This window comes from Seriola dumerili, unplaced genomic scaffold, assembly GCF_002260705.1.
Source record: "Seriola dumerili isolate Sdu_G_001 unplaced genomic scaffold, Sdu_1.0 BDQW01000019.1, whole genome shotgun sequence".
NCBI classification, from domain to species: domain Eukaryota; kingdom Metazoa; phylum Chordata; class Actinopteri; order Carangiformes; family Carangidae; genus Seriola; species Seriola dumerili.
This window is the reverse complement of record NW_019174274.1, coordinates 162,864-307,042: the sequence shown is the minus strand read 5'-3', so window position 1 is coordinate 307,042 and position 144,179 is coordinate 162,864. Positions and strand designations below refer to the sequence as shown.

At 43.1% G+C, this 144,179-nt stretch overlaps 1 protein-coding gene across 1 annotated transcript; it reads left to right on the top strand.

Moving 5' to 3' along the window:
• Positions 1–28,011: 28,011 nt before the first annotated feature.
• LOC111233771 (receptor tyrosine-protein kinase erbB-4-like) lies at positions 28,012–138,402 on the top strand. The gene is made up of 27 exons (XM_022761663.1): positions 28,012–28,057; positions 32,908–33,059; positions 54,406–54,592; positions 73,278–73,412; positions 74,896–74,961; positions 76,667–76,785; positions 77,615–77,756; positions 78,423–78,536; positions 80,018–80,144; positions 80,633–80,706; positions 81,615–81,705; positions 82,700–82,905; positions 84,828–84,960; positions 89,811–89,904; positions 92,388–92,542; positions 97,125–97,169; positions 99,510–99,642; positions 106,261–106,383; positions 107,263–107,361; positions 111,268–111,453; positions 128,352–128,513; positions 129,960–130,035; positions 130,213–130,359; positions 133,973–134,070; positions 134,289–134,459; positions 135,903–136,188; positions 137,269–138,402. Exons 1-27 carry the CDS (start codon positions 28,012–28,014, stop codon positions 138,105–138,107), a joined length of 4,206 nt encoding a protein of 1,401 aa, XP_022617384.1. The 3' UTR covers positions 138,108–138,402.
• The last annotated feature ends 5,777 nt before the right edge of the window (positions 138,403–144,179 follow it).

The following is a 144,179-nucleotide window of genomic DNA, read 5'->3' as shown; positions in this document are numbered from 1 at the left end:
CATATTTAGATTCAAGGACTGTTTTCATGTAGAGGGATGTTTTTACTGATCCACACAGAGAAGGGTGTGATGAGTAACTGTTGGTCAAAGAGACTCGCAGTTGAGCAGATGCTCACAACCTCCCAAATCTCACGTTGTTGAGTTTCAGATGAAAAACTGCAACTGAAATGGACTCATTAACATTATATTTAAAGTCAGAGGAGGTTCACAAGAAAACAACACCTGCTGCTAGTTTGCAAACGTTTGTAGCTTGCTCCTTTGTGGAGAACGGCAGCTGTCAGCTAGAGGCATAGAATTAGCGTATTTAGCTATTTTGGAGGAAAACGTGGAGCTCTTGGAACATGCTGAACATACAAACTAGCAGAGAAGAAGTGCAGGAGGACTATTTTTGGGAGCATTTTCTCCTTTACGGGATAGTTGATACTGAAGGAGCAGACAGGAAACAAAAGGAGAGAGGTGCAGTGCAGGTCCTCAGTGCAGGAATCGAACCGTGGTGTCATGTGCTGTAACCATTTGGGCAGGTTCCAGAAGCCATTATGAATATAGCTAAAACTATACAACTATAGGAAACATAAAGTTTACAGTATTTTTGAGTGTTGTGATGTTCAGTATTCCTTTAAATTCAATTGCATGTATGATATCAGAGGCTAATATACTTGAACACAAGATATCATGTGTGACAAAGTGCCGCAGGCATGTGCATGTTTGAGTGTTTGGTTATGTGAATGCTTATATGCAGCATATGTTTGTTACCATGTGTGTTTGACCGTAATATGCAAAGAGCAAAAATACAAATTTTTTGCTAATTAGTTTGTTTATCATCAGCTTTCAGGACCTTCTACCTACAAATACACACTCCACCATCGTGCACATGCGGAGGAGGGGTGTGAACGTGGAGATGGACCTCTGTTTGTGGCTGTGACAGATGTATGTGTGTGCATGTGTGTCCGTGTGTGTGTGTGTGTGTGTATGTGTGAGTGGCTCACGAGTAATGGCCAGTGGCAGGGAGAGAGGGGATGGATTGCCTGATTAGTGGTCTAGCAGGGCTCTCTTCACAGATGGGCTGTTAGATGTAGGCATCTGGCCCTGACATGCTCACACTCACACACACACACTGTATGGACAGATATATTGTATGTATATACACACACACACACACACACACACACACACGGACACAGGCCTCCATACCTGCACATGTATACTCTACAGAGATATGGATGCTCAGATAAAAACTTTTCTCTCACCATCTATCTCTTGTCTTCACCTCTTTTTTCCATCCCTCTCTCTCTTGCCCTCCCTCCGTCCTTCTCTCCCTCTCTGTGTTTTGTGTCCCCATGCTTTGCTCGTTAGTCAGTGTAATTACCGGGGAAGGGGAACAGATTAGGGCGTTTACGCGCCAGGATGTTTACATGCGCGGACACACATGCTGCCCATATCACTGTGCAAGGGATTAAACACCCCCTCACACACACACACACACACACACACTGGATAAAACACACCAGTGCAGAACAGAATGTGCATAAATATCCATGACTCATGCAAAGCATTGCCCGAACAAACAGGCATAATCTCAAAGGTGCTAACTCATGGAGAGGAGCATAAATGCACACACACTGATGCAAACACGACATATACACACACTGACAGAAACTGCTCATACGTGTTAGTACACCTGAGGTGAGAAACTGAGCGGGAATGGACCAGAAGGGTTTAAGGGGATGAGTGTTCACAAGAGGAAAATTTTAACACCATCAGTATAGAGTAAATATGTACCTTCTGATATGCTGTGTATACGTTTCTAATTAGCCTTCATTTAACCAGTAAAGCCTCCATGAGGTGATAGACAGCAAAGATGAGTCATAGGCTAGTAACACAAAATGTGCCTCCATGTTGGATTTAAAGGGATAGTTTGACATTTTGGGAAAGTCCCATCCACGGATTTAACCAGTTAGTGAGAGCCTTAGAGGTGCTAGCAGCAGCTAGTAGCATTTGTTCTTTTACCTTTGTACTGAGCCATGCTTCCTGCTTCCAGTCTTTATGCTAAGTTAAACTAACAGTCTTCTCACTGTAGCTTCATATTTAATGTAGTGGCGTTATACGAAGTGGTGTCAATATTGTCATCTAACCCTCAGAAGGAAAGGTAATTAACATGGAAGGGAAATATGGAACAATTTCTATAATAGAGTTGAGAATAAGAAACATATAAAAGCCTCACTAATGTTGAAACTAAAATGATGCCTGAAACCACCAGTGGAAAAAGAATCTGGTCAATGCAGAAATAACAAACTCTGTGCTCTGCTCATGAGGTTTCACCTGACGCCTCACACATCTCGTGCTTTTTCATCCTGCATGATTTCCCACACGATCGCCGCTGCGTGACATCACTTCATATGTGTTTCTGTGTCAGACCCGCAGGTGCTCGCCCAGTGAGCTTAACTGCTGACGTTGACACTGAAGGAGCCTCTTTCACTGTGTCCTCCTATCAGTAAATTTCACAGCAGAGCTTGAGACAGCCAGGGCCCCTAGGGAGGGCTCAACCAATCGCACGGGGGGTTTTACAATGTGGATCCCAGCGTTTGATAGGCTCCCTAGCGTCTCTGTCGGGGAGTGATGATAATGTCATGTGTCGTATGCTTATTCAGGCTCAAAGTAATATCATTTGTAGCGTTTTCCTCTCTGCCTTCAGCCCTCGCTCCATAAAGCTAATCACAGTGCTCGGCTTTGGATCGGGAAGGGCAAAGAGGGGAGGGAGGATGGAGGTAGCGGGGAGTAAGCAGGGGCTAATGGCATTTTAAGGGTGGGGAACCACTCCCATTACTTATTATAATGAAAATCAAATGCACACACCTTCAGCCTAGAGGCACATGTGTGCATGAGTGCAAGTAGCATTAGCTTGTGTGTGTGCACTTATAGCTGCATGCATATTTCTACATAGATACATAGATAGATAGACTGATAGATAGACAGACAGATAGATAGATGCAGTTAAAGAGACATTCTAAGCCTTTGAGTATGAAATGTTTCCTCCGGGTGATATCATCCAGAGGACACAGAGCCCTCATTGAGTTAATTAAACCTCCGTGAAAAGATGTAAAAGAATAAAGTCCGAGACTCATCGAGCAATGGTGCTGTAAAAATGCAGTTTTCAAGTTATGAAGTTGTTTCATGTGCTGAAAGGGGTTTCATAGGAATTCAAATAAAAAATTGTAACAAGCCAGACATCTAATAAACCGAAGAACTTCTCGAAAACCCAAACAGGGGAGTCATTATACCCAAGGTAAGGACAAAACCGTAATAAATGGAATTGTGATTTGAATGCACTTGGCCTTGCAAATATCCACTTTTTTTATTTATTTTTTTCCCAGTAGTATTAGTTATACAGACAATATGTTAAACTGGTTCCTGTCATTTTGTAAGACAAGATGGTTTTTTTTAAATCTTTTTATTTTTTTGGTTTTATTTCAGACGACAGATTCAGATCGAGTGTCTTAATTTGGAATGAAACTATTCCACAGTTATTGCACATGTAAAGCAAATGCAGTGACAGGCTTACAAGTTGCATAATTTCATAAATCCTCATCCTCCCATGCACTAATACACGCTCTCCAAACAACTCCTTCCTTTCTACTTGCAGAGTCGAGCAGACAGGTTTTGTGTAAACAATGCGTTGAAAGTGGGTGAAGTGTCCAGAGAGATGAAGGAGCGCCGTGACTCCTCTTCATCTGCCTGTCAGCGTTCTCCTTCTTTGCCAAATAATACATCTGTGTCACTCGGTTCCTGTCTTCGTGTTCTCCGACTAATCTTGTTCTGTTACGCCTTGTGTCTCCGTGTGTGTGAAGTGAAGTCACTGTAGTGCAGCACGCAGAAGTCTTACATTTAATTAACCTTCTCTATAGCGCTTAAATAGCAACACGTAGCTTTTAGACTCAGCTGTTAAATTTCACATCATAGAACAATAGTCCAACACTGACATTCTTGTCTGGCAGTAAGGTTGTGTGGAGACGAGGTCGAAGCATTATTTTTGACACAGGCAGCAGCTCCACATTGGGTGATATATTCAGTATATTCTCATATGAAGAAATACAGGAATTTGCACCAGATGGCTTCAAACCGAAATAATTACATTTTTTGATGTCATCGACGACTAGCAGGGGCGGGGCCTGCTTGGGTTGTTTGATAGCTGACCAGGAATGCCTGTGATGGACGATTCTCTGTGCGTGCAGAACCTGCATTGTTACTCACTGTACCCAGAAACCCTTGAATCTGAATAGATGATGTTCTATCAGAAAGACTTTTTTTTTGTAGATAAGTCATGGAAAATGAGAACTGCAGGTTTTCCTTTTGTATCAAGCAACAAAAAAGTTGTATGTGCAACATCGCGATGACGATACTGAAATGATATATTCTCTTTTTATGATGCAGCGACAGAAGTGTATATAGCAACATGAGAACATGACAGATGCCGTAGGATTTCGTAGCTTTCACGTCGTTTATTATTAGTCTGTGTACTATAAAAGATCTGTGTGTGTGTGTATGTGGAGGGGGATTATGACATGCTCTGAAGATATACTGTGCCCCCCCCCCTCCTGCCAACCCAGCCCTCCACCCTGTTTGTCCTCTCAAGGTCAGGAACTACACCGTGGAGAAGGAGAAGGGAAGGGTGGTCTTTACACACTTGGCAGAACACACCTACTCCCCTTGTCCCACTCGCCTCCTCCTCCTTGTCACTTTCTTCCTCTTATTTTCCCCCTTCTCATTCCCCTCCTCTACGTCGTAATCACCCCACTACTCTCCCCTCTCTTCTCTCTTGCTCTTGCTCTCCTCTGTCCTCTTAAACCACCATTGTTCAGAAGATCTGGCTGTAAGATACTCCAACTCTGTTTATTTTATAAGCGCATGCTCACCACTTGATTCAAGGATAGCATTTGATTATTTTTTTTCTGCATTACAAATGCACACGGAGTCTTTGCACGTTTTCCCAAAGGACAAAGGAAACTGCTTGCATTTTGAAATATTTCAGAACCCATTAAATTAAGTTTATATGCTGTTTTTCTTGAGTAATATTTAAGTGACTACTTAGCGTTCTGAAGTTCTTCTGCTTCCTGCCAGTTAGTGGGGGAGATTATGAAGAAATTCAGTCATTCTTGGTGAGAGCAGTTTCAGGAAAACCGGTGTCCAGTTTGTCTCTGTTTAGGAGACAGATTCGTGCTTTACTCCAAAGTTGTGATTAGTCATTATTTCAGCACTGAGAACCTCTTGTGTCTGGGTAGATAACTAGCCAAATACAGCATATTCTGTTGCTAATCAATACCCAGAGAGGTGTCATGTCAGTTGTTTTTGATTGCTCAGGGAGAATACTCAGGAGAAAGAGGCTTTATTTCTCTAGTTTGGAAATACAAAAAGCCTGCACCAGTTAAATAAATGTCTGCCAGTCACTATTAGGCATATCTCATTCTGGGAAGACCATGGGCAAGCAAAGCTGGACTGATCAGAGAAAGAGAAAGTTGGCAGGCACAGAGGAAAGGATGGCACAACAGAGAGCAGATGGTTGGAAGGTAAAGGTAGGAAAATGAAAGATCTATGAAGCAGGTGAGGGGATCTGTGCAGCCATGGATTGATATGTCCACTAATCCCCCACTGTGTTGACAGGTGGGTCCAGTCATCCCTACAGTGCAGCTTTGCCAAGCGAGGCCGTCGGCCTAGCAATGCCAGGCTTCAGCTGTGGGCACGGGGTCCGGCGAGCGTGCCCGGTGTACCACTTTACAGAGAGAACAATGTTTACTGGTCAGGGCCCCCAGCGAAAGGTTATTATTTGGACATGACTTGTGGGCTCTTTCAAAATCTGCCAAACAGATGGCAGAAAAATGGCAGTGTACACACAAGGCACAAATATAGAACCAAGTTTCATAGTTTCATTTTAATGTATTCAGCTAGGACGGTAATTGGATTTTCTGCTAACAAGAGGGGGCTACCACTTGGGACAGAAGCTAGCTCTGGCACTTTTCTTTAATGTGCTCAACATAATTTGAGGCATTGCTTTCCAGGACACCGATGCCGGACAATAAGGTCCGGTTCACAACCTGCATTTTCGATTCATCTCAAAGGTGTTGGATGGGGGTTGAGGTTAGGTCTCTCTGCAGGAGAGCTAATTTCTTGAACACCAAGCTGCATAAACCGTTCCTTTATGGACCAGGTTTTGTGCATTGTCATGTTGTCAAACTGGAAAGGGTCTTCCCAACCAGTTTAGGGAATCCGGGGACTCTTGTCTAGACTCAAGTTCCCTTAATTGGAACAAGGGGACATAGCCCGAACCATGAAACCAGTAATATTTAATACTAATCGCTAACAGCCTGGATGGCCCTCTGCAGAGTAACTCACCACGGTGACATTTCCCAATTCCCAATCCTGTCCCCGCTGACTCTGTCTCCCACCATGGATAAATGTGTCGCTTGCTTCACTTCTGTGTTTTGTTTTGCCACTGTGGACTTTGTGCTGAATAGCTGATTGGGCTGGCCCTCTTTCCAAAAAAAAAAAAAAAAAAAAAACACTTTGTCTTTCTGTGGGCTTAAGTGTTCCTCTCAGGCAGTGGCTGGGGCCTCTGTGAGTCCCTGAGTATCACTGCCCTGCCTTGATCTTGTTTACTTAGTATTCCATCTGAGCCCAAAAACAAGGAGGAGGAACAAGGAAGTTGGGGAAAAAAGGAGAAGAAGAAGAAGACGAAGAGGAAGAGGTTGGCTACCTCACCCTTTTGCAACCTCTCCACTCTGCTCTTCGACACTAGAAAGAACTTCCACCCTCTGGTAACTTTTCAAAGCTGCCAGTAATGGTCTTTGAAGCAGCCATCAAAAATGAGTGTTTTTTATCCTCTTCTTTTTTTTTTTTGTCAGACCGAATGCTCTGAGGGGTTGGTTGACTTTTCGTCTGTGAGAGTTGTATATGTGAGAGGAAGAGATAGGGAAACATAAAGAGACCGAAGGGTCTGACTGCCAGAAAGGACGGAAGTATGTTTGTGTTTTCTTTCCTTTGCACCTTTAGAGCTTTATCTTATTCCTCTCCTCTCTTTTGTTCATTCTTTCCAGCTCAATTTTGTTTTCCAGCCCAATATGATAGCTGAGAGAATGAGCAAGAGATGTGTTGTATTTTTTATGTGTTTGATTTTTTGCTTTTTCTTTTTTTTTATTACTTTGCTTCGCATTTTTTTTTTTTTAGCTTTCTCTCCAACACTTGTTTGCACTTCCACAGCCCTCAAAAAAAAACCGAGAGAGGGCTAATGGCTAGAGAAAGAGTCTCCAATCAGATAAATGTCAATTCTTATTCATTCATAATTGAAATCTTAATAATATTGATATTAATAATGACTATTTTTAGAGGTGCAGCAAAATAGTTTTATGCACAGTCGGACGTACTTCCTCAACATCACAGAAATGTTACTTAGTCTGATTATCAGACAAAAAAGCTGTCTTTTGTTTGAGCAAATAGACTCCTCTAGATGTGTAGCCTAAGTTTGTTATTTGGATCACTTACCTTTGCATCACTACACTTTGGTCTCGGTTTTGAGCTTGATGAACTTGGGCAAATCCTGCCATTGAAATGCGTCTCACAAGCTCCTCTTCAGTTGCAGAATGCAGCTAGAAGGGAGTCACACTGTTTATTGTGTAATTAGCTGCTGCCTTAGTAAATCACACGCAAATTTGGAGCGCCTCTCAATTTGCATCAGCCTGCATGTCAATCTGCATGTCCTAATTCTAGTCTTCAGTATCTGGTGGGTTTTTGTTGGGCGAAATTCTGTGGCCCCACAGGGCGTGATGCATTTTACATGCAGTTCTTTTTTGGAGAAATGGAAACAGAACTGGAGGAGAAATATATAGAGAGAAAACTTCCTCACCAGAGAATCAGAGGAAAAAGCCGATACAGTCGTCTGGAAAGTGCGGAACGATACACACAGTAGCAAACTCCAACAGAAATCTTGTCAAAATCAAATATCCATTTGACAGTTGGAGGAAAACATGACTTCTCTCTTTTTCACTCCAAAGGTCATGGAGTGAAAGAGCATGTATCTGCCTCAGATGTGTTTTCAGTATCAGTTGCAGTCTGTCCTCAGCTCACCCCGCTGCACATCACAGTGTGAGTGCACAGCCCAGGCTGGGTGATGCTTGACTGGGTGGGTGACTTCTAATATGATCGCCTGCGTGTTTGACTGAGTGCAAGGGTTCGTCTTTCTTTGTGTGTGTGTGTGAAGGTGATTTCAGCAGAATAAAAGCACTTTGTCACAGCACTTGAGTGGATATTTCCAGAGAGTTTGCTCTTCTGTAACAGTGGCCTTTGTGCTCTTACTCTCAATTAAAGCAGAGAAGAATATCTGTTTTCACTCCACTAAAATTTACAGTTGATATCAAAACTTTGACCCCAGCTGAACAATAAACTTTTATTAGGATGAAATTTCTCTCAGCAGGAAAATGCCAGTGTATTTTTATGTGTCCAATGCCAAATTTCTTCAATATCTGGTCATGGAGGGATTCCTGAAGGAGCCTGCCGGGCTCAGGCCCCGGGGTCGGAGGAGTCAAATCTATATGTTTGGGCACATATTGCCTTTTGTTTGGATAAAACCTGAATGACAAATAAGGGCTTCAAATTAACGAACCAAAGGGACATGAACGAAGAAAATAAGATGTGTAGTCAATAAAGGCCTCCAATAAAAGTTTCTGCTTTAGCTACAAGGATTGGAAAGTTAAAGTTAAAATTACAAAGTAAAACTTTTCTATGCATCTTTTAAATAAAATGAATAAGCTAGAGAGGACAGTAGGCTAAAATCTCACACACAAAAATACATATACAAAGAAGTCTAGAATAGTTCCTATACTTGAAATATAAAATGGTTTGAACTAGGGCCGCATGATATGCAAAACATCATATTGCACATTCATTGGAAAAAAAAAACAAAAAAAAAACAACATAAAAATGATCAAACAAACACATTCCCTTACATCTGAAGAAGATGTGTAGGCCGCAGCATCACCGCTGCACACACAAAAAAAATTGCAGCTTGATTTGGATAGTGTACTATTTCGATAATGCTTAGATGAATTATGCAGCCCCGGTGTGAAGTTATCATGGTGTGGTGAATTATCTGGAGATAGCTTAGGAGGTGAAATTCTTGTCTTTGTCAATTTCCATGTGATGATTTTGGAAAACTTTCATGTTTATCTTCCATTCAATACATTTTAGTGAAATAACCATGGAAATAGGTTGATGTTGTATAACTACAATATATTTGTATCTTATAATAGTGCAATTTAACTCCTTTTAATAATGTTGCATTTCTGCATCACTGCTTTGTTTAATCACGTCGTCTACATAACTGTGATTATCAGATGGGATGTTTTCCCCAGCAGAAAGTAATCGCCCGTAGCTGCCACTTATTGCTATTTTTATGTTGTTCTTGTTTTTGTTTTTTTTACCCCAGAATTTGTTGCTTTTATTGCCCCCCCACCCCCACCCCCAAACACCTTTATGTTGATTTATATCCTGGAGGGAGGGATGATGAGAAAGTAGATATCCTCACATGTAAGACTCAATCTGCTGCTGCCCTTGCAGCCCCCGTACCTGTACCCCCCCCCCCCCCCCCCCTTCCCCTAAGACATGGAGGAAAGAGGCGGAAACAAGCGTAGGAGATGGTACATATTTCTCTTTTGAACTTCACAGGAGTGAGGTGCTTTCAAAACGCTCCCAGGTGCAGATTTTTCTTAGATGTGAGGAGGAAGGCCAGCGAGTTCAGAGAGAGAGGGAGGGACAGGAGAAGAAGTGAGGGAGGAAGAGGAGGAGATAGAGAGGCACTGAAAAAAAAGGGCTGGAGAAAGAGAAGGAAAGAAAGGACGAATGTGAGAGAGCATAACAGAAAGAGGAGGAATGGATTTGTGTATCCCACTGGGGGTGAAACGGTAAGCCACTTTCTATGTTTTGGAGGAAGTGGATTGATTTTCCCTTGTGTGACCTCTGTCTTACTCGCTGCTTTTGCCAAGTGTGATACAAAAGTCTTTTAACTGGAGGTGGAAATACACCGGCTGCCGCATTTGGAAACAGTAGAAACTGTACCGAGTCCAAATGTTCTCAGGCGTGGTGCAGAACAAAGTCAGAAAGTTAGGCCTACAGGTGTAGCCTTTGTGTCGGCGCCAGCTTTTTATTACATGCCTACTGAGCCTTATACCCAAACAGAAAGTTTATAGAAAAGTCAGTATATACAAGGTTGAGTTTGTTAGAAATGTATCTACCTGCTGTTGTGTCTGTAACTTATATCAAACCAAAGATACCCAATGAAAAAAAGTCAGTTAAGTAGTTTTAGTGCCTAAACCTAACCAAGCCATCTTCAGGTTGGAGGGCTTGTGTTGGACCTGGATATACATTTCCTGTGACTACACGGGAAATATGTATAAAGTGAAAACTACAAAATACAAACTAGTTGGTGCAAAAATTGAGCATTTCCAGCTGTTATTCAACAAAGATCCCCACCCACTGGTTTGTGTCACTTACTTCTTTGTGCTCGTTTCCATCCACGCTCCCTCGGTGCAGAACTCCTGTACATTCTCAAGCCCCCTTCAACAGGTCATGTCCGCACGTTGGATCAGTGAAACATAAAATTGAAGACTCTTAGCCTTTTGACATCTCCTCACAGGGCTTCAAAAGTTAATCTGCCCTCTGCTGAATTCAAATTAACTTGACCTTCCCCTTTACAGCCCGCGTGTCCCACTGAACCTCTTAAATGGCACAGGACAGACCAGTGCTGTTTGCCTAAATGATACAAGCCGCGCACCCCTGAGGCCTGGATGCAAACACAAATTACCTTTAAGAAAAGAGGCAGGGGTGGGGGTGGGGTGGGGGGGCTCCACAGGTGAAGGTCAAAGCAGGCTCTGGTGCGGCCCCACCGTCCCTCCAAAACCAGAAAAAAAAAAAGTCTTGACTGAATGCTGCGTCTGGGCTCGGTATAAATCACAGAGCTGTAAAACTGGTTCTGTCTACACTGCCCACCCTCATAAATTGGCATCTCCCTGCCACCCCTCGTCCCAGCGCCGGCTTCACACATGCTTTATGACAAGAAGATCAGACCACTAAATGAACGGAGGCGAGGGGCTCGTAAATCGTCCAGGTGACGACGCTGATACAGCGAGGGAGGTTGTTTCGGTTGACTCTCGACCAAAGACGAAAAAGTGAGGAGACAAAAGACGGAGCCGGGTGGTGGAAACTTTGTACTTTTTGCAGTTATCTCCTCTGGCACATATGCAGGACATTACGTCATCATGCTGGAGCCTTAACACACCTCATGTATTTCCTGTAGCGTAGATGGATTTCCTTTTCAACCACCAATTTGCATATTAATGAAGAAAAATTGATTTCCTCCAAACTCTTTCAACTCCTTCGTTTTAAGACACAGTATCCACATTAATACCTTCCATATGTTATGTGAAGACAAGTCTGTTGACATAGAAGTATTTGCTAATTATACATTAATTTACTTAACTAATGGCATCATTAGCATAAATGGTTGTTGGTGATTCTCTGTGTGTGTGCCTGTGGCTTGTGGATGAATACAGATGTGCTAAGATTTCATTTCAGTGTCGTTTTAATTGCAGCTCCTCAATTGAATATGACGCTGAAATCATATTGACGGCTGTAATTGTCAGATTATGTGAGGATATAATGAAAGATTCTTCCAATACAAGGCGCCACAGTGTTGCTACGGAAGGCTGGCATGAAAATAAAACGCCCGTAATATGAGATACACTTTAATTCAGCTCCCGAAGGACTCAGTGCTTTCATGCTATTGATTTATGTTACAGAGAAGCTTCATATTTTCTATCAGCATCTGTATTCCAGAGTTGTTCACAACGATCAATGCAGCTTAAATTCTCACAGATGTGTTAAATGACACTCCTGCTGTAGTGCTGTTCTCTGCCTGTGATGTTCAGGGCTGGATCCAGCTTCGGTGAGGTGCAGGAGCCGGAGCAGTTTCACCGCCTTTGTTTTGGAACGCACACATGCTGTGTTCCTTTCTGTGCAGAGGAGGAAATTAATTTACCTACAGGGGGCAATTTTGCTCGCGCAAACTGTTTTGAGAAGCCATTTTTCATTCTTTATGGGGCCATTTAATCAGAATCCCTGTTTGAAAATAGACAAACTCTCGCATTAATTTTAGAATTATGACACTGTGGCGTGTGGATAGCTGCTCTTTTCAGCTCTCCAGCCTTGTGTTCAGGGTCAGCCCCGCAGCCACTGAGGCAGTTTCAGAGGCAGTTTTTTCCATGGAAGATGGAAGAGCGTTTACAGCAACTCATCTCATGGACCATGTCAGGGTTTTCTGTAGCCTTTCAAATCCTTGAAATGTCCTCAAAAAGTTTTTTGCTAAATAATTGAATGGCAGTGATCTGCTTTTTCTCACAGCTCCCCTGAATGAACACTGAGAACCAAAAGACTTATTTTTCATATACAAAGCACTTGGGTCTTACTCAACTGTTGTATCTCTGCCTGCCTCTGAAAACAAAATTATTCTTAGAGCGTTCGACTGCCAACATTCCTCTGCTAGTTTATTTTGAACTCTTACATTCTGCTCTGATTTGTATCATCATAGTTGTTGGTGTTTCATGTTGCTTTTATGCTTCATGGTGCAAAACCAAGGAAACAACATTGTTGTTTTCTTTTTTCTCTTCTTAGAGGAGCAGCAAACACTGTGGGAATTCAAGGTGTGTGTATGTGTTTCTTATACCTGCCCAGGAACACCTGCTTTTTGTGTGTGCTGTTCATTCGCATACTGACCAGACCGGCTGATCCTTGTGCTTAATGGATGGAACGACCTGAGATTTGCCGTCCCGTGGTGCACACTCAAGGGACTGAGGCATCAATAGGCAGAAAACACACAATTATAGTCAGCTCGACAAAACATACAAACACACACAAACACACACACACACACACACACACACACACACACACACACACACACACACACCAGTTACCCATAATATACTTTGCACTACCCGGCCTTTCTCTGTTATTGCACTTGACTTTTTTGCCTCCTCTCTTCATTTTTATTCCACATTTTCCCCTGGATGCACCTTTGCAGACTCACATGGTTCTCACTTCTTCCATCCATCCATCCATCCATCTATTAAAATTTATTATTAGTAAGCCCTTCTCCTTTTTCCAAAGTCACTGCTCCCTTCCTTTTTACTGTATTCACATTTCATTAAATACTGTAACATACCTGCTCAATCTATAAATAATATATTTTCTGCCCTCAAATATGTGTGTCTGTGTTTCCCCTGGTGAATGTGTGCACCAGTGTGTGCAGTGTGTGTGTGTGTGTGTGTGTAGCAGCATCTCCCGGGTTCTGCTAATTAAAACATCTCCTGTCTTAATTTCCCTCAGATTAACATCACACGTGCACGCAGCTCAGGCAGGAGGACTCGTCAGCTGCCATACATTGACACAGTTTGTGTGTGCTTTTTTGCCTCTGCGCCTCTGAGCTTTTTGCGCACTCTTTGTGTAATCTCACAGACATTATCTTAGTGAGACCATCTCTCCCACAAAGAGATTTCGTGATTACAGGCCTAACCCAGAAACTTCAAGATGCATGAATAAAATGGCCTGAATAACCCAGTCCATTTGACATTCTTTCAATCAAATCTCCTAAAGCTGACATTTTCCCCGAACTCCTCGCTCCCCCAGTTGTGTATTTCACACTGCCTTGATGTTCTCCTGAGCACCAGCAGAACTTTCAGGAAGTCGTCTGAAGATTTCCCACGTTGATGTGTATGAACGATGCTGTGCCTTTCCTTTTTAAAAAAAAAAAAAAAAAAAAAAGGCGGCTGTGGCTGTTTCTGTTGCGAGGGCCTGTCATTAGACGAGAGTGCTGGCATGTGGATGTAGCCGTGTCATTAGCACCATGTTCTCCCTCGTCCATCAGCGCTCCTTTATGGCACATTTCACTCCCAACTAGGTCATTCACGTTTTGCTCGGCAGATGGAATAGCCTGAGCAGCGCTGAGACATAAAGCAGGCAGGCGCGTAATGATGCACACACACATATACTTTTGTACACAGACACATAACCACACTTCTTTCTTCCTGCTAAGAGACACATATGCCCGCCACTTCTTTTTTCTTTTTCTGCATCACTCTGTTTGCGCCGCTGCCCTGCTCTCAATATCACTCAGAGAGGGAAGAAATAGGCAGCCACACATGGATGCACTATTATTGTTTCCCTCTCCGCTGTCAAACTCACTTCCCCGCACACAGCCTGTGAAACACAAACACACAACCCGTTGCGACAGGCATTCTCTCGGGGAGGAGCAGGGTAATCATGCCGCGGCACCTCTGGCAAGGCTAATTAAACCAGCACATCTGTGGTTTATTCCACATCTGGAGCAGGTGGCAGCGTCGCCCCCAGAACCTTCCCTCCCCTCCCTTCCCCTCCCGCCTCCGCCGCCTCGTGACTGCACTGCTAGACAATGACGGCTGCAAGGGCGCACTCATACCTCCATGTCTGTCTTTTATACTTTTTAAAACCCTAGTCTTCAATGAAAGTGGATGGGGCATTCGGTCTGGCATAACAAGGGCAAAGGTGCAGGGGCCAGAGCTCCTTTGTGCACCTTTATTTAACTCACTAGAAATTTAATCATCTCTGCAGATATCTCCCCACACTTGGTCTATATCATAAAATTCAATACTTAACCATAAAAGCTCATATCAGACAAAATTTTGATTAAAACTTGCTTTTTAAAAAAAACACCTCTCAGAAATCTGCTCCCCACCTCCGTCCTTCTGTTCTTGCTTTCTCCCTTTCCCGGCTCGCCTCTGCCGAGTTCTGACACAAAAGTGAACCTCTCAAACTGGAATCTCATTAAAGGCAGATTCAAAGTCTCAATCGAGCCAGTGGGAATAGGTGAAGGTTTATCCAAGCGAAATCAAGTCAGACAGGGAGACGGGCTGGTCGGAATTGACAGCCCTGGGTGATGAATCAAAGCCAGCAGGAACCTCAGGAGTCTTCAATTACACCATTCTCCAGGGCAAAAAAGAAGAAGACTTTAGTGTCTTTATTTGCATGCCCTAGTGATTATGATTGTGTAAAAAAAAATAAGCTTTATCTAAACTACTAAGGTCATTTGCGTCAGTTAAACATCCTATAATCTTAACTTTGGATGTCTTTCAGCCTTAATCTGAATTCACACTTCCCATGATTCCTCTGCATGCTCTGCATCAAACTTTATTATCTCTTTTCTTTCTGAAATTGTTATGGGATTTTCTATTCAAATTACTTCTTATTTGGCTGATTCTTGGTGACCCTCCAGCCTTCACAGCATGTCCCCCGAGGCCTGATGACATGCCTTTAACAAGGAGCTTATTGCAGTGTTATTGCCCAAGCATCTAGAAGGTTCCAGGGGCCTGAGGGCATATGTGATGGCGCTGACAGGTCCTGGGGACTCGACTGTCACTGTCAGGGAGCCAGCGGGTCGGCCCGATGCAGTTGTCAAACGCCAGGCGAGGAAACACAGGCGAACCCGCGCGTTTGTTAATAGATCCGTATCGTTGCTGCGCTTGTGCATATGCAAACACACGGCGAAGACGTGCATGGGAACATGGCGGCGTGCCGTACATGCTCATGCAAAATGAAAACATAATGTTATTCCTGCCACGGTGTGACAGGAGCACACACACACACGCGTATGAACCACACACACTTGCGCGCGCACACACACACACACACACACAACCTGGTGAGTCCTTCGGGAGCCCCTGACAGCTCTGCCCTGAGCCTCCAATCCGTCTCAGGGAGCTCCAAACACCCAGTGCAATTACTCTTTCTTGCTGACTGCACCTGCACAACATAATTGAGAAGGCTACTGGGGCTTTGTCACTTAAGGTAAAGATGTAAAAGAAAAAAATGTGCCCTGGCTAAGCTGCAGAACTGCAGCACGGGGCTATTACTCCTCAAACAGCAGGTGTGTCTGACCACACACCTCTATCTGTGTTTGTTTGTGTGTGAGCGAGTCTGTTCCTATATCTGTCTGCTGAAGGACACAGTGTCAGACCTTTGAGGCAAAGAGAATAAGGTTCCTCCACAGTAGCTTTTGTATTGAATATTCTGTGATGAATTTGCAAGATTTGAGCTCTGCAGACAATTCTGTCGAGATGGCACGTCAGCCGGACCCCGAATATCAAATATTCATGCATTGTCCGGCGTTGGAGTTTGGCATTAATGGTTGGAGAGTCAGTTTTAATGATCAGAGATTTAATTAAGCTCCAATGGTGTAACTAGTGCTGGCTTCTTGAGACAAGGGGATCTGGAGAATCCCCCAGTCTTCTTTAATGAAACCAGCAGCAGGTCATTGTCTGTAATGAGGAAATTGACTTGGATCTCATTATATGTGTTTTATCTAATTTCATATGTTGTTAGAAGAAGATCCAGCTAAATGAACTGAAGTGAAAAACCTAATGTCTTTACGTTAAAGTGGTTTCAAATGGACTTTTTTTATACAGTTGCAGGTCATGAGCGTTAAACTCTCGCTGACGTCACTCCCACGTCACTTGCCATTTAACTTATCTGGCAAGCAGTTATAAAGCTCAAGCTTTGAAATGAAGTTGAGTGGTTGAAATGGCAGATCTCTGTGACAACATTTTTAGTAAGCTGGCAATCACGCAGTTTGCTTATTTTCCAGCCACCTCGACTGGGAGCCAAATCTCTTCTTTCTGCCCCGTTTCCAGTGAGGAAAACAGGCCTCACACTGTGAAGCAAGAATTCATCAGCTTATTAACATTGACACAGTTGTATTTAGCAGTGATAGAAAATGAAATTTAAAAAAAAAAAAGTTGAAGTTTCCTTTCCTTTGAAAAGATTGATACCACTCATTTTTGTTTGGTGAATATGAAGCTAGAGTCAAGTAACTAAAATAGCTTAGCATATTTCTTGGTCAGGCGCAGTCACTTCCTTAAGTCCTGACTGTGAGGTTGCCAGGCAACTATCAAAAATAGGAAATAGTCCAGCACATATGTTAAACCCCCTAAAACCAAAAATTGTTTTTATGATTATTAGGGATATCGTGCTAATGAGTTAGCTTTAGAGGTGCTGGTGGGCTAACAGTCTCCTGGTTTATATTTAAGGGACATGGTCCCCCATCTGCCACCTGTGGCACCAACCCTGCTCCTGGTCCCAGTGGGTCACGTGACACTGAATTTTAACTTCATCTGTCAATCACTTCAGCTTTCGCTCCGTTTTTCTGTCCTTCTCTGAACCTGAGCCCAATTTTCATGGATTTACACACACACACTTAGAAGTCTGTTGAATTGTTAAGTGGGCCTATTTATGAGCCATCATGTCTTTTGTAAAGTCTTGCCCACTTTTGCAACTTTTCTGCTCTTTTATTTTTTTCTCCTTCCTTCTTTCAATACCTCCACTCCATCTTCCGTCAGACTTTGCTCCTTTCATCCAAAACTCCTCTCTTCCTTCCCTTCCTCTCCTGTCTCCTCACTCCTCCTCTTCCTCCTCCCTCCAGCCCACCTGTAAAAAAAAAAAAAAATCCAACTTTCATCCCCCTCTCTTATGCATTCCCCCTGAAGGCAGACTAAGCTCTTTCCCTATCTCCTCCCGCTCTCTCTTAGCCCTCTCTCATTCCCCCGTCTCTCTTGTACTCTGGATCACTTGTGGGCTAACTTGTGCAGAAAAAGACACACCTGCTTCAGACACACACACACACACACACTCCCCTGTCATTTGTCAACACTGTCAGCTCGGATGGAAGGAAACTTGCCTATGCCTTCCTACCTAGCGCCTACTCTCCCTTCTTTATGTCAAATCCCACCACAGCGGTGTAGGCAGCGCCTCAGCCATCAGTCTCACCTCTGATATCAAGGAGAGCAGCTAGACTTACTGACTCCCGCCCGTGAGTGAAGGAAAACTGTCACATCATGGTGGAAAAATGTGAGACGTCCCTTAAATATAGATTGAAATCACCATGACAGAAAGATAAACTCACCAAAAAATTACAATTTGAAGAAAAGGACTTTGAAGCCTTCAGATCGTAGCAGCTTATTTCTGGCGCGCTGTCACACTAATCCTTGGAAAGTCAACTTTGTTAGCATGTTAAAACATCTTGAAGCTTTTGTTTGATCTGAAGCATATGACGGATTTCGTTTTCCATGGTCCAGTTCCAATTTAAGACTTCTTTTTCTTCACCACATAAAAGAAGCACCGACATTCAAGACACCGTGGCATGTGAAAACACTTGCGAGTAATTATCTAGAGTTCATAATCTCTCAGTTCTGCTCAACTGAAACATCGTCCGACGTCCTTAAGTTAATTCTTTTTTGTCTCTCTTGGCTTTACGTTCAAAGAAATGTAACAGTGATTTACATTTTCTCGCTGGGAGGGAGTTTTTCTTCTCTCATGGCGGAGGCCGAAAATTTGCTCATCTGACACCAAACTTAAAATGCTCGATGGCCTTTTGTGGAAAAGTTACACAAAATTCACTCTGACATGAACACTACACAGTGTGTGTGTGTTTGAAGCAGCATTTAGAAAAATAGACACTTTAATGCTGAAATTGGTTGCCTATAGTAGAACAAATATTAACATTAAACCGAAGGGCCACTCTAGCTCTGGAGCTACACTTCATTTAACATCCCAGAGGAAGGAAAATAGTGATGACTTTGGTTAAATTATTTCTTCAATATAGCATAACCCCTGCTCATCACACAGTGGTGTTTCCTCTTCACACTGATTGCCTTTACATTGTCGCTTGCCTACAGAAAGGTTGCGGCTCATTTCTTAACTTTGCCACCGAAGCGTCAGAAGCAATTAAGTCTCAGCATTTGAGGTCCTGCTTTCAAGTCAAATGAGAGGCAGGGAGGGAGGGAGGGACAGGGAGGGAGGAGATGGGGAAGGTCAGACAGGGTGCATTACAAAGATGACACAAAGTGCTACATATCTTTTTTTTTTTTTGTATCAGTATTCATACACTGCAGAGATAGAGCGACTGCTAAGTTTTTAGACCAATGAATATGAAAAAAAATTAAAAAATCAAATATAAATATTATTTTTAATCATTTTGGTAGCTGCATGGAGGTAGTTTAACGTTGCATTCTTGTGAGATAAGCTGTGTGGCCCAGTGTGAGGGCCCGTCAACTCGTTCCTACTCGCTGTTCACGCCGTGCAAAAACGATCCAGGCCCGCTGGAAAATGTCCCAGTGCTCCCAGCACAGGCTGCCCACCTGTGGCCCTTGTGTGTGTTTTAGAGTGAAACCTAGTCACATTTTTTTTTTTTTTGCAACACACTGCGAGATGAAACTGTTTTTATTCACGCAGAAATGACAAAGGAAGCAGCCAGCCAGGAAGGAAAAAGAAAAACAGATAGCCGTGTGCAAAAGCTCTCACATGGAAATATGTTTGTAGTCAAGTGAGCACAACAGGTGGTTTCACAAATGCAGTAAAGACAGGGATCTTTGAGTCAGAATACATGGTTTGTGCTTTTTCATTTAAGAAAAGAACAAGTCTGTAGAGGTTCCTTCTCTTCAGTCCTGTATTTGTGCGCCACCCGGCTTTTACATTTATTTATAAGCTGCAATGGTTTTGTTGCTCGGCCAACATGTTGTTCTTTAAAAGTTAGGTCAGACAGGATCAAGGTAAACGCTTGATGTGTGTGTGTATGTGTGTGTGTGTGTGTGTGTATTACTCAGAAAGTTGTTCTTGCATGCGAACAACTCAGATGTACAATGATACGCCGTCGTCTCTTCGCTCCGCCGAGGTGGAGGGAGGAGGGCTGGTGGTAATTACTCACAAGTTCCTGAGTTCATTACTACCCCAATGAGCAATAACCATCCTTCAGTCGGTACGGAGCGCAATAACCCATTTAATTTCATAATTATCGATTGCTTTGGATGGCCACACTGAAAGGTCAAGACGAGTTTTTTTTTTTTTTTTTTCTTCTTCCTCATCTCTTAGCGCATGAAAGCAGGTTGATTTGAAAGAAGAGGCATGGAGGGAAAGACTGACTCACACAGACAGACTCTCCCGCTGAGCGTCTGACAACTTGTTGGCTGATTGGTGATGAGGATGCGCACAAGCATATACACACACACACACACACACACACACACAGACTGGAGTACACATGTACCAAACACACAGAACCAGCCAAGAAAATATCACACATACATATTCACTTTTCCAACAGCTGACAGTACAGGGCAAGAAAACGGTTTCTTACACACACACACACACACACACACACACACACACACACACACACACACCCACTTAGCATTACACGTACAAATAATGCACACAAACGCATCGTAAATATTCAGGCAAGCTTTTCTTCTTTGCCAAGCGTTTCTTCAGACAGTCAGTCTGTTGCAGCAGCTTTTGTATTTTCATCTCGGTTGCAGCGACGGTTCCCTCACTGACAGCTCTCTGGCCTTTCCTGCGTGTCTTCGGCTCTTCTTGTTTATCCTTTTCTCTTGCTTTCTCCTCACTTCTTGCTGTCTGTTTGTGTTATTTCTACTGGCTGTGGACGGAGGAGGGAGGCATCTTTAATGGGAAGCTTTTTAAGGGAGACAGATTTTGATTATTTTGTCTGCATTTGTACCTCTGGGGTGACTCATGAGAGGTGAAATCAAGCCTGTTTGGTCAATGAATGAATGCAAGTTAATTAGTTAATTCATTACTGTGGATCTTCTTCTTCTTTTTTTTTTTTTAGCTTAGCTACATAAAACAAGACTGTTCTGCAAAAAAACAAAAATAAATGAGAGACTAAAGCAGCAGAACTGGTTCAAATAAATCCACAAAGACTCAAGAGTGATCTGTAAAACAAAAACACACATATAATATGACTGTAAACACTAATATAAATTACCCTGTGTCCTGTCTTTGCCCCTAAGCCACTCCCTCCCATCCCTCCTCGCCCTGTCATCGCCGCAATTCCTGACTCATCAAACGCTATTGTCATACACCCTCCATCGCCGGCACACCGGGCTAAATTATTGGCCCCTTTTTAATAAGGCTATGGATTGTTTGAGGAATGGCAGCGGCACTGCTGTTGATTATATCGAAAGCCTGTTGTTTTATATCCCGCGAATGTCAGATTTCTGCTATTTACATCCCTCAACTCCGGCACGCCAGCGAATGGCTATTGATTTTGCCAAAGATGAATGGAGTGGCCGCGTGGAATTAAAAACAAAAAGACAAAAAAGGGGTGAGAAGGGGAGGAGGATGGGGAGGGGGGAGAAATCAAGGAGTGCGATGTTGTGAAGGAGAAAAGACGAGGAGGAAGAGCGGGGATACTAGATGACAAACCAAAGTCGGTGTCTGTAAACTCAAACCAGAGCTTGCGTTTGACTTGGACGAGTTTTATAGCAACTTACACACAAGGGTTTCAGCGCCTTGTTTGGGCGTCCATCTTGGCCGGCTCTGTAAAACAAAATAGTTCCATATTTTACTCTTGGCATCGGTTTTTCAAGCAATTTCAACGGACTGGGATTGAGTTCAAGACGTGGCGGACTGTTTGATGCTGTTGCCATGTTAGCAGCCGATCATCTCCATTGAATCTTGTGCCTACGGCTACAATAAGTGGTCAAGAGCCAGACTGCAGACTCTGTGTGTTTCAAGCCTTCATCTGAAGGAAAAAAAAAATACCCCTCTTACGCACGCTGTTACACATCAGCAATCTGTGGTGTTCAAAGCTTCCCAGAAGTTATTTTTCAATGAAATGATGTACATTTTTTAGTGAAGCTCCTGTTTTGTCTGCTTCTTCCTTGAGTTTTGTCTTGAGGTTCTAGTTCCCTGTATTTGCCAGAATATCTTCAAACCAACTCCAGAGACGTGCTCCTTCTTCCAAACACAACATGTGTCTTGGCTGCTTTTCAGGTATACTGGCAAAACAAGCTCACCACCGGCTCCATTAGTAGTTGTCTCACTTCACATCTTAGTGAGCAGATGAGCCCAGTGGTTCCGTTTTCCATTTGTGGAGCATCGTAAGGAATCCGAATACAAAAGAAGTCTGTGCCATTTGATTTGTTTGGAACGGATTTGTCTCCGTCTTACTTTGGAAACAAACACGCACTTTGGTTTATCATCATTAAATAGTGGTTAAAAAAAATTAATAATTAAAATTAAAAAGTGGTATCAAAGCCTGATGTGAAGTATTAGTTAAAGTTGAGTGTAACTGCACTGCAAACACATCAGCATGAGCTGATTCGTTGCTTTACGTTGTACCTGAAAGAAAAGTGATTATTTTGGGGCAAAACAGGTCAGTTTAATCTGTAACCTCGAGCTCTGGGGAATTACAATGGGTGTTTTTTTTTTAACTATTGTCTGACATCTTTAGGCAAAACTGTTAATAAATGAATCAAAAAGTAATTAGCAAGTTAATCTATAATGAAAGTAGTCGAACTGTGACACAAATGACTTTTTAGAAACGGAAAATGAAAGTCATTTATAGAACAAAAATGCCAGACATTTGTTCCCTATGAGTAACTACTGCTTTTCTTTGACTCGTGTTGTTGTAGATTGAATATCTTTAGGTTGTGGGCTGAGGAGCAGAGGGAATAAGTGAAAGAAAGACTGTAGAAAAAGGGAGTTGGAAGATGAGGGAGGGAGGGAGTGATGATAGGAGGACAGGAGGAGAGGCAGACCTTGATGGACGGCACACAAGGAGAAAGAGTGACGTCAAAAAAACGGAGTTTGGGAAAAATAGGAAGGAATGTTTGGAAGGGGGAGCAGGAGACGAAGAGCGGAAAAAAAAGATGACAGGAGTGGAATGAGGTGGTGGGAGATGGAGGGAGGGAGGGAGGCCAGTGACCGAGTACAGATAGATGAATGACATTTTGGATTCTCTCAGCAATAAAGCGTCTCCCTAGACACAGGCTGTCTGGGTTTAGATAGAGGCCGTCACACTGAAGGGCTCATTTGCCTTTCAGTTGCTCATTACATCCAACCCAAACTTATTTCCTCCTCTGGGAGCCCAGCAACCACCCCCCACCGGCCCCACAACACACTCCCCATCCCCACACCCCCACCCGGTCCTCTGACTGTTTGTGTGTGTGTATGTGCTTACATGTGCAGCCGTGCATGTGTGCTAACATGCAGGATATTTTTTGCATGGGTGGTGGTGCTTTTGTGCGTGTGTGTGTGTGTGTGTGTGTGTTTTTCATTTTGGGGGGCAAAATGACAGTGTGGACAGCAGCTGTTGTGCATTGTATGTGTGTGTGTGTGTGTGTTTGAGTGTTTGTACGTGTTTCATTATCTCTGTGGCTTGTTGTATTTGTGACACGCCACTTCACTTTGTACACAATTTGAAGGCGACTGCCGTGCTTGGAATACTCAAATTAGTGAATCTCGCTCAACATGGACACACACACACACACACACACACACACACACACACACACACACACACACACACACACCGTAATGTGATTTATAAGAGGAGAACAAAGCTAAACACACTTGAACAAGCACAAATAAGCATACACACACACACACACACACACACACATTTACACCAAAGGCGTATCCCTCCTTAGATACGATACTGAAACACAGAGGCCTCGCGGCATAAATGTTCTCGAACCTTCCTTCATAATGATTTCTCCCATATGGTTCCTACTAATATTCTGCTTGGAGCCAGCTCACTGGAACTAACACACACACACACACACGCACACACACATATATACACATGATCACAGGCAGCCCTTCTGTGCTACATTAACTACAAACCTCATTTCCCCACAAAGAGAAGCCACCGGCTGAAAATTGGCTAGGACGAGTCATTAAACCTGGGTCTGACTCACGCATACACACACACACAGACACAGACACAGACACACAGATACACAGACACACACATACACATCTGCTATACAAATGACCCCCCCCCCCATACCCACCTGTGTCAGAGTCGCAGGTGAGATTCCAGCGCCCGCTGAGAAATGATTGCCCTTTTGATGGAGGAGGTCCAGTGTTGATGTGTGTTGACACTCATGCCTTTAAGTACATTTCATGATGTGTATGTGTGTGTGTGTGTGTGTGTGTGGAATGATGAGTCATAGTGACTGCTAGGCTAGGGGATTAAGATACATGGGAATGCCCCCGGGGCAGACATGGAAGAAGGAAAAGGAGGGGAAAGAGGGAAAATGGTGTTAATGGAGGAGAAAGAAAGAAGAAGAGAGAGGGAGTGAAGACAAGTTAAAGGTGAAGGAGAGGACAAGATTGAGAAGGGGTTAGAAAATCAGAGAAGGACAAAGAGGAAGTGGAGCTACAGGGGGGGGGGCAGTTGGTGAGCAGGAAGGGGAAAGGACCCCGCTGAGAGATGATTGATGGCTGTGAAACCCCGCTGGCCCCGGATCAGCCGCTTAGATCTATCAGGGACAGTTTGAAGTTAAACTCATGGTAAAGCCAGGACACCCGAAACTAATGACAATTCCTCTTATATATGTCAGGTTTCACTGACCTACCTTCACTGTGACTTCTGCTATTTCTTCTGGGTAACTAATGTTTAAGCTTTTTTTTTTTTTACATTGAAAGATGTCATAATTTCTCCACCCTTCATTTACAGTTTCAGCTCTAAATGGGTTTTGTGTCTCGGGCTACATCTGCGTTTTCCTTGCCTCAGGATTGGTGGAACAGACCTGGTCGTGCATGCAGCTTAAATGCAAGGTCGCATTACACCTCCACTCAATGACCTGATGATGTGATTCCACAGTTGTGATGTGGGTAATAGAAAAATATTCATCAGAGCAATCACAAAACATGTGACAGTGTTTGAGATCAGTTTAATGGACATTAATCGAGTTAATCAAGAAAAAAAATCTACAGATAATAATATAGAATAATCGTATATCACATACCTAAATTAACCGCTCTAACAAGTCATGAATGAGTAGGTTATTGTGCAAATTAAAAGCATAAGTTAAAGCACAGAAATGCTTCAGAAAGAGATGGCAGGCAGACTGTGTTTACAAACTGAATGAGCTCATTTTTTGACTCCCTATAGACTTCCTGTCGTGCTTTGCAAACAGACACACCAAAAGAAAATGAGGAAATAAAGTCAGACGAGCACTGACACCAAAGATCCACCAAAAAAAAAAAAAAAAAAAAACGAGCAAAGGAAATTAAAAGTTTTCCAGGAGTGACATGACGTCTCATCAAGCTGCACCTTCAGAGATAAGGATTTGGAAAGGAGAGCTGATTAGAAAAAGATTAAAGAATCACAGGTGCTACTTCTGCATTTCCTGATTTGCACATTTGGAACCGAGTTAAAACAACTCTTTGCTCTTTTGATTTACTTCGCAATAATTCTATCACGTAATTGTTTTGTGGGTCTGGCTCTCGTTCCGTATGAGCTCAGTGAACTAAGCATGAACTCCTTCCTAAAATATGAATAAAATTGTTTCATTCAGCGTGTAGAAAAGCTTACAAGAGGTCATGCTGACCTTTTTATATGTCTTTGAAGAGTTCTCTATATAATAGCAATGTATTATAATGTACATAAAAGCTCTGAAATACCATAAATTTGACATTCATTATTAGCTGTCTGTAAAAGTTTTGCCATTCTATTAACCAAGGGCAACTAAAAAGAAGTACCACACTGGAGGTTAATTTGTGCCATCAGTCGTTGCTGATTTTTTTTTCCTCATTTTGGAGTGAAACTCTTCATTTCATACACAGCAAGCACCATGTGAGAGCTGAGCCTATAAGCTGCATGGCTGCCGTGTCAGCACCACCTCAGGAGTGTGATGATGATGATGATGATGAGGAAGAGGAGGAGGAGGAGGAGGATGAAGGCTGGTGGGCTCGGGTAATAACCGTCCACCACTGATGTGGTCCAGGCTCCTGGGTTCGTTTAAAGCCAGGCGTGTGGGAGTGTGTCGGCTGAGGTGTGTGTGTGTGTGTGTGCGTGTGTGATGAAGGGATGGACAGGAGCTTCTCTTGAATGGAATTGCAGCTCATAGCGGAGGAGTTTTCGGCCTCATACTGTTACAGCTCTGATGCTGACAGAAAATGCTTCCACGAACTTGAATCGAATCAAAAAAATTCAAGGGAAATGTGAGTTGTGTGTCCTTGTGAAATTACACGTCTACCACACAACCACACCTTCCCTTGTTACGCCTCCATGCTGGGAACTGCCAGGGCCGGAGGGCATTATGTTTTCAGCTTGTCCCATTCTCCTGAATGCGATATCTCAGTTACACCAGAGGGAATTTTCTTCAAATTTGGCACAAACAAGAACTGATTAAAATTTGGTGGTCAAAGGTCAAAGTCACCGTGACCTCACAAAACATGTTTTTGGGCATAACTTCAACTCAAATGTCTATAAGAATAAAATGAAGTGATAACATTTCATTTATCACTTCATTTTTTTTCAAAATAAACCCCAAACATGACCCCTTAAAAATCCAACATACCTGCGTGCGAACAGGCACATAAGCTCCGCACACATCAATTATTCCATTCAGTTAATGTTCAATTTTCTCCGACAGACAAAATGTGCTTAATTTAATGAGTCTCCTTTCTTATTCCTCGGGTACAGACCAGTCTAATCAATAATTCTGAACTTGAAGAATGAATTGGAAACGATAACACAGGTGATCGAGGCGACAGTGGGGTCACATATTCTAGAGTAAGAAAGAAAAATGTCCCCATGCCTTTAAAAATGTAGTTATTGTTTTTCTACCTTGGTTTATTTACTTTGAACATTATTGATCAGGCTGTGCCAAAGCAGTAGAAGTAAAGCAGAATAAATTCTTCAATAGTGAGCTGTGTTCCACTTCACATGCGTGAAGGATGATGCAGTAATGTGTGTCCTTGCTCTGTGGGCCGTATGCTGCGTTCGACTGTGACCTCTGCTTTGTCCCCAAAAAAAAGTGCTTTGCCACTACAAACCCACGCAAAAATCTATGAGGTCCACAATTCAAACTCAGTTTTCCTCCACTCACAAGAGTTCTATTGCTTCCCAACACTCATGCCACCATCAGATAAACTGTTAACAAACATCCCTGTAAATCCACAGCACGGTTTACTAGATAATACATCACTGCAGACTTGCATCGCTCACTTGGCCCTCTCAGGGAAAAACATCTCGAGTGTCTGAATGAATGCATTTGGATGTTTGATAGCCAACTTTTACATCATGCACGCTGTTTATCAAGTGGACACTTGAGATAGTTTTCTTGCAGTTTGAGTGAGAAATTGTCTTGCGAAATTCAAGTTTACTAAACCGGAACTGCAGGAAACAGCAGATGAAGTGTCTGTCTTTTGTTATATTCCTGTGCTGGAAATACACGACTACCCAGTGAACGGAGCGGTGACCTTGTGCCAGAGCCTTGACCCTGCTCTGTTTTACTTATGGCATGTGCATGTTGCTCTGCTGAACCCTGCAGCTGCTGCTCCACCTACTCAGTCAGCCATTATGGCACAAACCCAGAGGTTACAGCGTTTGATGTATATATGCTTTTCTCTCACTGCTAGTGCCTCATAATCTTCATTTTACAACAGCAATGCAGTGACATGTAGTGTTGCCTCTAGAGGAATTCGGACAAAACAAAATGTTAGTTAAGTTGAAGTAACCTTTGCAGAGTGTTCAGACATTAAAGCTGCAATCCTTCGAGTTCTGTTAAAGTTGAACCCCATGTTTGACACACACTGCATCTTTTCTGGATTAGCTATTCAGTGTATTAAAATGTAGTTATCATCTCCCTTTATAGTTATTTTCCCACACTGGATTCAGATTTCCCACCTTCACCGGGAAACAAAATGCATGTATTTAACCTTGCTCAAATTTATCTAATTGATAACAGCGTCCCTGTTTACTGTTCTTTATGCGATGATGAAGCTGTATTAAGTCATTGCTAATGCAAACAGAAGGGTGTGAGACCGCGACAGGAGGACAGCAGCATGATAAGACGGCAGACGCGGTGAGAATAAAAGCCAAAGAAGAGGGAAGGAGACGAGATGAAGTGAGAAATGAGAACAAGCACAGCGCAGTATGTCAGTGAGAATAAGCGAGAAGGTAACTGTCGGCCTTTGTCTCTCACGTCATGGATGGATCAGGAATTCGTACATGCCTGCACGCGTACATTCAGGCATTTCTCTGCTCCTACCTGTCCTGCATTAAGCACTACATCTCTCTAAATACACAAGGAGGCTCTGTCATTGTTGCTAAAGTCGTTTGTCTGTTCCAGGGAGAATGGTGTGAGACGGGATTAAGTTGTAATTCAATTTAGGGAGATTAAAGACGGTTTCAGCTAGAAAAGCAACTTGAAGGGACATGCCAGCAGCAACACTGTGTTATGCAGCTAAGATTTTTTTTTCTTTTTCTTTTTCTTTTTTTTGTGGATTCAAACTCACACACAAGCCTCATGGAGCCAGCACAGAATATAGAGGAAGTAGAGGAAGACCTGGAGGACCTGCTGCCTTAATACCTAAATGGTTCAGGAAAGAAGGACTGGAGCATAATTTTCTGATGCCAAAGACGGCACCACCAAATGATGGAGATGGTTGTCCCGTAAAAAAAAAAAAAAAAAACGATCCCAAAGATTGTGTTTGTGCAAGTAGCTGTTACTACCCAGCTTACGTTTTATAGTAAAGCGACATCTAGTGATTGAGTCCAGGGGATGTTACAGAGCATGTAGGGAGGAGGCCGGGGTGGATGGATGGATGGGTCGTCAAAACATTGGACCATGACACAGAAGGCTGTCGTTCGTTTCCCTTTTCAAACAGATTGTCTTTTAACGATGACAACAATCGTTCTATTGCCTTAACCTCTCGTTTGTGATTGCAACCATGGCAACAAAGTAGTTATTTTAACCCAAACCATGATCTAACATTTTTCCTGTTTGAACTTCTTTGAACTGTCAACCTACACTCTCCAGTATGTGACTCAGCTACAGTTAAACAAAAGAGAAACGTGCCTCTCACTGGTCGCTGTGTACACACATTATACCGCATGGACTGACATTATTCCGTCCTCACCAGAGGAATGACCTTTGATATGAAAGTTTATAGGTTTGTGTTTTTTTGATAAGAAAAGTTTCCATTAAAAAAGCGCAAGAAATGCAGTCTTGTAGATATAAAGTTGTTCGAAGAGTTGCCTGTCTGTGTGTCTGCACAAGACATGACTGTGGGGATATTCTGCCTGTTGCCCTAACTGGCAGATATCTACTCTCACACCCCGCGAACACACACACACACACACACACACACAAAGGCATAGACAGGCACACACACACACACACACACACACCCCGGAGCTGTCAAGTGGACATGGACCCTGTGTCACCGGCTGCATTAACGGAGGAAAAAAGGCTCAATACTTACATTGTTTACCGCTCAGGCTGAGAGAAAGAAGAATGGAGGGAGCGAGAGAGAGAGATAGAGAGGGCAGAGACGGAGAAATGGATGGCTAAGGGCAGAGAAAAAAAGAAATTCGGAAAAGAGGGAGAGGAAGAGGTACAGTAGATGGATCTAGACGGAAAAAAGAGCGTTTACAGTAGTGCGTGTCGATATGAATGCTAATGCTCCCGGACATCATTCCCCCTCTGACGAGTACAAGATCGTGTCCCTCTCTCTCTTTCTCTGTCTCCCCCGCTTTCTCTTTCAATTCTGTTTTCTTTGCCCGGCCTTACCTTGCTTACTCACCCTGAATGAGTGCTATTTCTCTTTTTGTCTGTCTGTTTGTTTGTTTGTGTGTGTGTGTGTGTGTGCGTGTGCGCATGTGAGTACTGTGGGCTGATATTGGCTTTTGAGAGTTGTTTTTTCCTGACTTTTCACCTCTCCCCTCTGATCTTTTATCACCGCACACAGACATAACCTCGCACACCTGCAAGTAGGTTTCAATAACAGATTATTACAGATGCCCGCTCACCTTTCATCTCCACACACACACACACACACACACCAACAAACACACACATACGCTTATTGATCTTACCAATTTCAGATCCTTGCACACATTTCCTTTGAATTTGTAGCTGCTCTTAAATCATTTCATCTAATAACTCATCTGTGTTTGTGTGTGTGTGTGTGTGTGTGTGCATGTGTGTGGTCAGCAAATCTCATTTATCACCATAGCTCAGGTCCCTTCACTGCCATTGTGTCCCACACAACCCGTACCCACAGCAATATGGAGGATCACAGAGGAGAAGAAGAGTGCTCATCTTTGCAGAGCCAACGATCCATAAAGCAATATGGGAGTTTATGAGCTCTCAGTGTTGTTCAATATAGGGGCAAGTTCAACTATGCAATAGCCCATTGTTTTTTTTTTTCCTCATCTTGTTCTTTCTTTTTGTAAATTCTTCTTCTTGATGTCAGGAATATAAACTTTGGCTTATGAAAGATTTACAGTAGTTGTATCTAAAGGACATGACAAAGGGTGAAATACAGATGAATGATGCTGACTCCATGATGCCATTTGTCTTACTTGCACCCACAAAATCGTAAGTAAATTTATTTAACCCTTAGGAACAAATAAAAGACGTTTAAGCGTTTTAAAAAATCTGAAAAAACATTTTTCCAGTGTGCAGGAGTTGTTTTTTTTTGTTTTATTCTAGTCTTTAAAATGTCTTTGTGTTTAAAATCAGTTAAGGAGACTAGACAATTTTTTTGTGCTTTATTCCAACCAGAAAGACTCTGTGCAGACATGTGCAATGAATCCTTAGGGTGCAGTAGTGTGATATTGGAGATATAAGAAAAGGTAATGTGGAAGCTGCTAAAGGATATCCTGATAAACAATAAGTACATGTGTCTTTGAATTGTTAACAATGACCAGAATCTAATACTAAAGAATAAGTGGCAGCTACTTCCCTAGCTTCAAAAGAAGAACCTGAAGTATCGTTTTACAGTGGTTAAAGTTGAAGTACTGCAAAGCTACTGTAGCCTCTGGAGAGAGAGAGAAACTACACTCAGACACCTGTTTGCCAGAATGTTCTGGTCCAAATCCTAAAAGCCAGTCAATCCAGTTTGAGTTCTCTGCGGAAATGTGAAGGTTTTATTTCTGTTTTATGTTAGCTAAAAGTTTGAATAAAATTAGGCTGAGCATGTGTAGCTCGAAATATTTATTTTTAATATTAGAAGAAGCAACGGAATATTAGCCATATTTGACAGTCCATAATCGTTGAAAGTTGCTGTAGCTCACAGAGCTGATATTCAGCTGTAAAAGTAAGGTCAATTCAAACTGGAGCCAGCGACAAACTTTCATGAGCATTTAAATTACATTGAGCCAAACTCCATTCCAGTGCCTGCCACACACCCCAACACACAAACCTCCAGTCGTGCCCGTGGTAACGCGGTGATGGCACCAGCTGAACGGAACAGCTGGTTGCAGGACTGAGGCTGGGGAGGCAGGCTAACTGGTGGAAAGGCCGGCAGGGACGGACAGAGTGCTTGATGGGTGGGCTATAACTGTGGTAGCTGATGTATTAGACCATTTTTCATGCTTTTAGCATTCCCACTGCAGTCAAGCAAAAAATTATTTACAGAATCTGTATGCTTTTAACTCGTTTTTGCAGAGAGTTGAAGAGGAGATGAAGAATTGTTTCTTTACTCGTGTCCTCTTTTGTCAGCCATTCACACCTTCCCTTGGCTTTTGTGCATGTTTCAAACACATTTTGACAGTTGCTTTTAAGGATGACATGTTTCTCATTTCTTATTCTGCTGATATGATACATACAGCAGCTCTCTGACTTCAGTCAAGCCTATGTGCAAATTGACCATGTAGACCAACATTATTAGTGCCTTGAATCATTTTCTGCACCCTCTAAAGGCTGAAGTGATAATTGGATCTCAGTGTAGATGGGCAGTAGTTCAAGGCGTCATTGCCATTAGATGTTTGCCAGGAAATGTTGGAAGCTGTCAAAGATGTGAGAGACAGGTGTGGTTGACTGTGTGTGTGTCTGCACTTTCATGGTTCTGTTTGTGTGTGTGTGTGTGTGTGTGTGTGTGTGGCAACAACCAACAGTAAAGCTCCACCCGTTCTAATATGCCTGGCCTTCCCCCACACCAATTGAGCTGTTTCCACTCGCCATAATATCTTCAAAGTCTTGTAATCTCGTCAGCCGAGTAAAGTCTCCAAGTGAAACCCTCTGTAAAGGTCAACCAATGCAATTTGAATATCTTTGATTAAACAGTGTGCCGGTGCCAGACCCAGACTGTAGGTCACTGCCTCAGAGAAATGATATCCACCCCTCTCACCCCACTCGTCCCTTCACTCTTGCGGCTCCCTCATTGTTGAGGGTCACGTCTGCCGCACTCTGCACTCTTTCCAGCAATTTACGTAATGTCGCGACCCTTTTTTTTTCCCTGCCACTATTCTCTCTGTCCTTCACACTTTGCATAGTCTCAAATCCAAAAATCTCCAATCCAGAATGTTTCTTCATCTTTTCTGACCTCTTTCTCTCTTCCATTATATTACTGATTCTAACATTTTTCAGAAAATCTGCTGTACAGCAGCTCTTGAACCGTGCATTTGAGTTAAACCCCCTGGAAGTGCAGTCCATTTGCTAGACTTAAGCCCATAGAAAAACTGTGGTGAAAAGGAATGGGTCATATTTTACATCAATTATTCACTGAAAAAAATGCTGTTAAACCTATATTGTTAGCTGGTTTTAGCTTGTTGTCTTGAGCAGCTACAGTATCGTAACCTACCATATGTAAAGACATCCAGCTTGGTGGAATTAAATGTAATGACTGCCATTCATTACACTTTTTATTCATGTTTTACCAAAGTACTTCCCTTGCATTTTAATTCTCTCTTCATTAACTTATTCTGAAATCTATGGCTCTGTGACTCAGCCCATTGAGGTTGAACTTTTTCCAATGTGTCGTCATATTTTAATGGACTGATTCTTCTGTCTCTGCCTCTAGTTTGCCCTGGCACAGAGAACAAGTTGAGCACTCTGTCTGACCTGGACCAGCAGTACCGCACCCTGAAGAAGCTCTACGAGAACTGTGAAGTTGTCATGGGCAATTTGGAGATCACCAGCATCGATCGAAACCGCAACCTCTCCTTCCTCAAGGTATGAAACAAAGTGGAGCTGTATTGGTTTGTTTTTTGCAGTGGGTGCTCACAACTGTATCTGTATGGGTAGATGGAAAGCGAAAAAGACTTTGTATGTTTGAATGTGAAACGTGGAAAAGGCCTGAGCTTCAGGACCATGGAGAGAGACAGACAGCCCTTGAGTATTTCTCTGTCATGAACAGTGACAAAGAAATGAACGACCTGGGTTGGAATGTTTTAGCAGCATTGTTAGAGTTGAAGGCTGTGTCTCGGTTAATGACTCATTCTATATCCTCTCTATCTCAGTTTTACTCACGTTTTTACTCTAAAGAAAGAGGATTGGAACGTTTCTAGCACCACAGATAGATACCAAAGTAGAGCAGGCCGGAAAGTTTCAGCACCATGGACAGAGACACAGAGAGAAACAAAGATTCAGGGTCACAAATGAAAAAGGTTTGAAAAGTTGGATGTAAAAAGAGAGACAGGGCTTGAATATTCCAGCACCACAGATTGTGGAGCATAGTTAATTTTTTTTTCTCACCCTGCATGCAGAGAAACAGCTAGCACAGCCACAGTATGTAAACATGCTTTCTACTCCAAAGCTGAGGTTGGCTGACTTTGCAATTTTCATAGCTCTGAGCAGTACCCTGCTGTTTCTTGAATAGAAATTAGTTTGCTCGCTTAAGAGACATGAAGAACTCAAATTAGACAGATTTAGAAATGTTTGGATTGATCTGTTTCTCCTTATTTCCACTCTTTTTTTTTCAAAGATGGATTAAGCACAAGTAGAGGTATCTCTGTTTTGAATGACAGACATACATTTGAATCACATCTTTTCTTCTTATTTTCACAAATACAGCAAATATAAATTAAGTGTGCAAGATCTATATTGATTCGCCAGATTATTATGGACACCTAACTAAAACTGATGCACTAACACCACAGTTCTGCAATAGGGCTTTCATTCATGAAGTGTGAAGTGTACCTAATAAACTGAGTGTATGTTCAGGGGAGAGGCCAAATAGACTTTTTGTAATGACTGTCTTCTATCAGCGTTGCTATCCACACCTTCCTTGATGATGATGCTCACTCACAAAGAGACTTTTTCTTGTACTTTCGAGACACAGGAGGCCACTTTACATTTGCACTCAAGGCATTTTGCTGAGTCTCTTATCCGGAGGGTGTTACGATAAGTAACCACCACAGGTTCAGCATCTTTTTCACTTGGAGAGAACTCATTGGTATTGATCGAAGGCCTTTGCCAGTGCAAGACAAAACTATACAGGACACTGGAACTAATGGTTAGAGACACTGATAAGCATTACTATTGAAGAAATTAGAGCTCGACCGATGCCAATGGGGGCCGATGCTGATACTGATATTAGGGAGTAAAAAAATTCAGATATCGATATATCGGCCAATATCTATATATATATATCTATATATATATATATATAGATATATATATATTTTATTATTAACTTGAATGAAAACAAAAGATCAAATATATATAAAATGCTGCCTTTATAACTTGACTTGACCTGAGCATTTCCACTGCATTATTGCTTATTAATAAAAGTTATCATATCAGCGCATATCTGAGAATATATAAGATATACATGTATATGTATTAGGCCAATATCGGCTGATAAAATCGGTTGGGAGAAATTTACTACTCTGAATGTGAAGTGCCATCACCATCCCCCTCGAACGCAGGAGTCTCATGCATCTGTAGCTGCTCTCTGTGTATGTCTCTTCAAGTGTGTGTGTGTGTGTGTGCTTCCATCATCGGGGCTGCCTTTCAAAAATTCACTTGTGCTGTTGCACGTGCACATTCTGTATGTGCCACCAGGCGCCATCCCTCCCCCCTGCTGTTAAATGAAGTGAGGTGTGGTCTAATTACTGGGCCAGCTCTATCAAATGAATACCATAAACAGTCCCATTAGACCAAGCGTCATTAGGGAAACAATTAGGCATCTGGGGGATTGTTAAGTAGATGTGAGGGGGGTCAGGGTTTGGGAGTTGTGTGGTTGCCATGGGAACTCTGTTGCCACCACCCTGTTGGTCATGAGAAAAGAGCCCGTCTGAATAGTATGTTTCACTTTTCATGGAAACCCTTTTTAATATTTGGTGATATTTTACTACAGCTAAAGAATTGTGTGTGATATTATGACACATTTTCAAGTTACAGTTTCCCTGAACTTGCAACACTCACAGACTGGTTCAAGCAAAGTTTAGACATCGACACGCACACTTATTACACACGCACACATTTCTGCATATATTTTGAGCTGCAGGCAGTCTGCGAATGGCTAAGGAGAGCTGATGCACTTGGACTCTGTATGTTCTGTTTAAAGCAGCAGCCTGGGAGGTACACACAGTATATATGGACAAATGGCTGGACATTGTGTTTATGCAGGGATGGAGTCAGGATGGAGAGAAGGAAGGAGGAGGAGGAAGTGAGAGAAGAGCCAGAGGGGTGTCACTTTTATGGCAGGCAAAAACAGCTGCTGTGCTAAAATTACAATGTTCAGCTACTGTGCTGCGGGGGTGTGTGTGTTTGTGCCTGCATATATCACTGTATATGTGTGCGTGTGTGAAAGTATAGAGGCCAATACAAGGCAGAGATGGAGAAGTAGGGAGGAAGGGAGGAAGTGAGGGAAGGGACAGACAGGAAGAGTTGGTGATTTTTGCCTGGTGAGCTGCTGACAGTTAGATGGATGAGACGGCTCTCCGGCCTCTTCAGGTCCAGCTTTCCTGCAAACCACATCTCTCTGACTTCCCGTAATTCTCTGCCTCCCTTCAGCAGACGCAGAGTGAGTGCAGGAGGCCCAGAAATGTGAATCATTTTTTTTTGTACAGGCTGTATCAGATCTGGGTCAATTTGTACTCACAAAGAAATCATTGTGTTTGTTTTAACCTGCTGGGTGGAGCTTACTCCATCTGGCAACTATAAAACATCATAAGAGGCATTTTATGTGAATGCATCATATTACATTTTTACCAGAATTTAAACTTTAAAATTTTGCAGTTTTGGCTCATCAATATGTAGATATGGTTTCTGAAAATATGTTGTTTAATGCGATTGATTGTCCATTGACCCCTGTTGGAAGCTTGTAGAACAGGATGTATTGATTTGGGTTAGAAATAATGTTAAAATCAATTAAAATGGCAAGGTTTTCAGTTGCCAGACAGTGCCCCATCACACTGACAATGTAATAACTTTATACCAGAAGTTCCTATTTAAAATCTGGTCAATTTGCGCACACCTCATCATATGATGATTAAATGTTTTTATTTAAAATTCAATCCTCAGTTTTTAATCCCCTTGGGGATTTTTACTCAATATATGGATCAGGTTTTGTCATTGTGCTTTGCTATTATAATTATTTTTGGGAAAAAAAGATTGATGTTCAATAAGATTTAGTGTCCATTTTAGAGCTGCAATTCACTATAATTCCCTTTCAGTAATAATAATGATCAACAAGCTTCAGAATATTGTGAAAAATGTCCTAAAGTGCAAGGTGATATCATCAAATTGCTTGTTTTATCCAACCAGCAACTCAATACTGAGAGATATTTATTTCACCATCACATATGACAAAGGAAAGCTGCAAATTCTCACAATTTAGATGAAAAATTACGATAGAGATGAATTGATTATCAAAATAATTGCCCCGCTAACTAATTGTTTGAGCTTGAAAAAAATCAACTGGATTTTTAAAAATCATTTTTACCAACTTTCTTAGCCATACAGTCATGTCCATCCTAAGTTTCTCTAAGAAGGATGGGAAACTTCTTAGCGAGCAGGGTCAGCTCGCTAAAGCCGGCCTGAGATTTGTGTTCTTGGCGAAAACTCCTCACAAAAAACAGTTTTGGGCTCTTCAGACGTTCTTCTGCTTGAGAGATAAAATGCTTTGTGAATACAGACACAGGTGTCTGAAGGGCATCACCGCGCTGCCACACGGCATAGCCCCTCTATCTAGTTTGCTGGCCAGCTCCCCCGGCCACTGTCTGCCCGTCACTCAGAATGACCTATTTTCCCAGAAGTAAAGCACTGCGGGCGCCAAGTGGCCTGCAGTGGCCCACAACCAGCTAATGATGTCACCTAGGCTGAAGGACTCTTCATGAAAGCCGGATCACTCTGGCGACTAGCACTATGAAACACAGGGCACGATGCCAGGGCTGCAGCTGAGAGCAGAGGGACGGGGGGGGGGGGCATCTCCGTCCGTAAAGCCAGGAAGAGATGTACAGCAAAGCATGTGTGTCACGGTTTTAAAGTTTAAACTTTTCCACAGAGAACTGAATCTTTTACAAGTTAGGCATACACACATACACACACAAGCTCCAGCAATAAAGAGAGATGAATGACACGGCCACTGAGGTGTATACTCTATGTCGACATGCAGACAGAGACACTCTTTACTAAGCTTATCTCTGGCAAACACCAGCCGGGGGAGACAGAGAGAAAAGTGAGATACAGTTTTTTTTTAACCAGCTCTCATTTCCAAACTCTCCCATTAAAAAGAAAAAAAAAAAAAGAGGGAGGTAACGTGGCTCTGCGAGTTCAGTGAAAGCCCAACCGAGCAACAGAGCAGAGAAGAAAATAAAAAGAGATGAGAGAGGAGAGAAAAGAGACTCCTCATACCAAAGGCTTCCCATTTTCCTTGGGCTGTATTTCAGCTGCAAATGAAAGCGCTTAGTGATTCTGCAGCTTAGCTCTTCTCAAAGTGTACATCCTCAGAAAACGTACTGTGGAGGCGCAGGCTTTCTGCTGCTTTCCGTGCATTTACTTGTAGCACGCTGCGTAGACGTTATATGAGCGGAGACGCGAGTCTAAATGAGGTTGCAGGTGCACTTTCAGGGGGTAAATGTTTATCTCAGAGCGGCAGTGTTCATATATCATGACAAACTTTCATCCTTGCTCTTTTGCGTCAGTACTTTGTCAGCTAGAACTCTTTCCCCCCCCCCTCTCATGTCCTTGCTGTAACCTACTGAGATTAGTGTGCTAGTGAGAGATTATTGCCTGTGTGTGTGTGTGTGTGTGTGTGTGTGTGTGTGTGTGTGTGTGTGTCATTATTCAGCACTCATCTGATCGCTCCTCTCTCCGTCTGAGAGTGTGATCTTATGCTATTAATTTACTGGGAGGCAGTAATTCAGACTCCACTCTGTCACACTTGTTTCACATGTCTGTCCTTCAGCCATGTTTGCCACTCATCCAGTTACTAGTGATGCACTAAGTGGGCACATGCTCTTGTGTACGTTTGATCTCGCTGTGTTTTTTAACGGTTTGGCCTTGGCTCTTTAAGGGGAAGCTTCTTCATTGTCAACAGTTCATTTACAGGCCATAAACAAATGTCTTTTTTCTGACCCCAGGCTGTTACAGCAGCAAATGAATGCCCATGTTTGTTTTTTTTTTTTAAGCATATAGGTGCAATGTCATACATATAGTGTGAGATTATTAAAGAGAGGGAATCAAACTTAAGACGGAGAAAATAGAAGTTTCTCAGGTCAGATTGTTTTTATATGATTCCTATTTTCCCCCATGATTTGTTTTTCTGGACTCTCGGTCATTTGGGTGGATGTTATTCACATGGAGAGATGCAGAAAGGTGGAGGACGAGGCCAGTGAGGAGGTCAAGTGCTCCTCTCCTCTCCCTCACTCTCTGCTCTTTATAGATGAACCACACTATAGTGCTCCGCGTGGCACAATGGCTGTCGCAGGGCCTCTTCACCAAATAATGACACCGTGATCAATAGCGACGGTTGGAGAGGGGCGTGCTAGCCAGGCAAATCGTACAGTTTCATTAGCCTCTGAACCAGCTGAGGAGCTCATAAAAGGTTGGGACTGTCGCCTGGAACGGGAGGCTGTTAGCGCCTCGCGGGCGCCCGGCAGCGTCTGCATAATTACAGCTCTTAACGCTGGGAAAATTAGCACCCTGCTCGTGCCAACCAGCACCCTGCCAGATCACGGTGGCACTATCCTGATGTATCCTATGGCCTGTTAATTGTGGGGTAATAGATACGTCTAAGTCCAGGAGAAGAAAAATATAACATTTTACTCTTTGTTTCATTTCAAGTGTAGCTGTTTTCTGCAGGTGAGCAATTTTTTAACCACAAGTGAAAGTGAAGCTCAAGCTTGAAAAAAGGAAATGGCTCTGCATTTTTGTGAAAAGAATTTGTGGAAAACACGTGACTTCAAACTCTTTTCTCAGAACTAAGACTCAAAAAGACAAAATGACTGTTTGAGATAGATGTTTTTATAAATCCTCACACAAATTGCATTCATTCAGTAACATCAGAAGCAGGTTTTAGACTTGTTGCAACAAACATTATTTCACACTTCAGAAATTCAAGTAAACACTATAGAAACCTGTTTATTTCCTAATGACAGACACATTAGGATTTTGCTGCTTCTGCAGAGCCATAACACACATGTATGTGTCCACTTTATTTAAGGCTTCCTGTCTTTTTTATTGTGCATCAAGCCAGCCCACTGTACAGTATATTACCACAGATAAACATGAGCTAGCATTAGCATTCAGGTTACAACAGCAGAAACAGCTTAGGTGTTGTTTCGACTAAATTAACTTATTATTTCAGCTTAATTGCTGCTGATGCAGCTTTTTTTTTTTTTTTTTAACCTGAGCACAAAGGTGCACACGCTCGCTGATCGTTATGATGTTTTACTGATGGTTCAGTATGCATGACTTTTTCAAACCACCGAACACTGCCATGGGAAATCTTCACCTTTACTGCGGCAAGAGAGAACTGTAACGCCTGTGACACTGAACAGGTTTTCACATCTTCAGTCACGCTACCTGGTTTGTCAAGAAACAAGAAGTCTGAATACACAGAGAAAATCACTTTGCTGCACCAGTTATAAGAGGGAGGTGGAAGCGTATGTAAAAATGGAGGCTCTGCCACTGTTGGACCTAACTCCAGTGGGAGTTGCAGCTCCTCAGTTTGGATGTTGGGGTGTCTTGTGCCCTGAGGGGGGCTTGGTGGGTGGCACAACTGAGACACTGCTCCCGCTCATTACTGGGCATTAATGGCTGTTTAGCCTGCAGCACTGTTGAGAAGTGCAGAGGGGCCAGAGCACCAAGATAGATACACAGCACACACACACACACACACACACACATATACATATTAATACAGTGGATATTATGTGAACATGTACACACAAGAACACAAGTTAAACATGCATGTGCGCAACCTGCCAGGCTGCCAGGGTTCACACATTTATCTCTGCAGCGGCGTGTTGCTGTGCGCGTGGCCTCCTGCACACCGGCTTTTTCTGTCAGCCTGATCAAAGCAGACACGGTGCAGAGCAGAGGTCTCAGAGGTGAAATTAAAGTCTTGCTGCTTCCACAGCGTGGAGGGGGGAAAAGTGATTACCGTTAAATTAAAAGGTATGACCATAAAAGCGCGCCACGACCGAACCCTCGCAATTCATCAAAATGATCCCACGGCGCGTCTTTTGCTTATCAAATTGTAAAATATTGTCCATGACACCGGCGTAACAGGGGCGTAATTAATGCACTAAATCAATTCCGGATCATTCTGTGCAGAGTGGCCCTGCTGGGATGCCGTCATTATCACAAATTATGGCGGCAGATGCACGGGGCCAAGAGGAATGGATAAAGTTCTAGCGGTGTCTCCCTCTCCTCTACAACCAATCCAGTTCATTTCCCACTTGCTCTGGCGCACTGAGTGTCAAACAGTGTGGCATTTCTCTTTACTCACACCCAGAACTCATCTTATTACCAGGTGCAAATAGTTTTATTAAGGAACGCTGTTTTGAATTTGATGCCCTGAAATTATCCCTCGACCGTCACTGACGTGGGTTTTAATGACAACACCCAGGTCTTCATCTTCAAAGACATAAATCTAGGAGATGGATACGTGAATATTTAGATTTCCTCTTCTTTCTTTTATATCACGGTGAATGCTAAGAGGCTTGGCACACAACAGTGTTATCACTTTATAGAGGTTGTTTACTCCCACATAGCTGAAAGCCTTCCCTCATTGAGTGCTGTCAGAGTGCAGCTGTGGAAGTTCACCATCTCTGTAAGCTTTATTTTGTGATTTCTTTGCATCAGATATGGGTGCGCTTTTTGTTTTCCCCCAAACCTCTCTCATAATCTCATATGAAATAAAGAAATATTTTTGATTGAATACAACAGAAATATTGATTTTAAAGGTCCCATATTGTATGAAGGCAGATGTCCATGTGTTTGATTATAGATCAGGTCTAGGTTCTATATTAATACTGTGAAAGTATCAAAGCTCTCAGTCCACAGAGAAATGCACACAGCCTGTATTCAGAAACTGAAGCCTTAAAGCCTTAAAACCAGCTGTCAGGACTTCAGAAACTTTGTGATGTCACAACAAAGCAGTCACCGCTCTCAGCCATAGGCTGTTTTACTAATTTTATTCTGGCTAAATGTGATATACTCTCAGTTAGTCTCAATTTGATGTACCTTCGTCTAGTTGTCAGGATAGTTTTTACAGACCGTCTGCCTCATGAGTTGGGGCCACAGACATTGTTGTTTTGTCATCTTGCACCATCTAGAAAGTTGGGAAATACTAACAGAGTACTAACAGTGGCCTCATACTGTGGGAAGAGTGGAGCTGGGCCAAGAAATAACCTGTCACTGCAAAACACACAAATAAATAATGGAGTTTTTCTTGTCCTAGTCTTGTCTCCCACAACTTCCCATGAACTTTCTGCAATCCTCAGATCTTAGCTGCTCACATATGAATAGTTACTTGATGAAAACAGTCCACGAGACTGTATCCAGCAGAGCTGGTGTAGCCGTGCTGGGATCATGTGCCTTCTTGAAGGCAGCACGTCATTGCTGCAGGATACGTTATGTATGCATGTTGCACTTTTATGACCTCATGACGATTTCTGCAGTCGCGTAATCCACACAGTGTATCCAACAGAAGTTAAATTCTTTAAGTTTCAGTGTTAGTTCAAGTGGCGTGTTTACGTATGAGCTCCAAGTCCCACGTTATGTGCGTTCAAAGCATTCTGCATCTTTGATCGCTTCACAGTGGCACACGTTATTATACCGAGGGTGATGATAGTGAATAGCTAATTCATACTTCTACTCCACACATCTGAGGGCAAATGTTGCTGTAGTCACTGGTTCCTTTGCAGAATAACATTTTAAATAATTGCACACAAGTCCATATATTATACATCTTTCAAAGATCCTGGCCAGTGTGTCAAAGAAATTCTTCTTCTTCATTTTCTAGTACTGGTGTTTGGATAAGTGTGCATCGAGCGTGGGTTATGTTTGCAGGTTGTTGGTATTTTTGTGCCTTCATACCAGGTGATGATCGAACGCGCGCTTAAGAGCTAAATGGGACAGACCCAGCGTGCTATCAGTGTAGCTGCTGGGATCTAAAGTCTCTCCCAGTGCAGCATCTTATAAGAGACGCCTTTAGCTTTGACACCCACCCCCTGCCATTTAGAGCACCCACCCTTTCAGGTATTAAAAAAGGCGTCTTAGCCACGGATTAATTTATGGGTGTGTGTGAATTGTTTCTCCCAATGCCTCTTTAATATCTTCCTCTGGCAGCTGGCTTTTGGGAAAGTACGCCCTGCATCATGCTGCCCCTGCCACGCCGAGTGGAAGAACCAGATTGCGTTCCTCAGTGACATTTACATTGTGTATGTGCAAGCGTGAGCTATGTGTCTGCGCGCGTATGATACGTGTACATTATGTGGCTCGTGATGTCTTTATGTGCCTGTCTCAGTGTTTTAGTGAGTTTGTATGAGTCTATTTGTGTTGGGGCCCTTCATTCCCAGCCCGTATGTCGTGAGTACTCATGAGCTACAACTGGTGCAAACTGCCATATCACAGATTTTGGGTTTGAAAAATAGAGCGCTATCACTATCACAGCTTGTACATGGACAATGCCTCAGTTACTGTGTCAGTGGTTGTCACTTTTGGACAGTAAATATCAAACATGTTGTTGAAAACGTGTTTTATTTCACAGATTACCGCAGTGAACGTCTTCAAATCAGTGTCTGGGGGTAGTTCAGTTGGATTGTACTTGTCATTCTTTATTTTCAGCTCAGCAAAACAATGTAACAAAAGCAAAACAGAAAAAAAAGCAAAAAAACAAAAAAAAAACAACAAAAAAAAAAAACAGCTTCTATCACCACCCACAGTGAGTCATAGAGCGAAACATCAACCGAGTTGGTTGGAGTGTGAATTTCTTTGTTTATTCCATCACATTACTTTCTCTTTCTGCTGCTCTTACACTGTCCTGAATTGACTTTAATTCCATTAGAGCTCCTGTCATATCCATCCTGTTTATTATTACCTAGTATATTGTACATAGTCTTAAAATATGTATGCAGATAGCAAACACTCTTCTCCTATATCCCTCAACTTACGCCTCTGGAGTTATCTCCATACTGGCTGAAAACGTATTGCATGCATTTCCATCCTGCTCAGGAATCCTCTCTGCTGCTGGGTGTTCACTGATGGCTGGAACCCACCCAGACACAGTCTGAAAAGTCTTGCCTGTTTGTTTCAGGAGAACTCGCATCACAAAGTTGAATATTTTTATTATTATACAGGTGATATTGCAGTTTAGTGTAGTTTTATTTTTTGCAGGGCAGGTTTTGCCCTTTTGCTCCGTGGGTGCTCCAGAGTTTCCCTTTAAGTAAAAATGTCTCCAAGTGAAAATGGAGTAGAGGAAGCTTCAGTGTATATGGCCTTGTAAACAGTGCGTGAGAGCAGAGCTGCAGTTTGTAGTCTGGTAGTGCAACGCTGTACAAAACATGACGACAGAACAACCTCACAATGATGAGTTCTGCATTTCCAAACACAGTGGCGCAGTGATTCCATTGGCCGCGTTCGCACACACAGAGACAGCCGAAGTTGAACAAAGGTGAACTCTGACCCGCGACTCTGCAGGAGTAGGCAACAAAACAGGAAACACATCCTTAAGTCTGTCCGTTGTGCAGACTCCGGTAGAGGGGCGATCCGGTGTTTTAAGGACGTGAAGTGTAACACAAACTTTACATGACTTTCTCATTGGATTCTGGCAGCGGTCACTCGTCAGCTGATGCTGCTTTCCGTTCAGTTCAGTCTGTTCATGCTGGTGTAAACTCTCAGATGTCCAAACACACGAGTGATGTCACCATTCATCAGAGTGTGTGTGTGATTTGAGCCTATATGCTATATGTATGAATGAAGCCTCAGGCTGCTGCAGTGATGAGGTTTACCCTCCTACAGAGAGAGGAAATGGCTTTTTGCAATTGCTGATTGGATAAGATAACATACTATATGCACATGCTGGGAAGCAGTAGCCACCTGAATGTACACACACACGCACACACACACATGTACAGTGCAGTACTATGCAGGATTTATCTTTGAAATTCTGATGATGCCAAGTGTTATGGCTATAGGAATTTTCTAAAGGTGTTATTTCATTCAGCCAGGTAGAAGTGTAGGCCTCAGTGTGCCTACATGCTGTTGTGATATATTAAATTGAGCAGTCTTGTGTTGTAACTGGCATTAGTCATGTGTAGTTTATCTCAGATTCTATTATGTAGCCAAATTGATGTGTATTGCCAACCCACACCCTGTAACAACACATGCATGTCGGCAGATGCACCTGTGGCATGCACACACGTGTCCAACGAACACGACGTGCATGCGCACAGATATTACACACACACACGCACCTTGTGTTGCCACAAATCAGGACATCCATCTCCGATTAGGGCAATTTGATTCCAGAGTAATGAAGTATTTTAGCGCTGAAACGTGACGCTGATGATGCCACTGCCATCATTTTCCACTAAGGCAACATGGCTCACAAATACCCTCCCCAACTAATACACTCACACACACACACACACACACACTTACACACACTTACACTCAGTTTATAAAGAGACAAGACAGATCAGATCTGACATTGTTGTAATCAGTCCCACAGCTGCCTGCTTACCTGGCCTGAATATATTTCTAGTTTTTAAACTCTACACTTTCAGTGAGAAGAGAGAAGAAAAAGTGTTGAATGTTTAAGACCTCTTGCGTGCTAATTATATTTTCTTCATCTGCTGTGAATTATTGTTTCACGTTCTACCTCAGAGCAGTTTATTTAGACACCTTTGCACTCTTCTGTGCTCACGGTAATAGATGTTTAACGTGTACAGATTTTACATGACATGAGAGGAAGTCAAGTGGGTTAGAGATTATTGTGGGAGTAAAGTAGCATTACACCATTGATCACCTATGACAGCATGAATAATTTTGTTTGTGAGTAAGAGAATAGTAGCATATGGGTGTTGTTAATTGGAAAGATTAGGTTGAGGGTCCTAAGAAGATTTGACTGTTTAGTAACCAAAAAGCTGATGGCCAGAGCTACAAAAATAAATCCAACATTGTAATAGTCATTACCTCTATCATTTATGTTGTTTCTGTACATCCACCACCCTCCACACTGGGAATTCGTGTGTTTTTTGTCTTCTTTCCCATTGACATAAATTGATTATCCAAGCAAATTCTTGTATTGTCTCCCTGTGGCTGCATCCTACCTCTGCACCAGGCCCAATCATCAATCACTTGGAAGGGCCATTAAGCACCTCTTCTTCCTCAGAGGGGTAAACTGACATTGGACCTCGGAGGCCACCGAGCTCCCCCTTTTCCTTTCCTCTCGCCGGACTTATCGGGCCCCTCCCATTGGGGATCCTGCCAGCTCTCAAAATCCCTGTCCTAAGCTGGGATGACCATGAATAATGAGGGACTTAACTATTAGATACAGGAGCTGAGGTGCTAGAGGAGAAAACATGCTTCTCACTTTTTCCCCTCCATAGCCACTGTCAAGCGAGCAGAAGCCAGCCTGTGGCTGACGTGCACTAGCTTTGTCACATAACTACATTATGTAGGGTCCCCATAGGCTACAGCATAATGCGATACGCTGTGCGACTGTTGCCGAGTTCGCTACAACAGCTTCTCCTCATGAGTTATGTATTAGTGTTTTCACTCTGGCTCAAGGATCAGATACTGTACTGCACTGTCACTCTTTTAGTTTTGCCTGCTAATGCGCTGCAAACTTTCCCCCTTTGGTAATTTTAATTTCCGAGGCAGAGTCCTTTACTGTAAATGCGTCTTGACAACGCGAACGCCTCACGGACGCCACTCATGAAACGGGCTTATATGAGATTGTCGGGCTGTCTGAGACAATAAATATCAGCGCCGAAAGCCAGTAGCACAGCTGCTGCTGGAGGCACACCCCTGGATATCAACACACACACACACACACACACACACACACACACACACACACACACACACACACACACACACACACACACATACACTCACACACACCCATACCACTGTCATCCCAAAGTCATTGTCAACACTAGCTGGCAGTGTTAAAACTGAAACATGTCTGTGTTTGTATCTGACTCTCAAAACTCGCCTTCCAGTTTATCCAGTGGTACCTTGAATAATTGTGATCCAACATGGTTAAAGTTAAAATTTTTTAATTACTTAAGGAAATTGCACTCAGGAGGATAGTTTCCCACCTCTTGCACCAGTTCTCTCTATCAATTTCTTCTCTGCTCACTCATTGTTTAAATTAAGAAAATTAGGAATGCAATACTTAAAGATGAGTGAGCTCCGGACCTGTTTAAAAAAGAATAGAAAAACCCTTTTTCTTATTTCTGCTCGGTCTCGTCTTAACTTTGACTTCCTGGTATTTGATCACAATTACACTAGACCTATAGCTTGATTCAGGCCCCTGTGTGAGAGTAGATACTCCTCCGCTGAAAGCTCCTCCAATTAAAGTCTTTTGATTGAGCTGAGCAAGAAATTGACTTTCCCTTTTCCCCCTAATGTGCTGGTGGAGAAGCTAAAATACCTGAAAGGGAGTGGATTTCAAGCCGCTCTGTGCCACTGACATGAAAAGTGGTGTGTGGGTTGAAAACGCTCGCCCCATCCACGTTTGATGTGGTTCCCATTTGAAGTGAGAAAAAGCCCCACCCACCCCTCCACCTGCATGCTTTTCACCCTGTTGATTCATCTCGCAGGAGTACCTCAGGGTACTATCAACAAAACTTGAGATGTTCCTAACAAGTTCTTTAAAAAGCAAAATCTCCCAAACTCTGCACAAATACCTGTGCTGAATGACTCAGTCCTTTTCACTGTGACATTTCATGAGGCTGGATTTTCATTTATTTCAAAGTCAATGGCCCTCCTCTCAAAGGCCTTGATTTTTTCTTTTTTCTTTTTTTATACAGGATTTCTCAAAATCTTGAATGTCACACCCGAGTGCTCTCAGCATACTTAGCAGCCAAGCAGTCGCAGGAGGTGAAGGAGTGCATACTTCTCTTACAGAGCTCATTGAAGCGAATTGGTAAACAGGTCCCCGCCCGCCCATTGACTTTGCCGCCGCGTGGAGGAGTCAGATTGTGCCGATGCTCCGCGAGGATCAAACTGTTGAGAGCCGGCAGTCTTGCCGCTGACATGCGTCACTGCACTCTCCTTGACTCACTGGCAGAGTGCTCTATATGTATGGAAATGAGCCATAATAACCATAATATGTGTCCCTTCTCTTGTATTTTATAATGGTGTCATTATACTTTTTTTCCCCTGCATGATGCCTCTCTCCCTCTTCTTCCCCTCCTTTTCCACTTTGGTGTGCCTTCCCCTCTACATCTATCCCTCCTCTCCTCCTGTGCTTGCTCCTTCGCTGAATCCCTCCTCCTCCTCCTCCTATCACTCCTTCCCATGCCATCTACCTCATTTACACTCTCACTCATCCAGATGACAGGAACAGGTGCACTATTAATTATGCTTTAAAATATATCTCCTCTGTGCTCTGCTTCCTTTCCCGTATCATTGTGCAGAGTGCTTTCTGCAAACGCTTCAGTCCACAGCATCTCCGAACCCTAAACTTCTCTCTTCTTCTTCTTTCTCCGTTGTTCCTCATTCTTCTCCTTTGACTTCTTCTGTGGTTCCATTTGTCACTCAACAGGTGTATTCTTGCTGCCTCACGTTTGCCTTTGTGTGAAAACTGAGAGCTACTACTTTTAGGTCTGTTATGTTGAGATTACAACTTAATTGTCTCATTATCTCGAGATGTCAAACTGCTTTCACGTGATTGTGTTTGACTATCTCATTATCTCAAGACACAAAATTCCGATTTTGTGGTGCTCATGTTTCCAACCCTGAGATAACGGTTGAATTACATTGTTATCTCAAGGTATCAAACATTGTTTTCTCATGAGCAGGACTTAAATATCTCATTATTTTGAGATAACAAAGCTGTGGTTTCTCGGAGATCCAGCTGCTTCACCCCACTGATGTTGCTTAGGAGTCTATCCAAATCCGCTTAGCCTGATGAAAGCAACACTGTGAGAGGGAGAGACCCGAGTAGATTACACTTTTAAAAATAAATAAGAGAGAGCCCATAACCCCATGATGAAAACAAACTTACTTGGATAAAGTACTCAGTAAGTACAAATGGGAAAATAATTCCAGGTGTTGACAGTGAGACATACAGTATATATGGGTGACGAATTAAGTCAGTGTAAGGTTCTGGGCCAACACCAGCCTCTTTCACATTGATTTTCCAAATCATTTATTCTTTTCTTTTGTTGTTATATCTTCACATTTTAGGATAATAGGCTTGAAAAACATGCAGTATGTGGAAAGTGACTGAGTACATTTACTCAGGTGCTGTACTGAAGTATATTTGGAGGTATTTGTTCTTTACTTAGTATTTCCATTTATATACACCTCTTCATGCTTCACTACATTTGAGAAGGAAATACTCGACTTTGTGCTCCACCACATTTGTTTGACAGATAGTGTGACAGTGACTCTTCACATACGTAATGAGGCAGTTTTAAAGGTTAAACAGTGTCTAGTTGGGGCCCCTTCTGGTGTTTTAGATGTCGATAAGTTCCACTAAAGAGATTTCACCTCTTAGATGGTTTCATTTAAATAACTCTTCAAAGCCAAAAACACAAAACCTGCCGCCCAAAGAAAACAAATCTGTGCAGCAGAACCCGTCTCAGAACCCCTCGGATTTACTTAGTGACCATTTGAAGGGTCGTATGCGAGGAACCACTGGGTTAAACTATCCAACAGTGCAGTATAAAAAGTTAGAATTAGCTACATGGCATCAAAATGCTACTTACACACTGATGTATCAGTATTAACACTATAATAATGTCATATATAATAATATATCAGGCGCATGGGCTATTTTTCTACGGGAGTATTTTTACTCTTGATACTTAGGTGAAATTTGAAATGCAGGACTTGTACTGGAGTATTTTGACATTGCTGTAGTATTATGCTAGACTCTAGGTGTAGTGGTGAGTAAGCCAGCTATCAGAGATAAAGTGTTGACCTTGATCCTTTTGGGTGTTGACCAGTAAAACACATGGGAGATGAAAAAAGGGCTGAAATTATCTTATAAAAGGTGAAAAATTTCAACAGCACTGCACGTGTGAGCAGGTGGAGAGTACAGAACAATGATCTTTTTAATTCAAACCTCTCTTAAATTCTCTGATGCAGCATTTCTCTCTAAATCTGGGTGAAGCCCAAAGGCGATTCTTGGGAAGACTGAAACTGGAGAAATTTGTATGCAAATCTATTGGCTGTGTTGGCAAGGTTTCCTGAGTATCCGCAAAGTAAGTTGGATGAATAAATGATTGTAGACATGCAGGCTATTACCCTAAAAACATCTTGCATTTTGGTAGATTAGCTTACATAAGTGTCTGTTAAGTCATATTTGAGTTAAAGCTGGAGGTTCCTGAACGCTGGTGAGCCAATAGTCACTCTATTTTTTCGTCTTTACTCCAGCTTTATATTCACTTCTTATGCTTCTGCTTTTCCCTTTACCAACTGTTGCTGAATGATGACACTGAACAGCCGACTGTGCGCACTGTCAAAGCAGCTCTCAATTCATTAACTGATAAAATTTACTTTGCAGAACAATTGTTGGTTTATTTCAGCGCAGCTCGAATCGAAATAGCGCCTCCAAATTAAAGTGACTATATAGTGCCAATGCGAGGTGAATAGCTGTGTCTCAATACTGTGAGACACTGAAAACATTTCCACATATCTGGAGGGGTTACAGGTGCCTGAGCACAGCAGCTCTGCCTCACATCAAGATGTGTCGGTTTCCAAGACAGCGAGGGCGCCTTCTATCATGATGATGCTGTGTGGAGTAAATAAAACACTTTTGGCTCCCCTGCCTGGTCCTTAATACAATGTATCCTGGAGATACAAAGAGCAATTTACCAACATGTGAAATTCACAATTTGCCCAGAAGTAAACCGTGAGAAGAGAGGAAGCAAGCCTATCGGGACTGCATGGGATTCTGTTTGACTGAGTGCTCCACACTAGGCCACTAATTGCTTACGATTGATGGAGAAAAGCGCTAGAGGAAACTTTAAACTTGCAATGCATTGTGGGTAGTTGACCTGTGTCTACTATGTCTTGTCTCTGCCTCTTGGCGTTTTTTTTTTTTTTTCTCCTGCGTTCACATATCAGAGTATATATGAGGCCTGTATGTGTGTTAAGATTGTGGCAACATCCTGCACAAACCCTCTGTGGCTCTCACAACACAACAGCCCTCGGATGCATCAGAGTGGAGCTGGAATCAAAAGATTCTGCAGAAATAGCTGAAATAATAACCTGGACTTGTGCCAGCCTGTGTAAAGATTTTAGCTCTTTTTAAATCCACTTTAAACACTTTTTCTAAGGGTTATTTCAAGCGAGGATTGAGGGGATAGGGTGTGAGCAACCGAGGGTTCATGAACCTTGTTGGTACAAATTAGCCCTCCCACTCACCTTGTTAAGTGTGTTATGTTTGGAGAAAAAACACCAGTTTATCTGCCAACCGTCCACCTTGTGAAGTCTGAGCACATCGCCCACGAGGCAGCGGTGGACAGCTTCTCCAAGTTGCGTCCCTCAGCTTCTGTGTTCGTGTTTCTGAAACAGAGCACGGTTGATGCGGCAGGAGGGGAAATGCAGGTGCTTGTGTTTACTTCCCTCCGGACCTCCCTCCTCCTTGTCTCCCTGCTTCCTCTCTCCTCCAGCACAGAGGGATGCAGATAAATATTGATCTAGAAAGCTCTCAGAAAAAAAGCTATTTACAGCAATGGAAAGAAATTAAATATTGTCAAAGGGAAGGAAATTTACTGAGAAAGGGCAGAGTAATCCTTTAATTTAATTAATTAAATTACAACAAAAAAAAATCCTTTCTAAGTCTGTTTTTTTTTTCTTTCTTCTGGACGCTCTCCCTTTTTGCTCTCCCTGGCTCCCGCTGGAAGGCTTTCCTGTGGTTGCTAGGCAACAGGGAAACAGTTTTTCTTTGGTTTTGCCAGCGGGTCCCGGAGGCTGGCAGGGAGAAGGGGGCACAGTGGAAGCACTGTGGAGCCTGCCAGCAGCCGAGTGCGTGCCCACAGCTGGGTCGGGTTGCGGAGCGGCCTCCCCCGTTCCCAGTCACAGCGCCGCTGGTAGGCACATGGGGGTCACGGCGGATTTAATGATAGCAAGGTGAGCTCGTGAGGCACCCCGGCCCCCCAGCAGTAAAAAAACAGGGTCACACTAGGGTCAGGAATGATGAAACGGCATGACTCCAACCGCGGGGGTCGGATCAACAAGCCCCCTGCAGAAGAAAGCCTCTTCTCTACACTTTGTTTTTTAGAGGCTGAGTCATAAGTTGCATAGAGTTGCATTAAGTTGCACAAGTTGCTACTCTTGAATAAATATTAAAAAAAAAAAAAAAAAAAATTCACAGAACATATTTGACAGAAATTGATTTCACCAAGGGTTTTTTGACAGGCAGTGGAGTGCTTCACAATAGAAATTCTTTTTGCAATAAGTATGCTAATCAAAGCCTCCGCTGAAATGGATTCTACTGCTCTTTTATTATGTTGTTCTTTCTCCCTTCAGGTGATTGACACATTGTAATCTTGCTAATAAGCACCTCCACTGTCTGTTTCCTTCCTATTGTGTTAGTGTTACAATAGGCCAACTTGGCAGGTGCGCAGTGTTTTCTGAGCGCTCAGTATAGAAGCTAATCTGAGTTACTTGCTATTATCCTGAAATGCAGACACTGCACATGAGGTGTCCTACCTGTCAGTCTCCACTAGTGTCCCCCAGGGGTCAGGAGCCAATCAAACCTCGCATTACTCATTTCCTCCCTTCGTCCCAACCAATCACAAGCATCATTACTGACCTGTCTCTGGTCATTAGGATGTCTCTGTAGCTGCCTGTTGCTTTGGGAACCTTATCCGTCAGGGTAAGGGATGGGGAATTGATAAGATTTTATTGATACCAATGCCATTATCGATTCTGCTCATCGATTCGATCCTTTATCGATTCCCTTATTAATTCCAGTGGATTTTCTGTGTGGAAAAATGTAGGCCTATACAGGTTATCAGTGTCAACAGCGCAAATTTTATTATGAGAACTCTGAACACTGAACAAGATAGATAGTATAGGACTTAAATCATACCAAAAAAAAAAAAAAAAAAGTAAAAGCCAGCTCTATTGTGTTTGCTGGTCTTGAAGATAATGTGAATCTCTGCATGTGTTAGGCCCTGACCCGCTGGTGAAAATAAGCAGCTGTTGACAAAGTGTATATCAAGACCACTGTGGAAAAAAAAAATGGATTAAACTCAAGCAGAACAAAAAGCCACAGGAATAAATTCAGTCTGCCAACTGCTGCAAACGATGCCTCCATTGTACAGCTCAGTGTGGAAGCAGATTGTTTCTCCCACCACTTTTAAATGCAGTCTTCTAATTAGGCTTGTCAGTGGTGGCTGGTAAAATGTGTTAGTGTAACATAAAAGCTGTCATATGTGTGTTTTATGAGTTTCAATGTGTGTGTGTGTGTGTGTGTGTGTGAGTGAGTGAGTGAGTGTGTGTGTGTGTGTGCGTGCATAAGTAAGCTTGTGCTGCTGACACACACACTCAGATGAATATTGCATGGCCACAGAGATTGGAGTTGTAGCAACAAGGGAATAAGCTAAGTATTAGAAGACACACACACACACACACACACACACACACACACACACACACACACACACACACACATACACACACACATGCACATACATTCATCAAGCTAAATTCCAGTATCCTATGATGACATTATGTGATGTTGTGATTGGCTGCCAAGTTGATTAATAGGGTATGTCAGCATTCCTGTGTAGTAGTATTATCTGTTGATATGAGAACACAGTGGTAGGTATCATTGACCATTGACTTTAACCCAAATCAATTGTTTTGTGATGACCCTGTGGATGTGGACACACACACACACACACACACACTTTTTTGAAGGATTAAAATGAAATATTCAAAAAAAAAAAAAAAAATCAAGTGCCAGCCTTGGCCCCATCCTTCAGTCTGACTTTGCAGTTGAATTAATTTGCCTCATTAAGTGCATAACACAGAGGTCATCACTCTGCCATGCTCTTCAGCACACTGGAACTATTTTTTTCCATGTCAAGTGTATCTGACTCGGGCAGTCAGCCAAGGCCTAGCAACTTGATCAAACGTCAAATTTATTTTCTTATTTCATTCTCATGTCTGAGGAATGTTTGAGAGTTTCCATATGTTACCTCCGGCATTTAGAAGAATGCTGTATTTGGATTAGAATATATTGTTTTTAAAGGCGTGATTGGTTATTAGCTCTGTGAATGTCATGCCATATCCGCCAGTGTCATGGCTTTCTCAAACCACAAATAACAGCTGAGAGACTGTAATCAGAGGAGATGTGTAATCAGTCTGCAATTGAGCTGACATTTTAATCATTTTGGTCTGTATGTCCAAAATCTTTTATGAGGTTGACATTTCAAAATGCAAATAACATGTTTCACGCACAGAAAACGAGCAGAATGCATTAAGTGTATTCGATGAGGCTGACGAGGCTAAAAAAAAAAAAAAAAAAAAAAAAAAAATGCACTAAAATAGAAGTTAGAAGAAAAAGTGTGAAATTCAGGGTAATTCGTTGTGTGGTGGTTATGAAAAAAACAGTTTAGTTTGGGGAAAGAATGGGGTTACAGTTCGGGGTTAGGATTCAGGTCAAGAGAGTCTGACTCTGAGAGGATGCAAATTTGATTTCCTGGATTAAAGTCTAATCCCCATCCACCACATCCCTAGCTGCTTCATTTGCCTAAACATCACTGTCTAATGATATGTTTTGTGTTGGAGGAAATGGTCTGCATATTGTATTTCATCTAATTATCTTTCCTTATCTTGTTTTACAACCTGAAACCATCAAATCCCAGCCATTGCAGTGCATATTAAATACACTCCCCTCTGTTTTTTTTTTTTCCCCGTGCAGTCGATCAGAGAGGTGACCGGCTACGTGCTGGTGGCTCTGAACCAGTTTGACTACCTGCCGCTGGAGAACCTGCGGATCGTCCGGGGCACCAAACTGTACGAGGATCGCTACGCCCTGGCCATCTTCCTCAACTACAGGAGGGACGGGTACTACGGCCTGAGACAGCTGGGCCTGCGCAACCTCACGGGTAAGAATGATGACATGAGGGCTGCAATATTTAATGACACGCTGCAGTGTCTCTGGTTCCTGAAGGAAAAACTGAGAATGCAAGACAGATTTTGTGAATCAGGGATAGATGTTTCAGCACCCTGCGAAATACGCTCCCATTTTCTTGCACTACAGTTGCATGTGTTTGACCTGTTTGTACACCCACATATACAGATTTAATAGGGCCTTTTTGATTAAGTCACAAAATTGGAACTCAAGTTTTGAAGCTATGTATCTGCTACTCTGACAAATGCGCTGCTATATAGAAAGACCAAATGTGTGTGAAAAGTCCTATTTCCCCATTAATTACATTTTTGTTTACGCTCTCAAAAATAGGGCTAGAGTCAATTTTTGGAAGTGGTTGTGTGATCAGCTGTTTTTTGTTTTTTTTCTTTATGTGAGAGGTCATAAGCTAAAGTGCACTGCGTTTGCAAAGGGTAGCTTTTGTCTACGTTAAGACCCTCTAGTCACAACCTCAACATCAGTTCATCTTTGCCATTTTTGTTTTACCCCTCGGTGGAGTGACCTTCCAACTCCAGTCAGAATAATAGAAGCAAACACCGTCTTCTGTCACGGGCTTTATCCACTTATCCCACTTCATTGTCTTCCCGCTGAATATCCTCGAGATTTTCTCTAAATAGCGAGGTCCTCATTATGTGTATAAATCATACATGTAATCTCACCCAGACTGAGCGGCAGTGGCAGTCATCCCACTAAAAGGTTAGCTTTTTCCAGCACATCGGGAGTCAGGTGCCGTCTCTGTCTTCTGTCTTGACGGCAGCATTACCATCGCTCCAGGAAAGAAACGCGAGCCGTCATAGGAAAAGCGCTGGCTGAGGGACAACTGTCACATAAGATCTGAGGAGAAGCAGTCTGAGGGTCACTCGGTTTCTTTTACACATTTTTTTTCTGCACTTTTTGATGCCTTACTTTGTAGAGTGACAGAAAAGGTGGTACACAGAGAGAAGCTGCACATATCGGAAGAAGGTCAGGAAGGAAACCAGAGTGTGGAAGAAAAAGATGAAGATGTCCAAGGCTGTATGAGGATATATAAGTCAGCACTTTAGGGCAAGTACATAATGCTTGACCTCTGATGTACAGTCTTCAGTGTTTACCTTGTGGAGTGAAGAAAGAACATGTAGGGAAAGAAATTGTGCCGTGTGTCTTCTTCATATCGCTCAAATTTAAAAACCCAACACCATGACTGAGGAAATGGGACGCCTCTGTGGCATTTGGATGAAAATTTGTTGGATTTCTTTGTGGCACAAGAACAGGAAAAAGATCGCTTTTCTTCCAGCACGAATGGAGCGAAGTCTTTTCGAGCATCTCGCCATCATGTCCAACACGTATGTCCTTCGCGGTACAGCCAAAGAACAAAAGCACATGCGTGAGTAGCTGCCAGTCCTCCTGACAAAGTCTTCACACCGAGGTATAATTAATTTATTAGAATCTAATGATTTAACAATGTAGAAAACGGCTACATGTAGCACCTTGAAGGTTAGTTTCATGGCATGGTACTGCAGAGGAGAGTGCCAGAGCATGAAGCAAGGAAGCTGGGCTCAATCCCACCACAGACGACCATGTGGTATGTGCCTTGAAATGCCAAGAAACCAAGACGGCTCTGCTTGTATCCCCCCTTTGTTGTATTTTGCCCGAGGCTTCTTCTCTGGCATCGATCTGCCCGCTTTACACCGCTCTCCTGTGGGCAATGCAATTTGTCCTGCATCCATCCTACTGCTGGCGATTCTGTGTCACGTTTTTCTACAGTGGAACCAAATTAATTGCAGTGTAAAACACAAGTCGTGTGTTCTCGCAGTCCAGGAACACCCTCCTTTTTGGAAGTTTTTGCGATTGGAGTCCATACAATGGTGAGAAGAAGTGTTGGACAGCAAAAATTCATCCTGGGCTCTTATGCCATTGACTTTGCAGGAGTGTGTTTGTGATTGTGGTGGTGGTGGTGGTGGGGGGGGTCAAACAGTGAAGTAAAGCGCATGGCAGATTTAGTGTAATAAGCAGCATTTTATAGAGTCTGTACATGGCAGTAAAGGCGTTTTAAGAGCATGCTGACACCCGAAGCAGGAGGGTGCCTTCCATTTTGACCACCCTGATGAAGAGAGAGAGGCCTAAGTTGCCCTTTATCTCCAAATGACTCATGGTGCATAACTCATGTTGGTCTTTTGCTCTTTTTCATGACCTTTTCTTCAGTTTTTTTAATCATTCCTCAAAATGGGCTGATGATTTCTATCTTTTTTTTTTTTCTTCAGGATAAACAGAATATGTTTCATGATCAGTGAACTTCATTAGCTTCCAGCAACGAGGCCATGGACCAATGTTTTTTATGCAGTTTTCAAATGAGCAACAAGTCAAGCCAACATGCAGTCTTTTTTTTTTTTTTTAAAAGATCAGGATGTTTACTTTGGATAGCACATAGTAACTGTAGTATCTTCAACTAATCCTTTCAGGGTGCAGGAAGATATACTGTACCTTGCATTATTTATGTCCATAGCGCATAATCTACATCTTCAAATTTCTCTTATTTTCCTAAAACTTTTGCAGACTGTGTTCATCCTCAGAGGCAGAATTTACCCCTGGTTCACCGCTGTGATCCAGCCCCCCAAATCAGTCTATCTGGCTGGCACTCCGCTCATCTCCTCTTTCAGCACATACTCAGGATGGCACCTCGCATCGCTAGCCTTTGGTCCATATCATCTGATCCCAGCGCACCACAATGCTGCAATTAAGCCAGATCCAGCCATGCATATGGATCAGTTCTGTGCCTCTTAATTCCCTTCACTCTTTTGCTTGGGACAAAAAAAGGAAGGAAAAAACAGTACTCTCTCTTTTAAGCTCACAATTAGGCCAGCAGATTAATCTCCCTTCTTAATACTGATTTGGAAGCTACCAGGCCCATATGCTGAGAGTCATCTGTGATGAAATGTCCTTATTTTGCAGCCTATCACCACCTCCGCCATATCTAGAGGGGATATATATATATATATATATATGTGCCTGAGTGAGCATATATTCCTTATTTCTCACTGCACACAATACATTAAACAACAGCTTTATTCCTGCTTTATCCCTCTGTGGATTCAATACACAGTGGGAGTCCACACAGAGCGTGGAATTCAATTTGGCTGCAGCCAGTCTCCCTACAGCTGTGCAGTCTTTACAGTAGCAGGGATATAAAGTAATCTGTGTTAAAGAAACTCCTCTGATACCAAGTTGTTCATCCTTACGCTGCGATTCTCCTGCAGCTTCCTGTAAGCCTGCATAACATATAGCACACATGCACAACACACATATTGATAGCCACATGAACTGCGTGCATACATACAACACGCCTCGCTAGACTCCGCAGTGCTAATTACCCCATGCTGCGCGGCAGTGGAGATAATAACCGCTGTAAGACTCTCAGAGTGAGGAACGAGCATGTGTGGAATGGTTTTCACATCCTCTTTCTTTACTCAACTTTAGCTTTGTTTTTCAGGCTTTTTTTTTTTTTCTTTTGCATTTTTTTTCTAACCCTGTGAAATTACCCATTTGGATGAGAGCCAAATGGCTTAGTGTGCCCCAAAGAGAGCTCTGACTCCAACTTCCCATCTGGCAGCAATGCCCCTCACGCCCGTGTGCAGAAAGCAAATCACCAGTCTCTGCAATCCGCTTTCTTTCCTCCTATAACCTGTCTGCCTTTCTCACCTGTTTTGCTTTCCCTAAGGCTCGCTGGGACTGTAGTGACACTCCCGCCATGGTTTCACAACCTGGCAACAACCCAAACACCCTCTCCTTTTAAAGATAATAATTCACCGCTGCTGTCTCGCTAATTGCAGCATTTTTGGGAGTATTTGAATGCATTTAGGCCAAATTACCAACATCAGTTACTGCTGGGATGAATTGATTAATAGACTTCATTATAATTAACCCCAAGTGCATCTTCATTTTTAGAGCATGTTTCTGATTTACTTGTTCATAAGCATTATGAACAGTTTCTCATTTTCAATCACTCCACTCAGCGAAATCAGCAAAACTAATAAAGATTCTGTTCATATTTAAGGAGATCTGCAAAGTGATGATACAATATGGTTTTATTTAGCAGCATAAGTAGCTAGCATAAGTAAATATTTACTCTTATGAGAATCAGAGATGTAAAAAAAAGTCTCTTTGCTGCTTTATATTCCTCAGCTACTGAAATATTTTCAAACTTTTTCTTCAGTGTTAGTTTCAGAAGTGTCATAAAGGCTGAATTTGATCTATACAGTAAATCCCTTCAGTGGAGAGTATAAAGATCCAGCACATCAAAGATATTATATCCTCTGCTTATTTGAAAAAAAAAAAAAAAAAGGGGGGGGTGCACACCTGAAAGGAGACTCCTGCAGCGCTGCAGCTCAAATGAAGACAGTTGTCTTTTTATGCATCCACGCTTGTCTCTTTTTTTTTTTTTTTTTACATCTTCATCTTCATCTCAGAAACTGGCGCTTAAGAGAGGATGCACTTGTGCACAGTGATGGCTAGGGACTTTGCCAGGCCTTGTTTATGTACAGGTTTGAGAAGAATAACTGATTTCCATCGTGAAAAAAAGAAAAGGGGGGGGGGGAAGGAGCCATGGTAATTGTGTTTGGAATTTGTATAGAGAAAAAAAAAGCTACTTCCAAGGCCTCTTTACTTAACATAAAGCTTGTGGTGTGATCTCCAAAATGTGGTGTAATTACAGAAAGATCAAATAGAGCAAAAGCGGCTAATGCTAATACCCACTCTCACTCTGGACTGTTATGAGGAAGAGGGAGAGTAGAGGAATGGGGCCCATTAATAATGAATCCAGTGTCATCATTAAGGCGCCAAATGATTAAAACATATCTCCCAGCTTCAAACGCTGCTTTGCTACCCCAGAAAATGCTGCAGTCGTGGATCTGCAAAGCAAGAGAGCCCTTCAGTTCAGTCTGCTTGCGAAATAAAGTTTTTCTTTTTTTCTTTCATCTACACCCTGCCCCCCCCCTCCTTTTTTTTTTTTTGGAGTGTTGAAACACCAAAGCACCATCGTTCCTTTTTGAAAACAAAAAAACACAGCCAATGTTATGTAATGTAATGCAACAGGCGTCTCTGATATAGGAACTTTAATGCCAAGCCAGGTTGGAAATCAGCTCTGACTCATCTCAGTTGTGTTCAAATACAGCTCAGCCAGAAGGACCACAATAGCCCGCTGCCTGTTGTTGCTCAGTGTCTCTTCTGAGGAGCAGACAAGATAAAACAGCAAAGCGCATCTCGTTAAAAAAAAAAAAGAAAAAAAAAAAAAAGGTGACATTCATTGACATGCAGGCGCACAATGGGATGCCACGTCTGACTCCACAGTTTATTTTCTCATCTCTTTATTTCCAATTCCCATTTTTTCATGCTCTTGCACCCAGAAGTCATTGTAATGCCATCCCTGTGCTCGGTTTTATCAGTGCTGTGCTGTCAGCACTGCGCCGCCGTCTGTGTTTTCTGTTCAAGTCCTGTGAGAAGGGGACCCTGGGGGCTTCGGGTTTGTCTACATTAGGGTCTCCGGCACGTCTGGGAGGAGGGCAAATGATCTCTAATGGAATGGTAATAGTCCCTCGGGGCGGTGTGTCTGCCGCCCCGTGCACCGTTCTTTGATGTTAGGGTTCGCTGCCACTGGCTGACACTGTGTCTTGTAGGTCAGTATCAGCTGACCCTGGCTACCTACACACCTGACAGAGCCCCCAGTGAGCAATAATTGCCTTTGCCCCTTTATACTGTATAACATCAGCCTCCTCTTGAACCTCCCCCAACCCCTCCACCTCCCAATCCTGCGTTGCATGTTCATGTTGTTAGGGAGCTAACATGGGCTAACTAAGACGTCAGCCGCTGATATCTTAAATAAACCTGAAGTTTTCTAGTTCTAATAATGTGGACAGATTGCATTGATGTGCTAGGATAAGTTCAGTCAGCCAGCAGAGAGTGACTCATCACTCCCTGAAAACATACAAGCTCAGCACAGCAGAGGTCTGGAAGTGACAATAGTATAAAGATAACTCCCTCATAAGCCATATTCAGACTGGAATTATCTCCAGTTTAAAGGTGGAGTGACTTTAACATTAACAACGCTGGTAATGATTTTAATCCTGTCTGGAGCATGTGCTATATGTGGGTACAGGTAATTATGGTCATTACAACCACAATTACCTGCTGTTTTTTGGCAAACCTGCTGCTCCACATTTAATTTCAATCCTGTCTGGAGCCATGTTGTATTTTGAACTTAATGGGACTTAAAAGAAAAAAAAAAAAATGCTTCTGCCCATCTGATAGATGGAAACACAGTAACACCAACATACAGGCCTTTATAGACCCAGAGCCTGCAGCTGGATGTGTTCGGTGGAGGCGGGGGTGAGGTGAAATCTCATGTGAACTGTGGTCGCAGCGGAGCTTTCAGGTGAGCAGCGCATCAACAGCACACCAGAGCATCAAGAGAGCAGAGCACTGCCTGAGTACGACAAATGGATTAATGGATATCTGTTGCAGCAAAGTGAGGTGGCGCACTCGCACTGTCTCCTTGATTTCATCAAGTCATGACCCAAAGCAAATGGAATGCGAGGGTTAGGGTGAGCGTCAGGAGGTTAAAGCAAAGGAAGCAGAAGTATAGCATAAAAATCTTCAGGATAAAAAGAATAAAGCAGACTAATACAACAAGTTACAATAAGAGTGAGGCGTTTAATTTCACAGTTTTGAAGGGCTGGCTGCTGAAATATTTAATATATATGTGGATATACAAAAGCAAAATGGTGAATTAAATGAATGTTTACAATGAGAAAGTTGAAGTCATCTTTCGCATCTTTCTAATCTTTTTGTAAAAACAACAGTAGTCCTTCTGCCTAATCTCACTCAAACTCTCCACCTCTGTTCAGAGTGAAAGCAGTGGGTGGTGAGGCGGCATGAGTCAGCATTTCCACCCAGCAGTCCTTCGAAATCCCACCCAATCAAACCAAACAGCCGTGACTTCATCAAACTTGCTCATTAGAGCTGAATTAATTCTTTTCGGGAGATTAGAATTACTTGTGACCAGACTGTTGAGTTGCCCTTTTAAAAATGATCGGAACTACAAGCTATAAGCACCGGTTTGGCCTAAAAGAGAGCAAATAAATCCAGGGCCGAACCAAGCAGCCCCTGGATTTTACTGTTGTTGAAAAACCTTGATTAAAGTATTATGAACCTCTGTACAGATTGGTAAAATCGGTTAACCACACGGGGTTATACAACCTTTTCATTTGATAATCTGAGAACTGCAGTGTCATTACGCTACAAACAAGGCTGCGTCGACGTCCGGATGATGGGAGCTTTTCATTTGACATTAATTAAATTCAAAGCGTCTGCTTGTTTGTCTTGCCACGAGGCACATGCCACCCTCCTGACATTGCAACACATTTGTGTGCTTTGGGGTGCTGGGTAAAATAAATGGTATAAGCTTTGCGGTGTGTTTGTGTGTGCACAATGTGTGTCTGCATACTCTCCCAGGCGTCTGTAACCTGCTTGACTTTGGCGAGTTTTAATAACATTTTTGGGTCCTTTTTTTTTTTTTTAAAGAGCCCCAGTGCCTCAGTCCAAGCCCCACTTGAGATTGTTGACTTACACTCCAAACTGCAAATCCATTAGCGTGTTGAGCATGCACAGCCAATCATGATGATTATGTCTGAGCAAAGCATCTGTTGAAGAAGTCACATAAGACGAAGGTAGGAGTCAGGAAAGCAGGGCACTGAAGTCGTGCTGGACTGGCTCACATAACCTCACACTAAATATACTGTAGAACCAGATGGAGGCAATTTACTGGTCATAGTTGATTTGCTGGTGTGTGTGTGTGTATGTGTCCGTGTCGGTGTGTCCCAAATTACCAGAGTGGAGGGATGAGTGCTGCAGCTCTGTGCCAGAAAACGACAAATTGCCCATTTAGCCCATTGTAAGTGTCAATTTTAATGCAGAGGGTTAGCTCTGTTGCCGACACTTCTTAAGCATTTTGCTCCATGAAAATATATAATGAGTCCGATTTGAATTACAAAACGCATGTCAGACGAGCAGCTTGTGTTTGTGCGTGTACACTTGTGCACTGCAGGTGTTCAAGTACACACATTTAGGCTCGACAGGAACTCTTTTTTTTTTTTTTTTTTTTTTGTTTCCTGACTCAAGAGCGGACATTTAATAATAACCCACATTTCGAGTTATGACTAAGCTGCTCAGCAGTTTTGCCGTCTTGATGGCTCCCCTATGGTCCGTCCATAGTGCGCTCTAAATTTTAGTTTGATGTTCTTAGCCTGGGCAATTGTGACAAAACACTATTTCCTGCACAATAACAGAGCAGAGAGTGGACTGACTGTCAGGGTAACTCCACTGTGAAACAACCTATCACTGCTGCTGTGGAAAAACAACATGGGACAGCAATTCTGGGGCTGTTTGTACTTCCAGACTGCACCTGGCAATTTATTTGATGAGTGAGTTACTTGACCTCTGGGTCACTGAGAAATATTAAAAGCTCGGTCTAAAACTTCAAAAACGCATGACCGGTAGAAAAGCTTCCGATTTAAATTGATTTTCAAAGCTGCACAATTTCCGAACTCACCAGAATTCGTGCCTATAAACTACATTTCTGAACGCCTACCAACACACACACACGCACATGCACACACATCAGTGTTGATGACCACTGCTGTTCGTTACCTTGATTAGCATTCAGCAGCGCTCTCATCTCTTTGGCTGGCTCTTTTGTTTGCCCGCGCTGATTGGAGGGCCTCTGGTTAATTTAGATGCAGGGAAGCGGTGACAGAAGAGGCCTTATTAGGGCCATGAGCCCATCCCGCCTTAAGTGCAGAGTCTCCAGTTCCATTTTCATTTGCCTCCATTATTGAATTTGCTGGTTTCTCATTCGCCCTGATTGCATTTTGTGTCACCTCTAAAAAATAAAAAATAAAAAAATCGGCCTCCCCCAGAAGTACTGCAACACTCAGACGGGAGATTTACATTATGACAATAAAATAATGAGACAGGCAAAAGTTTAAAGATTGACACTGGAATATTTTTTCATCTTTTTTGTAATTTTGAAGACTTTCTTTTTTTATTAAGTCTGAGCCAAATGTCTGAAAGTTTGCCTAATCATGATTGCTGTGTCGCCGTTATGCCTGTGGGTGTATTCTAGTAAGAGAGAGAGAGAGAGAGAGAGAGAGAGAGGGAACCTTGCAAAAGAGAAAGGGAGTGTTTATGTCCATGTGTGTTTATAAGACAGACAGGTGGAGCAAGAGTGGGTGGTGGAAAAGAGGAAGAGTGATGGCAGGGATTCATTTAGCGACCATTGAAGCTTTAAGTAAAAAAAAAAAAAAAAAAAGTGTCATCTTCGCCTCCACCTTTTGGCTGCTTCTTTCGGTGCCTACACAGCTTCCATAATCTCCTAACATGAAGCATTTTTCATAAGGATTCATTGCAAAACAATATCATTCGAGACTGCAAAATTTAATCAGGGGCTTTAAAACACAATTATGGTTATCGGGGCGGACACGGCAGCAGCACACCGGATCGTGGGAGGAGGGAGGCGGGGCAGGGGGGGGAGATGGAGGGGACCTCCCCCGCACTGTCTGCGCCCTAACGCTCCTCTCCCATTTGTCACCGAGCACAATATCTCTTTGGCTGGCAGAGCTAATAATGGAGAAGTGGGGAAACGGGACTCTGGAGACCCACCTCCGCCTTTCCGTGAAGATCAGATAAGTTCTCCTCGAGTCAGAGGCCCCCGAGTCAGTGTGGATTTGCTTGTAAGGATTGTATCATTTATAAAACACAGCGCAGGCCTTTGACAGCTTTTTAGGTGTGTGAATAATGCAGCTCTTTATAAAATGTGCAACTGCAGGAGCAAAATGTTTCCCCTACCGGAAAGACACGCTCCCCACTTTGCACTCTGAAAAAGTTCATTTCATTTTGGTCACTCGCACCACCAAACCCCTTTTGCTGATGCGTTGCTTTTTTGTGGCTCAAGGCAAACTAGTAGCTTTTTTCTGTCTCTATTATCTTGGCGATCTGCAGCCATTTATCTACCAGCGGCTTGTTTGCAGTCTGGAGACTTAACAGTTATTCATGGGATTTGAGAAGTCGTTTTCACTTAAGCAGCTACTTTCTCAACAGCTTCTGTTTTTTTTTTTTTTCGTCTTTAGAGTAAACATGCTCGGAGGCACTGTACAGTGGAGTGCTTCACAATTACACACAGGCTTTCCTGAGGGACCAACTGCTTGTTTTCCAGTCAAGTCATGTGTTTACCTCAAATTGTGGGCTTTCTTTGTCTTACTGTAAATTGGCTGAGGACAGTGGTCCACAGCTTTATTCTAATTACAGGGGAGTTTGATTCTGGTGCGATATTTCGCATGTGCACACACAACCGTACACACTCGGACCCTGACACACCCGTATACATACCAATTAAACATCCCATTCATGCACACACACACTTATATGTGTGTGTCATCTCTTTGTTCTCTTCCTGCTGCAGTGTAGTTCAGCAGAGATCGTATATTGTGGGCATTGCAGCCATAAGATGAAAGAGGCTTTTTACACTAGTGTGGGGACCCGAACGCTTTATTGTTCCCCCGGTTCTACTGATCTCTTTGCAGCATTCTCTCGTTGCTTCACATTATATGTGTGTGAAGTTCAAAGTGCCGTGTGGAAACTTTGAAACGGAAGCTGGTTGGCTTGGAGCAAGATGACTTGTGCAGCTGTTTTAGTGTTATTTTTTGAGCCTCTTTTTCCTCTATTTGTTAGTGTGAGTGTTGTTATGTCCACCATTTTCTCTGTTCACTCCGTCTCATTCTGTATTGAGGAACAGTAATTTCTATAAGTAATTGTCCTTATTATCTGAGAGAAATTGAAATGTTGCTTGGGACAGGAGAAGGAACTCAAACACAGTCTCTCTCTGTCTCTCTGTTTCTTTAACTTTTCTTCAGTGGCTCTTATGCGAGTCATTATTTTCCAGAGTCGCAGATTTGTTGCCATTTCAGTAATGTTCATCGGTGTTCCCTGAAGAGGTTGCACTCTAAGAAAATGAAGGCAATTTGTTTCGTTCCCCACTCCGGCACCTTCTGTCATGCCAGCTGTCTGCACTGTGTCACAGGCCACACTCAGCACCAGGAACTGATGCATGTAAATGAATGCAAAGAGTTTACAGCTCTCTCAGATACCGTAGACTCTCAAATAAAAGCCAGACTTCAAATACTGCTGTGGCCTGCTGGGTAATCAGTAAAATCGTGTAAAAGGATACACTTGCGGGGAGGGAAATTACTTAGCTAACATAATGAATTCACAATAATGTACAATCACATTTTCCTTTCTTTTTTTTTTACAAAAATACTAGTTTTACTAACTAATTAATGAAGTTGTGGTAAACCACTGTCAATAATACCTCCTGCAGATGTTTCACATTGAAAGCCTAAAACAGATTAACCTCACCATCCTGAAAGGCTTTGCTAGTTGCTAAAACACCTTTTAACAATAAAGAATACATGTGTTTTGCATAGCGGCTAATTACTGCTCAGTTTGTGTTTGCCTTGTCAGCCAGATAAATGTGTTCTATGATCAAAAAGCGTGTCATACATTTAGTGTGTGGGAGCTCATTAATGTATTCCCATTTAAAAGGGGTTCATGCCATTGGAGCCATTGGGAGGCTTTTAATGTGAAGCATGAACAGGAAGTGATTAGATTTATTGACGGCAGGTTAACACCGAGAGAAAGGGCAGTGAAGAAAATTTAAAAGTAGTAGTAAAAGTACAACTTACTGTGGCATAAGCTGCAATAACAAATTAAAATTGGTGTAGATCAGAAAACAGTGAGATCTTACTGAAATATGATAAAATACACTTATGAAACAAGGTGATTGAGGTAAAGGTGTATTTCCAGCTCTACTTTGGTTCAAATAGAGGCCTGACTATATCTGTAGTTGAGGTAGATAAAGGTCTAGGTCACTTTTTGAGAATTTATATATACATATATGAGCAAAAAGCCTTATTTCAATGATTTCTCATTAATGGATGTGCATCGGATCTTGCTGAAATTGTTGTTAAAAAAAAAAGCTGCATTCCACTTTCAAAAGAAATCAGAGGGTGCTTCCCCTGGGGCTCTTTGCAATTCTCTCCCAAGCACTGAGTGATTAATTGGCATTTAAGAGGTAAAGCCTCAGCTTAACTCTACAGCTCTGCCTACAAATGTGAGGCTTTGTCGACGTGATGCAACCGAGCTCCAAGATGCTTTTTCCTACAGGGACAGGAGGTGTTTATCATAGGGATTTTGTATTTCTGTGTGCAGCATTTCACACATTCACATGTTTAGGGATACCTGACTAAATGTGCAATTTGTGTGCTGTCTGGGTTTTTAAAAAAAAAAAAATTTATTTCATGTGTGAATGGGCTTGGGCGTCATGTGTGTCCGCCGGTGTGGCTCAAGGAAAAAAAAAAAAAAAGTGCACCCGACTGCGGAGAGAAAGAGTGATCATCTCCATTTCTCTGTTCCCCATGCTCAGCAAGTCGGGCCCATCACCGGAGTGAGAAAGTACATTTCATGCGGGATGGGGACGGGTGGGTCTGAGGGGTGGTGTGCGGGGAGGAGGAAGACAAAGGATGGAGAGATGAGCCTAATAAAAAAGAGCATAGTGGAACACTCAAATGCACTTTGCTTGAGCAAAGTGATATGTGACGCCCCCGCCCCGGAGACAAGACAATAACGGCAAACTCATGGACTCATCACTCGAGGACAGATCACTATTACGGCCTTATTCATCAGCATAATTAGCGAGAGAAAGAGATGTGGGACAAGTGGCTAGCAGCACTGATGAAAGCTCATCAGCAGGCTCCCTATAGAGCTATGGCCACTGATTGGTGCTGGGGCCATCATTGCCTAGAAACTACTTCAAAATAGAGGCTCTTCGCTCTGCTGAACGACAGTAAAATGAACTTAATTGGCTTGCAAAGGCAACTAGGCACAGGGATCATTTTTACTTCCTTAACAATCTGTGCTCTGATTGGCCTTTTCTCTGTTTTTAGTGCATTTGATGCAAAATACAAATAAATATTCCCAAGAAATTAAGTTTTGCTCTTACCTTTTGCTCTTCCTGCCATCATCCATAGTTCTTAGTTCTGTTTATAGCTCTGTTGTCGGGGCACTGTTGCTGTTGCCTGACTGTTTGTTCTATGGATGAGTGGCAGCTCAGTGCTAACAGAAGTGTTGAATATAGATTTAAAAGAAGGGGTTGAGAAGGTTACTTCCTTATCCGCTTCCTCAACATTATCAGGTTTCCTCAAGTGCTCAGTCATTAATTTTGCCCTGTTTTGCCCTTTGATTAGTTCATTTAGAAACTTAAATGGCATTACCTAAGCTTGTTTCAGTTGTGTAGTTTTATTCATGTCCTACACAGTTATGATCGGTAAATAATCATACTAGGTGAAGCTCTTGGTTAAAATGGTAAGTAAACAGCTAAGTTATTGCCAACGTTGGCTATGTAGCAATAGCTAAACTTACAAATAGGTCCTTTAAATACTGAAGTAGTTGTGCATCCTTGCATCTTCAAAGCAGCGATGGGACACTGTCAAGTGACCGAAGGAAAGAGAAAATAGTTGTACTGTATAGTCGAGCTGATTTGCTTTAGGTCATATCTGTAGGTGTGTCAACCCAGTTCAGATGAGTCTGGGAAGTTAAAATGTAAGTTGCCGTTTGTTGTTGGGAGAAGTCTGGAGCTGGGCTTTCTGTAAGTAAGTTTGTTAATTTCAATTTAATTGAAGTTGTTTTTATTTTACTTATATGGAATTTATTTTTAAGAGAAAGACAGTAAATACATTTCATGGAAGTGGAGCCATTAAATAAAGCCATTTATTTATTCATCAGTTTATTCAGTTTTATATGATCAAATTCTCCCAATCATCTTCTCCTCCAGTGATCGCCTCATGCCCCACTGCACAGCTCCATATCAAATCTAATGTCTGATTCAACAAGACACTTCAACTTTCACTCGGTGTGATTTTATTTATTTTTTTCTCCATGACTTTGTTTTACTGCCAAGAGAGATGGAGCAAAACGCTCCCCCAGAAACGATTTTAAACCAAACATGGCCTGAGCATATGGCGGCAGATCCCTCATCAGCCACACACACACATAATATGGTGTCGCTGGGAACTGCGTCACCCAGCGAAGCGCCCGGCGAAACTCACTGCTTCGGTCAACAAACAGACTATCAAAAGGGAGGATGAGAGCTTTCTTGTGTGTGTTATCAGGCCATTTTAAAGGCTGCAAAGTCTCATCAAAGCATATTTTTCAGCCAAGCGTCCTTCTACAGTGCGGGCACAGTGAGCTACATGATATGATCAGTGGTAACTAAACTGGCTTCCAAAATTGCTCCTCTTCAGCTCAAATAATTCTGTCCAGTCAACCAGAATTCAATTAACATCAAAAACTGCTATTGCAAAGCTCGCAGAATCAGTTAAAGCCATGTTCCAGAATGTTCCACATCTGCCTTACGTGCTATCACCAGCCGCCTTTCCAAAAGTGAACCGAATTCTAGTTTTATAATGCAAAATTTATGAAAGTACCAACTACTCAGTCCTTCCTTTTTACTGTAAAATAATGAATGAATGTTTGAGGGGTTGGATATCACGGAGATAAATGCAAGTTGTTGAACCTCTAAGCCTTTGGCTCCCAAACTGAATCAAAAAAGAAAAAATGCACGAAACCCCCGGCGACCATTTAAAGTAGCCAAGTGCCCATCCAAATGTTGCATCAATTTTTGAAATTCAGCAAAAATAAGATGTGTGTTTCTTACACAGCGGTGGAAAACGTGACATAAAATGACATTTACGTTTGTTTCATGTATTAATTTGTGGAAGGTTACGGTCTCATTCATCAGCTTTTCCAGCTCAGTCAAGGTTTCAGATTTATTCATTTGCAAATTGAAAATGCGCAAGAAAACAGGTGGATGGAAATTACCATGGTAACCAGTAGCAAACAAGTTAGATTTCATCAAAATAACATAATCAGAAACAAAAGACTCTTGTGACTTGTGACTAAGACTTGATAGTCTTGATAGCGTTACTTTTTACTTCATGAATTACATTTATTCAGATTTACATGTCCTTCACGTTTTCCCTACTCCTGTATGCCATGTATTTCTCAGTGGGATGATGATTTTTATAGCTGCAACTGAAAAAGCTTCCATTAACAAGTCACTAGTATATTACGAGTAGTACCAGTAAAACCTGTGTAGTCTATTTGTATAAAATGTCTGGGGTTTATTACTTTAAATAATAGAATACATTTTCTTAGGCTGGGCTTTAACCTCTTCTCTCTCTCCCTCATGTTCTCTCCCCATACCTCTATTCCCTCCTTCTCCTACTGCCCTCTCCATCTCTCACCCCTCCAGCTCCTCCACCCCTTTCCTCTGATGCAGGACAATAGGTTTTATGACTACCTCGTGAATCACGGGAGTGTGGAGAGTGAGGGGATTGGGTGGCGGTGGAGGTGGGTGGGTGGGGGTGTAGAGGCGATGGTCGACTGTAGATCTCCCATCCTGATGGAAAGATCGAAGCGTTGAGGTGTGGGGATGTGCGGGATGGGGTGTACTCGAGAGGAGCGGGAAAGAGGAGGGGTGGGCGGTGTCGCAGGACTGTCGCCCGTTAATGAATGACCACCCGACAGGGGCTTGTCATCCCTCTAGAAGAGTTAGTGCCCTTCTCTGGATGGACAGCAGAGGCGGCAATTTGTCTCATGGCGAACACGGGGGGGATCTGGACACCGGCACTTAAAAGAGCATTTGGGACAGTGCTGGGCGGACTGAACAGAAAGACGGCTCTCCATAAAAAATCATAATTGATTATATATGACATACCCCAAAGGTTTCAAATGTGGGAATTATTATTATACTGTTATTTATTGCTTGTCTACACTTTTGTAACCAATTTTTAGCCTTGCAACTCGGCTGGTCCCTGTAGGATCAGATTATCACTATGTTGATGAGGTCAAAAGTTGAATTTGTCAAATACCTGACAATTATGAGCAAATACCTACAAAGCTACTGACATTCCCATCAGCTTCAACTGTACTTTGTGTTAAATGCTAATGAGCTACATGGCAGAATGCTAACATGCTAAATAACGATGCATGCAGTCATTAGCATTTAGCTCAAAGCACCACTGTGAACGTGGAAAGCATTGGCTCTGGTGGTGTCTGGTTGCTTACTTCAGTCTCTGCGTTTACATTTTTTACAGTTTAATGACCATGTGCTGGAAAATGCAGACAGAAACTGTCTGTGTATCTGTGCCAGCATCCAGCTTTTTTGTGTTTTGGGTGATTGCAATAGCTCGTATGTGTCTCTCAAATACAGCCAGTTGTCACAGCCCCAGTTCTGCTGTTAGACCGCATACATTCAACAATGCTGAACCAATATTACTTTTATTCAAATGTAAAAAAAAAGAAAAAAAGCCAAAGCATTTATACGTCTTTGATTTCTGCTACAAAGTAAAAGAGACAACATCTGCTGAGTCTTTATTACCTTATAAAATAAAGCATTATTCAGAAACGTCAAGGCTTTGCAGGGCTTCCTTGAGAAACCACCACATTTTTACAGTTTTAGAATTACAACTAAAGACCAACTAGTGAACTCAGGTGAAGGAACTTCATTATTCAGCAAAGTAGAGCTCCTGTTTTTCATCGAGTGTCCAGCCTCATTGAAAAGAATCCTGTCCCAACCACATGCCTGCTCTGAGCACTTGCCACTCAACAGCGAGTTGTGTAAGTCAGCGGTTTTGTGGGACTGTGGGTGTGTAAACCTTGTGTGTACCCAGCTGAGCCGTTGCTGTTTTGCATTGTGCGCAGTATAAACTGGCGTAAGTCGGAGTGAGGAGGAGTGGAGTGGCACAACAACAGAGTCTTGTATCATTTCAAGGTGACTTGAGGGAAACCAGGTTATAATTTCTGGTAGGTTAAAGAGAGATAATTATATGCTTATTCAGTGTATTGTTATATATAATGTCAGAAATCTGTCATATCTGGGATATCAGTTGCGTAATGGATGGCTAAGGGTATTTTTAAATGGCATCAAAGCATGCTGACAGTGCGGCCCACATGCTATTAGAATAAAGCACAGCCTGCCCCTGTCTTTTTACCCACCATCTATGAATGTAAAACACCCCCTGATAAATCGCCCATTGTGACGGAAACATGATTACATGAAGCCGCGGCTGTAGGCCATTCAGCGGGCAGACGGAGGGCCATGTCACCTCTAAGAGGGCTTTGAATAAATGTCCCCGTCGCTCCCAAGGCCCACTTCCTTAATCAGGGTGTCGGATGGTAATGATTAGCTTCCTGCGTGTGCTCCTCGCCTGCTGAATCGTCCGCATAACTCATACACTGTTAATAATCTGCCTAGGGAGATAATACCCTTCTTTACCTCCAGCTAATCCAGCCCTAATCTGAACCACATTGTTACTTTTTTTATATCAAATTTCATTTATTATGACAAGTACTTTCATGGAATCCGGCGGTACTTCATATTCAAGGAGAAGGGGATGCAAGGTGAATTGTATCTAAATCCCTCAACTCGCTTAAATAATACACTCAGCTGGTGTCCCAGAGAGAAAGAGACACTGATGGGGACTGTTGTTTTTCTTCTGACTTAGGTCACGGCTTGGGGGAGGAGGGATTACTGCAGCATCATTTCATTCTGTGTCCATATCCAAAACCTGGATAAATAACAGGGAGAGAGATTAGAATTAGTTATCATGCTCCATGCACAGGCATCTGTTAAGGGCACTGGTCCTTGAAAAGAAACATATTTTTGCTATTAAAGCAAATGCTGGATTAGGAGCCCGGATTTGTCTTCGGTGCATCAGCTCTCACTCTGGTAGAGGGAAGTGGAGTAGGTCAAGAGAGCTGTGATCCCTTATTTTCTGAGTCAGATGATTCAGGCCTGTTTTGAGCAAGGAGAGAGCCCTTGAAGATAATAGTGGAACAATAAAAAATTGCAGACGTCCCTAACTGCTTTTTTTTATTAACTCCACAACCTGAAACCAATGAAATGCAAGATTTAAATCTTTCTGCCCTCTACCTTTAGCATGATGCCCTCAGAAAGAAGCTTGACACCAGTCCTCATTTACTCCGCTCATGAACAGTATCCCTCAATGAGGATTTGAGTAAAGCTCTATCACTGCTCCAGTTTACTACTTCACTTTTAATTAATGCAACAAGTAATCTGGTCTCTTCCAGCGACATTCAAACTCGTTAATTCTCTCATTCTCTAAATGAAATTATTTAATACTCAATGCATAATTAGGAAACTTTACGGGCGTACAGTTTTGAGTTCTTCTCATGAGCAGAGCTGTTTGTTTACATTGTAAAATCAATTTACTTATTTTTCTGTGCGGTACCTCTGTATGAAACATCATTGTCTTTAGACATGGTATTGAATTACTGCGTGCATTTGTCAGTGGCATTCATCGTCATGCTTTGATGCACTTCAGGGAACACAGTATGCATCGCGGTACTTGGAGACATAGGGACGATGGGAGTTAACCTTGAAGTATTGATTTTCTGCCATCATGTACATGTACTATATATCCATGGCTATGTGCTCATTTCTCTCTTTCTCTCTTTTTGTTTTTCTTCTTTCTGTGCAGAGATACTGAATGGGGGTGTTTATGTCGACCAGAACAAATTCTTGTGCCATGCGGACACCATCCATTGGCGTGACATTATCAAGAACCCCCAGGCTGAGCTGCTGGTGGTGCCGTCCAACAACAGCAACCTCGGATGTGAGTACTGCACGCGGGTGAAAACCAGTGTGACCAGTAACTTTGGATAATAATCAAAAACAAAAAATCTTTTAGATATCCAGTAACTCGCCACATGCGAACTTACCGTAGAAGCGCACCAAAAAAACACACACGCACACACACACACACACACACACACACACACACAGCAGCAGCAGTCATGCCCTAACCTTTTTTATTTATTCTGTTTGCCTGCTGGTCATTTGGAAGCGAAATCACATGGTGTTAGATCAACGCGTGAACCTTTCCATTGTAGTGGTATGGTAGCAGCTTGGCAGCGAGGCCGATGGAGCTGCTGCCTGCTGTGCTCTTTTTAAATCTCAGTGAATCCGACAGCTGGTTTGAAGCTGCCTACGTCTCCTGGTGCCCCCAACCCACCCCCACCCCACCAACCCTCTTTCGTGGTCCCCACAGTCCCTCAGATCCCTTTGCTTTGGACATAACAGGCGTCACTATCCGGCGGACATTCTATGTCAGAAGAGCTGGCTGTTAAAGACAGAGTCTCTCAAAGTTTTCTGCACATTTTTGGACAAGCTTCTTGCTCATTTTCAGGGAGAGACAGGGAAGGCATAGCAGTTTCTTCAGGCACTCTGTATCAGAACATGTCAGGGTGAACAATAGGGACAGCCGAGGCGCCAAATAGCTTGCAAAGACATAGACAGTGGAGGAAATGTTTCTTTGACGAAAAGATGATGATCTTTCTGTGCGTACAGACCGGGCAGAGCAAAATCTGCAGAGTTGACTCGCAACACCAGCGAGGAGTTGGACATCATGCAAAGCCGGTTACTCTCAGATAAAGGTTGAAGAAGACATTTCAAAGTAGAATATCTGTAAAACGTTGCTATTTTGTCAATTAGATGCCACTGATGGAGGAGGAGGATGAAAAGCAACAAGGAACAGAGGAGGTTGGCCAAAAATGACAAAGAGAGTGCGTGGGAGTTGAGGTTGCCAAATCGGGGCCCTTTGCCAAGCTGTAGTTAGTATTTAACATTAACAGCCCCACTGTGGGAGTGGTTGAAGGGGCAGGGTGACAATCTGCTGCTCTGTTCCACTTACTATGTAATTAACCCATAGTCAATTAAGTCTTGATGATGGGCCACTGGCAGATGAAGGCTGTGAGTGCTCTGTCAGGTCCCACTTTGCCTGTGCGAGTGCTTGACGGAGGGGAGTAGAGACCTGTCTTTCATGCTTATGTTCTCTACAGGCCACAAGTCGCCACAATGACTCTGGGTCTATTGTGGGATGAGCAGAGGAGATTCGACAGATCTGTCACTGTCACTAGTCGGGGAAGTTTTAGGGGCGTGCATGAGTGGACAATCAGGCATTTGGCGTGTGGGGTGGGGCCGTGTTTCGATGTGTGTTTGTGTCAGAACATCTGAAGTTCGCTGAGGAGTTGCCTGATGCACGGTGTGTGTGTGTGTGTGTGTGCGTGCGTGCGTGCTTGCGTGTGTGTGTTCTGCAGGCAAACGATGTCATCGCACATGTAATGGACGCTGCTGGGGCCATCAGGAAGACCAGTGCCAAACCTGTGAGTATACACACACACACATGCACACACACCTACAGTTACCCTGGAATGCCTTATGAGTGTGACTAATGGGCGTCCCTCAGACTTCATTCTTTATGCTAAACTAGGCTAACTGCCTCCCTACTCAAGCCCTGCATTTGAACACACAAACGTGAGCCTGGTATTTTCGAAGTCCCACTCAGAATAAATGTGACTCTACTTCTTTAAGCCTCCAAACAATGAACCTAACCTGACACTGAGTGGAGAAACTTCTGAAACAGGATTAGATTAAAGTGAGGCTCATCATCGAAATCCAGGCTAATGAAATTTTGTTAAAGAGTACAATACAGTCTGCGTTGAAATAATCTACCGTCTAATCTGCTATAATCTGTTTTGACATAGATTTATTATTTCATGGCTGTGTGAGCACTTGGGTTCACATCTGTTTTTAGCTTTTTCTTCATAGTAGATTGAACTCAAAGACCAAAATCGATGCGAAGTTAGAAATAAAATAAAATAAATAAATGGATACATGTGAAAAAAGAAATGGTGTTTATTAATTGTATGACAGCATTTTCTGCAACTGTGATAATAGGAGCTCATAATACAACATGAAAACAAGACATGAAATGAATAACAGCAAATATTTATCTAATGCCACTGACACCAGCTTTAGAACACAATTGTTAATACAATCAGAAACAGAAAGACAACAGACGAAGGAGGGCAACTCGAGAAATGTTAGTCCGTGTAATTACTGGATGCTCTGCTCATCTTGTAAAGACTGAGCGAAGGACTGGCCTGTTTTTCTCAGGCTAACACAGACTTACAGACTACATCGCCTTGTTGTTTTTCTCTACTGCATCATTATGTTCCCAACACAGCAGATAGTGAGCACAGCAGTTTTTAATGCCTCATCTTCAAGCTCCTGCTGACTCGCTGGCTGATATATCTCCTACTGTCCCAGTAATGTGTGGGAGGCTCTTCTTTAGCACAAGTATTAGAGCGACTTTGATGCAATAGGTACGAGCCGCATCCAAGTATTACTACTGTACAAGAAACACAGACTAATACAGTTTCCTTTGAAGTAGTTTAACTACAAAATGCGGGAAAAGCGGTAAATGGTTCCCCTGGTTACCACAAGAGTTGGCATAGCAACGAATAAAGCCGGGCTCTCCGGGAATTATCTGCACAGTTGGAAATTGTCTTCGGCCAGTCGGTCCACTTGGCTGAAAACGCCCCTTGTATAAATGCAGATATGGAGAGTCAGTGGCGTCCGGTGCTGTGGAACTTTTTTTTTTTTTTTTTTTACATTTCCTAACTTTATTTATCAAGGGGGGAAACTACTTTAGCTCCCTCCAGCGACATCCCGCCTGAGAGCTGCCAGTCACTGAGCTGAAGATGGAGCAGTTGGTGGATAAGAGGCTGTGTCAAGGGCATCACCAAGAGCAGTTGTTGAGAGAAGAGACGGTGCTCAGTGTTTGTAAAGTCAGTGTGGACATTCAATGCGGTGATCGTGTGGTCACAAGCCCACTTGTGTGGCCTTTAGACTGCCGAAGCCCCTAATTTGTTTCTGCCTGAATTTCACATCAGACGATGTTTGTGTGCAGCTACGGCGTAGGAGGAAGGTTGAGGGTGGTGGTATTGTCTCCTTTTATGAGGGTGAATGTGTGTGTGTATGTGTATGTCAGACCTTTAAAATTCATTCTTTTCACTTCCTGGGCAGTGACAAAGACGGTGTGTGCAGAGCAGTGTGACGGTCGATGCTTCGGGCCTTACGTCAGTGACTGCTGCCATCGCGAGTGTGCCGGCGGCTGCTCAGGCCCCAAGGACACGGACTGCTTCGTACGTCAAAGCGCGCACACACACAGACACACACAGACACACACAGACACACACACACACACACACACACACACACACACACACACACACACACACACACACACACACAGACACTCTGTCTCCCTTTCTTTTCCTCCCTCTTCCACTTTTTCTCTTTTGTTTCCTTTCTCTCTCATTTCCACCTTCCACACGTCCGAAGACTGGCATACATTTCTAATAACCATCCTCCATTCTGTGTGTCCACGTCTTTCATGCAACATCTGTTTATCATCCTCCCTGCCCGAATATGATCCACTTTGTTTACCAGCTGATGAATTGTTTGTCGTTTTACAGGGCTGTAAAAGGCTGCCGCAGTGGCGCTCTTCAAGGAACAAATTGGTGATTCAGTGGTCCAATTAATGTCCCTTTTATCACCTCAAGTTCTTCCTGTTTCACGAACTTGTGCACAACTGGCTCACACACGCCAGCAGAGGGGATATTGTAGTTGTAATTCACAGGAAAGGTTCACCCAATTCAATCACAGCCATTTCAGCCTGTAGCCACGGACGGCAAAACACTTAAGAGGATTATGGGAAAACATTTCACCATTTACATCATGGCTGAGGATCAATGGCTCCAATTTTTCTCCCATTTGGCGTTCAAAGAGACGAGGGACAGCGGCATGATGCACGCGCCGCGATCCGTTCGAAAAATGAAATGCTGCCGTAATACTCCTTCACTCACAGTGACTTATGTTTTCTACCGAGCGCCTCTGTGTGGAGTCTGACTCGTGTCCTCTGCCCTCAGCTGACTGTGGTTATGTTTTGTGTTTTTGTTGTTTTTTCTGCAGGCGTGCACCAATTTCAACGACAGCGGCGCATGTGTGACCCAGTGCCCTCAGCCGTTTGTGTACAACCCCACGTCTTTTCAGTTGGAGCACAACCCCAGAGCCAAGTACACCTATGGAGCCTTTTGCGTCAAGAAGTGCCCACGTAAGTCCGCTTCAAGTTGCAGGCGAACAAAATGCCTTGCTGCATGCACAACCACTCAGCTGCAAATAAATACAGGTGATGCAATATTACACTGTAATAACATAGATGCTCGTAATGATGTTCATAATTAAGTTTTATAGCCTGTGCAACGGTGTCCACTGAAGGAGCATTTATCCTCTATCTATCCTGAAATGAGACTCCAGACAATTATTTAAAGTGAAGATAAATGACTCACACATAAATAAATTGTGCATCTCAATCAACAAGTTGCTACACCATCTGTTTCAGCTTCTGGCAGCCGAAAAGGAAGCAAATCTCGCTTCTGTCTTTCACGGGTCCGGAGTCAGAGTGCAGCAGTAATTCAGCAAAGCGTGCATTAAAAGTCGAGCCACATCAACAGATTGCATGTTCAAGTTCCACTGATCATCAAATGAGCGTACACCAGTCGTACTTTTCCACTGCTGCTACTGAGTACTAATTTGATTCATTACTTTTCCTGAGCAATGCAGCCCAATTAGACAATTAGTTTTGATCATTACACAGGCGTGATTAAAATACAATCAATTTCTCACCATTAAAGGGGTTCCGTCTAGGAAATGCTTAGATTTTTATGGTTTTACATGTTAATGCGAAACAAATACTAACATCTGCGCTGGGTTTTCACAGATAACTTTGTGGTGGACCACAGCTCCTGTGTTAGAGCTTGTCCCAGCAACAAGATGGAAGTGGAGGAGAACCGCATCAAGATGTGCATCCCCTGTACAGACATCTGTCCTAAAGGTAAACCAAGGGATTACAGTCAGAGTCTTGCTTTGAGAATTATTTCTGTAAGCTGACAGACTTTGCAGCTGCAGCTCATCCACACTTATCAACATATTCTGTTGCTCCTCTTCATGCACGGAGCCGGGTTGCTCTCCATATAGAAAGGTGACATCCTCAAAGATCTTATTAGTCCCATCACTTTTTTAAAAGTTTGAAAAACCTGTGAGGCACACAGTCAGATGGTGTTCATAAATCATGCGATTCCATATTCCACTGAGAGGAAGGTGCAGTGCAGGACATACTGAGGCCAGTAGAACAGTGTATAATGTGGAAGTTATATGCAGTAGATAAAAATCAGGTTTTATACAGATGCTTTACCCATTCCCTTGCCCCCCCCCCCTTCCTGGCTCACCGCACTGCATTTACTGTATGTACAAGAGCTTATGCAGTTAAACCATTTTAATCTAATAGATTTATGCTAACAGTGATGATACTGGATCAACAGTAGCCCACAGGAATTACTCTAAAAGCTTTATAGGAAATGTAATTTATTTCTTAACAGAGCCAGCTTAGCTTTCTTTATATTGCACAAAATATACTTGCAGCTGATTTATTGATTCTAATGTACCCCCCCCCCCAAAATATCAACATTGCTTTTAATTCATCCGAACATCCTCATTCTCATCTCTGCTTTTTGCATCACTGCTGTGCGTGTCCAGAGTACCTCATCACATCCCACAGGACACAACAAATACGGCGTCTATGAAGGTCACGTTTGATTCACACAACGAGGAACTGCTCTGTAATTACAAGTCATTATGCACAAGAGCATCAGCTAAAATGTCTAATGTGAAATGAAACAGCATGAGGATTAGCTCCTTCATCATGTTGTTCTCACAAAGGTAACTGATGTGGCCTTTCTCTTTGGAGGGAAGACGCTCGTGTTTTCCTTCAGGCTCTGCGTATGGACTGTGGCATCCATTGATTGGCTAATCTCTTGATTACATCGTCACGCAGCGGGGAGGGGTTAATGAGGGATAGCCCGAGGAACTATGGGAAATGATAACAAATTAACATTTCAGATATGGAATTGGCTGGTATAAATCACTATCAAAAACTGGTTACACCACTTAATGCCAACCTTATTCATCATCCCCTCCGCCTCTGTCAGAAATACTTGGCTCACACTAGACCGCAAGTGTAATTAATGCAGATGTAATGAATTCATTATGGGGCGGAATGGGCTGTGGATTCGTTCATGCTTTCATCAAAAGAACTCCAGTGCATGGAGAGGGGCCACGGCCTTGTCTATGCACCAAAGGCAGGGGCATATTTTCATAAAAGAGTATAAAGAATTAAAGTGACAAATAGCTAATCGTTGTTTCTCAAGATGAGGCCTCTGCTGCACAAGGACACTTTGAATATAGTAATGAAAGCAACAAAAATGTCCATTATTTCGAATAGCTTACGATCGTGTGTGTTTGCTCTTGTTTTGTCAGTGTGTGACGGCATAGGAACAGGCAGCCTGCAGACGGCTCAGACAGTGGACGCCAGCAACATTGATAAATTTGTCAACTGCACCAAAATCAACGGCAACCTCATCTTCCTCATTACTGGCATTAAAGGGTAAGTGACAGCTTGATAGCTCACACACATGTCAATTTGTTGCCGTTGCTATTTGAAAGGATAGTTATTGAAATACAACATTCAGTAACTCTGCAGCAGATCGATACGGGCATGCATGTGTTGGACATCGTCAGCCCAGCTGAACTGGAGCTGTTAGGATGAAACATTTCAGTCTGGGATGCATGCACACAACTCAATCAAAGACATACTAACTGTATCAAAACCGCAGCGTGAAACTAAGTCATGTGGGGAAGTAAACAAAGAGTTCTCCATTAATATCTCATTGTGTCAGAGGAAATCTGGCTTCGGAAAGTCAATGTGCTCTATTCAGTCACAAAGCACTGTCAACATGCCCTGAAGCTCTGAGGTTAGAATGATGTGTAATCATCAATTTCACACTAGAGGAAAAGAAAGAGGAAAAAAAAAATGTTTTATGTCTATGTACTATAATTAGAGAGATAGTATTCACTTTTCTTTGTGTACTTTAGGGATATGTATCATGGTATTGGACCTATGGACCCTGATCGCCTCAACGTGTTCCGCACTGTGAAAGAAATCACAGGTGAGACTGCATCACTGGACTCATCTAAGAATACCTGACTGAACTCTACAGTATTATTATGTGATGAGTGTGTGTGTGTCTGTGAGTGAATTATTTGGCCTCTGAGGTCAGAAAAGAAAGCTTTAAGAGGAAAGTGGAAAGTGGATTTTTGGTGGTCTGGTGGATATTATTTCTTTGTGTGTGCATATGTCTGGTAGTTATAAGTGCTTACACTATGTACATGTATGTGTGTGTGTGTGTACACATGCTTGTGTGTGCATTTATTCATTAGCTATTAGAGGCCTTAAGGGATGAGCAGTACCTCGTATACAAACCCCTTTGTCATATTAAACTGCGACTTGCAGTTGAGCCAAACATCTAATGGAGTGAAACTGCATTTTCATAATGAAAACCCAAGCAATAAGAAAGAGCAATGGCCATTCAATCCCAACCATTTCCTGCCCTATCCCTTTAATGTCATTTCCACAGACGCTGATTTGATATAATCTGTCATTAAAGGCAAGTGCAACCGGACAAACTGTGCAGAATATTAAATCCCATTCTTTTAATTAGCATATATTATTCTCCGAGCACTACAAATGGGCTCTTGCTTGAACTTCACAGATGTGGTGCAACTCCGTGACCAAAAATTACAGTACTTTTCTTTTTTTTCCCCTTGAATTTAGATGTAGGCAACAAAAGGATTCTTTTTATTCATGGCTCATGATTCTCCCTTCATCAAATACTCCCTAGACTCCTCCTTTTCCCTTTTCCTCTTTATCTTTTTCACCATTTCTGACAGAGAAAATAGACCAGACATAATATCATTTTGGTAATTATCCAAGCGCTGTTAAAAGAAAAAAAAAGGGTACTTACTATAAGTTTTGTTAATTAGCACAATCTTCATCTTCCTCTTGATGTGCTTTTAGGTTACCTCAACATCCAGTCCTGGCCTGAGAACATGACAGATCTGAGTGTTTTTTCCAGCCTGGCAACAATCGGAGGCAGATCTCTCTACAGGTACGTGTGTTTTTATAGACACAAATTCTGACTTTCCTGAGTGGCTCCAAAAATAAACCTCAGCTTTACTCTCAGCATACGTGCGCGAGGATAACAATTGTACGGGATTCAGTTTTCGGGCTAACCTTGTAGGTATTCTTCTTCCGTGGTGTGCACGTAGGTACCAGAAGCAGGTAATGACTTTGATTACTGAACAGTAGTACCACTTACTGCTCATGAATGCCAGAAAAGTAATGGTTACGTCCCTTCCGTTCTCTTCTATATGCAGATGACACGCTCATATGGCGAGCTTTCTTTGTTCAGAAAGATCCTTGTCTCTTTGCTCTTTCCTGTCGTTTTCCTGTGCGTGGATGCTAACCGTGGGAGCTAATGAGCTGCCGGCCCGTGTCGCTCTGCACAGAGGCCCCTTTACTGTCACGCAGCTTTGATGAGCCCCGTTGTGATAACAGGTTCTTTGTCGGCTAAAAAGTGGCAGATGCGAGCGAAAGTGCTGCCGGTGTCACAGGACACCTAGTTTTTCTAAGCGCCAGCGATGAACATGTAGCACAGCGCTCTTTCATTTAGCGCTGGAGCGACATCCTTAATCATCCGCCTCATCTTCTTCACCTCTGCTGTATTTCTTTTCTCTCTCCTTTTCTATTATCCCATCAACACTCTTTGTCTGCTTCCGCCTCCTCTTGGTCTCCTTCTGTTCTTCCTTCATCTTTCCTAATTTTTCCCACCCACACTACTATATCCTATTTTTCTATGTTTCTCATCTCTTTACCTCATGATCTTTCACCCTTTTCTCCTTCTACCCCCTCATCTACTTTCTATACCTCTCCATCATCTTTTTTAAACCTGTCTCACCCTCTACCTATCTCTGTTCCTGACTGTTTCTCTTAAATCCTTAATTCCTCCCTTCTCTCTCCCCTCTCTACCTCTATCTCCACCCATTTCTTTTTTCCCTTGATTTATCACTTTCTCTTTTCCCCCTCTCTCTCTTCTCCTGCAGTGGAAGCGGTATTTCTCTGTTGATCCTGAAGCAGCGTTGGATCTCGTCCCTGCAGTTCCAGTCGTTGGACGAGATCAGCGCCGGCAACGTCTACATCTTCAACAACAGCCTCCTGTGTTTCTACAACACCGTCAACTGGACGTCACTCTTCAGGACGTCTAGCCAGAAAGTCCTCATCCGCAACAACCGCGATCCAAGGGAATGCAGTGAGTGGTGGTGGGATGGGGATATGTTTCATTTCCAAGTTTTTCACCATTTGTATAGATCTGCTTTTTCATATTTTAAGCAATTTTGCAGCATCTTATGTTGGATGGCTGTTCTGTCATTTAGGTGGAACCCTTTAAATTATTGATATCAGAGAGGTTTATCTTTGAAAACCAAGCCACACCTCTTATTTAATTTTATTACACAACATTTCAGTGGAATAAATGTCCAAAAAAGTTAATAAATAACTTAATTAGAATACAAAATCCATCCAAGAGAGTAATCTCCCATTCCCACTTATTCAGGCCACAAATATTTGCCACATTCGCCCAAATTAATTAAATTCAAATACACTAAAAATCCCCTAAGCGGCAAAAAGCTTGACTCTGTGACAGCCAAACAAACTCACAGCCACTAAGCAGAAGATGTACATCCAAGTAGGGCACATGCTGCAGCATAACTTTGGGTTCAAGTCAAGTTCTTGCAGTTAGTTTAATGTGATATCAGCCGCCTTAAAAGAAGATGTGTCATTGTTTTCATTTTGGAAATTTCAGGATAAGGTTTTGCATTTGCATTTCTGATGAACATGTATGTATTGGCATGTTGACGCACCTGCGAATCATGCAGGTTAAAGCAGAGGACACTCTTACACGATCACGCATACGCATAATCATTTATCTTAACACGCATGCAGTGGAAAACTAAACACCTATTAAGTCTTCCTGTTCTCTTATTTTCTCTCCCATTAGCCGTCTAATTAATTCCAAACATAGATTCCCTGTATATCTTTGCAAATTCAGCTCCACCCCGGCCTTGCACACTGACATGCCTGTTTCCAAGACGACAGTATCACAGGCGTCTCTTGCTCCTTGGCCTTGGCCATGAAAGCCCTTATTCAGCTCCCTGAGAGGAAAGTGCTTAATGTGTCATGCACAGCGGTGGATTAAGCTCGCTGTTAGCCACAGGGAAGTGGATACCTGATGAACCATGAATAGTATACATGTGGTTTAGCTGCAGATGGTGGAAACTGACCACAAAGAGCCTCTCAGTGACAAGAAAATAAAAGTCTTATTATTCAAAAGTAAGTATGTTTTTGATCTTATTTATATTTGTTACACTTGAATGAATCATGCATGTGTGCTTTCCAGTAAAGCCCACTGTGACAGAGATAAGTAGAAAACACACACACGGGCCACCATAGTTTTTCTTGGCCCTGCCAGGCTGCGGTTGATATCATTAGCCAGTTAATGAGTGCCGTGTCTGTGTGTATGTGCGATCGATGGGGCCTTACACAGGCCTCTTCATTAGACTCAACCCCCTGTCTTCCACTGATTGTGTGGCTGTTGACAAAAGGTCTGGCCCCCACCGGGCGACACTCCCGGGGACGCGGGTGTCACTCACCGGATGGAGAGCACGCCGAGTCCGATGACCAACATCGATTATTGTGGTTTGACTGGGGGAAAAAAGAGCTTAGGGTTCTGGTTGGAGAGCCCTTTAATGGCAGAGGTGTGAGGAATACCAATGTTTACTTACACAGCTGGGATGCCCCCCGGCTACACATACATACACGCACACACACGTGCGCACACACACACACACACACACACACACACACACACACAAATGTGCAAAGACATGCTGGTAATACACACATGCACAGGCACCAACACCAACTTATCTCTTAGGCACGAATACAGTACACACACACACATACACACACTTTCAATCTATAACCTAATATGCTCGCTATAAAGCCTAAGTTGATATGTTTTGTACTTGAATTGAATTATGTGTGTGGGTGGGTATCTGCAGGCTACAGCAGCGTGTGACTGCGAGTGTATGTGTACACATGTAAATGCCTTACAGTATTTGCTCATTTATTTTTTTCACTTTTAAATTTATTTTCCCTCCTTTCTCTCCGCAGCTCAGCAGCGGATGGTGTGTGACCGGATGTGTTCGGACGATGGTTGTTGGGGCCCGGGGCCGGACCAGTGTCTCTCCTGTCGATATTTCAGACGAGGCCGCACCTGCATCGAGTCCTGCAACCTCTTTGACGGGTGAGTAAACCGTCATTCAGTGCACTCTGGACAAACATTTTACAAGTGTCAAGTACTCCGTTTGAGCTGATCTGACACAAATCTTTAAAACTCACCCAAAAATTAGCATTTTCCTCAATGTCACATCATTAGAGCTTCAGGAGACTGCATTAATTCCCCTGCAAACAGCCATACATGACAAGTGGAGGATATAAAATCAATTTGAACAGCTTTGATGCATGAGAATGAAGTCAAAACATCCTCAAGGGCTCTGGAGGAGGAGAGTCTAATTGCCAATTGGCGTGAATATAATGAGATGAACCAATAAGGGATCTCACACTGTGAACAGTTAACGTGAACAGTTAAAGGAACATTTGGCTGCGTCTTACATCCATTGTCCAAAATCAATTTGAATATATTGTTGAAGTATTATATTTAATTACGACTTGCCCATTCGAGCTGACAGACATGAGTGTTTACTGCTCTGAGCTGGGAAATGACTGACATTTGCGACAAAGGCCCTTACAATCCTCTGATGTTCTGTTTTCAGTGTGAATAATTGCATTCAGGTCATTGCTTTCCGCTGCCAAGAGGCACATCAAAAAGATCACTGCCAACTCACCTGGGGAGAAACACTTCTTTGTAGATGTAGTTTCCAGCCTTTTGTGCTCCTCTTGAATGAATGAGGAGATGTTGTCAATCGCAACACTTGAAAGCATCCATCTAAAATAAGACTGCACCGGCAGCATCTTCCACAAGATGAATGCGACTTCTCCTCCGAGCAGCGATGTCAAGCTAGTGTTTTCCCCAGGTGTGTGCGTGTGCGTGTGTGCGTGTGTGTGTGTGCGAGAGAGGATTGTGAGAGAGCGAGCAAGCCTCGGTCATGTTGACTTGTTGCTGGTCCTTTCCCGGCGCCGTTTGTGGAAGGGAGGCTTTGAAGTTGCCTGGGAAAACAGCTCAGAGCGAAGGCTTTGAAGAAGACTGGCGAGCGAGGGAGAGGCGCGTGGCAGGAAACTGCTGGAGCACACTCGTCAACTATACTGTAAATACAGTCACTGTGATGCATCACAAGTAAAGCTGGACAGCCCCACCTCATGCTCTGTGTCACTGGCCTGAATGTGGAATCAAACTGTCTATAACCTAAAGGTTTGCCTGGTGTAACAAGTCACCACCTGTCAAGCGCCAGTGCTGTAAAAATGTATCTTTGACAGATGAAGTATCGCTTCCTGGATAACCTGTATTTCTTTTCCCTGGTGACTTAACACTCTATCCTTTCTGTCTCTCTCAAACCAATACAAAACTTTTTTTTTATTTTTTAAAGTTATTTTGTGCCTTTATTTGATAGAACCAATAGACAGGAAGTTCAGGGAGAGAGTAGGAGATGATGCGGCAAACAGTCTGGCCGCCCAGGAGTCGAACCAGGGACTCATCTAGACTAACACTGGACATAAAAAGAAGAAAGAAAGTCATATATCAAAAAGTGAGTCAGAAGATCCTTAAAATGACTTGAAAGAGCAAAGTTTCAGCCTTCAGAACAGAGTCAAGTTCCTCCCAAGATAAGCCTGAAATCAATAGGCATTTTGTCCAATGTCCTTTTAATTTTAACACAAAGATACACAAAAAGGATCACTGCAGTGCTTGTGCGCAGAGGAAAAGACTAAACCCACATTGATTTAGTAGCACCATGAGCTCTCAACTAATACTTGTACAATATAGGGTTGTAATTTATTAAGAGCTTTGTGAATGAAAATATACTTGTCTATCAGAAAGAGAGGACAAGCCTGTTCTTTTACTCTGGGTATAGTGTTTGCTGCATTAACTGTCACCATTGATAAAATGGTAAACTTTATCTCAGGGTTTGTGAGTGGAGGCTGCTGTATGATTTGTCTAAATATAACATCACTCTAATCCAGCACAGATAGAGAGAGAGAGAGAGAGAGAGAGAGAGAGAAACTTTCAGCAGTTTCCTATTTTACAAGACAGCAAAATAACAGACCTTGCTTTAATACAGACACCCGGCTTTCATCTGCCACTTTTGTTGGCATTAACTTTCAAAGTAATTCTGTCTCCTCTCCAGTTCCCCTGATGGGTTTTTGCACCTTTTGAATAACACTGCCATTTAGAGCTCTGAGTCCTAGTTTGGTTTAATTGCCATCACTTTTGATTGTGATGAGTATTTGTCCCTGAGCACTTTAACTGAACGGTGAGAGGAGTTTACCACCTGTTTGTGGTAAACAGGTGGTAAACTCCCAAGCAACGCAAAGAATGGAGAAGTTAAAAGTACAAGATTTGTTTGAAATCTACACTGACTGGCCAAAGAAACATATTTCTCTTTATTATATGACTCTTGCCTCCAAGATTATGTTATAGATACAAATAAAAATGAAATTACATGACATGTAAATTGTTGCACAAAATGGAAGGTTACATATTCACACATTGCTAATGAGCAAGCTGCTTGCTATGCTTGAGAGCTGAGGGTTGTGTTTTACAAATATATGGAAGACACAGTATCAATATAGAAGTATACAAGACTAAATACCTAATATGAATAATGGGTACTATCTCTACTGTTCTATACTGTTCTATGATATATATGAGTTTAGTTACTATAGATGATTTTCTACTGTATAGAGCATAGATTGACTCAATATCTGCCTTTGTTCTGAATCTATTCTATTAGACTGGATATCTCTAAAGAATATAGCGTTAGCTCATTAAATAAGTTTTCAGGTTGGCGCTTTTAAACCTTAAGGATTCCTCAGCTCGCCCCTCGTTATGTCTCCATTCTTAATGAGGAAAGGCACTAATTCCCTTCAGTTTATACGTCTGTTGAATAAAACAAAGGAAGAGCAAAAGGAGTGCGAGGGGGGAAAAGAAAGCGTCTGAGATGATGTCTACTGGGGTTGGGGGAGGAAGCAGATTAGGGAGGCGTTGAAAGTGTTTAATTAAAAAAGTTGCTCTGGTGGGTTGGCCATGCTCTGGTTTCCTAGAGGTCTGAATGGTGGCCACAGTCCTGCTTAAATTCCTGCTAAAAAAGGGCTAATCCCCCATCAGGCTATTCCCCGATGGGGCCCTGGCACACACTTCCAGCCGTGAAGGGGCCCAATCAGGAGTAACGGCTTTGACGGAATGGAAATGACCCTAGAGAGCACCGCTGCCGAGGTCTTTGTCTCTCACCCATTCTCCTCCATGTATGTTTTTTTTTTTTTTTCTCATGCAGCGAGAGAGATAACTCTCCACTGCCTGGGCTCTTTTCTAAAGGATTCCCCAGGACTGAGCTTCCAGGAGAGAAATCTAATTTATTTTGGAACAAGGGGAAGAAAGACAATGGAAAAATGTAAAGAGAGCAATGGGAGTTTCATTTGAGTCCACCGAAGACATCATTAATAAAAGGACACAATTTCACACTGTATGTTTGTATGAGACAAACTGCTGTGAGCACCACAAACCATTAGGACCAATGCCCTGACATCATGGCTCAGCAGAAGTAAATTTCGGAGATTTAATCTTCATGTTTGTCGCCCTTTAATTTGATGTAATTGAATTCTAGAGTGTCAGAATCTCTCTTGTCTTTTTTGCAGCCTTTAAAACCACTTAAGACTTTATTCAGACTTTATTCTAATATTATTCCAAAAACACCCACAGGAGATCTAAGTTTCCCAGTGCAGGATCGTATAAAAACAGCTCACAAGCCGGAATCTGTTGGATCTTTATTTCACCCCAGTAGCATCACATGCAAATACAAACAAAACACACACACACACACACACAGGGTTCCTTTCATTATCCCACCGCTGTGAGAAAGGGGCTTGTTTTGTAGCTGGGTGAATCCTCCTCTGAGGGTGTCCATCCTCTGGATCAGCTGATCGATCCCTCTGATGTGAAAAGTGTTTCTGATGGGCAGCAGTTGTTATTGACAGCAGCCAGCATCTGCTCGCCCAGACACTTCAAAAAAAAGAAAAAAAGAAAAAAAGAAGATAATGCGCCGATTCGGACACAAACAAGGGAGAAATGTATAGATCCGTTGGATGCATGCACACACAAACACACATACATGTACACATATGAGGATTCAACATTATGGCCCCAGGCTCTGTGAAACTTGCGTTGATGTAATTCCAGTGTGTAAACTCTCTATTGCTTACCTCTATTCCTTTAGAAGTCTAAGTGGAAAAACAAAACCATCATGAGCTCCATGCATCTCTCTATCTGTATAAATAAAACGTCTACCAGTTGCACAAGCTGCAATGATTTGATAACGGGATGAAAAGAAACTTTCTTTGACTGAACTTTATTCTTTCTGTCCCCCTTGCTTACCTTTCTTAACCTTTTCTCCTCTCATCTTCGCACACTCCCTCTGTTCCTCCCCCTTCACCCTACCCAAAGCAAAACACAGTCCCTGGCCTCTTCTGCCATCCTCCTTTTCTCCCATTCCCTCCCACCAGCTCTCATCTTACTACCACCTCCCTCCACGCATCCCCTCGTGTTTGCCCATGATTTAAAAAGCTGTTCATTATTCATGCTCCTTCTCTGTTCGCATATCGACCATACTAAGCCTTTAACTTGACCAAATAGTCTTAGGCAGCTCGCTGCCCTGCATGCCCCTTTACCAGAGGGCATTCTAGTAGTCAGTACAAGTAGGACTCTTGGAGATGTGCATGAGTAAATGAAGGTTTAACCTTGCTTTCTCGCTGCTGTATCACCCATTGGTTTAAATTGAAAAGCCTCCCATGTACAGCTTGTGCCGATATACACACAGCATACTTCAAAATCCTCCCTCAGCAGGCTCTTAATCAATATTTTAATATGGGTACGCTCTCAAATCTATAATACATGCATCTCTATCTCGATTTCCCAATCTCTATCAGGGAAGTTCGTGAATTTGCCAATGGATCCATGTGTCTGGAGTGTGATAGCCAATGTGAGAAGATGGATGGGAACACCATGACATGTATTGGCCAGGTAAGACACCCCTGAATTCCCTTCAGACACCCTCAAACTCAGCTTTCTCCAAAAGTAGAGTTTTCACTTAAAATTTAAAACCACTCCCCTCATTTTTCTGTGCAAGATAGCCTTATATCTTCTACGTGCTAAAGTGGGTTTCCAACTTATTTTGTGGGAGTCTATCTTGTTTTGCAGGATTTCAGAAGATATAAGTGCTGTGTTTGCAGAGGTGAATGGTAGGTTAATGGGAGGAATGATAAACTACTGTGGCTACTTTAGGAGGCATGCTTTTGGCAAGCACACATACACACTTTCAAAACAGCAAAATGAGATTAGTTTCTGACCTTCCCAAAAAGTCACTGTTGGTCTCTGGTGTGATCACACCACAACTCTCCAAAATGTTAGAATTTCCCTTTTAGAATGTCAGTAGAGATGCACAAAAAACATGCACCCATGAGCACCTTGTGTACAAATAAATCTGCTCATGCAAGGCTGCAGGAGTCATTTCATTATTTGCAGTGTAATACTATACACCAGAGGTTCCCAAACCGGGGTCACTGGCTGATTAGGGGGATAGAATAGCACAAGATATTTATTTCTGTAACACAAAAGAATATTTGTTTTTGCAAATGTGCTTTTTTCTATTGAATTTCTGGATATTTTTTAACCCCTCAGGCCATTAAAAACTACAACAAGGGGCCATAAATTGAAATTGCTTTTTTTTTTTTAAGATAAAGGCAACAAATCCCACAAAACAACCAAAACCAAAGTTGTCCACGAAGTATTAAGAAGAAGTACAGTGGGTGACTTCAGAAAACACATGCAATTGCAGATAGACAAAACCCAAGCAAATTATGAAAACACTAAAAGGCTATTGCTTGGAAATAGTTTATACTTTCAATAGCCATGCCGTTGCACTGATTGGCATGTTCTTATATTAGAATAAACTCTGGTAATGTAGCTTATTTTCAGTTAAACCTACTTACACCATCCTGGTGCCATAAACACCCACTAGTGCACCCAATGTGCATTAATCCGCAGCTGAAAATGGTCCCGAACAAATATTTATTTACTCATATTTGAGCAGCTTTTGCTAAAAACTACAGTGCCCAGCTGTTTCAGGAAATGACTTAGCGTTTATTTATTCATATCATTAATAATGCCGCACCACACAGACAAGGCAAGGATGTCAAAAAGCACTGCAGATAAGCACATTGTTATTTGTGGTAAGATTATCTTACCTTTATCCTTCAAGAACCAGGGAAAGTTTGATTTACACAATACCTAAAGGTTGATTTTACATGTGTAGTGTTACATAACAGGAAGTTGTATTTAATGTGCTGCACGACTTATCTAGTGGAATTTAGTAGTTGTGTGAGTAACCTTTTCTGACTGCCCCGGGAGAGAGAGAGAGAGAGAGAGAGAGAGACTCCTCAAGGATGCACAGAGGCTGCTGACTTTGAGATGCTGGTCACAGTTGAGTAGTAAATAACACCAGAGTCAATCATCCACAGGCGCCCTCGCACACAAATACACATGCATACGGCATACGCGGACATACTTGAATGCTCTCAGACATCTGTATGCACCCACAGTGGTGCGCACACACACATGCATTGGCACAAAGATGCAAAGTGAGAATAATGTTTATTGATGGTGTGCGTCTGAATGTGTCAAACCGCGTGAGAAGCTGTCTATCAGGTCAGTTGTGGTCGTCATTAGCAACAAAACCAGAACTCCCAGGATGCAACGGGGCTTCGACTCGCACGGGCATAAACACACGGATCTGTGCACAGCTGTAAATTCACACTCAAGTCAGCATCTTTGTTGCCTCAGACACACACACGAGCATAAACACACACTGAGTAGAGTCAGTTCTTCTCTTACTTCTTTTATACAAATGCACACACACACACACACACACACACACACACACACACACACACACAATGCTATTCATCTTACTTATTCATGGTTCTGCTGCAGCTGAGCTCATGCTCAGTTACCACTTGTCATCTCCTCCATCATCCTCGATGTACCGTTCTTTGAAATGACCTGATTCCATATGCATTTTGCCCATTTTCACAGAGGTTGCATTGAAATACAATCTACACAGTTTCACTCGACACATTATAAATCACTGAATGGACTTCATGTGGGTCCTGCTAGATGCATTAGCCGTGCTAGGAATTGAACAAATTGACATGATTCCCCAGGTTTGAATTTGATTCTTCTCTCTCTTCTCATATATTTTTCTCTATTTTCCCTCTTGCTTTATCCTACTCCATTTTCCATAACTTTATTTTTTCCTGCTGGTTTCCTTCACCTCCGCCCATCAATTTGTTCTGCATTTCATGCTCCCTGTTCATCCGCCCCTTTCCCTCTTACTAATCCTTTTACTGCACCCTCCTCCTTCCTTCCTTCTTTATTCTCCCCTTGTCCACCACCTCCTCCTAACCCACCCTCTCATCTCCCTCCTCCTTGTTCTGCTCTCCTCTCAGGGCCCGGACCAGTGTGTAAAATGTCTCCACTTCAAAGATGGACCCAACTGCGTGGAGAAGTGCCCCGACGGGCTGCAGGGAGCCAACAGTTTCATCTTCAAATACGCCAAGGCCAACAATGAGTGTCATCCCTGCCATGCCAACTGTACCCAGGGGTAAGAGCAGAATGGTACATAAAGATGTGTCTGTGTACAAAAATTCATGAATTTCTTTTTAAGTGTTTGCTGGCCTTCCTACTTTCCTGAGCACCCTCTGGTTTAGGTGCTTTTATGCTGTTAAAAGCATCATGAAGACACACTTGCATTGCACCCAGGTGGCCTTGTGGACATGCAGCGCCTCCCTCCCAGGCAGTGAGCAAGGGAAAGAGTGAGGGAGAGCAGATGACTTATTCTAGCAGCCTATTAGAATCTAGTAGATTCCCTGACCTGTAGCTGGCTCCTGGGGGCCCACTGGTCAGGAGCAGAATACATTGACCCTTAAGTCCATGTGCAGTACAGTGCAGATGAACTCTGACTGAAGGGATGGTTGCAGAATGACAGTTAGTACAAGGAAGATATGAAGACGGGGGGGGTGAGTACAGTGGGAAAATGTAAGATCAGAAAGACAGAGAGGAAAGGTCGCAAATGAAGGAGTGGGTGGGAGATTTACCTGAGAGCAAGAGCTACATTAAGAAATGTTTCTGTTGGAAAATACATGTTATATTGGCTGGAACAAAGTGCATTCAATTCATCTGTGATCACAGTAAGTTACAAATCAGAACTGGTGCAAAAGGTCACCCGAAGAGCTCCAAATGAGCATAACATTATCATAACAGAGTTCTCAAATCTTCTGCATTACGCTGTATATGTACCCAATCGACCTCATTATAGACTTACTGTAGCCACAGGACAGTGTTCTCTCTGTGTGACATTGCTAAAATAAAATAAAGAAATTGATTTATTTTGCTTATACCAGAACTATAAAGAGGATGCCTGCTGGTCTTGCTGTCAAAAAAACAATGAGGTTTTTCCCTGTTTGGAACTGTACACAACCAGAAAGAGTTGCTGAGAGATGGGTAAAATGGGACTATGGAGTCTAGCACTGGAAGCTTTTAGGCAACTAATCAGTAGAAAATGAATCTACAACAATTTTGATGAGTGATTAATTTGTTAGAGCAAAAACACCGAGCATTCTCTGGTTGCATTCTGTAGCTCCAGCTTCTCAACTGTGGGATTTTTGCTTTTTTCTTCTTTTTCAGTGTGAATTTTAATATGATTTGGTTTTCAGCCATGATCTGACAAAACAAGCCATTAGAGGACACAGTTTTGGGCTCTGGGAACTTATGATGGGTATTTTTTACTATTTGCTGACATTTTTAGACGAAAAATTAATTACATTAATTAATAATCTGTTGTTTGCTGATGTAACTTTTGTTTAGTTTTGACTAAGTAGCTGATGCAATTTTGGGCTTAAAGCAGTTGTTCAACATCTTGGGAAATACACTTAGTGCTTTCATGTCGAGAGTTAGATGGGAAGATTGATACCACTCGCGAACTGAAGCTATAACCAGCAGCCAGTTAGCTTAGCATAAACACTGGAAACAAAGGGAACCAGCTAGCCTCAAAGATAAAAAACTCCAGCATACTAGCACCGCTGAAGTTCATGCAGATTATTTTCTTTTTACCTTTGGCTCATTGTTAGCAGTCTTTGTGTTGAGCTTCCCTCACCATCTCCTGGCTATAGCTCCTGGAAACAAAGCATTATTTGCTTTCCTTTTATACTTTAAGGGTCCCACATTGTATAAAGGTAGATGTCCATGTCTTTTTTTCATTATAAAGCAGGTCTAGGTTCTATATTCATACTGTCAAAGCTCAGTCCACAGAGAAATGCACACAGCCTGTATTCAGAAACTGAGTGGTAGCCGTCAGGACTTCCGGTAACTTTGTGATGTCACAACGAAGCAGTGACCACTCTCAGCCATGCCCCAAGCCCCGCTCACCTAGACCAACCATCCAACCTTGCAGGATTTGACTCAGAGCCTCCTCTCTTCTGATTGGCTCACTGACCTGTTGTTACTAAAGCTCCAGAGAGATGCCTGAGAGAGGAGATTTAAAACTATATTGAGATGGTTTTTGGTACTGAAACAACTATATCTTCTTATGGATCAACACTTTGAAATAAAACAATAAAATATGGGACCTTTAAAGGGCGATACAGATGACAGACTTATATACATAGTTACTTAATATGACCACTAGATATCCGAGTGCTAAAAGTCAAAATGCAGGGCTGCATAGAAACCTGTAAATAAACCCAGGGCTTAGCCATTACTCAGCTGTCTAATACAAGAGACCAAAGCAGCACTACTCTTCAAAAGCATGCAGTCTGTGGATAGAAAAGAAAATGTGCCTTCTTTACCAGCAGGGTTTACATCTCCATCCTTGCTTATCTTTGAAGTCAGCGTGGCTGTGACTTTGAACTTGAGACCTTGGCCTTTTACCTTTTCACTATTACTGGGAGCGCACCACGAGGGAAGCAGCTGCAGAGTCGGTGGATTGGTCAGAGAACAGAGAGAAGATGACTGGCGAGGGGGGGTGTATGACGGTGGTCTCAGCAAACAAAGTTAGAACACTGAAACCTAGCAACAGAAAGATGGCTGGAGAGATGATGTGAGGAGGAAAGGACTGCATGTTCTGTCTCACATAGCAGGAGGTAATTTTATTTTACTGTTGATAATGTTAGTGCAGTTTTAAAAAGGCAGAATGAAGGAGTTTTGAAAGAGTAGATGGGGTAAAGAAGGGAAAATAGGGGTAAAGAAGACATGAAGGTAATGGATGCAAAAGAAGCAGGGGAGATGAGTGTCAAAAAAAGTAAAGGTAGGAAGCAGAGAAGAGGTTAAGTGTGAGGTTGTAATTCTTCCCATGACAGCTGTCATTCGCACAGATACACACACCCACACATTCCTGACGCTGTGAAGACGAATCTGTCGTTGGCATGACAACTCCTTCATCGTGCCCTGTCATTTTGTCCTGCCCTCCAGCCACAGGGTGCTGTGGATTAACATCGAGATAAAAGCTGAGGCAGGGGATTTGAGGGGTATGAGCCAAAGTGAGACATTTCAGAGGTCAGAGGTCAGTGTCAGGAGGAAGATGGCACCTGTAGAGCTCGCAAAGAGTCCGAATCGGGCTAAAAGACACTTGAACAGGGCAGATGAGCTGTGCTGTTTATTGAAAGACCATTCCTTTGTTCTCTTGTTGACTCAGGAAGGAAACTATGTGGCTCCTGTGCACACACTCAAACTCACATCCACACACACACAGACAACATCGGATACAGACATTGATTGCCTGCTAATTAGCGATTTGGTGCACCATTTAATTGACAACAAAGCGACTTCGGAGGAGCCACAGTTGTCACAGATTTAATTCCAAAGTTAGCCTGCTCTCCTAATTTGCTATATAATTTGTTGTGTCTTGTGTGCCCATGCAGCTTGCAGGCACACACACACACACACACACACACACACACACACACACACACACACACACACACACACACACACACACACACACACACACACACACACACAGAGAAGCATTGAAACTGTTCTCCTGTGTCTATCCTGCTGTTCAAAGTCCTCCACTCAAGGAGGGAGAATTAATGAGCAGCTAAGAGTCTGCTCTAATCACTTCCTGCTTACCTAATGTTAAAGACTCCTCTTCTCAGTGATCAGAGTGGTAACAGCACTACGTTCTAGTGGCTTTGATTGTTGAGATAGAAAGGAAAAATAGATGGGGTAAATGTGATTCTGTTAAAGATGGTGATTCACAGAGAGAATCCCCTGAGCCAGTTAAACAGCAAATACAGAAGCGAGGCATTCTTAATTTCAAATTAAAAAATAGATAAAAGATTTGAAAGGCAAGGCAAGGTCATTTACGGTGGAGTTTTCAGATCTTTTATGCTGAAAACAGCTGCATGCTGGGGCAGAAAACGACGATGGGAGCAGCAAGAATGAAGTGGCACCTTCGAAAACCAAAACAATCAGCTAAAAGACAGTAAAAAATACTCCCTAGGGCTGAGGGGAATTGCAAAGTCAGGCGATAATTATCTGAAGGCTGGTAGTCTGTCGCACTTATGTAAAAGCAGCTGTATTTATGGAAAAGGCCTGGCTTAGATGTTAGTAAAGCAGCTATGATGGGGCTGTATTAGCTTGCTAACACCCCTCGAAGGCTCAACAGTAAACCCTGTCACCCTGGAATTTATTCATCTACACGCCACCTACACTAACCTGACACCGGATCTACCCCGTGTCCGCAACATCACACCCAGTATTTCTCAACCTCATCCCTTAGTTCCAGCTTTGACAGTGAAGAAAGGTACATATACTCAGATGGTGAGAGAGCACCTTAGTATCTTTGACTTGAATTTGTCTGTTTTCCCTTTACTTTCCCTGCAGGTTTAACAGAGCACCATGGTTAGCAAATGCTCTGAGATCCAAATGAGTCAGGAATGTTTTCTCAGTCCAAAAAAAAAAAAAAAACAATTTAAATGTCGCGTATCACAAACAAGAACAATGCTTTCCCACCAAAATGCTTCTCTCTGTCATATTGACAAGCGGTCAGCCGTGCTTGGGATTCAATTTTCCACCGGTCCCTGCCCGGTGACAGCTGATTGACACGGCGGAAAGACAACATGAGGTTTACTCATAACCTGTTCCTGATTTAATGGATGATCTCTCTGGTTTGTCTGCCCCTGCAGGTGCGTCGGGCCAAGGCTTCAAGATTGTGTTGGGATGATGGACAGGTAAGGGATCTCAGGATACATTTGTAATGTGGCACTGGGAGACAACCATCAGATCCTGCCACCGCTCTTTAAAGTCCCTATTAAAAACGGTCTCTCATCACACTCATTAACAAGTCATACAGCGCTGCATCGTTGCTCTGTCAGTCTTGTTTATACATTTGAGAGATAACAGTTTTTTGTGTATTTGTTAGTCTCATCTCTGTTTTTCTGTTCTCTAATTTGTGTCACTTAGATTTTGGACTGTGTCAGCGCACATGGAGCCCTATTTTTATTAAAGCTTGAGACTGCTCTTGAAAACAAATTTGATGGAGCTTTGAAAAGAAAAAAGACTTGCCCTCAGAGACTTCGAAACTCTCTTACTTCATTACCATACTACCTCTACTATTTCTACTGCTAGAGTCACTGATTCTAATAATCCATCAACATAATATCAACAAGAGGAGTGTAAATATCTTGGGGGACACAACAACAACTACCATAAAAGCGAGTGATCTTTACATTTAGAGCAAATTCAAAAGAGTGAAGAACTCATGAGAATTGAACCAAACCAGCTAAACCCATGAAAGAGGGTCCGGAGCTCCTTTTAAACAGAGGAAACAGAAACGAGACCTTTTTATTTTCCTCTGGGAGGCTTCTGCTGAGTCTCTTGTCCCCGAGTTGTTTTACACTGGCATTATTCCCCCGTCTCATCTGATGACCCCGTGTCGCCTGTTCTGCTGTAAACCTTTTCCTCCTAATTAGAGGAGTCCTTTCCCTTGTCTCTCACCTTGCTTTCTCACTCTCTGTTATTTGTCTCGCCACCAGTTCCTCACCTCTTCCTTTTGTTTTCTCTCAACTCTCTCCCTCTTTCTTCCCTTCGTTCTCGTCTCCTGCGCTGCATGCACACGTCTCTTTCTCCTCCCTTTCTTCCCTTTTCAGGTGTTTTTGTCTTTAGTTTTCTAAATTGCTTTCCTTTTTTTCCTCTCTATATCTTTTTATCTCTATCCCACAACGTTCTTTCTATTGTCGATGTTTCTCCTTGTCTCTCTAACCCCCTTCCGACCTAATCATTCCAAACTGCTGCATTACTATTCACCACATGGCTGTATATCTGATTATGTCGAAGCCCTCAGCCTCTTTGTAAATTTGAAGATCCCCCTTCTTTATGTCCGTCACAATCGATACAGCAAACGCTGTGGCACCTTGCTCTGCCATATCTCTATGGTACATGAGTCTTCCATTATCTCTAGGCCTTGGCCTTCACAGCTAAAAGAGTTTTGAACTTAGAGTATCAGGTAGAAGTGGGTGGTGTTATGCTAAAAAAAAAAGAGGGCACTGATGAGATGAATTGAGATGGGAAGAATAAAGAAGGACAGAGTAATAGAAGGACAGAATTGAGTGGTAGCATAACATAACAGTAGACTCAAGTGCAAGAGGTATGTAAATGGCAAATGCATTAGTGCCATCATTAGCGAAAAGAAGGAGCTTTTAACTGCTGACCTTTAAGCTTGTCTGAAGCAGATTTTCCCCCAAAAGACTCGTAGGCAATTTGTGATGGATTGGCACGTTTAATTCCTCACTTATTTGACGTTTGAGTTATTTCATCCACGATAGAAACGACTCCGCTGAAACACAAGGAAATCCAGTCCAGCATAGCACAAGCTGCAGCTTCTCCACCAACTCAAGCAACAGGAGCACACACACCATCAAAGGCTTTTTTTTCTTCTGACCTGTGAAAATGGAAGCAACAGGCACTTGGAAATAGCCGTGTGCTCATAGTGTTGGCCTTTTTGGGAACATGGCGGTGGAAATGGAACCATTTATTATTTTTTTTTTATCCTAAAAGCAGCCGTGTGCGTATGGGGCTGAGCTTGTTTTTGATCTTAAAGTGAAGCTACAAAATGAGAGGAGGTGTGAGAGGAAGGTGAGGACAGAAGCTGCACAAACTCTCCCAGCAGTCACGTGAAGGCGTCTTGGGTGGTTGCAGTGGATAGTTTCAAGAAGCAGCCGTTTTAATCATCAAACGTTGAGCGCAAATGACTGAAAACAAGCTGCTCATTGCTTGTTTTTTCCATTGGTTCCATTGGCATCAAAGGATCTCTCAGATCGAAGAGAAATGGGCTGATTGATTAGAGCTTTGTGGTCCAGCATCGTATTTCTTAGCTGCAGCCAATCAAGCAGACGACTTGACTCCAGGTTCACGGGTTCAGTCTGAGGTGCTGAGACTATTTTAAAGTATAACAGCAGGTTGGAGAGTTTATCAGCACTGGCTTAGGTTTGCACTTTCTTCAAAGTGCCTTTTAGTTTCTTAACGTTTTCCTACGCAAGCCTAATGTTTCTTCTCTTCCGTTGTCTCTACAGGACACCCCTAATAGCAGCTGGCATTATCGGAAGTCTATTTATCATCGTCATTCTGGCGCTCAGTGTGGCCGTGTACGTTCGACGCAAAAGCATCAAGAAGAAGAGGGCCTTGAGGCGATTCCTAGAGACAGAGGTGAGAGGATAGAGGTCATAATTTATGCTTGTTAGAGCAGCTGAAAATACTGTAGAGTTTTTCTTACACTGTTAACTTGAGTTCATTTTTGTCATAAGATACAGAATTGGAGAATTAATTGTTGCATTTGCAACCACAGAATAAATTAGTCCTAGATTTGTCCTGTGCTATCATCAGCAAATTACTGCTGTATAATGAATTTTATAGATTCCAGAGAGGAAATTGGGAAAAGTTTCCTTAAATACAGCTACCTTATTATTAATGTGACAAAAAAAAAAAACTTTTATTTTTGAGCTCTCTTAATTAAACGAGACAAACAAACACAAACTAGACACTTGAATTGGTAATTTCTGTGCTTTACTGCTCTTTGTAAGGACTTCCCCCTAATCTTATTTTTTAGTTTTTGTTGCTGGACTTCCCTCTCTCTTTGAGTTTGATCCTTGACCTCACTGCAGTTTTTCAGATAGATGCCAACACAACTAGACTCATAAGTGAACCTTGAAATATTAAACCTTGGCCATGGTACTTAGCCAAACCACGCAGTGCGCAGAAGATTTTGAAATTATGCATGACTGCCATCGCCTATTGATCTGGCCTTGGGAAGGGTTCATTTCTGGGAAGCATTAGACACTGGAGCCGACTTTATATTCAAAGGGGAAAGTCAGAGATTGAGGTGTACGTGAGTCCAGGGTTTATGTGCACATGTGTGTTCATGCTCTGGTTGATCACCTTTGTGCTGTGACAAGACACTCTTCCCCTTTGTTTCCTGTGTGTGGCCCAGCAGTTATGTCATCACTGCAGGTCCGCTGAGTGGCCTTGCCTATAGGAGTGGGGCAGGCTGCATGTCAGTCCGCATTAGGATAATTTACAGGTAGAGGCAGCAGTGTTATAGACAGCTGTCAGGCCAGAGATGGGAATTGGAGGAGGGCGGCCATGGGCAGTTTCTGCCTCATCTCGGCCACGCACATCCATCTTAATCAACCGAGCCCTGTTCCGACAGCCTCTTGACCGGGAGGGGAGGCTTCGGCCCAAGTAGATTCGCTAATGTACTGTCATGGAGAAGGAGGGGCCGGAGAGGATCAGGCCGGAGGGAGATCCTCTTTGCCCCTTTTGCATCTCCTTTTATAAAGTTGTCCTGAGACTGATTTTTGCTCCTGCAAAGCTTGGCTCAATACTCCACCAGGAAAACATGAAATATAACCAGCTGAGTCAATTTTTCCATTCTCTGTGGAGACTTAATTGGGTCTAAAAGTAATTAGACATAATAAAATCTTTATCGCCTGTGGCAGGTTGGCCTACAGGTTAAACAGACTGCTCAATAAGTGTAGGTCATGGGTTCAATCCCCACAATGGCCCACATGCATGCACATTAGTAGCCATGTTGCAATGGTCCTAAGCATGACACTGACCCTGCTCGGTCTTTGTAGGTCACTGTGTGTAAGAGCATTAGCTGGATGATGAAGAAAAAAAATCAACAACTAAAAGAATGACCTGACAGTTATGATGTTGTGCCTGCAGAGAGGTGAACGTGTAATCTATAGCCATCATTTGAAGGGTTTCAATCCAAAATACTAGTATATATTTGCATTAAGTGAAAATTCAGAGGTGGTCGTATGCTTACAGGACGCATAATGCTGTTGATTTTGTTGCCAGCGCTCATTTCATAAGGTGTCTGTTTCTTCACCTCACTTGAATTTAAATCCCTCCCTTGAATATTTCCTGTGCGCATACTTTGAGCATACACACAGATACTCCTCTTTCCCCTGTTCACTTTCCCTCTGAATGTTGTTCTCCACTCTCACCCACCCAGCATGCTAAAAAAACCTGCACTCCTTGCAGTCTGTATCACACCTTCCAGAGGCTCTTTTCTGGCTGATGAAACCGCGCGATAGGCTTAGCGCGGCTGGTGAATGTGGATTCTCTATTCAAACGAATAACAGAGCTGAGTCTGTGTCTGTGAATGGAGATCAAGCTTGTCTGGGTGAGGGATTTGGGGACAGCGAAGGCTCAGGGACTCCCCCACCCCCACCCCCTATCCACCTTCTCTCTTTCTCCCTATCTGCCTTAGCTTTTTAAACACAGAGCTCACCTCTTGTATCAGACAGGAAAAAGATGCCTCCAGTACGCGCTGTCAAAACGTGATCTGAGCACTCAGCTAGCATTTCCATATCACTGTTGCACTGTGTTGACTTGCAAAACACACTGCTGTTTCATTTCTTCATTGTTTTCTTTGTTTTACTATTCTCTGTCTATGTCTTTTCTCGCGTCTTCACCTCCTTCTTCTCTTTTTGTTCTCCATTTTCATGTCTGTATCTCTCTTTATCTGTCTCCCTTGCGAGCAGACACTTTATTCTTCTATCATTTTAACTCTCTCTTTCTGTTTTTGTTTTTCCCTCTCTCTCTCTCTCTCTCTCTCACCTTGAGAGAAATATAGAGGCTAATATAAAAAAGCCTGTCTCACACTGTGGTGCCTTTTGAAGAAGCCCCTGAAAACAAATTGCTTTTCGCAGGGAGAGACAGCACAAACAGCAGAGTCCCCTCACTGTTGCAGCACGACCCCAGGCCTTGAACTTTGACCCCAGCCCAATGAAGCAGGACTAATGCGCTTGGAATCGCCCTCTGTTCCTCCCCCTGCCCCCAAGGTCCTCTTCAAGCTGCTTTGTACAGACATGCGCCGTGTGAGTGTTTCAGCACCACAGGCTGTGGATAGCTCTCACACTGCTTTCGTGCTGGCCTCTGCTATCTTATAAGAATTTCAGCATTGGGGAGAGCTGGACAGCTCCCATTGTTTACCCCAGGGCAGGCTGACTGAACAGACTCACGAGACATCATTACAAATGAATGTAGTGCAGCCAGGCATTGTTCAAACAAACTCAACCTTATGTCATATTCAACTTAAGATCTCAGTGATTCAAAAGACACCAAATAAGCCGTCTTGAACCTGTACATCAAACAGAAAAGTACAACTTTTCTGTTTGATGTACAGGTTCAGCCATAAAAATTAAAAAAAACAGTTACAAAATCTGTTCAGTAATCATGGAACGTCAGAGAATCATCTTTATAGTTGGCTCAGATTTAGACTTTAGACAGATTGGTTCGCATTTTATTTGATCTCATTTCATATTTGGTCTCTAAATAATGTCCCACCAGACGAGGAAGCAAAGCATATAGTTAAAACTGTCTATTGATGCTGGATACATCAGGATATGTCACCTTTAAAAGAGGCAAGAAACTCAAAATCTTTATTTTTACAAACCAACGTCATGGCAACTTTCTTTTCCTGTGCAATGAGGGGTTATTATAGACATTCTGGGTGCTCTCCCTTATGGTGTTACCTCAAAAAAATTGGTTTAGATCATTTGGCTATCGCTTATCTATCTATCTGAGTGTATCAAACAGTGATGCCCCCTCCTGGCCCTGCAGAGCCCCAGCGCTGCATAGTTTCCATCTTTTCCTGCTCTTAATCAAGAGCTAATCAGATGTGGGCAGAGAAGAAAGTAGAATAACTTCAAGATACCAGTACTGGTTCCCCACAATGTGGTGGCTGTTAGGCACGGCAATCTTGTTCCACCTGATTTCAATTACGCAGCGCAACAAATGCAGCGTTTTATATGGGTAATGTGAACATTAAAGCGTACACCCGAGGGTTTGCAGAACAAGTTTATGTTTGAGGACACTGTTTACTTATTCAATACACAATAATTCTGTGAATGTATTCTAGCCCAAGGCTTGAACATACTGCTTATTTGTCCAATGAAGAATCCGAATCCTCTCCACCACGCCACCACTGAAGCTCATTTGGCAAAGGCATGGTGGATTATTAGCTGGTAAATAAAGTGTCGTGGAGAGTGTGTGTGAGTCCGAACTAGCTCAAGAGAATTTTCTAGGCCATGGGTCTGCATCTCATTTAATAGACCTCCCCTCTCCACTCCTTCCCTCTCCTCTTCTCCTCCCCTCTTCACTTCCCTTCATCAGTCCAGTCCAGCTTTATCCTAATGGAACAATAACAACTACAGCCTGTTACCATCTGCTCTTATTAGGGCTCTGTCGCCACCTCCCTACGCCTCATCTCTGCTCTCTCTTTCCGAATCACTCTATTTCTCTCGACCTACAATGTGACTTGTTCTCATGTTATCCATGCAGTGTATGCACAAAACACACTGATGCAAATAAGGCTCTTTCCCCAGGCTGATATGATGGATGCGACCAAAGCTTGTCCTTCTTGTCGGCAGGAAGAAAGTCAGCCAGAGTTTCTGTGTTTTTTGATTGGTTTTAATGATGATGTCCATTTGCTGTACCTCTACCAATCAACCTAGATCACCTTGCCCTAAAGAGTCACTAAACCCACCTCACTGGATACAGTTGAGAGTTTTAGTGTCATGGGATGGTCTAAATACTGTCAAAGAATATGAAAGAATTGAGGGGTTGTCTGCAAAATAATCTGCCAGCTCCCAAAAATATATGGATGTAACATCAAGTCACACAAATCAGGCATGAAGCAAAAGATAATGATGCCCAAAGAGGCAGATAAGAAAATAGAATAATAAAAGTAATACAGACAAATTGCAAATAAGTGAACTTTTGATGAGAAACTGAAATAGCACAACAAGTCAATAGTGAATCTATGCAGTTACAGGATAAGGTATAAATTTGTCATAAACAGATATTGGATAATAATAATAGTAACAAGAAGTTGTTTATTTTTTTGTGTATTCAAATGAGACTTAAAAAACCTCAGTGTAGTGACACAAGTGGACTAAATTAATATGCCCGACAGCTACTGGCTTAATACTAATGCTCTAAACCTCTATCAATTAGCCGTTAATGATAGCAGGAGCTACTTACAAGCCTTTCATAATGAATATTTTTTTTAAAGAAACTGATACCAAGACAGAATCCTTGTTATTTTTGGCACAATTATTGTCCAATAAATGTCTTGAATATTTGCTGCCAGTGTTGCTTTTTCTCTCATGTGGAATTGCCAAATGATTAAGTTAGCTTCAGCCTTAAACACACTGGGGAAAGAGAAACAAAAGAGTTTAATATTCTGCATTTATGGCTTATTTTTTTTAATGCAGGAGAGATGCTGTCACTTGACCGTGGGCCAATTTCACCTCAAGGTCCATTTAGTAGCTTTTGATGACATCACATGGTCTTCCTCAGTGGATAGTTTGCCCAGATGTCATGGAATTGTACTTTTGTAAACAAGATTTCAGGACACATTGGATGAAATAAGCGGGTTAAGATCTATCACACAGTCACTCAGTGCTACTTCTGTCATCTCACTCACTTCCCCTGGTATTTATCCCTCATCCTCCCTTCCCCTGCTCCGTCTGCTAACTCACTTCCTGCAGTGATATCTCAGCGGGCTTACACCACGCCCTCCGGCCCGGCCATAACAATAGCCATTAAACGACGTGTCATTGCCATGCTGCGGGCAATGTCATCCATTCTGTGGACCGGCCTGGCGGTGCAATCGCCGGCCCTATTGTGCTGATGGTTTTATATCACATTGAGTAAGTGCTTGTATGGCTGACCGACTGATATATGGTCTCATTATATTGTTTGATGGCCATGGTTGAGCCGGGTGATTATGCTGCTGATAAACCACAGCGAATGTGAGACCCGATAGGCTGATAGGCTCATTAAGACATGTATTGATCGGAGACATTGACTTCTTCTGTGTGTGTATGTGTGTGTGTGTGTTTTGTGGTCTGATATGTTCTGTGTGTTCCTTCATCTTTGCTTTTGATTTGATGTTTGAATCTGTACATCATGCATGTGTTATTGTTGTGAGATATGCACTATATGCTGTCTGGCTGAATTTAGGTGTTATATGTATGTGTATATCTGTGTGCGTGCGTGTGTCTGTGCACGTGTGTGTGGCTCTTCCTTCCCTCTGGCTCAGATCTCTTCACAGCTCGGTTACAGGTGCCAGCCACCGCTCTTTATATTCACTAACCGAGGCTTTGTTGAGCGGCTAGCGGTTGAGGCGGGTGGCCGGCCAGCTGCTGGGATGCTGCTCAGTGTCAGCTGTTCCTGGCAGCCAGGCAGCGTGGAGGAGGCTCGTCATAACCTCGGATTGGAAATTGTTTTGTATGTGCACAGCTGGTGAGCTGCTACTCTTTGTCGGCTGTGATAGTAGCTGACACCGGACTGTGATTTGTTTAGTGGTGGACACGCTGAAAACTTCTCATTCACACCCCCAAATTATTTGCCTGTCATAAATGTGTGTGTGTGTGTATATTGCAAAATCATGTCTGGTTTTGGCTGTGTATTTATTTGCTATAGAAAAACAAAAAGCTTGGTGTTACCTTAAATCTTCTATCCAAGCGTAGTTTATTTCTTATTATTTTAAACAAAGCGGCCTCACCCTGCTGCACTCCCCCAACACCTCTTAAATGTTTTTACTATTCAGGGTTTCAAGAGCAGGAGGATGAAAATATTTAGACTCGGAGCAAAAGAAAGGCAAGCTTTAGGCTTTTAGTATTTTCACAATAAAAGAAGTAGCTGTGAGGAAGGACTCATGTTTTTGGCACTATTACCTATAAAAAGGAAGTGGTTAGTGGGGAAATACTCTAAATGTTTATGTTTGTGTGTGTGTGTGTGTGTTGTCAGCTGGTGGAGGTGCTGACCCCCAGTGGAACGGCCCCTAACCAGGCTCAGCTGCGGATCCTGAAAGAGACGGAGCTGAAGAGGGTCAAGATTCTGGGTTCAGGAGCTTTTGGAACCGTCTACAAGGTCAGCGTGTGTGTCTGCATATGTAAGAGCCTGTTTATGTATGTGTGTGTGTGTGTGTGTGTGTGTGTGTGTGTGTGTGTGTACATAATTCACAAACCAGGCCTCGCTCAAATGCGCAGCCTCCGGATCATCAATCAAACATCAGTGGATCAGCTAAATGGCGAACAAGATACTCGAGCACAAAGTTTCTTTCAACGGAAGCTGCCCTCCCACCAGTAAAACAACCCTTCTTGACAACCTAAACAATAAGCATAAATATTTCCCTTTGTAGCAATGTTTCCTGACAGACATGAGCCTAGGGCGGTTCAAGGACCTGGAACTGAAAATGCTGTTTGTTTGCCAGATTCACTGCCCTTGGCAAAATTATTCATATCACCGCGAAACTCAGCAAACCCATTGAATAAATACTCTATTTCCCCACCACCATTCCTCTCAATACCACTACTGCCGGGCTTGTTGTTCTTTTTATAGCTATATTTTATTACACTTAATCTGCATACATAGTCTACCATCAATTTATAGCCATATTATTATGCACAGCTCCTTGCCTGTAGCAGGTGGTTGACTTTAGGCCCCATAAAGTAAATAAGACTTTAATATTTCCTCGTTTTAATTCTCTTTTCCCACGACTTTATTGAAGGTGTTCAGACTCACCTGAGAACAGGTCGAGTAATAAATCATTTTTTTACAGTGACAAGCAGGTCACGAGAGCACAGACTCGGCCTCAGGAATAGAGTCGGTGCAGGTGCAAACACCAACCTGCAGAGGAAGGTTAGCGGGACAGTAGACGCCATTAAAACATAAGCAGCAGCCATCAAAATCACCGTGTTTATTGAGACTTAGTGCAGTGCATTTATGGTGATTGCTTGTATATTTCAGGGCATCTGGGTCCCAGAAGGTGAGACAGTGAAGATCCCCGTGGCCATTAAAATCCTCAACGAGGCCACCGGCCCTAAAGCCAATGTGGAGTTCATGGACGTGAGTATTTATATTGCAACAGTTTGTGTCTGTTTTGGTCCGTGTGTGTGTGTTCAGGTGTGTGAGCTGTTAAAGCCTTAGCCTTGTCACAGAGATGGCCGAGCCTGTCACTTTGTGGGATTGTGCATTCGGCGGTAAATTCTTATGAGAGTACCACCTCAGTCAGAGCCAGTAATAAAGTGAACCGCACTCCGCTGTACAGCCAGGCATGTATTGAACGAGACTCTATTAAAAAAAACAGCACTTGTTTATGAGATATGGCTTTATTGGAATCCAGGAGTGATAGAAGGGGAGAAGAAGAGGAGCATGGGGGTAAGCTAGAGTTCCCACCTTATCTTTGTCACCTTTCTCCTCTCTCCTCCTTCCACTCTCCACTTTTCACACAGTAAGGGTTTCTCAACTATGAGTTTTGCAGGAGAGTAGTTTGTCTTCATATTATTTTGGATGTCAGACATTTACCTGTTTAAATCTTCATTTAACTAACCACCTCACCTGAGCATGGCCCTGTATTTTCATTGTTGTTCCTATAATTAAACATCAGTTCCCTCTCTGCTTGGACAGTTTTAGTTGAAGGACTGGAAGTTAATCAACTATTTTGTTAATGGAACAGTTGTTAGGGTCATTTTACAAGCAAAAGTGCCCAGAATTCACTGGTTCCAGCTCAGACTGTGATTATCTTGGGTTTTAGAATATTGGTTGGACAAAACAAGCCAACTGGAGCGCCAGTGAAGAGTTTTTGACTTTGTATTTTTCAGTATTTTCTGACATTTGCTAGACGAATAAACTGAAAAAATAATCATCTGATTAATTAATGATTAAAATCATTGTTAGTTACAACCTTATATGTCAGAGATTCAGTCTTACAGTTTATGTCGAACTTCCCAACAAAACATTCCAACAAATCAAATATTAATTTACCTTTATTGAGTCATCTTTACGTTTGCTAACTGTGCTAGAATTATCAACTTCCTGTGGTTTTTCACAATAAAGCCTGTCCTCATTCTGGATGTGTTTTTTTGTGAAAAACATGCAAGAAGTCATGAGTTTATATTACCAGTTTCTTGGATGTATGAAGAAAGTGGGATTCAATGCATGGAGGCAGGCTCCAATGGCCAGTGGCTGTACTGGAAGCAAAAAGTCTAATCTGGCCCAAAAATATTTCCCCATTATGAAAGAGAAATCTGAAAAACTGTTGACTGGACACCAGTTATTCACAAATTTAATAGTTTAGGTTTAATAATTCCTTCTTATGAATGCAAAAGTGTGGCAACGAGGCTGTGATTCCACCTTCTTTTTCCCTTTCTGCCCAATTTCTCCTTTCCTCTCCTGTGCCTGCATCCTCCCTCTACCTCCCCCATCTCCTCCCTTCCCTCTCCTCTCCCTCTGTTTCTCCCAGCGGGGGTCTCTGTCCATCCAGAGCCAATATGCTCTGTCTGCCGGCTTGTTAAACAGCAATCTAAAGGCAGGCTCACGCCTCACCACTGGGATACTAGCCACTAGAGTGCCAGCTCTAAACACACTCCGAAAATCCACATGCACACACACACATACACACACACACACACACACACACACACACACACATAACCAAACAGAGCTCACTTGACAACAAAAGGTTCCCTATGTAGTGGTGGCCGCGCATGTGAGGGATGCAGGCTGATTTGCTTGTGTTGGCAAATATGTGAGTTAGCAATGTGTGAAATGCAAAGGCCTAATAATACACTAATTTAATATGTTTTGGTACAAACACACACACACACACGCACGCACACACACGCACGAGCACACACACACACCGGGTGATAGACTGGCAAAGCCCTGCAGAACTGGTGCATATTCCTGCGTGTGTGCGTGTGTGTGTGTGTGTGTGTGTGAGGGAAAGAGAGCGAGTGAGTTAGATGAGGAGGGAGGGTCAGGCGGCAGTAATCGAGGTCAGCGCTCAGGGAGATGAGAGGGAAACCAAAACACACACACACATTCGTGCACACACGGTCATGCACACACACACACACACACACACACACACACACACACACACACACACACACACACACACACACACACACCAAGTCCTTGTAACACTTGCCCCGGGAGTAGAAAGCAAGAGCAAGAATTTAGCCCGACATAGTTTACGACTCCCGGGTCTTTTGGGATCACAGAGTGAGAATAAAAGGGCTCTCTCCTCCTTTCTGTTTCCACACACAGATGTCCTCCTTCCTCGCTCCCTTTTTCTTCCTCTCTTGATCCCGAGGTGTGAGGTGCACTCGGTGTGGCTGGAGTTGTATAACATGGAGCAGTTGCAGGGGGAGGCAGGTGGTTTTATGAAGTGGCGATGTAGTGGCACTACTTTGGGCCATGAGGCTCTGTTTAAATCAGGCCACTGATGGTGCCAAAAGCCCCTCTATGGCCTATGGCCCCCCTCCTGTTTAGAATTAATCTACTCACACCCACACCACCACCACTCTCCCTCTAAGCTCATTCTTTAGCATCTAAATTTAAAAAGGCACCTCATCCATCTATCAGCTGCCCTGGGGCCAAGCCTGGATATACACCTCCTCGACCATTTGCTGTACGCAGAGATAGTGACGGCGAGTGTGTGTGTGTGTGTGTGTGTGTGTCCTTGAGTGTGTGAGCGTGAGTGGTTTTTGAGAGCTGCCAAGAGAGTGTGTCCGCATGTGAGAGTGTGCGAATGAGCGAGAGAGAGAAGGAGGCAATAGGAGATGAGACCGACGACTGAAGTGAGTGTTTTTAAGCAATGGCTCTGAGTGCAGCTTCTGCTCTGCCGTAATGCACGAGAATCAGCCCTCGCCATCATAACACTTCATCACCACCACACATCCTTCTGCTTGCAGCTCCGCAATAACAATTATCCAACATTGAGTCCCAACTGTTCGAACCTCTACGTCCATCTGCTGCAGAGAGAGATGAGAGGGGAAGCCAGAGACAGCATTTACACACCAAATCAATCAAGACAGAAAACTGAGAAGTAGCTCATGAAACGAGACGCACAGCGACTATGTATTAGACAACGGCGGGAATTATAAGCCTGAATGACTCACAGTTCTTGATTGTGTTGGTGCAACATTTAAGAACCTCTATGTGTTAAAATATAGATGAAGAAGGCTGCTTTGTGCAGCTTTGAAGAAGGTTTCTGCAGGATTTTCTCTCGCAGTGAGAATACTCGGCGGACAGATGCTGTGCATGCAGATATAGTCATCATCCCACAAGTCTTAATTTATGCATCTAACTCCACCTCCACTTGGAAGTCTTTGGAATACAGTGCAGTGTTATCCATGGATAATAGATGCATGGACAGACACTGAATCCTACTGTAAAAACAGAATCTAATATACCTTTATACCAGTGGCTCCTAACCTGAGAGATGGACTCCTCAGAGGTCCTGAAAATCTTTTTTTTTTGCTTTAGTGCTCAAAACTCATATCCACACTGGTGTGATGAAGGGGGTCACAAGCAGACATTACTTTATTGTAAGGGGTCACAAGCCAAAATGCCAAAATACCAGAGCATGACTGGGGATTTTTACAGCCTTTTAGTTTTAGTTTACCGCCCAGTGCCAGCTTCTCATTCCTTTTTGGAGGCAGGAACATTTGAGCAAAAGCAGTGAATCTGACCAAAGCCAAGTTGGACTGTATACGTGGCAACCGTCGCAGTGAGTAGGCCGTAGAAACCTGTCAACTGAGCAAACATGACCCCAAACATATGCATCCTTAAGCATTAATGTCCCTTCATTTGAATAATTTTCCTAATGGTCAGTAAAATCTGCTCTTGAGCCACTGAGCAGTTTCTAACTCAGAGAAAGACGTTCTTCTCTTGGCTTCAGAAGTTTGAGAGTATTGCAACAGTCCCCTTAGTCCCTCTTTTGTCCTTCTCCCCCCTCTCACCCAGGAGGCCCTGATCATGGCCAGCATGGAGCACCCCCACCTGGTGCGTCTGCTGGGCGTCTGCCTGAGCCCCACCATCCAGCTGGTCACGCAGCTCATGCCCCACGGCTGCCTCCTCGACTATGTGCACGAGCACAAGGACAACATCGGATCGCAGCTGCTGCTCAACTGGTGTGTCCAAATCGCCAAGGTAAGTGACGACGGTGTAATCATGTCAAAGGAGGACGGCACCTGGTGGTGTCTTATTGTACTGCATGTGTTGGCAGGTGTGAGGGCTGTAATAGGTTTTATCAGGTTGTGTTCACATCGCATGAGTCTGCCTTTATCCAAGCCAGAGTTTGATGGATGGTGACATGTAGAGGGTTGCCAAGTCCAGTGTCAGATTTCTGCAATAGCATCGTTTTTATTGTACCTTTCCAAATTCTTATTTAAACAGCTTTCAAAACAGTTTTGAACTGATATCACAAATGTCCCTGATCTGTCTGACCTTTCGGCTTCAGGTTCCCATTGTTGTTGTCCAGGCTTGGTGGCATTGTATCAAGATTGAAATTATGCAAAACACTTGCTGCAAACTCAGAGCAATCATTAAGAATCGGAGAGCAGCAGCTGCACGTTCAAAAGCATGTCATTTTGAGAACAAATACAGAGCTTATATGGCTGTTGGTGTTGACGTTCCAGACTAAATAACTCCCAGTTTGCCCCTGTTGATCCTAATTATCCTCACTGCTTGACACACTGATCATTTCCACGACCCTTCACAGTAACATGATAGGCCTCTGACGTTGTTAAGCAGCAGTTTGCCCTGAACTCTGTCGTGGAAGCACATCAACACACATTATTCTTTCAGGAAACGAGTGACGGCACAAGATATCAACAAATTAAAGATCATTCTTTGCTGCTCAAACAAAATCTGCGCTCCGAATCATCGGAACAGCAGTAAGGCTTGAGATATTGTGCGTACTTTTGCTTACCCAAAAAACATTTGTGTTTTGTTTGCAAATTAAAGCAGTGCAGTCAGACTGCTTGATAGTGTAACTGCCTGGTAAGATTTAATTTCTCTGAATTATAACTGCGGGATACAGTAGGGTGCTATGCTGCTGCTACATGCTGTGCAGGCAGACATATGCTGTGATGCAGAGGCTCTGGAAGCAGTAGCGGCAAAGAAGTGATCTGACAAAAGGCTGATTTACTGCTGGACTTGTTGCTGTCCAATTCTGTCAATTTGCTAATGTGTGTGGTTCTACTGATTGAAGTTTAAGTCAAGCAAAGAGACTTTTTCTGCATCTGTGCCTCCAAGAAATGCATGCCATTTAATGTCATTTCACTGGTCAAGCCAAATGTTGAGGATCTGTGTTGCTTTCCTGCAGAAAATGTAGCACAAAGTCAGCAATTTCAAACTCAATCAGACTGGCTACATACTGTATTTCAATAAAACATTCACGGTAATCGCAAAGCTCCAGACGTATTTAACCAGTTCTGGCCACTGGCCAAGATGCAGCTTCACTTCTATTCCATTCACATTTAGCCATTTCATGCATCTTGAGCAAAGCTATTCAGTATCACTTTAAATGCAACAAAGCCTCCGTCCCCCGTGAGGATGGCAGTTGAAGTGAGAGCAAATGACACAATTACACACAGAATTACACAAAAATTAGCCACAGTTCTGCTTGTCACATATAAAGCAAGTGTAGTACTCACTTGATCTCCGATCATGGATGAAAGAGCAGTGATCAAATCTGTATAAGGTGAGGGAGCAGTATGAGTGAGAGCCTGTGAGGATGAGGAAAACTTCTGCCTTGCTATTACTTCATCCATGCCAGTCATCCGTTGTGCTTGTGTCAGTTTATGGTGAGTTTTTAGCTGAAACACAGTTCTGCTTTTAACCAGATTTTATTTAATGAAGGTTTTGATATAATTTTGAGGCGATGATGTGACAGTAGAGGTGATTAATTGCACTTGCGTGACTCATATTATATAAGAAAACCAATCTTTGAAACACCTGCTCCACATCCTGAGTCAAGCGAGACTGTCATTTCAAATGGAGGCCCAGTATTCAGCCGTATTATTACACGTAGCGTAACAACACGCTAATGTAGCATAAACCTCATCTTCACAAATGACTCTCTGGACTTGAAAACTCTTTTACGGGCACTCCTCAGATAATGTCCTGTTTCTAAAGCATTCCTCTTTCAGTCAAACTGCTGGAATTGATTCGCTGTGGTCATCCTTAAAGGCGATATATATTCTCTCATTTCAGCTGTCTGAGTCAGCGATGAGAGCGTAGGGTCCATGGCGTTTAGGTTTAGTGTGGGAGGGCTTAACCCTTTATCCCCCCCCCCCACATGATGGATGAATTCAACGAGCTTGAGGAGCAGGCTACTTAAGCAGGTACTTATTGCCGTAATTGGATTCGATTTCACCTGTGGTGACAGGAGGGGAAGTGTCAGTTTCTTAGCAGTTCTGTAAGCGAGGAAGAGCAGGAGAGAAGATTTTTCACCTCCGTCCTCAACCCGCACGGCACTGTGACATTCAGTTCAGGACATACATCGTGATTGATTGCAATAACTGCTGTTCTTTCTTGTGACTTCTTTTCATGACTGAAGCTGCTTGATTGATTGATAGATGATTTAGTGAGAGGAATCAGTAGGGTTTCCTATGTTCCTATTAGCATTAGAAAGACCTGTCCTTTCCATTAATGCTTCCATTTTAATAAGTAACAGCTATCTGCATGTTAGTTAGACTCTCACCCCTGGGGCTAAATGATTGGTGAAGGATTTCAAGTTAAAATGACACATCACTTAGGATTACACATGCAATGTCAACATCTCAGTCTATTGGTTCAGTGGTGTCATTTGCTTCTAATTAGGTAACTTTATAAGCTAAAATCAATGGTGAAAATTGATTTCAGTGACAACAAGCAGAGCGTGTGTTGCTTGTTTGCACCTGAGTTCTTAAGAATATAGAGTATTTCCTCTGTCGACTGATACAGGGTGTTTTCCTGGGAACAGGAAGTCCATTTACCAGCATGTGTTGTCCACGGAGCTCATGAAAAACGCTCGCAGCATTAAAGCCAGGTGGCTTGGTTCTTCTGTGTTATGTTAAGCTCTTGGATCCTCCTCACAGGTCCTCCATCACATAGCCCAGAGGTATTTTTCAAGCCAGAAAACAGACAGACATTCTCTGCGGTGTGTCCATAAGCATTAATGTGTCTTTGATTTCTCGTGTGTGTGTTTTTTTGCGTCATGTGTGTGTTTGAGGAAATGCCAGTGTGTGTTTGTGCGAGTGGACCGAATAAATAACACAGAGACATCTTCCCTGAGTGAACTTTCCGCTCTCAAGGTAATGACGGGGAACCTTTCCCCCAGGAGAAAGACATACAATTTTCTGGGAAAGGGGAGAATAATTTCCCCTCCATCTTCAGTTAGCTTTGAAAAGGGTGTTGTTACGATAGAGGACAGGAGAAAGTAAGGGAGGGAAAGAAGTTATAAAAAGAACAGAGAAAGTACGAAAAACAAGGTCTTGATGGTACCAAGACCAAGCTCTTACTGTGCACTTTTTCCTGACAACATACTGATCCAGGCTTGCTTCCGGTCTTTGTGCTAAGCTAAGCTAACAAGCTGCATCCTTCAGGGTGTTTATGTCTAGTATATATTGAATCTATAAGAATTAAGCAATTATGTAAGATGATCATATGTTGTTGAATCTTAATCTGCAAAGCAGCTACAATAGTAGCGAGCAAGTTAGTATAGTAGCTATAAATGGAATAAAGCTGGATGACAACAGAGCCCACGCAATTAGCAATTATAGCTACCAGAGCTGATGTGCACGTCCTTGGCTGTTTAGATGCCAGCTGGAGCCTGGTCCGCTTGAAACAAGTTTCCATGTTGTTGATAGTGAAGACAACATCAAGGAAGTTGAAGAATGGCTCAGTAATTTGAGCATTCTCAGTCACACCAGACAGTAAACACAGACAAACCCTCTGCTCGCCATGATCCTCGCTCTGCATCACGCCACGAATCACAGAATGTAAACATCATTACTTTGCAGTTAATAATTGCACTCCGTAGTCTTCCTTTTCATTAGCGAGACATGGGAAACCTTCACATTGTCGCTCTATATCGCAATGCGAAAGAAAGAATGTAAACACAATTACTTTGGGAAATATAATTAAAACATGGCAGGGGCTCTATCCTGCTCGACACAGTCCTTTTTAAAAAGTAAAATATTTACCAGTGAAATGTAGCACAGAACTACAAAGCAGCATAACATCGAATTATTAAAGTACAAGTACCTCAAAACTGTCATTGAAAAAAAAGTATTGTGTGACTTGAGGGCTGAAATAAAGGAGGCTAAACTAAGGTACAAGACTGAGGGCGAGCTCAGCCTGGAACAGAATGAGAACTATGATAGTATCACAGAATGAGGGCAACAGAGAGGTCGCTTCGGATGGTTTTCATTCAGATAAACGCATGTCTAATGAACTTAACGGTTTTTATCTAAGATGTGATAATCATGATTTGACTGTACAGATAAATGAGATAAGCGTAAAGACCATAGTTTCTCCAGCGTTCGATACTGATGTGGAGAGAGCAGCAAACACCTTCAGACATACTGACACCAAGAGTGCAGGACTTGACAACGTCCGCAGCCAGCTACTGAGTATAGGGGGGTAAGAGGTTTTATTGCAGGTAGTGGAATGACTGGATCTGTTACAGTTTGCACACACACCTGGTAGAGGTGTGGAGGATACTGTCATCACACTCTTACACTTTCTGTATCAGCATTTGGAGGCCCACAAGACTCATGTCAGACTTTTATTTATTGATTTATCTTCAGCATTTAATACCATCCAGTCACTCCTGCTCACAGAGAGGCTCATTTGCCACTTCAAACTTGATCCTCACCTGATTGGTTGGATAATGGACTTGTTGACTTGACTAATGGACTGGATTTTTACAACTCTTACAAGTGTCACAGCAACCATAAGAATAGATACACGCTGACTCTGTTACTGTCAGCCTTCTTGAAGGGGAGGAAGAGGATCACGGGCGGTGGTGGATGACTTTGTGGCTTGGTGTGATGAGTCTTTCCTCCATCTAAATTTGTCAAAAACTAAAGACATTTGACTCAGCAGTCTTGTTAAAATGGCCACCTGTTATAAATCAGGCAGGTCCTTCAGGGGACTCACGCTGTATTGGACTTCTAGGACCATCCACTCCAGAAGGAGCTTGAGCTCTTCCTCTCAGACCTGTTTATAGGACGAGGGGTCTCCATGTCTCTTTCATCCCAAGTGTTATTGATGGTTATATTCCTTCCGCTACCACCGCATATTTGAACACTTGCATATTTGTATACTTGTCACGAATTGCCATTTCCCTGCACTAGTTTTGTGATTTACTGTTACTGTCCTTTTGTATTTTGTCATCATGTGAACCCTCGCTGCATAACAAGTTGCCCCTCCTGGGACAGTGAAGATGACCTTGAACCTTGAACCTTGAATCTACTTAGTTATTCTCCAGGACTGCTGAGTACATACATTGCAGTGTTTACCCAGAGAGAAATGACACATGGATTCTGTCCATCCGAGCTGCAAAACCACCTGAACCAGGCAGAAATATAATCTCTTTTTTTTCCGATTTCACCATAAAGTCGTGGCAATTTGCCAATTCCCCCACCCCCCACCCCCCACCCCCACCACACACCGCCACAACAACAGCACAAACACCAGCCGTATGTGGGCTCTGACCCGGGCAGTTGACCGCCGCGCTGCAAATTGATTGGCCGAGGCCTGTCGCCAGGCAGTGACTCTTCATCACTGAGTGTTTTGGGCATTGAGATAATGGCCCCCATTAATCTACAGCCACACTCAGGGCTGCCCCACTCCTACCGCCACACACACACACACACACACTCACAGTGACTGGCACTCACATAATAACACATGCATGGAGTTACAGAAATAATGCAGGACACACACAGAGGTCTGTTGGGATCTGTGTGTTTCCTTTCCTTTTTCTCACCACCTTTCCTTCATTTCCTTGCCTCTGTTTTACTGTACTTTCCTTTCATTTATCCTGTTCCATTTCCTATTATTTCCTTTCCCATTATTTTCCTCTTTCCTTTGATAATCTTTCATTTCCCGTCCTTTTACCTCCTTTCCTTTCCTTTCCTTCTGTCTTCTCTTAACTTCCCTTTTCTTTCCCTCTCTGTTCGCCTTTTACGTTTCCTTTCTTTTTACAAAGCTGTCGTTGTCTCTGTTCCCATGGTGGCTGTGTGCTGGGGTTAACAGAGGTCAAAGTTTGCCATACATCTCCACATACATTACCCACTCCAACTCACATGTCCTCAAGTGACCCTGTATGTGTGTGTGTGTGTGTGTGTGTGTGTGTGTGTGTGTGTGTGTGTGTGTGTGTGTGTGTGTGTGTGTGTGTGTGTGTGTGTGTGTGTGTGGAGAGAAAAATACAAATTTCTCAGTGCATAAAAATGACCTCCTTTTCCCCTTTCTGTCCCTTTTTGCATCTCCCTCTTCTCCCCTTCTCTTTACCACTCACCAACTGAATCTCCCTCTCAGTCTCATTCACCCTCACACTGTCTCACACACATATACAGAGTATTTTTTCATTAGGTTTTGGATTATTAATGGAATAATTAGGTTTGGGATGTATTTTAATGAACAAATCAATCACTGAATTAAATATGGGATCGGAACTAAGTGTATGTGGGGCTACGGGAGTCTTTTAATTTGGCTCCCCCTCCTCTCCTTTCCTCTCTCTTTCTCTCTCTGTCTTCCTTTCACAGTCTCTCTCCTCAGGCTCAGTATAATGAAAGTAGAATAGATTCAGCAAGTAGCTGTCCTGCCGGTGAAATGATTGGCTTTGGCACTGAAGCCCAGTCTGGACGAGAGTCTTGATTGGTTTTGGGGGGGGGGGATCGCTGTTGGGCAGGGGCTTGTATCTAGGTCACACACAGGCCTTCAGTTGGTGAGGGGTGAGGGAGTAGAGTGATTCGTGTAAACATACCCACCGGCGAACTGGTGGACTCGCATTAACGCAACATGCCCTGCAGGAAAACCCCTCCGGTTGGAGTAGAGCTCTGCTGCCGTGGCGGCCCTGGACAGCATTTTACAGATTGACAGAGCTAATGATGGTGTAGAACACTGACCTTAAATAATTTCTCCAAGGTGAGCTCGACACCGTACGACGTTGTGGTAAAATATGCATGAAAGCATGAGTGCAGAAGCAATGATATGATCGTTTTAATTTATAGCACCTGCTTTGAGATATATGTGTGGGAAACTAAGCACGTACAGACGTCAAGAAAAATACTCCAGTGCCTTCACACACACACACACACACACACACACACACACACGGTGTCCTGCTACTGCTTAGTCAGGGAAAGTAAAATCTCTGGTCTTTTCGATTTGGTTCCTGATCTTTGGGTGCACTCATGTGTGGTAATATTCCCGTGTGGACAGAAAGATGTGTACACTTTCACTTTCAGAGTGTGTATGTGTGTGTGTGTGTGTGTGTTTGGATTTACATCCTGTGGTGGCTCCCCGGAGATACCACCTGATGGCTGGAGATCCAATCTGGTCAAGCTTAGTGCGGAGCCCTCTGTGTCATTCACTTCCCTGCAAATGCTGCTCTGTGCTGAGCAGACACATCTCGCCTGTACTCATTAGCCAAGCCTTAACACTTTCTCCTGCTCAAGCTCATATCCTTCATCTTTCCCTCCCGCCCTGGAAGATGGATTCCTATCTTTGCTTTGAATGAAATCACCTCCCCTCCTTGCGTCTATCATGTTATCGCATCTCAATGAAAGGAAACAATGCTCCTGCAGGGCCTGGACACGTGTATGTAGACAATTAAACTCCCGCTGAAGTTGCCCTGATTTTCCTTTCTTCTTTTTTCTTTTTCTTTTTTTCTTTGCTCCCATTACATAGACAGAATATTTGTGTTTTCATCAGGTATGTAGCCGATGTTGACCGCAAGTGCTCCTTACTGACAACATTGGTTAAAACTTAAAAGACCCAAATTGACATTCTTCAGACCTTGGCCCTTTTGTGGCTGGATGAATAAGTACTGCTGTCTCTCAGAGGCAAATAAAAAAAGGCTTCATTGTAGCACTGCAAAACATCTTAGGAAGCTCTGCGTGGATAGATGCATGAACAACTGTGAATTTGACACTGTTGCAATGAACTTGCTTTCAGTTGCCATGAATTTATGGCCTCCATGGCAACAAAACATGACACAAGCCTTTAGAAACTTCTGATGGTTAAAACCGGCCCAACAAAAGACAAATTCTGAAAGAGTCACTATAAACAGACTGAAAACACTTGGTAACCTGACAGCATACAAGCTGCAAGCACACAAGTGTTCTGTTTGTGACCTCTTTATTATCATGCCTGTGTCATACATGCAGATATCAATATCAAGTCAGAATTGAACTGGGCTTTTGTGTGTGAACGCCCCTTTGGTTTCTCTCTCCATGCTACAGTTCTTGTGGTATTTTGATGAATTAATAATATTTAAATGGTAAATTTAAAGGTCACCCTTCCTCGGAAATTTCAGGTATCACTGAATATATTGAAATAGTGAATATTATTTTCAAACATCATACTGTAGTTCATATATCAGTGCTTGTTGCCATCCTGTAGCTCTGAATAAAAGGTGCTGTGGCAGGAAAATTAAGAATGATTTAAAACACATCACTTTGCTCTAAAAGGCAATTATGATTAGGAACTGGAGAGTAACATGACTCCTGTCAACAACATCCATTTAAATTCCAGTTAACAGCTGATGAGCAGACATGATGAAGCCTGGAGGTGAAAGATGTTTCTCCACCTCGGCGTATTTATCACTGACACGTCGAGCATGTGCAGGAAATGGGAAATGTCTGATGTGCGTCAGAGGACATCAGAATGATAGCTTCCAGGACTGGATTGATAAAAGCTGATGGAAGCGTGGCGGCGAAGCACCTCAAAGCACTTTTGGTCAAATTAGACGCTCAGATGTGCAAAGTGATTGGTTTGATGTTGATTTTTTTTTTCTCTATTCCAACCTCTTGGTAAGACTGATAAGTAAATAGCTGTTAATGCTAATGTTAGCTTTGTAGCAATAGCAAAACTTATAAATAGGTTCTTTAAAGTGCAATGAATAAATATCATGACAGCACCCGAGCTTGCATGTCAACAGATCCATGTGCAAACGTAAAGGAAAAGCTAGTACGTGTACCTTGTGTTGATTTAACACAGGATTCAGATACACAGTAAAATTTTATCGCATGCCACCTTTAGTTTATGTTAATGACAAATTTAAAAGGAGTTGGAAATTATATATACTTCACTTGTACATTTAAACTGTCTGAAAAGGACTTTTAAGTGCAAGGCGAAATTGATATATAGCGAATGATTGATGTTTCCAGTGCCACCCTGTACAGTCAGTCTCTTTTATTCCAGTGTGAAACACATTATACTAAGTTATAGTGAATTTAATGCTGTCAGCAGGCATTCCAGTAGTGATCCACGTTCAGCACTTCATTCACGCAGGGCTTCATTAATAATGCAGTCCCACAAATCTTTGCATCTCAGAGCTTGTCAGGAAGCACATCACACTGTGATTACCAAACAGAGCAACCCATAATACAATGCCACATCATAAAAAACAAAACAAAACCAACTAATATGCACCCTGAGCAGTTTTCCCCTTCCTCCAACGCCAACACATTTACAAATTTATACACACACACACACACACACACACACACTCACACACACACACAGAGACCAGTCCCCAAGGAGTACGTTCGTGTCCCTGCTGATGCAACAAAATGAGGAAACGGGCTGCAGGGAGGCCGAGGAGGAAGAGTACGAGGTGATGGGGAGAGTGGGCGGTGGAGGGATAAGCCCCCAGGGTCTTTCTAATTATCTGTAAGGATCAGCAGCGCTCAAGGATGCATAAGAGGAGGGATTTGATTTGCCAGATCCACTGGGTAGGAAGGCCTGATTGGATCGGTCACCTCTCTCCATACACACCCATTACTCATGACGCCTGGAGCCGAGGCTCATTAGACACAGGCATATGCACCCATGCAGATGAACGGCGGCGCAGGGGGATTCTCCTGTGACGCCTCCTTACCATGCGTTTTCTGAGATTTGCTAATAATAATTTTAATTTTTTTTTTTTTTCTATTATCAAGTCCTACAAATGTCATCCTCATAAAACAAGCACATGTAATTCCGCCGGGTTCTGATACGAATCAATTTTGCGCAATCAATTTTTCATTTTCTCCGCACTACCTGTCTTCTTATAAACAAACAGGATGCAGTAAGTCAGGGAAATAATAGCACTTTGTCACTTGTTTGTGTGCCCACGCATACAGTCGTGTGTCCTAATACATCATTCCTATAATCATCATGAATTCATGTGAATTCATCTTTGTTCGAACATGTACGTGTTCATACCAACAGAACAATGTGTCTCTCTCTGTATCAGGGTCAGCCGATGGGCAGGTCAAATCAAGAGGAGTCTGACAGCTTCTCAGTGTGATAATTATCCCCTGTGATTAAAACTTAGAACTTCGCAGTGTCACAGCAAGTAGCAGACAAATTATAGGCATTACTGTGAAGGCTGAATGCTGCATTGAGTGTATAGCCCTGGTGCTCAGTTGATTCAAGTAAGGATCAGATTTCCTCGCTCCAATTTTCTTTTCTCTCTCCTTCCCTCTTGCTTTCTGTCCTCCTCTCTGTTTGGTTCACCTGTCGAGCTCAGAGGCTGCTGAGCTGTCGATGAAACCCGTCATTACTGTTCTCACGGTTGCCCGTGGGCTACGTCGAAACTTCACAGGATCTCACTGGAGTGCTGCTAATTGACGCGTGGACAGAGCCGCTCACCCAGCAAGGACGTTTAGCTGCATGGCTGCATGTCATGTCGTCTTTTGTTGCAGCAAACGATCGATTTAATTGCAGGAGTGTTTTGTTCTTCTTGGGATTGCAACTTTATGTCACTGTCTTTACAGAAATGTATCTCACTGATCAAAAAGTTGCTATTTTCCTCTTTCTAATTCCACTGCAGCAGCCAAAAAATTATTGACATTTGCTCATGTAAATTTGGCAGCAGCGGTCTTTTATTGCCTGCACGGTGACATTTTGGAAGGATCTCTCCGTCCCACAGGGGAGCTGAGATCATGGTGACAGAGCTTAGATAATTTTACATTTGGTTCTCTCTCTTGAGGTGGATATAATTAAAGGTGGAAGCAGGAACACATCAAGCGCGGATGAGTTCCGACGCTGTTTCGGAAAGCCGCTCACCACCAAGAGAATATCGCCCACGTGGTTTATCGCATACACACACACACACACACACACACACACACATAATAAACACACTCACGTCAGCTCAGGTTGATAGATAGGTGCATTTTTTTTCCCTGCACTGTGGTTCCAGAACGGCTGAATGCGGAGCAAATGGGCCTGTGCGCCGACTCCTGCGCCACCGCTGAGCTGTCATTCTATATGTCACATTATGTCACATGCACCTGGACCATCTGGTGATGCAGTTTATTGGTTTCTGTGGAGATAATTCAAACAGTATACTACCACAGCACCATCATCTAAACCTTCTTTTTTTCCCCCGCATCTTCCCAAATTGCTATGTGCTGAACCAGCTTGTAAAAGGTGCTTATAATAAATTTAACCAGACTTTCATAAGAGTATTTCAGAATAAAATTTGAGCGTATTATGTGCTTGTGTGAATGGTTAAAGAGAGGCGCATCTGGACACTGACTGGCTCATTCTCACTCCTTCCATTTTTCTCTTTCTATCACACACACAATGCAAACACACACTGGTTTTTCACACATGCTTTGGAGACTGCCAGCTCTGTGGGAATGCCTTCCATTCTATCTCCCGCGCAGCACCCAGCCCATGACAGACGACCACCTGCGCCACCTGAGCGGACCCATTGTGCGCGCCCCTTATCGCACCAGTCCCAGTTCTCGGCGTGCGGGCAGTCCCATATTGCTCACATTGTTGCTGCGTCTTCTCCTGTTCGGTGGGGTGGGGTGGGCTTCGCGGCGGGGGTTTCGGTAGGAGACGGGGGGCTGGGGGTTTCACCACACGTGGCGCTCTTATCGTTCCCTCAGGAAACAGGCACCCCTTACCTTGTGGTTCCTGGAACTGAGCACCCTGCCTATTTAGCTTTTATGCTTTTCTTGACATGAATTCCCAAATAAAGTGTTGCTCATGTGCAAACGTTTGTACCCAAGAGTTTTATCATTAAAACTACCTCACCTCTGTTGGATCCCACTGCTTCCTGAAAGAGCATGTTGCTTGGCAACAAATTTGAAGAAGTCATACTTAATAAAATCAGCAACCATTTCATGTTAGCGTGTTAGTAATAGCCAAATACTGTATCTGCTGAAGACCTGCACTGAATTTATTACCTGCTGTACTAACCCATCATGTCCGTCGTCCTCTTCCTCCACTTACCGTCCAGCAGCTATTCTTTATACTCAGCATCTTTTATTCCACAGCATCTTTCTCCCCCGCTGAGGTGTTTGCTCTCTGCAGTTCCACACTACCCCGCTCCTCTTTTCACGCCTGGCTTCATCCTCTTGTTCTCCTCCATTACTGAAGACTCAGATCTTTAGTCTTCTTTGCGTCATGCTAGAGAGAAGGTGCTAATGGGTCATGGACCAGCCATGACCCCAGTCTGTTGGGTGCTTTCGAAACCTTTTAGCCCCTGTAGGCACTTCAGGACTCGGCAGCAATGTTGAAAATGAGATTTCATCCTGCCTAGCAGCCAGTTTGCTCAGAGGAGGATAAACTACTTTTTGTTTCGTGCAAACACAAACAAGCGGTGCTCTGTGTGATAAATGGTTGCACTAATAGTTTAATCAGTTGCAAAAACAGTATTTTTTTGTCAGTGTCACCCGTCTGAAGCATATACACAGACCAACACAGAGTGGCTAATGGGTGACAGGACTGCTGACTCGACTCCTGAAGCACAGTCTGACTCTTGCAAAAGGTCTTGCCTAAACAGCTCTTGAAAAGTTCCATGAAGTATAATGTTTTTGGCACAAAAAAATATTTCAAAATACCGCAGCAGCACTTCATGCTCTCACAGATTCAAACATTCTCCCAGTGTCATTTGGGATGTGCAACAGCGCTGGTGGGTCCTTAACCTTAATGCACCAATGTAGCACGGGGCTCACAAAGCTGCTGTGAAAAAAAAAATGCATCAGTGGACCTTTCGCATAGGGTTCAAGTACGTGTCTTCTGGGAATGGAGGCCTTCACTGAACTGGCCGAAGGTGCTGCTGCTGTTTGACAGTGACCGATCATCTGGTTTTGACCTGAAAATGTTTTCCACTGTGAAAAAGCCAAATTGACATACAGAATTAAATGTCGCTACTTATGTGACAAAATTTTGGAGCTTTATTTTAAAGCTTCATCATATGATCTCATCAGGTGCAGTGAGTGGAAATCGACAAATTCCCTTTCCCACAGCCTTTCAAACTGTTTTATTTTCCTGTCATACAAAAAGCAAAGGTTTTGCTTGAGTAACTTAAAAAATTGGGACTTTTACAGGTACAAGTTCTGAGTGGATGTGTCCAGATGCCCTTGAAATCTCTGCATGCTCACTGCCACCTTCTTTTCCTTTTCCATGTCACCCTCCACGGGGCTGTATGTTACAATCTCATCGTTCGGACTCATGGTGTCACAGACTTTAAGATGCACTTCACAAGGGCTTACGTCTGTCTCGCTGCAAATTCAGCGAGTGCTTAAAGGCTCTGATATGAACTTCTGAGCCTTTCATGTGGATTGTTAGTGTCTGCAAACCTGTATACATTTCAAAAAGTAGCTTCAGCTATGTCAATAAATGATATTGTCCTTTTGCATATAGTTTTTTTTTCCACATGCAAATGTTGCATTAAAAAGTAAAGTGTTAAGAAACTTAAAAAGAGAAGAAACACTTCCCTTTCGCTTTTGCACATCAGCACAGTCTATATAATCTCCTCTTTAAAGGTCAGCCGTGAACATGTTCTTTGAGTGGAATGGTACTGGAAAAATAATGGCTGAGAGGGAGCACAGTGATTTTTTGCCTTCCGGGCATGAAGGCAGGTTGCAACCATAGACTTTAAATAAAGATGGATGTAGCCTGTGACGTCACCCACAGGTTTTTTGGAGAGTGGTTTTGAAGCTCGGAGCAGGCCGCTTCGCCAGTCGCCATCTTGGCAGTGCACGACTCCACCTAACTTCCGGCTAATTGCGTGCATGCTAGTATGTGGCAAGCATACACTCACCCACCTGTGACTCAAAGCAGTACACCCTCAATTATGCATAAGTTTAAAACTTCACCCTCACAGTTGTCATGCAGCTCCATTGCCGCTTGGTTGCAACTCGCAGTTAGCAACTTTATTTTGTTTGGCTTTTGCAAAATTTCAAAAACAGAAAATAGGGACTTTAAGCAGTGACGATTAAAGGGACGGCTACGGCATGACGTAGATTCTATCTCAACACTTCCTACCATTGCAGCTCAACTGTCTCCTATTGCTGCAAAGGTAGTAGGTGTCGAGGTAGAATCTACGTCATTACATTATGCGGTAGCTCTTTCAGAGGTGACAGGGAGTATCTGGAGCTGTCAATCATACACAGGCAATATTGTGTATGGTTGTGAAACAGCTAAAAGCTCCACAACATAACAAGGAAGAATATTTCTAAGTGTGTGCTTTGTCAGCGTGTCCTAACAGAATTGTAAATGATGTTTACCAAACATGGCAGGTCTAATTACTTCCTCTGCAGATTCCTGTCTGATCTACAGGTTACGTAATCACAAATTATCTTATTCCACCACTTCCGATTCTTAAAGACATCAGGACTCTGGGGATTGTTACACTTAAGCAGTGTTCAGGCAGCACAATCAGCAGGACCCTCTCGACCTGAAACCAAGGCTGCCCCCACGTCCTCCGCTGGGACGCTGGTGTTTACCGCCTGGAGTGGCTGAAAATTAATTGGCTCCTTGAGCTGCCGTACATTCCCCCCTGTCAGTGCGATGGCCTCCCCTCATTGCCCCGTCACTTTAAGTCGAAGAGTATTAATGGACTGTGTGGGCCATTGATTCCTAATTCCTCTCAACGTCGACATCGGGGATAAATATTGCGTGGCCCGGTCGTCTTCGGGCTTATTGTAATCAGCATTGTTATTGATCGCCTGCCCGAATCCCCCAGAGGTAATCTATTTTAAATACACTTTCAGGAATCGGGGGGGGGGGGATTTTTGCCTTGTCCTAGCACATTGGCTCATATATGTGAAGTATGCCACACATTAGCAGGAAGAGGGACACAGAATAAGGAAGTAGGAAGTGTGCTGAACTGGTAGATAAAAGAGAAAGATACTGAGAGACACGGAAGCAGGTTGACAGATAGAAATATTGTGAGAGTCACCAGGTATGTTCGGTGAAATGTGTCTTGCTTTACCGTATAGGTGGTCTCCAGGTGGTTTCTGTCAGCGCGCGCGCGCGCGTGTGTGTGTGTGTGTGTGTGTGTGTGTGCACGTACGAGTGTGACCACGCGTCCGTCTCAGCGAGGCCGGCGGATGATGGATGAGGGCTCAGCCAGCGGCGAGCCAGACGTCGGCGCTATCGATTTATCCTCACACTCGTCTGGGAGGAGGCGGCGGCGCGGGGCAGCTCGCCACGACGAGCATTTCAACACAATGTGGCTCAATATGTGACCGCACACACACACACACACATATGAAGTATTTTCACCATAAGTATTTCAAATGGCCAATGATTCTCTCGCGCCAGCGGAGGCGTGGGGGCCTGGGTTGGAATTTGTCATTGTCTGCTGGGTACAGTGACTGCGTCCCTCCTCACTGAGGTGTTTGTATTGATCCACCTGCAAAGTGGCATCCACTTGTTTAACATCCAGTCTAATACACTTCAATTGGCCCAGCCTTGCCTGTCCGCCAAGAAGGAGTGTGTGTGTGGGTGTGTGTGTGTGTGTGTGTGTGTGTGTGTGTGTGTGTGTGTGCGTGTGTGCGTGCGTGTCACGAGGGTGTGAGCGCTCGCCTCATGTGTCTGTGAATTCATGAAGAAAAGAGGACGTGTGTATTTGTGTATGTGTGCCTTGGAGCTAGAATGTGTTTTTCTACTTTTAGGTTGAGGTAAGTCTTCATGTGTGTGTGTGTGTGTGTGTGTGTGTGTGTGTGTGTGTGTGTGTGTGTGTGTATGTGTGTGTGTGTGTGTGTGAGCATGCCTTCATGGCTGGGAATAGGTTTTTGTGCGGCTGTCAAGAGTCCTTGCTGCATCCAGACCATTGAGCAACAAATCAAGGCTGCAAAGCAAAGTTGCCTTTCTCTCCATTCAAGGCTTTGTTGTTTTTCCCCGTCCTCGCTTTGCCCATGCCGTGTTCATAACCAACATTAACAATTTGGAAGGACATCCATTATTCTCGATGCCTAGCCATTTGAAAATGGCCCCAATTATCGAAGACATGGGGACGAGATGTCAGAGACACAATCTCAGTCATGACAAAAGCAGATAACACCTGAGACGGACACTTTTACAAGAAGTAGATACAGATGTCCCACTTTAAGACACAGCTCCAACACATCTGGTACCTGTTTTATCTCGAATGATCTGCCACGGTTCGAATATACTGCATGCTCAATCGTTTACCAAGTGTCAGTCATTGCAGGAATTGGAGGATTTCGAGCAAGAATTTCTCTCTAATGTTTCCTGGATTCTCTGAACACACGATGACAACTTCTCAAAAAACCTCCCAGTCGAGAAATGTTGAGTTTTGTTTTTAGAATTTCTGCTGCATGCATCACTCATGGGAAGTCTGAGCTCCTGACATCGCAATGCTGTGAAAGCTGCTGTCTTTCAGAGTAATATACAAGAAGCACGATCATGATGGAAGATTGTATCCAAATCTCTGCGTGGGTGTGCGGTTAATGATGACAGTTATGACAATAATTTTATGTTAGTGCTGACATTCACCGCATCGACGATCATCTTCTCTTTTCCCTTTTTTTTTCTCTCTCTCTCTCTCTCTCTCTCACTCTCTCTCTCGCTCTCAGGGGATGATGTACCTGGAGGAGAGGAGGCTGGTCCACAGAGACCTGGCCGCCCGGAACGTGCTGGTGAAGTCGCCCAATCACATCAAGATCACCGACTTCGGCCTGGCGCGGCTGCTGGACGCTGACGAGAAGGAGTACAACGCAGACGGGGGCAAGGTTGGTGTAAGTGGAGGCGTGTGCACGTTCTGTGCAGTCGTAAAGTACTGCAACCGAAAAGTAGTGAAACAAAAGGTCAGTGGTGGTGACCAGGGAAACATAGAAGCCCTGTAAGGCTCCAGGGCCAAAAGTATTTGTAGTAGTTGGCTCCACCTTACTAGATGTTGGCTGTGATGCAAAAAACCAAAGGTGGAGGAAAGCTGGATTTAGCTTTAAATAAACTAAAAACACAAGTTTATCTAATGTAGACAGCTCTGTGTAGATGTCTCTTCTCTGCATGAACATTTGAGGTGAACACACAGTTCTCTGCTCGCAGAAGCAACATCTTTAACAATTCCAGATCTGTGAAACTCATTTGGTCAAGCAAACTCTGGTGAACTTTGTTTCAGTAAAATGCAATTTCGAAGCACTTCATCCAAACAAATAACGCAGCCACGCTTCCGATCGGTTTGTTTTGTTCGGGGACCCAGACCGCATTAATCAGAAGCCCCTTCTCTTCTCCCTCGCTCGAGACTTACTATGCAAATTGTCCTGATCAGCTCGCTTTATTAAATTGCCTTGTTCATTGCTGAATCTGCTCAGCTGGAGGCCTGGAGGTAGCCACTGCATCTCCAGTTTCGAGTTGTTATCTCTGGGCACAGGAGAGGAAGAGAAGTATTTCCATCAGCCAGGCAAGTTTGATGCAGCCAAGAGTGATTGACTCCAAGTTGGTGTTCACTGATGCCTCGATAAATGAGAGCTTTTGTCAGCGCATCTACATGTATTGCCATAAAAATAGTTGTGCCGTGGGAGATAAATCAACAGAAGATGAAAGCGGAGGCATCGTATCACATTTCTAACCTGAAGCATTTTCGTCGCGCCCCCCCCCAGGGGAAATGTGTCAGGCTCCCGCACCAAGGGAGGGGCTGTATTTTAAAATGTCCTGCGCATGTACAGTACGTGTGTGTGCATATGTGCGCTCGCACGCTAAAAGGCCAGATAATTGCCTTTTTCATTGGGCTCCACAGCTGAGAATTCCCTTCTGCAGTCAATATGGAAATCATACGGCAGTTAGGATCTGACGATGTGTGCCGCTGTCCTTGTCAGAGATGTCAAAGAACATATTGTTATTACTATTTCAAACACTCCCTCTTCTCAACCTATAGGCTATTGATATAATGTGGGACAAATGGCCAGTACGATCTCATTTAGTGTCTTAAAGAGCATGCTCGCTATTGACGATCCCTAGGTTAGACTGAAGCTAATCAATCACAGTACTTGAGTTATATTGAGCAGAGCAAAACTATGGTTGAAAGCAATGTCGATTTCCCAATACCTCACCAACACTAGATTAAAAGATGGGCCTCCTGTTGTGCAGCTCAGCTGTGAATAATAATAATAGTTCAGATTTTTCAGACTTTTTTTTTTGCGTCTTTCATCATAAAATTCCTCTGTGTATCTGTCTCTCCTCAGATGCCCATCAAATGGATGGCTCTGGAATGCATCCACTACAGGAAGTTCACCCATCAGAGTGACGTGTGGAGTTATGGTGGGTGCTAAATGTATTATGTCTTATGCTCGTACCTGTGAGAGGAAACAAGAAATCCCATTTCCTGTATATCTATTAATTTGATTTGCATTCATTTGTCGTTCTCTGGCTCTCTTGTCTCTCATTCATTCTTTGTTTTTTTGTTTGTTTTTTTTCCCCCCTCCAACATCCTCAAAGGAGTGACCATCTGGGAGCTGATGACATTCGGAGGCAAGCCGTACGACGGCATCCCCACTCGAGAAATCCCAGACATCCTGGAGAAAGGGGAGCGTCTGCCCCAGCCGCCCATTTGCACCATAGACGTCTACATGGTCATGGTCAAATGTGAGAAAACAAAACACACACACAAACACTCACACAAACACAGTTACCCACATGCATGTACTCACAAGCAAGCATGTGTGTGCAAAATATGATTTATAGGAGGCAAGCAGCACTGAATCAAGACCCAGAAGCAGATCTTTTATTTTAATAAAAACTGTGCAGAGTGGTGTATTTCACAATCATTTCTGCTGGTGAATTTCCCCCCAGGGATTAATAAAGTCTTTCCGTCACCTATAATGATAAGGTACATCATAACTTATTTGTTGATTACATTTTCTTAGATTCTAGATATAGTATTTTTTGCCAGTATCTATATTGTGCCATGTTATGAGTATACAGGCAAAAACTATAAGTGCTTAAATGAAATATAAAATATGAGTTCTTAAAGCGTATTTAAGTACAATGAATCAAAGGAATAGTTTGATATTTGAGGGAAATCGTGTATTCTCTTTCTTTCTAAGAACTGAGAGTGAGAAGATCGATGTTACCTGAGCATAAAGACTGGAGACGGGGGGGCGAGCGGGGGGGCCGGGCGGGGGGGGGGCGGGCACTAGCCTGACTCCGACCCAAAGCGTTAAAAAAAAAAAAATCCAGAACCAGTCTTTTTAACTAACTTGTTACATCTAAGCCGCAACCTCCAGGGCTGAAAAATGACTTGCTCATTTCTAAAATTACTTTGCAGCAGAAATAAACATGTTTACATCTTGGTACAAAAATGGTTTTGGTCTCTACGGCTAATTTCCTCCTTCATGTCAAATGTACGGGAGGTGAATTTTTATTTTTAAATAACGATGAAGCAGCCCGCTTCAAAACCGCTCTTCAGAAACCTGTGGGTGATGTCAAGGAGGCTACGTCCATCTTTATTGAAAGTCTACACTCATATCCTATTTGTTTAAAATGTGCAAAAACTAATGTATATAGGTAATGCGCTGGATTACCTCATGGCTGGGAGTTTGTGCTAGTTGGTGGCAGCAGTGTTGAAGACAACATTGCAGAGCAGCAATCATAATAAACACAAAAATAATTTGACTTTTTCATTTTTAAATCATGTTTATACAGTGCTGCAGCTGTCACAGATGAGTTGCAGTTTAATAAAGTGCTTCATGTTTTTAATATTCATCCGGTAAGGTGTTATTTGAGCTCAGGGGTTTGGATTCAAGGCTGGAAGAGAAAGAGGAAAGATGAAAAAACCAGACAGAGGAAAAGAGAATCATGTCACAAAACTGTGACGAGGTGCTGGTTCATGGTCCGCTACATGCAGGCCCGTCCTCACCAGGGACTCTGCCCACTTCCCTGTTCATGTCATCTTCCATCTGGACAACCACACCTCCCCTCCCAGCCGATCCACCCCAACTACCCCTCCGGCCTCTACAGCTCATCCAAAAAACCCGCCTTCTCTCCATCCTCTGAATCCTCCCATGTATCTCCCATCTTGCTCTCCTTCCCCTGGCTGGATTCAGAACCCTGGTTATGGTGTAGGCTACATGGCTGCAGAGGGATCCACCCTCCCAGATTTCCAGGAAACAGTCCAGGTACACATGCCAATCCATCGTCTGAGCTCTGCCAGCTAACGGCTGCTTGGCTATCCCTTTCCCCACACCAGTCTGGTCATTGCTCCACCCTGTCTGAACTCAACTCTGGTGGGGGTGACGTGTGTGTCACTCCCTGTCTTCTGCTCTTGGCTGAAAACCTCATGAAAATGACCTCACATCAACTTCTCACCACCGACTTTTCTCCCTGCTTCTCAGTTCTTGTTCTTTTTTAATTACTTTATCTTTCTTTTCTTTTTTTTTTTGCACAAACATTGTATCTGCACTGTGAATATACTTCTTATTATTGGCAGCTTGCAGCTCTGTGAATTTAAACTTTTTCTACTCCTGCTCTGGATGTGATTTGCTCTGGATGAGGACAACAGCAGAGTGCCTGAAATGGCAAATGTACTGAAAGAGAACGATGTGATCCAGCTTGGAGCGTGATATCAAAACATATTCCCATGACAAAAATGTTAATCCAACCAAAATGTCATAATATCTAATTGTTTTTTTCCAAATGAAAAACTATTGCCAATGGCTTTTGACAGCACAGAAGCAATCCGTGAGAGCCCTGCAGCCATTTAGCCTAATAACTATGCCAGCTCATTCTTTCTGTCCCTGAGGAGGAGGGAAATACATTTTATGTGCTATGTAAAATAATATGATAAATACTGAGGTCAAAGGGATTCCCGGAAGTTAGGATGCAGCAAAAATACTTAGGGTTTCCAATGTATTCCTGATTTATATGTCAAATGTTACATCTCCCATATAACCGTAATGTTGAGCCTCACAGCAGTGATCAGAAACGGTCAAAAGGGGTCAATCAAGTCAAAATAGTGGGGGGGGGGGGCACGCCACCCCATTCAAACCCAGGAGGAAGCTCAGCAATTGTCACCGTTAATTCTAATTACATGTTGACTGAGAGCCGTTGTTTGTGATTTGGTGCACTGTCACACCGCGCGCCCCGCCGCCTCACCGCCACCCCAATAAAGATGAAATAGAGTTTGATTGCCAGGTTAATTGCACCTCATTTAGGTAATGTGCCTGCGCGGGGGGGGGGGGGGGGGGGGTTGAAGCGGAAATTAGATGAACTGAGCGAAGAGAGACAAACAGACGATGTGACAACACAGAGGGTCACCGTTTAGGCATAAACACTATTTGTCACTGTATCATCTGCCACATTTAAAATAAAGTGAAACTGAACAATTATAGTTTGCAGATCCCCCACCCCCCCACCCACCCCTCGAGGACTGCTGGAGGCACCAAGGCCCCCACTTTAGACATCACTGTTGGAGTATATGTAATCAGGATGCAGACTCTGAATCCAGCAGCTCACTTTGCTTACTGTCTAATCTGAGCTGAGACACCACCTGGCGTTTCACTTCACCTGCAGGGGCTTGCTGTGTTTACAGCAGCCGTGGCCTCGGGGAGAGAAGAAAACAAGAAGACACTTTTCTCTTCCCTTAAAAACTATATCTCAGTTGCCCTTGAGCAAGGCACTTAACCCTGAAAATGTATAGAACTCCATTTAAGTGAACATCATTTTTGCTCATTTAGTGTTCTTTGCTTAAATTAAGGTTAAAGTAAAGGTCCCTGGTAATGCAATTAATGTTTGTTCTTCTAGTGAATTTTCTACAGGTCCTCCACTGGAAAATATTTGAAACATTTTCCAAATATTTCTGAGATAAATACAGTATTCATTCATTTTCTCTACGCCATCCCAGTTATGCAGCGCTGTTGTTGTTATATTCATGCATTCAGCACAGAGTTGGAAGGCAATAGAAAAGCTGAAAGAAACTGAGGGAGGACAAACTGCAAATGCAATAGAATATCAAGAGCAGTGTTTCCAAGAGACGCTACAGCCGTGGACAGTCAATCAACTGTATTTCTACATAAGTGTCCTTGTCTGTTGTGGAAAGTGAAAACATGTACTCATATCCAAACTCATCCATTGTAGTTTAGAGACTATCCTTCATTCAGGCCTTCATCCATCCACTTATCTGTCCAACCTCTTCTTCTTTTCCCACCCCCTACCCCCACCCCACATCCTCACATCCTGTCTTTCTGCTCCTCTTCCCCAGGCTGGATGATTGACGCAGACAGCAGGCCGAAGTTCAAGGAGCTGGCCGCTGAGTTCTGCAGAATGGCCCGTGACCCTCAGCGATACCTTGTCATCCAGGTGCGTTCACCTCAGAGCAGCCGATGGATCAGCTTCTCACCGGACAAATAAATGCTGTAGCGCTTGAATGGAAATGTGATCCTTGTGGCTAATTTTTTTTTTTGTATAACTAATAATAATCACACCAACCGTAACCCCTCTGGCACTGATAGCGCCCGCTAAATAAAATCAACCAGACTAAATCGAATGTTGACTTATGCCGCTTGTGTGCTGTTTAGGGAGACGACCGCATGAAGCTCCCCAGCCCCAATGACAGCAAGTTCTTTCAGAGCCTTCTGGATGAAGAGGACCTTGATGACCTGATGGATGCTGAGGAGTATCTGGTGCCTCGAGGTTTCAACATGGCTCCTCAGTCGTATACCACCAGGCCTCGAGTCGACTCCAACAGAGTAAGGACACTGTTTATGGACACACAAAAACACATGCGGAAAACTGCGATTTTGATGTAATAACACATCACATCTCCTTATGGAAAAAGTTTCATGCCTGCTGATTTGACTTTAACCTCAAAACTGCCCAACTCTCCGTCCTCTATAAGTGTTCAAGGTGGTTAAGAATTTGCAATACACTGATGATTTTCCTCTGCTAATGGCCCACCTCCATCATTTCCATCTCAGCGTGTGTGGCTTAAACCTGGGCTCTTTATGCGCTTAGTCCCCAGGCCCCAGTTTCATTACTCAGAGCTCCATAAGCAAATAACTGCCGCTCTCTTAAAATGCCGGAGCCGTTTACTAATAGACAATGAATGCAGGCTCGGCTGTTTGCTCTGCAGCATGCACCATGTGCCGCTGGCCTACAGCTCCGGATCTGACGCACCTTTACCCTCACACCCCACCCGTTTGCCGACGGCTCCCTGTTCCCTGAGAAACATGCACGTACCACCCCAAGAAAAAAAAAACACACACAGTAATCCATCCAGGGTCCCTCCGTGCTCAAGGTCAACACCCCGTCAAGAATTGTAAAGTCTTTTGATTATGCAGTGAAAAGCCTCCACATGCCCAGACCGGGAAAGGAATTCATTCAAAATCCGTCAGACTGGCTGACTTTGCCAAGGGAAGTTAGTTATTCAGGTTGCAACGCTGCAGACGCAGTCCAATACAGACGATTATCTAATCTGAACTGATTTGCTCTCACGCTACATACTTGAAAAGAGGAGCGGATAATGACTGGCTTTGAAGACGGGATAAACAGAGAAGTTTGGAGCAGAGGGAAGCTGATTGCAGTAGAGGGAAGACAGTGGGAGTAGGTGGACAGATATAACTCCAGGACATTTCCTTTTTTTTTCTTTTTTCTTTTTTTTTTTTCTTCCTGTGTTTTGTTGCTCCGCTTCCTGTAATTGCTGCTGTAGTGCGCTCGCAGTTGGCAGAGTGCAGAGGAGTAGGCCTGGGTTAAATAGCCCACGGCAAGTGAAGACAGCACCACGAGAAGCCCTTTGCTTCACATGTCATGTTTTGTATTTTCTTGTGGGGTTTTTTGTTCTTTTTTTGAGGTCCAGGTTTTTTGAATTGTAGCTCTGCCTGGCTGCCCCTCACGGTCCCTTAAGGCTGATGACTACACCAGCAGAACTTTGTCTGAGAATTTTGCCTTCAACAAGCAGCTTTTCCTTTGCCGCAGGTGGCGTACAGCTGGCCTAAACCGACTCAAACTTCATACATTCACATGTGTGTTTGTTGTGCTTCGATGGAACTATAGGCATCTTTAGTTTGGTTTGCAACAGTGTTGTTCCAGCTCTCCTCTTGCCAAATAGCTGCACGGTGTCATACAAAGACACTTTCACCTATTGATTATAACACCTTTTCTTGTCTCTATCCGCAACCCACCCTTCACCTCAGAACCAGTTCGGCTATCGAGACGGTGGTCCAAACCCTGCAGAGGGCTCCGTGGCCGGTGCCCAAGCCTGTGTGAACCAGGAAGCAGCAGGTGGCTCGGCTCCAGCCCTGGAGGACCAGCGCTGCAATGGGAGCCTGCATAAAAAGAGCCTGAGCCAGGCTGGGGGAGAGGACAGCGGGGGCCAGAGGTACAGCGCTGACCCCACCATCTTCCTTGGGGAGAGGACCTCCAGAGGGGACACTGATGAGGACGGATACATGACCCCCATGAAGGACAAGAGCTCCTCAGGTACCGAAACACAAAGCACAAATAAAGGAGTGGGAAATAAATGCTGTAGCTGCTGGAATCACTTAGTAGTGGACCTCAGAGTCAAGTCAGGTTAATATCACAGAGCACTTGTAACCAGCACAATTGCTTTAGAGAAGCTGAAATACCCCAGGTAGAAATTCTGGAGCCCTGCAGGACATTTTGTGACGGAAGATACATTCCTGCATTTTAAGAGGTTGTATTTTATCCACAGCACAGTGCAGACAGCATTAAACTTTAAAATAACCTCAACCATTATATTAATTTCTGACACATCTACAAAACACCAGTAGCACGGTGCCATAGTTTACACCACAATCTTCTCTGCTGTTGCGCAGACTGAAACACAATTTAAATGTAAAACAAGTGCCTCCTGTATGTGCTACAAACTCCCGTCGAGTGTACCTTTCCTCCGTTCTGTCGTCTCTCCGCTCATTCGCAGAGTAAATATGTTCTTTTGTAGTGCATTCCGTCTGTCATTTTGCCTGTTCATTTCATTTCATTCCATTGATTAAAATGCGTACCGTGTTTCCGTCGACAGTGGTGTATGTCAGCTACTACTACAGAGTCATGTATTGCCTTTGATCATAATTCAGTCCATCCTCTCTACTCTCGCACCGCCGTCTTTGATTTTTGAGCAGCTCAAAATATAACAAAGCCTGCAGCAAAATGCATCTGATGCAATGTCAAGGAGCGAAAGAGTGGGCAAAATCAATAGGTTTCGCACCCCACTATTATAGCACTTGGAAGCAGTGGAGAGGGGTCATTTGCTGGCATTTTCACCCTGGGCAGATGGAGTTTCCAGTGCCAAAGAACTGCTGGCAAGTTGCCTGTCTGGTCCTGAGTGGCTGCCATTATCGCCATTATCATCTCCATCTTTTCTCCTCATTAGCGAGTGATCTCTCTTTCTTACTGCTTTCAATTTCCATTTCTTTTGTTTTCTCTGCTGTCGATTTCATTTGTGTGGCTCTTTTTGTTTGTCTGTCTTATTCTCTCATGAACTCCTTTCTCTCTTTTTCTCCTCATTCCTACCCTCCCTCCCTTTTCTGATCCGTGCTACAGAATACCTGAATCCCATTGAGGAGAACCCGTTTGTCTCGCGACGCAAAAACGGAGAGATCCACGCCTTGGACAACCCAGGCTACCACAGCACACCCAACAGTCAACCCAAAGGAGAGGACGAATACATCAACGAACCCCTCTACCTTAACACCTTCCACAGCCCCGCCGAGCTGGGCCTGGAGGCCCTGAGGAGAAATGGTCTGCCCCTTCCCACCCACCCTCCTTCGTCCATCTCAGCCACGACCTCAGGCTCCCACCTCCCACTTACTATCCAGACCAGCTTGCCCCACTACCCGCTCCCCACGGCCCAGCCCTCTCCATCTGGCATGCCTTGTCACCACGGCCCACCAACCCACATCCTCCATGCTCACCACACCATCAAACCTGCAGGACAACCTGGTAATCCAGGTGGCAGCGCCGCCACCCAGAGCCAAACAGGAGCTACTGCCCAATCCCAGGTGTGCCAGTCAGGTGGCCTGCCCTCCTCGGCCACCATAGGGCACGGCAGCCTGCCAGCCTACCAGATCCACGGAACCGCGCATCCCGCTAGCATGCTGAAGCATGGAGGACAGATGTCAGGGAAGGCCACTGGGAAGAAGCTCAAGGTGACCTTTGACAATCCAGAATACTGGCAGCACAGCTTGCCTCCCAAATCGTCCAACCAGGCGGCCCCCGATGGCGCCCAGGGTGGGTCCACCAACGCCAAACTCTTCTATAAGCAGAACGGACACATACGGCCGGCGGTAGCTGAGAACCCCGAATACATGTCGGAGTTTTCCCTGAAATCTGGCACCGTCTTGCCGCCTCCACCTTACCGACAGCGGAACACTGTGGTCTAGATCGTTCCACTTGACAAACGTTCCTAAATCTGACTCCCAACAACCCCCGACATCCTCTCCGGTTCCACTGTCCCACACAGAGGGGAGCAGACTCAACCAGAGCTGCCCCCAACTCTTTTCAAATAGCGTGCCATCTGCTGTAGACCGTAGCAACATCAGAAGGAGGTGGACCGAACTGAGCCAAGCAGACCCAACTTGGACCGACGCACCTTCTCTATATCCAATCCAGTCCATTTCTGTTCTGTAGATAGAGACTGCGCCCCGAGTCACTGAGAACGTAAAGGTTATGGTAGTTTTTCGGCGAGTAACGGACACATGACTGTTACACGGCAGCGAACGTACTGCGTCATGTCGTCCCAGCGCGGTGGACGATGACCGCATCAAGCAAGGTGGATTCAACTTGGGACCTGAACTCACTGCCAAACACTGCGGAGTCAGATTCATGGGAGGAACACAATGTTTTATTATTTTTCTGTTTCCCAGAATAAAGGTCTGAGGAGGAGCAATACTCTGTTAAGGGTTGCTGAAATAAGCAAACACACAGAGCAAATACGCTGTGTTAAATGTCAAGATGTCTGGTTTTGTGAATGACCTTGTAGAGTGAAGGCGAAACAGAAACACACGGAGGAAAAAAAGACTGAGGGATTTAGTCAGGAGACTTGTAGAAACGTGAAAGACAGAGCACTGAAAGCTGATCAATCATATTCAGTCCTTTCGCCTATAGGATTACACTGTACCTTCTTGAATTTTCCCATCAAATTTGTGAAGCTCATCTCATCTTTCTACTGTAACTGTGATACTGTGATGGCCAAAACTACAGTGATCTCTCCTTTCACATTTGTAGTTCAACCGTTGACTCTTAACTTGCCCGAGAACACACAGGGTGACTGCTGATATGTTGTTTTCGCTTGACTGCTGTCTACTTGGAAAATCCGATCAAAAAGCAGCTTTTTCCAAGCCAAGGGGTATAAGGGAAAAACACACTGTACACATTTTTCTATGCACTGGTTGCAGTGCTGAAAAGATGGATTTTTATACACTGGTTTTCCCATTCAGATGAGTAAAGAGTAACGAGTGTCTTGCCATAATAGTGGGTGGTTAGTTGGGGGAAATTGCTGTATCTGCTGAATGGTGTGATAAGACCATCCATAAAAGCAGCTGAACTCAAAATGGCGATCATAGAGACAGAGAGAGTGAGGGAGAGAGCAAAGACAAAAAAACAAAACAAAAAAAAAACATAGAGAGGGGAGTGAAAGCCGCCATACAAGCCGCCTAATGAAGACCTCAAGGAATGAAGACAGCACCAGCAGAGCACAGTAAAAACACTTGTACTTTATGTGTGTGTCCACGTGTGCGTCCGAGTGATTGGGATACGTGTGTGCGCGCGCACGCCTGTGTGTATTCACACATTACCGAGCCAGTTTGGCCCCACGGGGATTTCCATGGAAAGAGAGATGCGGTAAAAGTCGGTGATGACGGGGGTCGACAGCTAAAAACCTTCAGTAGCGCTGCTAACCAACCATGAATTCAACACTGCTCTGACCTCAAACTAGGCTTATGTTAACCATACGACTGCTGTCAAGTAGGACACACGACATTCTTAACGTCACTGGCTTGAATCAAAAGCTCATTGAGTGGCCCGACAGCATCAAATCTCTGGGAGCTTTTCATCGTTTTAATTGGTCCTCAACTGTTGTGTTGTTTTACGTTGGGTTGGTTAAAGTCAGGAGCTTAAGTGTTTATCTAGGATCTACTGATGCACGGGAAGTGATTTTTAAAACCGTGCCAAAAGTTTAGAAAACAGTTTGTCTTTGTTACAATGTTCATTTATACGTGACATGACTATTATGGTGAATGGACCTAGGTTTATATCATGACTGTGCCCAGGTTTATGCAGAGATTCATCACATCTGAACCCAGTCCTCACTATGGCAGCCAGCTGGGACAGGATACTGATCTAGACAGGAAAGGGATGCAGTTGTCGTTTCTTTGTTAAATGGGTTCCAAAGCAAACTTTTGCTGCCGTATCTGCGTTTGGATTTGTTCATGATTCCTCAGTGGCACCTTGTACATGAAGAGCCTGTTGTGAGCCTGATTTATTTGACTTGGTCAAATATGGCGATGCACACCTGCACAATTTTAAAGCATTACGTTATATAACTCAATTACCAACATAGACAAGACCACACCTGTGTGTTGGTATTAACTATCAACCTTCTCGCCTAGAAATTTCATTTTTTAAATCAAAATATTAAGATTAATTAACAAAATGTGGCAAGTTGCAAAATGATACTGATACTGAATGTATCATTCAAATTTTCTGTTGTAATATCCAATCTTGTGATCCAACATCTGCTCGTAGCAGCTGCGTACAGGTGGTTACGATTAGGGAAAGATAATGGCCTGGACTCTTATTACTGTTATTACCAAAACCATGTTCTTTCACTAATTCATCATTCAATCATTTTGTTCCCGAAACCTAACCGTATTCAGGATGCAGACTCCAGTAGATTATGAATTAGATTATTAAATCATCTTTTCTTTTTTCAAGTGCAGCTGTAACTTGTTAATTTGCACTTTTCCCAACACTGGATTTGAATCAATGCCAGTAGAATTTAGTCACTGATCAACCATGCTTCAGATCTATCGAGACATAGCACCTCTTATTAGCCCAGAGTGATATCATCAAAAGTTTCACAACTGGATTCTGCTCAGTAGAACACTGTAGAACAGCCCCCCCCTCCCCGAACTCTCAAGAGAACACTAGTGATGCATCTGCAGGCAAACTGCCAGTCAATGCTGCTAAAAGCACTGGTGTTACAGCCATTATTTCTTCTGCCAAGCCATACACAGCACCTGTGGGTGGGAAAGCACCACAAAGCTTGCCAAACTTAGGAGATCAAGACGATCATTTTGTAACGTTGTTTTGTCTCGGAGGTCCTCTTACAGCATCTCACTAGAATCCCATCTTAGACTTTCCTGAACAGAACATCAACATTGCTTTGTCACTGCTTCAACAGCCCCGTCCGAGCTGTTTTCCTCAGTAGGATATTTATTTTTTGTGTATTTTCATGTGTGTGAAAGTGTTTGTCTGAGTGTATGCACATGCATAGCTGTATATTCTTGTTCTCCCCATGGAGCACTTTGATCAAACTTGCGGGTAGAAAGAAAGGAGTTCCACCCTTCGTTGCTGAAATATTCAACTTGTTTATCTGGTCGTTTACCACTTCAGAAAGCAAAAAGCTTTTGGGAACGTACTGCTGCCATGAGCTCACGAAGAAAACAAATTTTAGGTGGTACTGACCAGCTTCAAGAATGTCCTTGTTTCCATGCTTTTTGTTTGCTTCAAGCAGTATTTATAATGCTGCTTTGATGATATCATGATTATTTGATGAAGGAGTATTTTATAGTCCCCTTTTGAGCTCTAATTCAGTGAAATAGAGACAGCATTTAATATCAATGTGAAATATTTATAGTGTGTTTGAGCTTGTTTATACTGAGCGATGGAAACGACTGCCAAATCTGGGTTTCAAGAAAAAAAAGAAAGAAAAAAAAGAAAAGAAAGGACGATGGTGGGAAAAAGAAAAACACACGCCTTGGTTTCTCTCTTGTTTGCCCTAAATTATACTGCACACCCAGGCGACATATGTGTTTGAATCAAGAAAAGGCTTAAACACCGATGAGACGAACGGTTCTCGAGAGGACTTCAGAGTATTCCGAGACTCTCAGCAGCCCTTCGCTTTTAATCGACTCTCATCAAGAGCTCATCGCCAGAAAGGTTGGAGAAAAAAAAAAAATGTACCTGAAGATCCAAGTTTGTCAAGTGTTGTTTTTGTCATCCCAAGGCCTCGGTGTTTAAAGTTGTTTTCCATTTGGAGAAGAAATCATTTTTCCTCTCGGCTGAGTATCTCATTCCTTGTTTCAAACATATTTTGCCTTGGAGTTGGGCTGTGTTACCTGCTGCTATTTGTCTCAGCCCTGAACACTCCTGTGGCTTATGGCAGCTCAAGAGCACGCCATGGCAACTGGTGTTTAAGACTGATCGCTTTTTTTATTTCTACTTTTTACTGTTCCCTCCGAGCCAAGGTGAAGCGAGTCCTTCAACATTTCATCCTCAGCTACCAAGTCTAATGTATAGTACAATATCACCTTGCATGGTACCCAAAGTGAGTGTTTTACTGCCCTTCCACCTTTGTATCTCTTCATTGACAGTATTATATTAAGATTTCTGGACGGCGTGGAAGGAAATAACCAGATATTTTTACTGAATTCAGTAGCACAAACTGGGAATCCTTATTTCTGAAATCTTTCATGGGATTTTTTGTGTATAGTACCCTATATATATATATATATATCATTTTTAATATTGACTTTTTGCTTTTATTTTTTCCATATTATCAAGGATGTTTTTCTTCAAGGAAAAAGACTTGTTTTTCTTTTTTTTTCCACTAATGTGTTGGTTACTGTACGTTATTTTGTCATTCTACTGCAATGTTTAGTTGTCGGCATCTTAATTGCACAAATCATGGCCTACGAGCGGACGTCATTCATTTTCTGTGTTTTAAATTATCAAATCAGTATAAATGTACAGAATCTTTGGGGTTTCCTCCAAAATTTATCTAACACACTTCAACAACAAATGTGAATAGTATTTTTATAAAGCACTGAAATGGCCAACGTGGTGAGAAATTTGTAAATAAGGAGGCGATGCTTTGAATTTGTATGGTCTTCTCTCCAACTGCTGTTTTCTCCTGCTTATAACAACTTGTAGAAAAAAAGAGCCGTACATATTTGCTTTATGTAAGTGTACCTTTCGACTAATTTTAAAAGTGCTTGTTGTCCCTTTCTCATGTGCATCTCTGTTCGGTGGCTTCGTGGCTGTCCTCATGTAATATTTCAGTTCAGGGTGAGCGCCGTAAAAACTGGTCGTGTTGACGGTGGGCGGTGGGTGCGGGACGGGACGGGGCGGGGCGGGAGGGCTGTTCAATTCACCTGGTAATATCCCTGTTTCACTCCCCCACTGCCTGCCATTTGTCATTCGGCACCCCAGAACAAGAGACGATACCATCTTTTCCTCTTTGTCTCTCCCGCTTTCTAATTCTCACAAGACTGAACCCGACTAACCTAGGTAAACTGTTTGGGAGTCAGCGTTACTGTCCCTGCTTACCGGATATATTACTGAGCCAAGTCTGACCCCCTCCGCCTCTTTCCTGAAAGGCGGAGCACAGCATTCACGATACAACCCGTTTTCACTTAATTTCTGATTTGTTTTGCATGCTTTTAGAGGAGACATAGTAGAGAGAAGGCGTCATCAATAACTCCTCCTCGCCTACGTTAGCTTTCCATACCTTCCCCGTGTCCCCTTATCTATCTCTCGGAGTTCTTTGAAACCATACCCAAAGCTTTATATCATAGATATACCGTTCCTCATGTTTGTTACATGAATCTGTCAAAAGTATATTTTTAATTTAATATAAATAAAGATTGATTCAGTATATGTTGTAGTGGTCTGGTGAGATTTGTCCTTCTGTTGTGTGTCTGAAAAACTCCTTCTAACATTCAAGTTGAGCTGTTGAATTGCAGTAGAAAGCTGTGGGTTTTCTTCAATGCAGTCACTGATAAGATGAAATAAAGAATCTTTTTTAGGAAGGAGGAAATTATCAGGTATTATATTTTGGAGACAAATAATATCTGATATTTTAAAATTACCTCCAGAAAAGTACAATGCGAAAAGAAATTAAGGGAACACTGAAATCACACATCGGATCTTGATGAACGAATTATTCAAATTGAAAATCTTTACTGATGCACACTGTATAATTCAATAGATCAATGGAATCCTCAACCCACTGAGAGCTGGATTCAAAATCAAACCCAAAATCATGCTACCAGTAGTGACAAGGACACTAGCAAAACACAGACCCAGAGAAGAATCAGTCAGGAGGGATCTGTGGCCACCACATGCAAAAACATTCCCTTTTTGGGGGCTGTCTTGATTTTGCCTCTCCATTGCACCTGTTGTCACTTTCACTTGCACCAAAGCAGCTGAAACTGATTCACAATCACTTGTGC

Excerpts from the sequence above, each read along its gene's own strand:
- LOC111233771 (XM_022761663.1), top strand. The coding sequence starts at position 28,012 with ATGAGAACAAGCACAGCGCAGTATGTCAGTGAGAATAAGCGAGAAG. Across the intron at positions 74,962-76,666 it reads GGAAGACCAGTGCCAAACCT|TGACAAAGACGGTGTGTGCA; the intron begins GTGAGTATACAC and ends CTTCCTGGGCAG. Across the intron at positions 111,454-128,351 it reads GGTGTGTCCAAATCGCCAAG|GGGATGATGTACCTGGAGGA; the intron begins GTAAGTGACGAC and ends TCTCGCTCTCAG.